The 132544-nt window shown below is 32.6% G+C and overlaps 5 protein-coding genes across 5 annotated transcripts in view; all 5 read left to right on the top strand.

Moving 5' to 3' along the window:
* Positions 1-7874, top strand: part of LOC143080965 (sodium-dependent neutral amino acid transporter B(0)AT3-like) — an 18609-nt gene extending 10735 nt beyond the window's left edge. The window contains exons 9-10 of the mRNA XM_076257165.1: positions 1581-1743; positions 7271-7874. Coding sequence (XP_076113280.1) covers positions 1581-1743; positions 7271-7513 — 406 coding nt within the window. The 3' untranslated portion in view covers positions 7514-7874. The remainder of the gene's footprint in view (positions 1-1580; positions 1744-7270) is intronic.
* Positions 7875-11358: 3484 nt separating this feature from the next.
* LOC143081099 (uncharacterized) lies at positions 11359-21404 on the top strand. Its single transcript, XM_076257335.1, has 10 exons — positions 11359-11646; positions 12595-12732; positions 13222-13372; positions 13873-13992; positions 14721-14834; positions 16586-16699; positions 18182-18295; positions 19026-19139; positions 19715-19848; positions 20684-21404. The coding sequence occupies exons 2-10, from the start codon at positions 12646-12648 to the stop codon at positions 21083-21085; spliced, it is 1350 nt and encodes a 449-aa protein (XP_076113450.1). The 5' UTR covers positions 11359-11646; positions 12595-12645; the 3' UTR covers positions 21086-21404.
* Positions 21405-30035: 8631 nt separating this feature from the next.
* LOC143081098 (sodium-dependent neutral amino acid transporter B(0)AT3-like) lies at positions 30036-39596 on the top strand. Its single transcript, XM_076257334.1, has 6 exons — positions 30036-30146; positions 32727-32928; positions 33648-33856; positions 34331-34532; positions 38238-38397; positions 39539-39596. Exons 2-6 carry the CDS (start codon positions 32829-32831, stop codon positions 39594-39596), a joined length of 729 nt encoding a protein of 242 aa, XP_076113449.1. The 5' UTR covers positions 30036-30146; positions 32727-32828.
* Positions 39597-45307: 5711 nt separating this feature from the next.
* On the top strand, positions 45308-56903 carry LOC143078467 (uncharacterized). The gene is made up of 11 exons (XM_076253327.1): positions 45308-45442; positions 46163-46456; positions 49429-49566; positions 50214-50364; positions 51414-51533; positions 52058-52171; positions 52755-52868; positions 53744-53857; positions 54077-54190; positions 54777-54910; positions 56469-56903. The coding sequence occupies exons 1-11, from the start codon at positions 45317-45319 to the stop codon at positions 56865-56867; spliced, it is 1818 nt and encodes a 605-aa protein (XP_076109442.1). The 5' UTR covers positions 45308-45316; the 3' UTR covers positions 56868-56903.
* A 32253-nt stretch (positions 56904-89156) lies between these two features.
* LOC143078465 (nephrin-like) lies at positions 89157-123638 on the top strand. Its single transcript, XM_076253325.1, has 13 exons — positions 89157-89511; positions 91023-91325; positions 95184-95468; positions 96880-97161; positions 104265-104549; positions 109423-109704; positions 111499-111810; positions 115213-115503; positions 116282-116407; positions 119596-119626; positions 121518-121594; positions 122697-122795; positions 123526-123638. The coding sequence occupies exons 1-13, from the start codon at positions 89253-89255 to the stop codon at positions 123576-123578; spliced, it is 2685 nt and encodes an 894-aa protein (XP_076109440.1). The 5' UTR covers positions 89157-89252; the 3' UTR covers positions 123579-123638.
* Positions 123639-132544: the final 8906 nt, after the last annotated feature.

Genomic DNA, 132544 nt, shown 5'->3' with positions numbered 1-132544 from the left:
GGTTAAAATTTGTGTAAATGTTTGGTTTCGGATGTTATCTTTTGAACCCTAATTTCGACTTTAGGTAGCAATACACAGTTAGAAGTTTAGTTTCGCATTATGGCCCCTGAGAATTTTTTAAATATGAAAGTTTTTGTACAATAAAATTGATTTTTAGATAATTGAAGAATAATATAGCCTTCTTAGTGGGTTTATATGAACATTAAGATTGTTTTTAACATGTTTTATAGGCCATTTATATGATTGACAGTCCGTATTTTCCTATCCGTACCGTTCATAGGTCCATACATTATTGTAGTGTTTATCAACAAAGAATTTGCGCTCGATCTTTTCAATTCAATTTTATGAAAAAACGAGCAGATAAGCATATGATTTTTTTGGGACCACTTGATAGATATAAACCTATGGATTCAGGAAAGGTATTACTGTAATTGATTGAAATTTTCCTTTAGACCAAATTTTGGAGACTTTTGTAACATGTTCACCCCCCTTTTTTGCTATATTTTGTATCTAAGAAATGCAGATTGTTGCCATGGTTACACCCAAGAGGGATTATATTTCACCCTTATGACCATTAAAAATCAAATCTATGGAAGATTCTCTTTCTATAAGAATATACATGCATAACACACATATAAAGCCTTCTTTGTTAAACAGGAGGGAAAAGAGGGTGTTTAAAAATTTTGAGTGTCAATTTTAAGTTTTTTTCCTAACTGTGTATTGCTACCTTAATCTAACAACGATGCCCCATTACGTGAGTTTAACGACGCCCCATTACGTGAGTTTAACGATGCCCCATTACGTGAGTTTAACGACGCCCCATTACGTGAGTTTAACGATGCCCCATTACGTGAGTTTAACGATGCCCCATTACGTCAGTTTAACGATGCCCAATTACGTGAGTTTAACGATGCCCCATTACGTCAGTTTAACGATGCCCAATTACGTGAGTTGAACGATGCCCCATTACGTGAGTTGAACGATGCCCCATTACGTCAGTTTAACGATGCCCCATTACGTCAGTTTAACGATGCCCCATTACGTCAGTTTAACGATGCCCCATTACGTCAGTTTAACGATGCCCTATTACGTCAGTTTAATGATGCCCCATTACGTCAGTTTAACGATGCCCCATTACGTCAGTTTAACGATGCCCCATTACGTCAGTTTAACGATGCCCCATTACGTCAGTTTTTGATTTTGGTGTCAACCTATCAAAAGTCAAGGTCACAGCAGTTATTTATAGACAGAAATTTTGTTAAAAAAATAAGCATTTATAGACTGAAATAAATACGAAATATTTGTGTGTTTGATAATATCTTTAAACTTGCCTTGGTAAAACTTCTTGAGATGGAGAATCATTAACTAGATCTTCACAGCTTCTTAATTTTTAAGCTTTATTATATTGCAAAGTCATATAATGATATAGGAAGAAAGAACGAAACACTGAAATGCAGACACTGATAATTTTGTTTACCTGGCAATCATACCACATCTTCTTTTTATAATGATTCTTCTTTTTGAATAAGATGAATCATGTATTCTTAATTCCTTCATAACTCTAACCGATTTCATTTTAGATTTGGAGATGATATATCTTTAATGATTGGATACAGACCAAATTATTACTGGTTGATTATGTGGAAATATGTATCACCTTTAGCAATCATCGTCATATTCTTAGCGAGTGTGATAAAAATGGCGGTTACCGGTACAACATACGATGCTTGGGATTCTACAACGGTAAGTGAATAAAGATTTAAATTACATTTGCTCACATTACCATTTTGGCCAAAGTATCTAAGTAGTCATCGACAAATTATCATTAGCCTAAAAACTGAGGTTGTTACTTTGAACCCCACTCGAGGTAGGTGCATTCATCTATCTTATCTATGACTGTTATTATACCCCCGCTTTAAAAAAGGGGGTATACTGTTTTACCTCTGTCTGTCCTTCCGTCAGTCCGTCCTTCCGTCCTTCCGTCAGTCCGTCAGTCAGTCCGTCCGTCCCATGAATATTTTTCGTCGCATTTTTCTCAGGAACTACAATACAAGGATTTCTGAAATTTGGTTTCAGTGTTTATCTAAGTCAGCTATACCGTGTGATGCGTTTTCAGATTGATCACTCGACAACTGCATGTTTACCGAACACTTGTATGATTTTACACATGATAGCCAAGTTGAAAATTTTCGTCACATTTTTCTCAGGAACTACAATACAAGGATGTCTGAAATTTGGTTTCATGATTTATATAAGTCAGCTATACCGTGTGATGCGTTTTCAGATTCATCACTCGACAACTTCCTGTTTACCGAACACTTGCATATTTTTACACTATTAATATTATTCACTTGCGGCGGGGGTATCATCAGTGAGCAGTAACTCGCAGTTTCACTTGTTTTTTCCTGCCAAAAGTCGGTTGAGGTTCTCTTTAAGGTAACACGATACCGAATGACGTTACGCCATGAGTTATCGTTCCTGACGTTATCAAATAACGTTCACACATGTATAAGCCAATGCAGCGGGTTTTGTGTAGCATTTTTAACGGTAACTTTCCCTAGATGCAGAGTGCCGAGAGTTTTGATGCAATACGTAGCGGTTATTTGACATAGATTGCTTTATCGTTTTCCGGTAATCATTCTGCTTATTGTTAATCTTTAAAAAGTATTACTTTACTTTTTAAATATTCTGTTTCTTTTGATATTTAAGCATCTGCACGTTTTATCTATATATGTTCTTATGCATAACAGGCACAGTTTTATCACTTTTTTTTTATTCTTGGTATAGATATAGGAAGATGTGGTGTGAGTGCCAATGAGACAACTCTCCATCCAAATAACAATTTTTAAAAGTAAACCTTGGGTTTTTTTTGCAATAAGTATTAATTCATGTTTCACGCCGTATCCCCATAAAATTTTGTTTTGAAATTAGAAATCTAATTCATAGAAGCTTAGGATGATGTGTGAAAAAACGGGGAATTTTACAACTATTAATTCGTTTTAAAATAATCATCAAAAACACCGCTCGGACAAAATTGAAATTTATTTGGATGAGAATACGGATATAATTAGGGGGAAAAGCACAATACAAGCAGACGTTGAAAATCATACAGAAAATAGTTTGTTTGTACTGAATGTAAAAAAGTGGTTATTTAGCCAAATAACTTTTCCTGTTTCTCATGTGTAAACAGTCTCTGAAATTCATTCGTCTGTACAGAGTAAATTCGATATAGTTTGGAAATATTTTAAAATACAGTGCCAGCTTTGTAATCGTATAAACCACGTCTACTCAGGACGGACAGCAATATCGGAATGAAGCATTAGAAAGTTAACGAGGGCTGAGAAATACATGGGCACTTGATTCGGCAGAAAAAAAATAACAAAATTCAGGTTCCGTTAAAGTCTGAATAAAGCCAGCCCCGAGTATCCACTTGCGTCTACAAACGCAAGTTGATAGTTGGGACTGGCTGTAGTCAGACCGGTTCCGTGTTCCATGATTCCGTTATAATTTTTTTCTCGAAATTTACATGCAAACGGCTGACTTTTTATTATTCAAACGGCAAGAGACTGTAAAAAAGCTAGATCTTGAAATCATTTAGATTTTATATTCGTGTTAATTTACGCTTGCATGGGTATTCGGTGTCTTTTTAGTTTTGAGTTGGAAATAATGTACATGTACAAGTTGGGAGACAAAACGATTGAAAGAAAATTAACAAAGTTACCTTTTAGGGCTCTGAGGGCCATATTGCTCGCATAATAGGCGTGGGAAAAGGCCCGGAAAGTTTCTTTCTTAAAAGTAGTTTTTAGAACAAGTATACAAGTATATATATACATGTATAGCGTCAGTTTAAATTTTCCCTTCCATCATCGTGGATGCCCTGCCTCTATTGCAAAACCTACCTATTGTATTTATTGTTAACTTGTTCTCGTCCTGAACATGCATGAACTATTTTCCACTGAACGTTAACCAACCAATAATCAAAGCTATCAATCCTACAATTTACCCCCGTCACTTGGAACTTTAGTTGTTAAAATTAAAAAAAATTCGACAAAGTTTAAACGCAGACCATGAGGAAGACCAAAATTGAACAGTTACGCAAAACTAAATAGCTACGTTACCGCTTGCTCATTTTGGAAATGGGTAACATGAGACTTTATCTGTAAAAGTACAAGTACAAATAAAAAAACATGTGTACATGTACATGTTATTTGTACAAAGGTTGGCTGATAGAATGATAAATAGAGATATGTGATATATGCAATTTATAAGATAGCAACAGCTGGGCATTAATTAGCTGACATCAACACCTTGAAGACATCAAGAAAATCGTGACTAATGCTAATTGGAATAGTATCTTTACACTTCTTATTTGTAGTTTTAGTAAACGTTGGAAAAGTTTGAGTATGTGTAGTATAATTGTCACAGTAACATTTCAGTCTCTTGGTAAATATTAGTTCAAGTCTTAAAACTTTTGCTCTTCTCTAGAAAATTCAAACCATTATGAAATATAAGGAGATGCGGTAAAATTTCCAATTAGTCAAGTTTCCACCAAAGACGAAATGACGGAAATGCTATCCTTCTTACATTGCTACTACATTTCAGATCTCCAAATTACCATTCCATTATATGAACTGGATATTCAAAAATATGCATTGTCACCAAATTACTTATGGAGCACGTATCATCATATTGTTTTACATTTGTCCGTTCGACCGTTAATCCCGCACATAGTATATATATAGAGTTAATTCGGCTAATTATTTAGAACTACAGTAGTTTTGCTTCAGCTTTAAAACTATGTACCTGGTGTTACTACTCATATTATAGGTGCGCATATCGTCTGGAGTTTCTTTTTTGTTTCATGACAGGCTGCTGGATTAGGCATTTTGATAAAAATACAAAGGCACACAGAGTACAGACTCCGGCTTACATCTGATACAGGTTGAATTTCAAGCTGGAACTTTTAAATTTCGCAGTTGTTTTACTTATGTAAAGAATGCATATATGATCTCAAGATTTGTTATGTAAATAATTTTTTCACAAATGACAGAATGTTGAAATTTGAATCAACCCGAATAATTCAGTCCCTCCCCGTAATCGATCTCTCCTACTTACTTAATGTAGTAAGCGGAATATAACGACTGAATTATTCGGTTTAACAGTTTGCAAGGTTTGTCCGACTTGCTGAGCAAACAAGTAACATATTTACACAACGCAGAGTACACTATACTACATGTATTGTATGTACCAAGTCAAGAATATGACAGCTGTTTATCATTCTTTTGATGTTTTTCAGCTTTTGATTTCGTCATTTGATAAGGGATTTTTTCGTTTTGATTTTTTCTTGGAGTTTTGTTATTTTATTTTTTGTGGAATGTGTATTTTATCATGATCATTATTTTTCCTCATAATCTTTTTTGACTGGTGCATCAAATGTGTCTTTTATAAACAACTGTTTTCAAAATTGTATTGTATCGTCCCGAACATGCATGAACTATTTGCCACTGAGCGTTAAACAACCATCAAACCGAGCAATTAAAAAACTGTTAATGCAGTGATGATACCACCATTGTCTAATCTGATGGAGTTAAAAATCAGTAATTCGGATGAATCTCACGTGAAATGTTTTATTTAATTTTCACGTAAACTTAACAAAAATCTGAAGGTATTTTTTATGGTTTTAATCAAATTTTAGAACAAAGATGTTATTTAAATAATTTTATTTCAAATATTTACGTGAATTTAACGTGTACAAAATTCCGGTGATTTATGCATGAACTATTATCATAAGATTCACATGGAACCTGTTCACGCAAGTTTCAAGTCATGATATGCTCGTTTGATGTGAAAATCGGACGATATTGATATTAATTCATATGAGTGAAATTCCATGTGCAGGACGAAATAAAATTATATCTGATTCAGTAGAATTTTATATTGCATTACTAGGAACTTTACGACAGTCGACAGGGGAAATGAAAATTAAAATATACTCATTCAGATCCCATCACATATTTTTTTCTCCATTTCTCTGAGAAGGAATAACGTTATATTCCGTACACCATAACGTCACACGTTTTTGGTCAAATTTTAGGCCTATCGATCAACTTTGAAGCCATTTATTTCAAAAACAAGGATGGTGACATATGAGTTTCTATACGTGTATGGATTCACTATGCAATCCTGGATATTATGTTAGTTTTTTGTTTTTCTCCGTATATAAGAATATAGCCATCCATTCGAAAATCTAAAAAGGTTAGCCGAAAAAAAGGCATTTCCCCTATATACCTAAGTAAATTTGTCGCCAAAATTGACGTTTTCCTATGAAAATTACAAAAAAACAAAAATGGTGACCCCCATTTTTTATTACATATTCCGATGTAACTCGATTCAAAGTACACGTATGCCAAAAATTTTGGAAATCGGGAGATATGCCATTCGGTATCGTGTTACCTTAAATACCACGGCTTTCTCAGCCAACAAATAAAGGCAACAGTAGTATGTCGCTGTTCGAATGTCGAAAATATATTAAAAGAAAACTAATCCGGGTTACAAACTGAAACCGAGAGAAACACATCAACTATAAGAGAAAAACAACGAATTAACAGAAACACTGAAATGTAACAAAAACAAACGACAATGCAACACACACAAAAACGAACTATAAGATAACAATTGGTATTTTCCTGATTTGGTACAGGACATTGTAAGAAAAAATGGTGGGTTGTACCTGGTTTTGCGGCTGGACAAAAAACTTATCTCCACGATATAACCAAGAGTACTGAAAGTGGAGTTTTACACCAAAAATCAACCAATCAATCAATCAATCAATCAATCAATCCAAGAACCAAGTACCAAGTAAATCTACAAGTAGAGGCAATCTTTTTGGGACAAATCAATTTAAGAATATACAATTATACATACATGTGAACCTCCCGATTGGCGTACAATAATTTCGTTTTCAGGTGTCTCAATATTTCATTGGCAGCATCAATATTGTTTAGCTTGTGATGAGGTTACGCACACGAGACATATCCACAGTTGTATCCTTTTTAAATGAATATTAACTCGGAAGTGGGCCAAGTGTTCAAATTAACAATATTTTAAAATAGTATTGATCTCACTTTGGGAGGGATTAATTCTTTTGCTTGGGGTACATGTTAATGACTTGAATAATATCAACAATTTAGCCAGAACACGAGACTATAATTGAAAATGTTAAATTACTTACATAATTTAAAAAGTGTTTGCTATCATCTTGTAATTCCAGGCAACAACGACAGCTTTATCATGGCCGGGAGGACATAAATTTGTTGCAGCATTTTTAATTCTTACTGCAGTTCTTTGGATACCAGGTGTAGCTTTAGTAAAGTATTTTCGGTTGATAAAATGGGAGCCTGAGACACCCGCTTATTTTCCTGAAGAAGAACTGAAAATAGAAAAGGAACTTAAAATATATGAGCCTTCAGATATGGAAAGAAAATTATTTTACTGGAGAGAGGTTTTGGATTGATGATAACTCCAAACGTAGTATCCTATTTAATTAAAAAATGTGATCTCATATTGCAGCATTTTAAAATTTTTAAGTATATATTCAGAATCTTCATATTAAAAGTAATGCAATCAGGATTTTATACGTAGATTTTTTTTATATGTGTGAATAAGTACAGTAATAGTGCTGATGAAAGATTTTATACATGGAGTTTTATATATGTCTGACCAAGTACAGTGATGAAAGATTGGATATTGTAAATAGAAGAAATAGACAATACATTTCATGTCAATCATGTAATCCGGGGCTTTTAGGATTCATGTAATTCATATTTTACTTGTAATATTCTGATTTTAGTGCAATAAAACTTATTTTTATTTTATACGATTATTTGTTGTGATAATAAGATAAAAAAATAAATCAATGGATTACATAAAACCAATAATATTAGACTATATATATAAAAAAAGATGTGGTATGATTGCCAATGAGACAGCTACCTTTATTATATAGCTGTAATTTTACCTCCATTGCGTAGGAATAATCTAAAAAAGTGTTGAAATACACTTAGGTTGTTCTAAAAAAATCATTAAAATTGAGAGGGAATCATTCGAATTTCACCATGCTTGTGACATCACTATATGTTTATAACTAAAGAGACAGTACACCTAATTACCACTGACGAATTGCATATACAAATAAAAAAGAAAGACCCGTTAGCTGCATAGGATAACAAGATTCAGGCTACACCGGCTGAAAAATTAATGTTTAAGTTAAGAACGTGGCAGGGAGTCTTTAGTAAACTTCAGTGCATCTTACTTGGATATCTTATCTTTGTAATAAGCAAACTGTTTCTTTTTGAAAACACTTACTTTTAAAACATTTTATATACAGTCTCCTTATAAAAAATAATCAAAAAATAACTTAAGCTGTCGTACTATAATTATTTAAGTGTGAACAATATTTTGTAAAATATATCCCATACACGTGTTTTACATTTACAAGACATTTTAAGAACACGTAACTTTTGAAATTTAGCCTCATCTAAAATGGAATAGCTTCTATAGAGACTGAAGGATTATACGTATGCAGAATAGAACAGAAAGAAAAATTAGTACTGAATTGACTTTCATACGTCAACATATCAATACCCTTTGGTCTATCACACTTCAGATGGACTGTCATTCACGACATCATAATGGGCAAAAACTCCTCCAATTGTTCATAAAATGTTTGATTTGAACCTAGCGATTTGTGTGTTTTATTTTATATAAATTTATTACGATTAACAAAATATGCCGTATGGTATCCCAAAGTAATAAATTTATAGCGAATGCTACCATTTGTATGTTGAAAAGCATTGTGTGTTATTTCTTTTTGACGATTTTTCAATTTTACATGAGGAATGTTAGTATACAGGATTGAAAAATATAAAAAAGGTTTGATAGAATTAATTTCAGAGAATGATAATTAAAAAAATGTCAAGTGGTTCTTTTCTACATTTTATTAATACCACTACGCTTGTTAACAGTTTCGCAGTATTTATGAAGACACTCTTTCACTGCGGACAGAACTTTAATTTTGTCAATGTTATGAATAATTCTTTGGTCGAAAATATAGATGAAGCGGTAATGTACCGTTGTTTGAAGTAGACCATTTTAACCAATTGTATTAATTTTTCAACTTTGTTTAGCTTTCTAACTACTTTGATCTGAGCGTCTGACGTAACAAATTATAAGACTGGTACCTTTTATATAAATCATTTCAAGTGTAATGCGGTATGGAAAAAACACGATTTAGTAAATCAAAATATGCAGTGTGGAAAACGTGTCAAAGATAAGTAGTAATTTCACCTTTTAAAATTTGATATATAATGAGGATGTAATCGACACCTTTAAAAATCAAAAGTAAATAAAGTTATGTTTATAAAAATAGGTTATCAGCTAACACCAAACAACGATAATTGATATGTTGGAGACTAATGCTAAAAAAAACGTATTTATACAGATCAACCTGTCACATTTGGCAAACTTGTATTACCAAAGTTTTAAGTTCTTCCGAATACGGAAAACACAAGTATAAAGTTTATAAATTCAGAAGAAATTCATCCATTGGTTGTATGCAGATTAAGTGAGACTCGAAACACAAATTTAACTGTTTTATTTATGCATACTAAAGACCAGGAAGGTACGTTACACTATTTCAAGGACCGTGATAATTATAAATGTCAGATATTTACCTCATATATATCGCGAATGGTTTTGCTAATTGGCAACAGTTGCATACATCCTCAATAAAAATGTATATAAAGATGCCTTTGTTCTGTCAAATGATATTCCTTACAAACCACAATGAACGTTTTAGCTTTTGTATCGGTGATTTTATTTGACTTTGCTATCGGTATTCCATTAAACATGTTTTATCCATATGGTCATTCCACTGGTGACTCTCGGCTACCTATAATGGACGATGGTAGTTCTAGTGAAATTTACATTAGTACAGCATTTCCTTACTTCGGTCATCATCACAGATCACTTTTCGTAAGTTATTATATAAGAGTGACCGACAACGTTTTGTACGTATCCTGCCAGGTTTATTTTCGTAATTTTCGGTTTAATGATTTTCATTTTTTTTTTATAGTTATCAAAGGTACCAGGATTATAATTTAGTACGCGTTTCGTTTACATAAGACTCATCAGTGACGCTCAGACGCTCATATCAAAATATTATAAAGCCAAACAAGTACAAAGTTCAAGAGCATTGAGGATAAAAAATTCCGAAAAGGTGTGCCAAATACGACTAAGGTTATAATTTTATGCCTAGGATAAGAAAATCATATTTGACGCTTTGACTGTTCTATCCCTAGGTATGGATCACACTTTCCGACTTATTGAAAACGTTTTGATTATAAATAAAGGCAACAGTAGTATACCGCTGTTCAAAACTCATAAATCCATGGACAAAAAAAAAAATCGGGGTAACAAACTAAAACCGAGGGAAACGCATTAAATATAAGAGGAGAACAACGATATAACACTAAAATGTAACACACACAGAAACGGACCGAGTATCAGACAAAATCCCACGAGAATATCAAATATAACATCAAAACCAAATACATAAATTTGGGATAGACAAGTAACGTGACACGTTTTATCGCAAAGTGAATTTACACTCAAAAATAAGAGAAAACAAACGACGCAACGTTAAAATGTAACACACACAGAAACAAACTATAATATAACAATGGCCATATTGCTGACTTGGTACAGGACATTTTTAAAGGAAAAAATGGTGGGTTGAACCTGGTTTTGGGGCATGCCAAACCTCGTACTTTTATGGCCATGTGAAATATAACATCAAAATGACAACACAACACCACAGGAATACAATATAAATAAATTGGAGAAAACAATTGACAAAGAACCATACGAACAACAGCCAACGAGAGGCAACAAGTTCAAAATTTTAATACGCCAGAAAAAGGATTATAAATGCATTTCAACTTATACACATTTTACTTAGCTTTATAAGCCCGGTGTCTTTGAGGAGTTTAAAGTGACCGATTATGCAACGGTAAGTCATATTTGACAGTAAACATTTAAAGTACAAACTTTGAATAGATATAAGGGCGTTTAAGATTAATGGCTGAGGTCACGTTTTAGACAACCAGAGATTAAGCACGATGCGTACGTTTTGAAAGCAGAATTACGGCCAATCAATAGACAATAGAAAAATATATGTATGACAGATAATACTAAAGGCTTTACGGATTAATTTATTGTGTATTTATATATCTAACATTATCATAAATATCCCCATTTCCTTGTATATTATTTATGAACTTTAAACAATTATAGGTGAACTCCAATGGCGATTTAACCTTTCTGTCAGCTTTAAGTACATATTCCCCAGCTGCATTTCCATATCAACAAAATACAAAAATCATAGCAGCGTACTGGGGCGATGTTGATACCCATAATGGCGGCGATATTTGGTACAGGGAAACCCACGATCCTGTTTTACTTCGTCGGGCATCAACAGAAATACAATCTGTTTTTCCTGAACAGTCACAGTTTAACGCCAACTGGATATTCATATCAACTTGGAGCAACGTTGCATTCTTTGGTGCAGACGAACGCGGAAAACACAAGGTACGATTGAAAAAATAATTTATCATGTTATTATTTTAGGTAAACAATTAATTTTACAATGGAGATGCAGAGTTATACAGATACTTTGAAATGTAGTATTTTCGCCTGATATTTATGAACAATTGTCTTCTTAAGTGAAGTGATAATTTTAATAGTAGAAGTGGAAATCTGGACAAGAGGTAAAACATTTAAATTTGTTAAAAAAGGTATTCCTGATACTTAAAGTTGCACTCGTTTTTACTTGAACTGTTTCGTTGATAAAATGCGTTTGCTTTTTTTGTCGGTTTATAGAGACTTCCACTTTTTGAATATGCCTTGGAGTTCGATTTCTTTTGTTAAATATTTTTAATTTCGTTTTATAATTTGTTGACAATAGAAATATATAATGGTATTAAAATGCTAAATAGACAAAGATAAATTTATATGCAATGTTCTTTGATTTGAAACGCAAAGGGAATCGAATAACAGTCAACCGACCCAAAAACCAAATAGATTAAGACAAATGACAATTGGATTATGCACTACAAAAATCTGATATTGAGTATGAACCAGAAGATTTGTTTTGTGTGGTGCTTCTGCTCATTTTCGCCATGTCATGAACTATGCAAACTTATCATTGAAAAAAATAATTTATAACATCCATAATTTTGCTATTCATAGAGCGTCACATCTTTTTCAAGACTCATGATATATGAATGTACCAAGTCAAAAATATTATAGTTGTTGTCCAATCGTTTGATTTGTTTTGTCATTTTATTTTGCCATTTGATTAGGGACTTTCCATTTGAATTTTCCTCTGAGTTCAGTATGTTGTGATTTTATTTTTTTATATAAGATCTTAGTTTCAAATTTACACATTTACGAAGAAATATATTGCTTTTGTACTACCTCATTTATACTGACTGTAACTGTCATTTGCTATCAAACAGTATATTATTATATTTTCAGCGATGTACATTCCAATGTGTTTTGGTGACTGATGGAATACATTCATTCGTTATGTTGAATTATTACAAGATGCAATGGACAACTGGTCGTTCAAATGGTGGAGACATTTCAACAGGACTAGGAGGGACACCTGCTCAGGTACAAAAAATGAAATAGAGCCGATCAAACAAAAACTGTTATTAAAGGCATTCTTTGAAATTTTGTACAATCTCAACTTAAAAAATGGAAATAAATACAAGGAGTATGAATAGAATATTTAACAAAAGTAGTAAATCCGAAAAATAATGTCTAATAGAATAATTTGTGTTTAGCTTCCTCTAAGACAACTAACCATCATGTTCAAAATGAGACTCATGTAAAGTCCCCTTCTGGTCTTTAACGATCAGCAATGCCCATACTGCATAGAAAGCCACAAAGACCAAAAATAAAAGCTAATGGGGAAATTTATGATAAAACAAAAAACATGACAAACAAATACCAACGACATCCACTGACATGTACTAAAACAGAAAGAAAGGAAATGATAGAATCAGTAATACCAGAATGAGATGATAGCTCTTATCATAATAAATCCTTTCACATATGAGTTAATTGAAAAGTACAAAATCATTTTTCATATTTTGATAGGTAGGTTTTGATGCTGGTGACGGCCAACATTATTATGCTGTACAAGGATCTAGAACATCTGATATTATAAATATTCCTCAGAAATCCAATATTGGAGTTGCAGGAAAGTTTATATTTCGTGTTGATTTGACTGCAGTAGAACAAGCTACAAGTAAGTTTGGAAAGATTTTAATTCAAAATTATTATCTATCTTCAATTGTATGACCATTCCTTCCCCTTATCTTTTAAATTTTTATTCTTTGTATCCGAAATCTATTTGATTCATTTATGATGTCTGTTGAGTTTCTTGTCTAGAAACAACCTCCAATTAAAATGAACTATAAATCAAAAAGTAAGTCATTGCTTACTATATAGTTTTTTTGTGTTGATTTTGTTTTATTGATATTGAGTATTCTTTTTGATAGCTTTTATATTTGATAGAGTGAAGTTGAATAGAGCATAACGTCCATTTTAGCTAAACAACCCAAAATGTTTTATGTAAATTTAGACCTATTTTCATAATTTCCACAATAAAGAGGAAAACAAAGAAAGATAAGACAGGGCGACTAAAATGATGACCCACCTAGATTTTATAAATAATCGAAAATATTTTGTCAGTATTTCACTCAGAGATCTTTTAAAGAATGTATTAATCCTATTTCATTTACAAAGTGATCAATGAATGTGATAACCAGATATGTCAGAATGATGGGACTTGTGAAGATTTAGATGGATTATCGAGATGGCGCTGTAACTGTCTGCCTGGGTTTACTGGTATACATTGTGAAACTGGTAAATATGAGAAACAAAAGATTGATCAACGCACCACATAATTTACAATATAAGCTTTGGATTTCAAATATTTTGGCCACGAGCATCACTGAAGAGACATGTATTGTCGAAATGCGCATCTGGTGCAAGAAAATTGGTACCGCTAATTTTATTACAAAATTGTTAGAAGAGTTACTTTTGGCAAATAAAGCTTAAAGGCTAAACTGACTGCAATAGATAACACAATAAATGCACCCAAAGCCTTAATATGCTATATTGTCATATATAGAAGTAGACCTTTTGTTCCAAACTGATTTTTCGATACTATACATTGTAATTTCCCCAAAAGCAGAACTAATTCACTCACTGCGAATAAGTCATCACTTGAGTAATATGACAATGATCTGTCATTTTTGAAATACAAATAATTTTAGCTTTGTTATTTAATTTGGTTAGAAGTACGTTGGGAGTCGAGGAAACATTATGATTTACAAAATATAGATGAAATCTGTAATAAATGATGGAATAAAATAAAAATGAGGAGACGATGTATAATTTACTATAAAGTTTTCTTGATTTCATAGATGTTTATTGCAGTATTTCTGAAACTCGATAATTGGATATTGAAATTTAAGTAAAATATCACGTATCAAGAAAAGTATATTCGGGTATATAAGCATATAAAGTATAATTTTCATTTATTCCTCTGAGACTACGAGACTCAATTTACGCTGCACTTTTTATTCCAGACATTAATGAATGTGCAATCACGCCTTGTCAACATCATGGAAAATGTTTGGATTTGTTGAATGCGTACAGATGTCATTGCAGAAAAGGATTTGCTGGAAACAGTTGTCAGATAGGTAAGTAAATGATGTGTTGAAAATGGTCTTGTTTGTGCATTCATACACATGGATTATTATATCTTTTTATCATTCAAGTCCAGCATGCATTCATCTGTTCATAAAGTATACTGCAGATAATTATGTATCTCATATACGTATCAAATGGACTTACTTAAAAAACAAGTGTTTTAGGCAGGTTATTCAAATTCGTTTGATGTGTTTCCTGCGTTTCAGCTTTTGATTTTGCCATTTGATTAGGGACGTTTTAAATTTCCACGGAGTTCAGTATTATTGTGATTTTACTTTTCGCATAGTTGATAGTTAGAAATGACACAAACATTGACAAACTTATTTTTTGTGTTTTATCTTTTTTATGAGAATTCATTTATAGAGGTTCATTTTGCTTCGATTACGTGATTAAAGTTTGATAGAAATGATGAAATATTTTTGATATCCTTAAAAAATCAACTTCAATTTCCCCCTTATTTCAAATTCCTGAATTCAACCATCGTTTTGATAAGATTCTCCACAAGAGTTTATTTGACTTCTCATTTGTTAGCATTCATTCTTAATACAAAATTTATAGACTCAAAATGTAAAGACAAAAAATACCATACTCTCTCTTATTAGGGAAAAATAGTTATAAAAAATACCAGGATTATAATTTATTACGCCAGACGCGCGTTTCGTCTACATAAGACTCATCGGTGACGCTCAAATCGAAATATTTATAAAGCCAAACAAGTGCAAAGTTGAAGAGCATTGAGGATAAAAAGTGCCAAAAAGTTGTGCCAAATACGGCTAAGGTAATCTTTGCCTGGAATAAGAAAATCCTTAGTTTTTCGAAAAAATTCAAAGTTTTGTAAACAGGAAATTTATAAAAATGACCACATGATTGATATTCATGTCAACACCGAAATGTTGACTACTGGGCTTGTGATACCCTCGGGGACGAAACGTCCACCAGCAGGGGCATCGACCCAGTGGTTTAAATAGTCATCAAAAGTACCAGGATTATAATTTATTACGCCAGACGCGCGTTTCGTCTACATAAGACTCATCGGTGACGCTCAAATCGAAATATTTATAAAGCCAAACAAGTGCAAAGTTGAAGAGCATTGAGGATAAAAAGTTCCAAAAAGTTGTGCCAAATACGGCTAAGGTAATCTTTGCCCGGAATAAGAAAATCCTTAGTTTTTTGAAAAAATTCAAAGTTTTGTAAACAGGAAATTTATAAAATTGACCACATGATTGATATTCATGTCAACACCGAAATGTTGACTACTGGGCTTGTGATACCCTCGGAGACGAAACGTCCACCAGCAGGGGCATCGACCCAGTGGTTTAAATAGTCATCAAAAGTACCAGGATTATAATTTATTACGCCAGACGCGCGTTTCGACTATATAAGACTCATCGGTGACGCTCAAATCGAAATATTTATAAAGCCAAACAAGTAGAAAATTTAGGAGCATTGAGGATAAAAAATTCCAAAAAGTTGTGCCAAATACGGCTAAGGTAATCTATGCCCGGAATAAGAAAATCCTTAGTTTTTCGAATAATTCAAAGTTTTGTAAACAGGTAATTTATAAAAATGACCACATGATTGATATTCATGTCAACACCGAAATGAAGACTACTGGGTTGGTGATACCCTCGGGGACGAAACGTAAATAATCGTTTTTGTATTCAATAAGTTAACATAAGAATCATGTTTTCTTCCTGAAATAATGCCCAAAACTATTTTGTTCTTTGTATTTTCATTGTAGACATAAATGAATGTGGAAGCAATCCATGTATGCATGGAGCAATATGTAGAGATATGGAGAATTCTTACGTGTGCGACTGTCAATCTGGATATGTAGGAAATAACTGTCAAATAGGTAAAAAGTAAAAAGTAAAAAGACAATATCAATCAAAACCAATGAGTAAACAGAGACTCACAAAACACAGGACAATTGAATCAACAGTTACAAAAAATAATTAAGAAACAACACGAACTTCACTTAAAACCGGGAGTGAAATCGGGTGCTCCGGAAGGGTAAGCATACAGCATTCCAAGGAAAATTAAAAATGAAAAGTCCCTTATCAAATGGCAAAATCAAATCAAAACGAATCGAGAACCACTGTCATTTTCCTGACTTGGTACAGACATTTCCTTATGTAAAAAATGGCGAATTAAACCCGGTTTTAAGTTAGTTAGCTAGTCTTGTGTACTATTATTTGTCTGTTTTTTTTCTTGTTTAGCCATGGCATTGTCAGTTGATTTTCGATCTATTTGTTCAACTGTCTTTATGGTATCTTTCGCCACTTTTTGTTTTTAAAAAGACCACCATGTATTATTTTGAAATTGATACGGATATTACTCAACAGTTCCGTGTTTTTTTGTGATTTAATATTTCAGAAAAATGACGAGACGTTTTTAATTTCTGGTCAGCATCTGCAAGCTCTTGAATACCAAATGAGTTCGGGTTATGCATATCCCGTATGCAGGTGTAGTTGATATATTGCTACCAAGGTGGGGGAAATTGATCATTAAAAAAATCGTCTCGTGAGTTAAAGATTTTGGCACTAAGATGACTGTTTATGTCAAATTCGAGATATAAGTCTAAAAATGTGGAAAAAGGCGTTTGATTCAATTTCTTGGAGTTTTATTGAAAGTGTATTAGACTTTTTAGTTTTGGACCTTCTATTAAACATCGGATCACTACTTTTTATACCAAAATTGCCATCTCTCAGATTTTTTGGAGATTCAGAGGCGAACAATGTCATCTTATATATTTTTACTATGTGCAGAAATACTTGGTATACTTATACGAAATCATGACAAAGTTAAAGGAATCATTATAGATGACTCAGAGTATCTCATCTCACAATATGTAGATGATACATTAGCAATATGTCTGAATGGGAAATTAATTGATGGATTTTCTTTAATTTTCTTATTGTTTACAAGTGTTTGGAAACTCAAATTCATATGAAAGTAAGAAGATGTTGGCAAGGAGAGTCGAACAGTCGTTCCAATAGGAGTCATCATTTATTTCACAAAGAAAATAATTGCAATCAGTCATGCGATTCCAGTTATTAAAATACGTTGCTTGATTGTATCTGACATAAGGAATCACTCACATATGGAATGGATATGTAGCTATTAACAAGACATTGTCAGGAAACTGTAGGCGATGTAAATTTTCTAACCTTAAGATCTGACCAAGTCTTGAGTGAAAAAGATTCAAGCTCTACCAGGAAAAAAAATAGACAAGACCAATACCGGTAAAAAAACCTGAGAAAAAACAACGAATTCATTTGATTTAGACCACTGCTGTAAAGACGAGTCTTAAAAACATCTTATTTTATGATTTCAGACATTGATGAATGTCAGAGTAATCCTTGTTACAACAATGCTTCGTGTATTGATAGAACACCTGGATGGAACTGTGCCTGTTTACCGGGATTTACTGGAAACAGGTGTCAGACAGGTTAGTACCCATTATGATAAGACAAAATAAATAGCCTAAAGTTTTTTTTCCTAGTAGCAAATAACCTTTTCTTAATAATCACTTATGCAAAACTGTTCTTCATGTATCAAACGATCAAAATAAATTCTTTTTCTAATTTTCAAATCTGATTTGTTTTGTATATACAATTTTCTTTGCTTTTAAAAAAAATTAATATTCTTATTTTGACCGGTTATTCCGTATGACTCAAAATTATTACAAAAGAGGGACGAAAGATACCAAAGGGACAGTCAAACTCATAAATCTAAAACAAACTGACAACGTTATGGCAAAAAATGATAAAGACAAAAAGTCAAACAATAGTACACATGACACAACATAGAAAACTAAAGAATCAACAACACGAACCCCACCAAAAACTAGGGGTGATCTCAGGTGCTCCGGAAGGGTAAGCAGATTCTGCTCTACATGTGACACCCGTCGTGTTGCTTATGTGATAACACATCCGGTAATTAGTCTAATTCGGTAGGTCACATTCATGAAAGGGAAGGGGATTGTAGTTACGACGTAAGGAACATATCCGATATCATTTGTGAAACGGTTATTCCATAACGGTCAACCAACTCATGATGGCGTCCGTAAAATTTACGAAGGGATGATTTCAACTTCACCATTTTGTGACTTATATATAGAGTATATCATTGGCACTCATTTCACATCTACATATATTTTTTACATAATGAATTTTCAGAGATAGACGAATGTCAAAGTAATCCATGTAGAAATAATGGGACATGTGTGGATCTTATCAATGGTTATGAATGTTTTTGTACAAATGAATCATTCGGACAGCACTGTGAAAAATGTAAGTTGATTGGTCATGTATTCATCCTGTCTTATTGATATATCATGTTAATGCGAGACTATATTGTCTCATTTAATAGTATTGATCGAAAAAAGGGTTCGACCCTAAATGAACTTTAAAAGAGGAAGTACTTTAGAAAAATGCGGGTTGTGGTACTTAAACACCCCCTAATAGTAATTGCAATATTCAGAAAAAGTCAGAATACAGAAAAGATTTAATCGTAAAATTGAAAAATATTTGTTTTGTTAATTTTTAATTATTTCCACATGTCTGATGGAAATATTGTTTTCGTCGGGGCGAAATAAAATTTTAAGTGCCCTCTAACGAACGGTAAATGAACATAATTATCTTACAGAAAACACGAATTTCAGTAGCGGCAATTAATTTCACCAATCGTAAAATAAAATTTAAATGGTTTGGCGTCACTCATTTCTGCAAAAAACGGGCGGGGTTTCCCATCATTTGTACGGGACAAAAATCTGTTGGGTAAACTTTAGAATTATGTTAAACAAAACGTGTACTTTTTTCATTTTATCAGTAAGCTTTGATTGGTTCCTTATTTTGTATATTGAAAGGGATTGATCATTGTTCATCTAGTCCTTGTCTGCATGATGGCATATGTACAAATCAATATGGAGGATTTACATGTGAATGTTTAGAATCTTGGTATGGTGAAAGATGTGAATTTAGAGAAATTAACAGAACTCAGGTAATTAAACGATAAATTAAAAGTATGTTGTTTAAGAAATATCAGTTACTAGCTATTAAAAAAAAATTGAAAGCACTTAACAATCTGTTTGTTCTACCCTGTAGGTTGAATGAATTTTCACTTAAATCCCATGAGATGTTTTTGGTGCGCAAAATAACCATTTCGGGAAGAAACGTTTTTAAATTGGTGGATGATATCAAGGGTTATCTTTCATAGAATGGTTCTTTATTGTCATCCTTGTATTGTTCGTTATAGTTATCCTGCCATCCCGAAGGAGAAGTTCATACAACTATTCAGTAAAATATAATTGCAACACGTCATACGTGTTTTAATGATACAGAAGCGTCTTGAGAAGTGCCTTTCTAGCACAAAATCATTTGGAAAATTAAAGTTTGAGGGTGGAAACAAAATGTATAACAAAAATAACGAACGAATATAGAAATAATTAAATTTAAAAACGCGAGGTCAATTTAAACTGAGAAAAAACTCAAACTTTATCAACCAAGACATCAAGTAGTAAACGACAGTTGCATTCCTGTCTTGGAATAGTGATTTTCCGAAGAAAATGATGGGTTCAACGTGATTTTATAAGTAGATAAACCTCCCAGTTGTACGTCAGTTATTGATAAATTTGTTAAATTCATCACAGTCATCCAACACAACACAACGGACTAAAATATAATCTTACAAAGACGCCAACCAAAACAATTTTAGTTATTATTTAGTTTTACAAAGACGCCTTATAGAATAACTTTTTATGGAATAATCTTTAGAAAAAGAAGTGGATGATATCAATTGACGACTAGTTATTATTTATTTATTTTATATTTCAAAGCTATGTACTGATCTCGAATATACCGAATGCTCCTGTTTTACTCATCAGCTGAAACCAAAACCAAAATCAAACAAAATATTAATTGGAAGTATAGGATTTTTAATAGGATTATTTATGACTCTTATTTTCTACACTTCATGGATGTTGTTAAATGGAACAAATAATCAAGGAAATAGGATTGACCCAGAGAAGCCAAAAATATTTCACGATAACCAGTCAACGAAGAATAAAAATACATCGGGGCTTCTTGATAAAAGTAAATCACCAGTAGGCAGTGACATCCGTCAAAAGAAACATCACAACTGTTTTATGGATCATAGTGGATTCGATTTTTCTAAACTATATTTAAACAAAGATGGAACCAAGAGAATAATAAAATGTAGACATCAAAGGGATTCATGACAATAAATAACTGAACTTTAACTTAGTTTGAATGTACATAACGCTGTAAGTTGTTACAAAAAAATCGTGTAAAATACATTTTAGCGTTTGACATTCCTAACGGAAAAATCAAATATAAAGGTGAAAACTAAAAAAAATTGTCAAATGGTTGATAATGCTTATTATTATACTTCACGTTAAAATGCCATATTTTGATTGGCTAATACGAGAGTTTTGATTTACTCTATCACATGGCTCAGAGGGTGACACTTTTTTTTTAATGTTACCCTCTCGTCATGACCAATCAAAAATCGACAATTTAAAGGAAAATGAATCGAATATACATCAAGTAATTAAATACAATGCTTAAGTTCTACGTTGTTTTGCTCAGAATTTATCATTTGACTGTCAAAATAAAAAAAACCAACATCTTGTTTAACGTTTGCTGTTTTTAGTAATACCCACAACGTTGCTATGTACGTGACGTCATATAAAATATTTTTTTATACAATTAATCTGTAATGATAGGACATTCAGTATAAAGAATTAAATAACACATAGCTGAGAGGGTGTTAGAGCAGATTGGTACCTCGCTAAGGTTGACTGTTTTTCTCGGATTAACAATCTGCTCTATCGCCCTCTCAGGTATGTGTTATTTATATACTGATACGCTAATTAGTTTGAAATGCTCTTCAGTCTATTAGTGACAGGAACTTTGGGATAATCCAGCTATGAACAACACGATAGGTCCTACGTGTGGAGTAGGATCTTCACACCTTTATGACTCAACTTTCCATTCTAAGATAAAGTTGTTATGAATCTTCATAGTGAAAGTAGCACAGTTTAAGACTCACAGGGAGCTCCTATGTGAAATTGTATTGTCACAGAAATGCCACCTACATCTACATCCATCTTATTTGGCCTTTTTATCTTTATTTTTGTTCCAGCTTCACTGATAAGTCTTTTTACACGAAACGCGTGTCTGGTGCATATTCAAAAATATGAGTTTATTCATATATCCTCTTTAAAAAAAAGTTGTTTTGAAAATATATTGCTTGCAACTGGATGATTAACTAGAGGTTGGATGAAATTGGCAAAGGTGTAAACTGAACACTGAAGTGAAATCTATGAATATTGTTTTTATCGGTATACATATTGATGTTTTTATCAATAAATTAAAACCAAACTAATTGGTATACGTAAGAAAACTCACGGCCTTACAATGTGTCGATACATTTATTTTGGCATTGCACACGTTTTTATGTGACTGTTAATGACGCATTCAATTGGAAGTTGGATGTGTTCTGGTTTAATTTCGATCCATAATTTATCTCATTAGTTGTTATTGGCTTTGAACTAGGTGTCCAAAACTTTGGGTTCTCTTAATGTTATACTTTGTGTCTTTTTTGTTTTTTTTTATGGATATATAAATACCCTACCACGTCTGGTCTTTGATAGAATTTTCTGCTTTGTTTGATGTACAAAGCACTTTTTCAACTGATTACATTTAGTTGTACTCATTTTGTCCTGGATGTTACACTTTTCCCAGGTAAGGGGAGAGGTGCCTTAAAACAAATTCTTCTATATTGGCCTGTCCAAAGTCAGGATATTGTAGTTGGTTCTCGTCTGTCATATTTGTTTTGTTATGAATAAGGCCGGTTGTGTTTTGACATTTTTCATTTCACAGCCTTATATAACCAGTCTATGGGTTTTTTCTCTCCTCATTGTTAGAGACCGTACGGTTGCAAATTATAGCTGACCTCCGGCGATAGATGAACTCAAAAGTGGTCTATTACATCGAATTGATAAATTTGAAAACGCTTTACATTTTTGCTTTAAATAATCTAGAATTTTCTAATTTTACATCTGAAATTATTTCAAATAAATTTCTAATGCACAGCAATCAATGCTTGTTCTTATTAGATTTTGAAATTTCAGTTTCACATGGGAAACTTTACTAAAAAATTGCTACACAAGTGAGTTTTCGTTCCCGATTAATCTTTTTCATTTTTACAGTGGTTATGGTCCTCTAGCACAATATTACAGTGGTTAAACATCCAAACTCGTTCGCTGTTTCTGTACGTAGTGATGTTTTGAATTCCAATTAACGTAACCTATGTGTTACTTATACACTTTTAAGTAAGGAATTCCTTTTATAACTAATTTTCAGAGATATAAAGATTTCTCTGTAAATGTCTCATTAAAACGGGATACCAAATCCTAACATTTATCGCGGAGATGTTTATAAAGCTCGTTAATTTAGACACGACCAATGTATTCCAATTGATCTCTTGAAACTTATTCCCAAAGGTTATCAATTTAACATAGTTGGAAACATTATTTTTGCCGGTAATAAAATTGACTTTGTTTTTGAAAAATTAAACATGACTAAATAGACGTATATCGGTATATATTTGCAGTAATGAGAATTAATTATGCTACATCCTGTCGATACTGTTTACTTAATTTTTGGCATTGTACGAGATCATGCATTTCTCCGACTGTTAAAACACCTCTATTCTAGGTTAAGGGGTTGAGCATTCAAAACATTTCAAACCCTACCAAATTGTCTATTACTGTACAGTCAATAAAAATATCCGACATGGAGAAAATAAATATATTTGGATTTCTACTGGGACAATGGCTTTGAAACTTTCAGACAGGTAAGACTATATATCAGAAAAGGTACATGTGAAAATGCAGGTAGCAAACATTGATATTCCGATGTTTATTTGACATTTTTGATCGCTGTTGTGTGACAATTTTGATTGTTTTACACGGAGCTCCACCATTCTAAGGAAAACGTTTGGATGCATATATCTTTCTTATTATTTTATTGGTTCATATTTACATAAAGAATGTTTTAGCTATCAAAACTTGAAACAGAAACGTTTTATATTAGCATACGAGTTCATCAAATTTTCCATCAAGCAACTTGGTATTTAGCAAATGTCGGAGCCCCGCTTGACAGTCTCCCGAATAACCAAATTATTAGAAAACCGTACAGTTCCGTTCCCACACTGTGAACTCACATAGATAAGAAATAAGGAAAGTTTACAATTTTGTGAACCAGCCACAAGTCATGATGCGTTTGGGTTTTTTCTAATCTAGCTAGATTTTCTTTACACAGAATTGTTATCAAAGGTACCAGGATTATAATTTAGCTCGCCAGACGCGCGTTTCGTCTACATAAGACTCATCAGTGACGCTCATATCAAAATATTTATCAAGCCAAACATGTACGAAGTTGAAAAGCATTGAGGATCCAAAATTCCAAAAAGGTGTGCCAAATACGGCTAAGGTAATCTCTTCCTGGGATAAGAAAATCCTTAGTTTTTCGAAAAAAAATAAAGTTTTGTAAACAGGAAATTTATAAAAATTACCAAATAATTGATATTCATGTCAACACCGAAGTGCTGACTACTCGGCTGGTGATACCCTCGGGGACGAAACGTCCACCAGCAGTGGCATCGACCCAGTGGTGTAAATTGTTATCAAAGGTACCAGGATTATAATTTAGTACGCCAGACGCGCGTTTCGTCGACTTCAGAAACACGACTTCAGTTAGTTGCGCCTTTTAATGTTTTCCTTAATTTAGGTGAAAATACCAGAAATTATAAAACCTGGGAAAAGAATCTAAGAGGGTCGATCTAATGATAGTAATTGTTCCTGATCAAAGAGGGCGAAAGATACCAGAGTCAAGCTCATAGATTGAAAATAAACTGACATCGCCATGGCTAAAAAACCCCAAAACAGGCAAATTATAGTACACAAGACTCAACATAGAAAACGGAGTATTCATTTGCATGAGAGAAAAATGAAAGCAAGTTTATCTTGCTTGCAAATAAACGATTGAAGATGATTATTATTTCTTCTCTATCAATATAAAAATAAGGAGATGTTGTACATGTTTGCCAATGAGAAAACAATCCACCAGAGTTCAAATAACATAGATGTAAGTAATTATATATGCATTAGTACGGCCTTCAACAATAAGAAAAACCCATACCGTATAGTCGACTATAAAAGGCTATGCATTTTGAGAGAAACCTTTTAATGTTTGTTAGGACAAATACGTATTACTAAATTACATCCAGTAATATCACGAAGGCATATGTTTACATTGTTGAGCCGTTGCTATGATATCAGTAATTTAAAAAAATCACTGTAAAGTATATAAATGAGCTCGTTTATCAAATTTATTTTTGAGTACTTGTATGTTGATATGTTGAACTACAGAACACGAGTACTTTTGTAGTATTTTTTTTTTATATAAATGTCACTGTTACTCCAAAGTCTCCCATATGATAATTTCAAGTTGCATGTGTGGATCCAGGATTTCTAAAAGTGTGGCGGAAAACAACGTTATGAATAGGGACTCTCAAAATTTACGCATCCTCCATATATGAAACTCCACAAAGGAAGGGGGCTCTTTTCCTCTTTAATACACCTCTAAAATTAATCGTTTATATCTAGAGCGATCGCAATTAAATGTAATTGTGATTGTGCAAACAAATGTTGTTAGTGTCTGTTGTTTTTAATGTGGATAGATAAAGTTTGCTTATGCATCACCAACTTGTGTAATTGTCCACACACATGTGTAATGAATCGGGTGGAATTAAGAAATTGTTAATATACTTTTTAACTATCAAAATAATTTTACCATAGTTGTGATATCATATTGATAAAAAAAAACGGAGATCCACTGAAAAAACTACTTAGCACAGAATAACAATTATATTTTTTCTTCAGTTGCAGAACCTCACCGGTATAAATAGAACTAAAACAAATCATAATCATGACCAAGAAAAAGAAACATAACAATGACCCAAGGAGAGGACAGGTAAACAAAGGAATGGACACGTCCAGTGTGTTCACGATCGAATCGAGTGCGTCCAATTGGCGCGAGTCAAGGAAAAAACTCACAACAGCAATGGAGAGTGGAAGTATATTTTCTGGAAGTATTAGTTCCGTGCCATCAAAGGCGGGTACAGCATTACCTACGGACGCATTGTTGAAGCAGAAAACAGAAGATATTGAGGGACAATCAACCGAACGTGAGTCCTGGCAGTCAGGATTCTACTTCGTCAAAATTATCTCCCCATTACGCCAGTTCATTTTCACAATCGTAGAAATGGAAACCATTGTAGTGATGACGTGCTACCAATTTTGCTCTTGGAAACCGATACATTTATCCACATTGCACCATTACGATCCTTATATGTCAGTTGTATTTTAAAAGACAAATGTATCAACTAGCTAATGAGCATCAGTTAATAATCTTGTCTGCATTGATTCAACTTAAAACTATTGTCTGATCGGTTGTCAGGTGGAATTTTCGAAAATTCATAAACATTAAAAAAAATTCTAATTAAATATTTCGTGGAAGGGCAGATTGAATTTTTTAGTGTATGAAGACTATAAACCCTAGTTACCACACACAAAAAATTAGAATTTTTCGAAGATATGCATTTTTATCATCCAACTTGAAAGACTGTCGTCAAGTACTTTCAGTAAAAAAATAGCTATTCGAACACACCTTCTCTGTTTTTGTGACTCATTAGATAGGTATGTCACTTGACCCATATATTTCATCTTTTAGTACTGTGACTTTTTTGTGTTATAAAGTCAACCTGCAGCTTTAATATATAAAAATGATAGAATCTGAAGCGAGACGATGTATGAAATATTCTTACTTTGTACGATATCAAGACAAAATACTCAACTCAAACACGCCCTTACATAAAAAGGTGCACTCGATTTTCTCTTTTCGGTACAATTGTTACCCATTTTTTGGAATTTTTTCTTCAGTCACATAATGGAAGGGCAGACACGAAAATTACTGAACTAATAGATTGATATGTTTCCCGTCCGTGGTAATTTTTTCAAAAAAATCGGAGGTTATGCATTTTCTTTATCCAACTTGAAAGATACCCATGTCGTCGACCTGATATCTAATTGTTCTGCTTAACTATGTACTAGATAAATTGAAAACCTATGCAAATGGTGTTTTTAAAATAAAACACCTCGTAATTGAGAAGAAAATTGCAATTTTGTTTGTTTCTATTAACTTTAAAAAATTTTGTCACGATAGTAAACAATACAGTAAACATTTATCGCCTTCTCTAACAAAGAGCTTCGATTCTTTTGTTCTATTTCAACCTGGTTTCCGACTGCTGGGATAATAAAGTACAATACCTCTTAGCGGTTGTCGGGTTCGCAGTTGGACTTGGGAATGTCTGGAGATTTCCTTACCTAGCTCAGAAAAACGGAGGAGGTAAGTCAGAGTTGTCTAATTTGCACCCATACCACATTTTCTTATTTATAAATAAACCAATTGTCTGTTAGAACAGTTAGAAAGGGATATCTCTATGTCAGTATGTGTGGTGTGATGGGATACATAGATTCCATATTCCATATTCCAATTGAAGAAATATTGATTTCCAATTTGACAACTCTTCACAAAAGACCAAAAGACATAAATTAACAACAATGAGCAAAACCAATATCACAAGACTTGAACCACAAACTTTGATAGTGATACTATCCCTTTTGGAGGTCATAATCTTTTAACATGATAGTCCTATGGCCTCGGGAGCAATATTTTCTCTTTCTTTTTAATTTCTTATATGTGTACCTTTTTCTGTTTTTAATTGACCCTCTTACACCAATGCTGCAGCAAATTAAAAGAAAATTAAACTTAGCATAAAACGTTTCAGAAAGTAATAAAATGCGAAGTCATATATTATATGACTAATTTGATGGGTGTGTCTAACCTGTAAAAAATGTAAAATATATGCTTGTAAAACTTATCTTCTGAGAAAAGCTACAAAGAAGGTTATATCACAAAAATGGTTTTTAATAACTTTACAATACTCAGCATCTGAAAGGAAAAGACATGACAAAACAAATGTTAGAGACCCCAAAAAGTATTATGAATCTTTTAAATAACACCCTCCAGGTGTTCAACAGAACGTTATCAGTATCAATTATATCTTATTTACAATCTGATTAAAATATTGATCTCTGATTATACTACATATTCATGTTCTGGTGAAGTCAATGTCATAGGACATAAGTATGAAATATATGCCACTGAACATTCAACAATTTTACAGTTTACCAGTTCTGTTTATTTTTAAGAAAGTATATAATTTTGAAAATTTGGAGTGATATTTATGCCTTCAACTGTCTTCTAAAAAAATTAAGTTAATTGCAAACTGTTACTTTTAATTACAGGTGCTTTTCTGATTCCATACGTCATAATGTTAGCAATCGAAGGCATTCCTTTGTTTTACCTTGAACTTGCAGTAGGTCAAAGGTTACGGAAAGGAGCCATAGGAGCATGGAATGAAGTTAGTCCCTTTTTAGGCGGGATTGGAATAGCCTGCCGTTTTGTCTCGTTTTGGGTAGCGTTATACTATAACACTATTATTGCCTGGTGTCTGTATTATTTAGTGCTGAGTTTTAGAGCTACTTTACCATGGGCAGCATGTCCAGATCCGGTACCAAAGGAGTGCAATGTAAGTATGCATTGGTACAGGTATACATTATTGTTAGGGGTCAGCTGAAGACCGCCTCCAGGTGCGGAATTGTCTCGCTACGTTTAAGACCCAATGATGGCTTTGAACTATTTTCGTCTCTTCTGTCGGGTTGTCGAATCAGAGTAGATATTAAGAAATTAAAATGATTTCGAAGGTGCATTTTTCTATTATACAGGTGTAGCTATTCATGGACATGTAAGTTTATAATCAAGAATTACTTGATCGAGTTTTGGAATCGTCTTCGCCCAGATTTTTTATGAACTTACATTTATTGTGTCAAGATTGATAAATATTTTGCGTTTCTTTTCTGATTTTTTTAAATGTGTTATTTCAAAAATCTTTTAAGAAAGGCATTGTTAACCGGAAGCTTATCCACAAAAACCTTTCTTTTCAAGTACGATTTTGCATTTACTCACGCATTGTTAAATAGCACAACAGAAATACAGAAAACAGCATTACACTATATCACTTCTTTTCATTACTAGACTAGTATATTGTATAAATATATTAGACACACTTGAAAAAAAACCTAAAAGAGAACTTTATTGCTGTTCTTCATCTCAAAGCTACAGTGGATCCTTTAACACGAGACGAACTTTCACTCCGGACTAAGTTTCAGACAACCTTTGAGCGAGTTGGGCGGAAGTGTAACTAGATGTATGAACGTTTCAGATTTCATTTTTTCTGTAGTTATTTGTTCGTCAGTTTTTGATGGAGACTTGAACGATATATCAATGCAATTTGACAAATTTAAGTTGACCCTGATCTCTGTTTTATAGATGAGCAGTCCGACAACTTATTTCTGGTACAGAAAGACTTTAGATATTTCGTAATCAGTAGAAGAAACAGGCAACCTGAACTGGTGGATCCTGGTTTCTCTATTTGTAGCCTGGCTCATTGTGTTCATGTGTATGATTAAAGGAATTGCATCTTCCGGTAAAGTAAGTTACTACTGAAAAGACAAGTTTAACCAAGACTGGAGGAAGATTTTAGTTAAATAAATACCATTTTTATTCTGTATTTTCCCTTTAAGTTTTTAAATTGTAAACCTTTCTAACATTTTGGTCTTTTTATTTCTTAATCCTTTTTAAGTCATCTTACATAGTAACTACCTTTGTTTCACTTTCAATGTTGACATGTTTTTCTTTTAATAGTCTAACACGCATCAATCATGCATAATAGATCTCTTTCTAAGGAAGTAAATTGAAGTTCACATGAAAACGGATTCAATTGGATCGAATTATTCACTTGCAAGTGAATAATTCATCATCGATGTTTCCTAGCTTATTTTGACAAAATTGAACCAAACTGGCTGCAATGCGCGAATTATAATTTCACTATGCCACTTTCATTAATGGTTGAAAAAGAAAACAAAATATATATCCCGTAGCTAGTGCCCCTTTAACATAGCTTTACTATTTTCTTAGGTTGTGTATGTCACTGCAACGTTTAAATATTTGGTTTTGATCATATTATTCTTCCGGGGAGTTACTTAAGAAGGATTTCAGCATGGACTAGAATATTTCTTAGTACCAGATGTAAATATTTACACAGATATTGCTGTAAAGACGAAAGCATTACTTTAATGAGGGGGAGTAGGAGGGGTCCTGATCCCGAAATCCCGAGCTTTAAAACATGAAACACCGAGGTCTCCAACAAATTGTCGGCATTCCTATGGGAACAAACTGTGCGCCTCTTCTTGCCGACCTCTTCTTATTTTCATATGAATCGGAGTTCCTCCAGACACGTGTAAAAAACAAGAGAATCAAAGAAGCCAGATTATTTAATTTCACTTTCAGATATATTGATGATGTTCTTTCCATAAACAATCCGAACTTTTCTGATTGGGTTCCATTGATATATCCCCCAGAACTAGAGATTAAAGAAACAACAGACACGGCTTCCTCCGCATCATTTTTAGACTTATATCTCGAATTTGACTTACACAGTCATCTCAGTACCAGAATCTATGACAAACGAGACGATTTTAATTTTGAAATTATAAATTTCCCCCACCTTAGTAGCAATATACCAACTTCACCTGCATATGGGATATATATTTCCCAACTTATTCGATATTCAAGAGCTTGCAGCTCCTACTCAGACTTTGTAAAACGTCATCAGTGTCTGAGTAGTAAGTTGATGAAACAGGGGTATGTCAAAGAACGTCTCGTTCTTTTTCTAAAAAAGTTCATCGGAAGGTACCAAGACCTTGTTGATAAATATTCCGTATCAACTTCTTAAATAATACACGATGGTCTTGATGTATAGATTCTGCGTACTGATGTTGTTTATCATCTTAACAACGTGTTTTATAGTTCTTTCATTTGTCTGTGTTCTATTATTAATATTACTTTTACTGTTGAATGGTTTCATGTGATATCCGTTTCACGTGGCTCGGTACTTATACATCTCGTCAATGTGTTTGTATTGGCTTTCATTTTTTTGTGGTTTGTTTTGTATTTGCGACTTTTTGTATTTCTTTTGTTCTTATAACGTGACTCTGTACTTTGAAAGATCCAGTCAGTATGATATTGTTCTATTATATGTCATTATGATATATTTCTATTATGAATTACTATATACGTTGAACCACAAACGTCAAAATCATTCAATCGCGTAGTGGAATTAACTATTTTTGGATTCTTATAAAATCTATATATAACTTTTGGACTAGTTTAAATCTCGGTCTATTTCTTAAATTTATTCTTGCATACTTTTGATTTTTTAACCCTGTATGCTAACATTCCCATGAAAATTTAAAAATTGTTTGTACGCACATTGAACGACAAATTTATGTGACGTATAAAATTTTCTGACGTCAGACACTCAAATCAATAAATGTGTTCGTAGATAGTAGATGTTTTTGTGTTCTGTTAAATTGTTCCTTTTAAAATTGTTAAACGATGATGACTGATGTACCCATATTTTGACTATTTTATTTATTGTGTCTGTTTATTTAACGCATCAATGTAAAAATATCGGAAATTGATGAGACTGTCATTAAAGTGAGAGGGTTAGCGCTATAGAACCAGGTTTAATCCACCATTTTCTACATTTGAAAATGCCTGTACCAAGTCAGGAATATGACAGTTCTTGTCCATTCGTTTTTTATGCGTTTTGTTTGATTTTGCCATGTGATTATGGACTTTCCCAATTGATCTTCCTCTAAGTTCAGTATTTTTGTGATTTTACTTTTTTCTCAAATTTAAAGAAATTTTAATCCCGACATCCCCAAATTCGAAAAAAGAATTCCCGGATCATGAAAGGATCAATCCCGAAATCACGAGCTTAAAAACACCCGATCCCGACGTCCCGAAAAAGATCCTGCCCCTCTTTTCAATTGTACTGGTTGTATTTTATTTTATATGCTGTCTTTACTATGTGTTTGTTGATGTTGTCAATAAAATGTAAAGGAAAACAAAAAAAGGGACGGCATTTTACATCCTATGTTCATACGTAATTAAATTTATGTTAATATTCTTTTTTCACCCGTCGAATAATGTTAATGTAAATAAAAAATTACTTCAAGCAAGATATTAAAAATACACTACATTTCTTATATTTATATGCAAAATTTATTTGTGTGAAATAAATCAAATGAAATCAAATATTTTATTGGATGAAGTACATATGCTACTTGTAATATTGTGTATTTCAAGTATACAACATTTACAACATGACAAGTACAGACGTTAAGTTTTTACATAAAACATGTTAACCTTGAAAAATCTAAAACTCTGTTCAGTATAATGTTGTACATTTATGTCTTTTGGTTGTTGTTTTTTTTGTTGCCATGGCGTTGTCAGTTTGAACTCTACTCTTTAGTTTGAATGTTCCTTTTGAAGGGTATATGTCGCCTCTCTTTATGATACTTTATACATTATGTACGAACTCCCCAAAAGTCTAAATACTTCAACTGCGCAACTATCATTCAATACGGCACTAAGTCCTTCAGTCGTCTATGGTTTCACTACTCAACCATAATTCCAATTGTTCGAAAATAGGCCAAGGAATAACATGTATTTATAAGCTTACGCTAAGTATCCGTTGAAGTGCTTGTGCATCATACGGTTTAAAAACAATTTTACATACATCGTTTTCCTCATTTATTGCAGTTTTCTAGATTAGGAGATCCACAAGTATGGTTAGAAGCAGCAACACAAATTTTCTTCTCATTAGGATTAGCCTTTGGTGGACTGATCGCTTTCTCCTCCTATATGCCAGTCAGAAACAACTGTTATGTTGACGCCATCTTGGTTTCTGTTATTAACTGCAGAACATCTGTTTTTGCTGGAATCGTCATATTTTCCATATTAGGTAGTTATAATCTGCATTGCATCTGTTTTTGCTGGAATGGTCATTTTTTTTTAATGTAATGTGGTTATTTACTTCAGAATATCTGTTTTCGTCATAGATTTTATATCAAGTAGTTTTAATAAACAACAGTCTGTGTGATTCGAAAAATATAGGTTATTAAAAAAATTGCTAGGAAGGACATTGATTATCAAAACCAAACTTTTGGAGGAAATTATTATGCTTCGTTTAGAAAGGAGTGGGGTTTACTAGTTTACCCTCGTCAGTCTTTCCACAGCATTCTGAAATTGGCTGTTTCTATGCAATGTCTGCATCATTTAAGAGAAAAAGAAAATAATGATTGACGGGAGTCAGAATTATGTGCCGAAGTAGGTTGGCATATCTTCATGCAGACTGTAACGTTGTAGGGATCATACTCATAATCAACTACGGTATTATGTTCTCGTTTTGAAAAAAACACCCCACATAACTTGCCACTGGACGTCTTACGACAACACTATATCATCATCAACTAGTTTATTTAAGTTAATGTGCACTTCGATGCAAAGTTTTACCAAAAAATAAAAAAAAAACCCCAAAAATACTGGATCTATATTTTTTAATATAGAATATGTTCCTCAATATCAAAAATTAAGTGGGATTTGACACTTTGAGATTTATAATCTGCTCATATAGCAGAAATTGGCCCTTCTCCTTTATCATCATATTCTTGTTTGCTATAGGTTTTAAGGCTAACAACTCCTTCAACGATTGCTTAGCAACAAAGAATATCCAACTGATAAGTCTGTTTAACACAACAGACCAGACAGTACCAAAAGCTGGAACACAAACAACATTAACCCAGTTAGAACCATCTATTCAACGATGGATACAAAGACAAGGGATAATGCCGGAACTTCCAGTCTGTGATTTGCAAGCAGAGCTTCAAAAGGTAAAATTTACTAATTTTTGTTTAGACGTCGGGTGAATACGGCCTTCGGCGGCGATATTTTGTCGCTGTGTTTAAGACCCATTGGTGGCCTATGCTGTTTTCTGCACTTTAGTTGGGTTGTTGTCTCTTTAACACATTCCCCATTTCCATTTTCAATTTTTTTGCTTCTCTTTTCTCTGTATGTAAATAGGCATTTGTCATAGTTTTGGTTAACAGTTATGCTTACAGCTATAACGGCTATATCTAACACACATGTTAATTCTTTTTTTCCTTATGAAAAACATAGAATAATGCATTTAATAATAGAAACAAATACAAGCGAGAGGACTTTCACTTTTAAGATGTTAGATGCTATGGCGTTTCAGGAATTTTGTATATATTTTACAGCATGGTATGAAATACAAAATGTATTTTGCTAAGTTGTCTTTAACATTCCCTCATATTTTTATAAACCTGTGTATACTATCTTTTCAGTCGGGTTCAGGAACAGGACTTGCCTTTATTGCATTTACAGAAGCCATAAACCAATTCCCAGCAGCACCGTTCTGGTCGATCTTGTTCTTTCTGATGTTACTGACACTTGGGTTAGACAGTATGTTCGGTACACTAGAGGGCGTGGTGACCTCTATAATGGACATGAACCTCATAACAAACTTGAGAAAAGATGTATTAGCAGGTAATTAGATTTGCCGTTTAAAATCACGACAAGTATTACTAGATCTCCATGTAATTTATTGTTAACTTACACCATTACCATTGGAGATGTTAAAACAAACAAGACTGAATATTAAACGTGTCATAATACTAATTGCACAAAATAATTTTATTGACAGGTTTCTAAAGCAATCAATACAATTCTGAATTTATTCGATTTATTCAACTCTTTAAAATTCGTATTTTGTTTGGCCTTCCAACAGTGCTGATTCGATTGAATACATTATATTTCAGATCTACTATGTGCTGTTTCCTTATACTTCAACTTATTTTTATGGATAAGAGACGAGGTGGACCTCTGTTAGCAAACTATTTACATTCTCAATTTAATATGGTGAATTAATAAATTATAAAACTATTTTTGCTGGCACTCTTGCATGGCAGAAAAAAAAATCAAAGATATGAAACTTTGAGAGAGCTAAAATAACTTAAGTCATATTTTACCAGAAGTTACGATGATCTGAATTGTAAATCGATAAATGTCGTCTACGGATTAGAGTGCAACCTTTGCGGATTGGTATACGTCGGTGAAACGAAAGGAAGGCTAAACAAACGTATGTGCGGTCATAGATCAGACATTAACCTCAATGCTAACGACATTCTATACCAGCATTTAAATCAGCCCGATCATTCCATCGTTTCTATGACAGTTCGCATTATCGAAAAGATATACCATAGCTCTAACAATCCTAATCTTTCAACGACTCTCCGTAGACAAAAAGAAGACTACTGGATTAGACAATTGGGAACTGCAACACCGTATGGCTGCAATGACAAAATTGATGGTATAGGTATTCTATCTAGCCCTTCGTGTAACTCGGTGAATGTGATGAATATTTTCAACTCGACTCCTCGACGTAGACGCAGTCATGGTCATCGTCATTATGCATCACCTTCTCTGCATGATGTCTCTATTAATGACTTGCTGTTATTCATACAAAAGCCGTTAGGTATTCATCACATTCGCACGAAACTTTATTCATTACCCCTTTCAAAACTTCATTCTCTGTTCAATTTATGTTTGGAATCCACTGTTACAAACCCTCATTCAAACCAATACAAACTTCAAGCTATAATTTCGGATATTGCAAGTCACAGACTTTTCAAGCCAGTTCGCATTGGAAAAGATGAAAAAGAGAAAAGATCTTTTCTAAATCTTTCCTTTGCCAACAAAGGTCTCGATGGCGTCAACCTAGGCAATATCATTCATCATAAATTAGTTCAATCGAAAATACCTCCTGATTTCAAAGACCAGTCTGTACCAATAATTCCTTATACCTATACCAAACCTATTGCAACTAAAATTTTCAATTACAAACGCGTTTTGCAGAATCTCGATATTGACGACTTCAAGTCTAAACCTCCTGATTGCACTTGTGCTAGTTCCCAATTCACATATAATCCTGCTGGACACGTTATTACCGGTGACCTTAACATTGCTAATAACACTTCTCTACGAAATGTGTTATCGAAAGGTCCGAAATATCGTGAGCCTAAATCCATCAATTGGAAATACAACTTTAAAATTTTGATGGACTCAGTCGAGGATTATGCCAGGCAATGGGCTAAACGTAAAAAGGAAGACGTAGACACTCTATCCGAATGGATTAAGGCAGTGAGGTCGTTAATACAAATCAGAATTAAGAAACTGAATGAGTCCATCAATGCCCATGCTACGTCAATCTTTAAAGACCCAAATGTTGCTAAACACTTATCTGACCTCCATGATAAATATGTTGTTGTCCCCGCAGACAAAGCCCCAAATAACATCGTTTTTGTCTGTAAAAGTCACTACATTAATTGCTTGATAAACGAATTAGGTATAGACAATTCACTTGGAAACTCAACATATACCCTCACGACACTTACCAAAGAGGAAATCCTGGATAATGATAGGTCTGTTATTTGTTCCTTTAGTATTTCAACCAAAGATGAAGAACTGGATCTTCCATCACTGTATTGGATACCTAAACTACATAAGTGTCCTTACAAACAACGGTATATTGCTGGGTCTTCCATGTGCTCCACGAAACCTCTTTCTAAATTATTAACATCTATTTTATCAGCAATCAAAGACGGGCTTCAAAGTTATTGTGAAACTGCCTATTCTAGAGGTGGCGTGAATCAGATGTGGATACTTAAAAATTCAAAAGATCTTTTAGAGTACATACAATCTAACTCTCTTTCATCTTGTAACAGTATTAAAACATTTGACTTTTCTACTCTTTACACAAGTATTCCACATTCCAAACTAAAAGACAAATTGAAAGAGTTGGTATTACTTTGCTTCATAAAAAAGAATGGCCAACGTAGATACAAGTATCTTGTCCTAGGGAGGGATAAATCATACTTTGTAAAGAATCACTCTGATTCAAACAAAAAATTCTCTGAAACCGATATTATCAAGATGCTTGATTTCTTGATTGACAACATATTTGTAACGTTCGGAGGACGTGTTTTTCAACAGACTGTCGGCATCCCAATGGGAACAAACTGTGCCCCTCTACTTGCCGACTTGTTTCTTTATTATTATGAGGCTGACTTCATGAAGGAACTTCTTAGGAAAAAAGATAAGAAGTTAGCAATATCCTTTAACTCTACTTTCCGCTATATAGATGACGTTCTTTCACTAAACAATTCAAAATTTGGTGACTATGTGAAACGCATCTATCCCATTAAATTGGAGATAAAGGATACTACAGATACAGTTAAGTCGGCTTCATATCTTGACTTACATCTAGAAATTGACAATGAGGGTCGGTTGAAAACAAAACTTTACGACAAAAGAGATGATTTCAGCTTTCCAATTGTGATCTTTCCATTTCTAAGTAGCAACATTCCAGCAGCACCTGCATACGGGGTATATATCTCGCAATTGATACGATATTCCTGTGCTTGCATTTCCTATCATGATTTTCTTGATAGAGGGTTACTGCTCACAAGGAAGCTATTAAACCAAGAGTTCCAAACGGTGAAGTTGAAATCATCCCTTCGTAAATTTTACGGACGCCATCACGAGTTGGTTGACCGTTATGGAATAACCGTTTCACAAATGATATCGGATATGTTCCTTACGTCGTAACTACATTCCCCTTCCCTTTCATGAATGTGACCTACCGAATTAGACTATTTACCGGATTTGTAATCACATAAGCAACACGACGGGTGCCACATGTGGAGCAGGATCTGCTTACCCTTCCGGAGCACCTGAGATCACCCCTAGTTTTTGGTTGGGTTCGCGTTGTTTATTCATTAGTTTTCTATGTTGTGTCATGTGTACTATTGTTTTTCTGTTTGTCTTTTTCATTTTTAGCCATGGCGTTGTCAGTTTGTTTTAGATTTATGAGTTTGACTGTCCCTTTGGTATCTTTCGTCCCTCTTTTTTAAATGATAACAATAACAATTGTTTTATGATGTGACATTTTATATGATATATATATTCTATGATATTATATTCTCTTCATGTGAATTGAAATTTTAATTTTATCTTCATTATATGTTTATATGTTTATGTGTTAAGAATCAGAATGTATTGTGTATTGTTGTCATTATGTCCCGTCAGGGGCCCTTATTTGGAAAATTTTGAACTTTGAACTTTGAACTTTATACTATTGTTATTTAGTGAACAACTATTTCGTGTGTTACTATTTCGTTTGTTATATTTCAGGTGTACTATGTGCTGTTTCCCTTCTGATGTCCTTTGGTTTTGCCACACAGAATGGACCGTACATTTTTGTTCTTTTTGATGAACTTAGTGGCAATATTCCATTATTAGTTATTGCATTTTTCGAAGTCATTGGAATAAGTTACTTTTATGGACTTAAACGGTATGGTATGATTTATTGCTTGAAGTGTTGAATCTGCATGTCAGACACGCAAATCAATGAATGTGTTTGTAGATGTTTTTGTGTTCTGTTAAATTGTTCCTTTTAAAATTGTTACACGATGATGACTGCTGTTCCCATAGTTTGACTACTAGTATTTTATTTATTGTGTCTGTTTAGTTAACGCATCATTGTAAATATAACGGAATTTGATTAGACTGTCATCAAAGTGAGAGGGTTAGCGCTATAGAACCAGGTTTAATCCACCATTTTTTCATTTGAAAATGCCTGTACCAAGTCAGGAATATGACAGTTCTTGTCCATTCGTTTTTGATGCGTTTTGTATTTTAATTTTGCCATGTCGTTATGGACTTGTCGAATTGATTTTCCTCTAAGTTCAGTATTTTTGTGATTTTACTTTTTAGATTGTTAAGGGTTGTCAATTATTAAATAGTAGAACTTGAAAGATACGACACCGGCTTATGATATGGCAAATGCCGTCGGAATTACAAGCATGCAGGTAATAATTTCGTGTTTCTGCACATTCTTTTGAAAAAGGAAATTTCACAAGTCTTCATTAAACTGTGCTTTGTTATACCCCATATAATGATTTAAGGGTCTGGAGGTCAAAATAAAGGTCAAAGCGGCCTTTGACAAACTAAAATTTGCGTAAATGTTTGGTTTCGGATGTTGTCTTTTGAACCATAATTTTGACTTTTTTCTAAAAAGATACAACGATGCCCCATTACGTCAGTTGTTGATTTTGGTGTCTCCCTATCAAAAGTCAAGGTCACAGCAGTTATTTATAGACAGAAATTTTGTTAAAGAAATAAGTATAATATTTGTGTGTTTGATAATATCTTTAAACCCTATGTCCAACTTTTACCAAACTTGCCTTGGTAAAACTTCATGAGATGGAGAATCATAAACTAGATCTTCACAGCTTCTTATTGTTTAAGCTATATTATATTGCAAAGTCATATAATGATATGGGAAGATAGAACGAAACACTGAAATGCAGACCCTGATAATTTTGTTTACCTGACAATCAAAACACATCTTCTTTTTATAATGATTCGTCTTTTTGAATAAGATGAATCATGTACTCTTAATTCCTTCGTAATTCTAACCGATTTCATTTTAGATTTGGAGATGACATATCTTTAATGATTGTTATTTTTTTCCTGCCTAAAGTCGGTTGAGGTTCTCTTTAAATACCACGGCTTTCTCAGCCAACAAATAGAGGCAACAGTAGTATGCCGCTGTTCGAAAGACGTAAATAGATTGTAAGAAAACCTATCCGGGTTACAAACTATAACCGAGGGAAACACATCAACTATAAGAGGAAAACAACGAATTAACAGAAAAACTGAAATGTAACAAAAACAAACGACAATGCAACACACACAAAAAAGAACTATAAGATAACAATTGCTATTTTCCTGACTTGGCACAGGACAGTGTAAGAAAAAATGGTGGGTTGTACCTGGTTTTGCGGCTAGCCAAAAAACTTATCTCCACGATATAACCAAAAGTACTGAAAGTTGCGTTTTACACCAAAAATCAATCAATCAATCAATCAATCAATCCAAGTACCAGAAATTCCAAGTAAATCTACAAGTGGAGGCAATCCTTTTGGGACAAATCAATTTAAGAATATAAAATTATACATACATGTGAACCTCCCGATTGGCGTACAATAATTCCGTTTTCAGGTGTCTCAATATTTCATTAGAAGCATCAATATTGTTAACTTGCGATGAGGTCACGCACACGAGACATATCCACAGTTTTATCCTTTAAAATGAATATTAACTCGGAAGTGGGCCAAGTGTTCAAATTAACAATATTTTGAATAGTATTGATCTGACTTTGGGAGTGATTAATTCTTTTGCTTGGGGTACATGTTAATGACTTGAATAATATCAACAATTTAACCAGAACACGAGAAAACAATTGAAAGTGTTAAATTACTTAACATAATTTGTCTTTTTCATTTTTAGCCATGGCGTTGTCAGTTTGTTTTAGATTTATGAGTTTGATTGTCCCTTTGGTATCTTTCGTCCCTCTTTTAAAAAGTGTTTGCTATCATATTGTAATTCCAGGCAACAACGACAGCTTTATCATGGCCGGGAGGACATACATTTGTTGCAGCATTTTTTAATTCTTACTGCTGTTCTTTGGATACCAGGTGTAGCTTTAGTAAAGTATTTTCGGTTGATAAAATGGGAACCTGAGACACCCGCTTATTTTCCGGAAGAAGAACTGAAAATAGAAAAGGAACTTAAAATATATGAGCCTTCAGATATGGAAAGAAAATTCGTCTACTGGAGAGAGGTTTTGGATTGATGATAACTCCAAACGTAGTATCCTATTTAATTAAAATATATGATCTCATATTGCAGCATTTTAACATTTTTAAGTATATATTCAGAATCTTCATATTAAAAGAGGACATTAATTTTAATGCATTAATGCAATCAGAATTTTATACGTAGATTTTTTTTATATGTGTGAATAAGTACAGTGATAGTGCTGATGAAAGATTTTATACATGAAGTTTTATATATGTCTGAACAAGTACAGTGATGAAAGATTATCTATTGTAAATAGAAGAAATAGATAATACATTTCATGTCAATCATGTAATTTGGTGCTTTTAGGATTCATGTAATTTATATTTTACTTTTAATATTCTAATTTAGTGCAATAAAACGTTTTTATATTTTTTACAACTATTTATTTCGATATTTAGATGATAAAATTAATGGATTATAATCTTAAAGTGTTAAAATATATTTATGTTGTTCTATAAAAAATCATAACAATTGACAATGATTGAGGTGGAATCATTCAAATGTCACCAAGTTTGTGACATCACTTCATATAAAGCTAAAGAAACAGAACACATAATGCCAATGCTTACTGATTACTCCCGAATTGCATATACGAGTAAAAAAATTGACTCAGCAGCTGCATAGGGTAATGAGATTCTGGCTACTGTCTTTGTCAAGACCGGCTGCAAAATTAGAGTATAAAATGAGAACGTGACAGGGAGTCATTAGTATACATCAGTGCATCTTACATGCATATGCTTATCTTTGCAAACTTTTCCCTATTGACAACACTTTAAACTTTTAAAACGTTTTATATACAGCCTCTTAATAAAGAATAATCAAAAGATAGCTTAAGGTGTCGTACTATAATTATTTCAGTGGGATCTGTAAAGTTTGTTAAAAATACAACATATTTATTTAGTTCAAAGTATCTCTCTCAGAAAATTCCATTATATTGACAACACTGTGTTAACAAAACAAAAAGACATAATGGGTAAAAATTTCAAAAATAGGGACACAGCAGGCAACATTGTGTTATATTCTTAATATCTATAAAAACAAATAAAAAAACAAAGTCATAGATAAAATCACAAAGCACAGTAGCATAAATAAAAAAATCAGAATACAGAAATGTACCATAGCAATGAAACAATAACGGTGTGTATTAGTTTAGAGCCTTGTCACAATAGACTAGACAACTAAAGTAATAATTACAAAGAAAAGTAAAAGAACAGTATAAGACGTAATTAAGATGATAAATAACCTCAGTACCTAGAATCTATACAAGACAATCGTGCTTTATTTGTGAAGTTGACTCGGAATATTTATCCACAAGGGGTTGGTGTGTGCCGATGAACATTTTAGATAAAAAAACGAGACGTTCATTAAAATAACCCTGGTTCATTAAATTTCTGTTCAAACACTGGTGACGTTTAACAAAGTCTTTAGTAGCAGCTGAAAGATCGTGAATACATAATGAGTTGGTGAAATATACACACACAGAAACAAACTATAAGATAACAATTGCCATTTCATGACTTGGTACAGGAAAGGAGTAGGTCCGGTAAGGGCCGATTTTGGCCCCAAATTTCAGTTTCATCTAACGAGATATTTAGGACACTTTTTCAACACTTAAGTGTCTATTTCAATTGATTCGATTAGTTTATGTAAAGGATTTTAACTGATTCAGTCATTAAAAACGCTCCGATTGAAGCTTAAATATGAAAAATCTATCAAATATGCCAAAAAACGTCAATTTGTAGATGGTTTTCGTCAAAAATGAAAGTGGCCGCATCCGTGTTCATCCTCAACCTTTATATATGTTATGTATTATCATCAATTACAACTTACATTTCAATATTATGAATGAACACGAATGCGGCCACTTTCATTTAAGACGGAAACTGTCTAAAATTTAACTAAAATGCTATAATTGTGAAGATTTCAGTAATTTAGCATGACTTTATGATGCTAGTACACGATATATGTGCAGTGTATTGTCAAAAACAGCACATATTTATGTAGCAGAAGCATTCTACTTTCCAAAAAATAGATAAAAGATTACATTTTCACAATTTTGCAAAACTGCTTAATTTTGGGGCCAAAAAGGGGTCTTACTGAACCTACTCCTTTGAAGAAAATGATGAGTTAAACCTGGTTCACTCGTGCTACTATTTTTCTTTAGTTGCTCTGTACGTGCACGTTTTTTTTGTGTGTTTTTTTAAATAACTACGCGGTATCAATTGTTACCGTTAGTTAAAACAGAATAAAGGAATGAAGAGATGAGGAACTTCGAGCATGAAAAACCACATTTGCTATATGTGTGTGGTTGGTGTTTTTTTTAGAGGGGGGGGGTCATTTAAATGTTCAATTTAGTTTTATTCTAAAGATATATAGGGCATACCCTAAATTTATTTCACTTACAGGGACAAAATCGAAAAGTTTTAAAACCTACCCAGAGGTGGATTTCTTTCTTTAAAGGGCGGGGGGGGGGGGGGATGTGTTGTCATCCATTTTGTTGAAACAATAAGGTTGATTGTTTATGAAATCACTGTTACGGAAGTCACAAGTACCCCATCCCCACTGCTACACCCCATGGAATTCGAAGTTTGTGTAAGGTATCTGTGATACTTAACTCGTATTAAAATATTTTTTGTCATATATTCTATTATATTCAGTTAGAGATATATTGCGGTTTCGAAAATATTGCTAAGTACATTGTACGCTAAAATGTTGAGAGTATAATTACTGTAATGATTTATTTTTGTAAAGATTGTAGGTCTTTTGAAAAATGTCCTAGTTTTGTATATATGGATTCCTGGGAAAAAAATTCTACCCTCCCCCTTTTTTGTTGTAAAAGGGAAGTGATAAAAATGTTAATTTCACATCAAAATAGATTTTTTAAACCATAAGCAAATGTAAGCAAAGGATCTGGGAAGGGAGATGGCAGCACATGATAAGATGAACGATTGGTAAATCTTTCATTGAAATAAGTGTTTTATAAAATTATTTGTTAGCACATGCTTACAATGTTACACTAAGTATTGTGCTACGCCAGTGAACACCTGATCATGTTTTGTTAGAGTTTAAAATATAATGTTGTCTCTAGAAAATAGAACCTCCATGAAAGATGATTAAAGATTACGTAAAAAAGAGTATTGGATTACCGAAGTATTTTTCTTCCAATGCTCATCCATCAAATAATCATCCATAAAAAGCGTCTTTTATGCGCCATTTTTTCATCATTATTCTATGTTAACAGTTACGTTCTATTGAATTGTTTTGTATACCAATATTAATTTAACCCAAGCTCTTTAAAATAAAAGCATGCATTGATCAATGAATGTAAATAATCATAATAAACTTATGTACACGGATGAGTACATGCGATGAACTAATATATATCATACGGTAACTAGAGAAAGCTTCCGATTTAAGTATTCCTTAGATAAGTGAAGACTTAAGTTATGATTATGCATACCATTTAAGAATTTGACTTAACTAAGGAAATTCTTAGTGAAATCTAAGTTTAAGGAATACTTAAGTTAAGATGTTTTATGCATACGGGCCCAGGATTGAAAAATAAAAAAAATTTTGACAATTAATTTTAGAGAATGATAATTTTTAAAATTATTCAGAAGCTTTTACTAGTTTCTTTTCAATTCATTTTGGATGATACCACTACGCTAGCAAACAGTTTCACAGTATTTGCGAAGACCCTCTTTCACTGGGGACAGAGTTTTTGTCAATCTTATGATCAATTCGTTTGTCGAACATATATGTAGACGAGCCAGCAATGTACCGTTATTTGCAGTAGACCAATATAACAAATTTAAAGCTTTTCTATATATATATAAAAAAAAAAGAATCATTTCAAGTTCGGATATATGAAGAAAACACGATGTAGTAAAGAAAATGCGTTGTGGTTGACAGAAAAAAAACCCCATAAGAAAACGTGTGAACGATAAGACGTAACTTCACCTTTTTAAATTGAAATGTGAGAATGAATTGAACAAAGCTTGATATATGTTTATTAATGAGGATCTAATCGACACCTTTTTAAATCAAAAGTAAATATTTCAACAAGTTATGTTTGTAAAAAATAGGTTATCAGCTAACACCAAACATAATTACAATATAATTGATTTATAGTTCAAGACCTATGCTCAAAACAAATGTTTATTCAAATCAATCTGTCACATTTGGCGAACGTGCAAACATTACCAAAGTTTTTAGTTCTTACGAATCAGGAAGGCACAAGTATAAAGTTTACAAATTGAGAAGTACTGCATCCATTGGTTTTAATGCAGATTAAGCAAAAGACTTAAAACTCCAGTAATACTGCTAATGCTGTCAAGTACTATGTATGTCTACCACAGACCAGGAAGATACGTATCTTGATAACAATCACCTTGGATATATCAGGAAGGGTTTTGCTTATTGGCAACAGTAACCTACATCCTCAATGAAAATGTATATAAAGATGCTCTTGTTCAATCGACTGTTATTCCTAACAAACGACAATGAAAGTTTTAGCTATTGTGTCCCTGATTGTATTTGACTTTGCAGTCGGTATTCCATTACACATGTTTTATCCATATGGTCCTGCAAATGGCGACTCTCGGCTACCTACAGTGGACGATGGAAGTTCTAGTGAGATTTATATCAGTACACCATTTAACTTCTTCGGCAATCGTCATAGATCGCTTTTCGTAAGTTTTAATGTATCCTCCTGCGTACATTTGTAGAATGAAGCTCTTTTGCGCATCAAACAAAATAATGTACTTCGTTCAACACTTTTATACCCTATTAAACTTCATAATAGAAGCATTCAATCCTTAAATTTACTTATCATAAATACCAAGATTGAAATTTTGTGTTTGCGCCAGACGCGCGTTTCGTGTACAATAGACTCATAAGTGACGCTCTAATAAATCAAAGTTTTAAAAGCAAAATAAAGTACCAAAAATTGCTTAAAGTTTTGCCTAATACAGCTGAGGTTATCTATTCCTCTGGTAGAACAGCCATAGTATTTTAAAAATGTAAAGTTTTGTGAACAGTTAATTTATAATTATGACAATACCAGTGACAATTTATGTCAACACAGAAGTGCTGACTACTAGGCTGGAGATATCCTCGGGAAATAAAAATTCTACCTGCAAATTAAATAGATGTAGTGGCATTGAGGACCATCGTCAAAGGTTACATTTCGGAAACAGAAATTGGAGAGCATAGCGCGTAGAAAAATAATGAATTGTATCCTAGCAATAGGCCGTAGAAGATCAAAGTAGCAAGTAGACTGATTCAGCTTCAGTAAAATTATAAAAACGACGAAATAAAATCCATTTATTGGATGTGTATTTATATATTTAATCTAATAGTAAATGTCGACATTTTCTCGTATATTCTTTATAAACTTTTAACAATTGTAGGTGAACACTAATGGTGATATAACTTTTCTGTCGCCTCTAATAACATATTCCCCTGAGGCATTTCCATATCAACAAAATACACAAATTATAGCTCCGTACTGGGGCGATGTTGATACCAGAAACGGAGGCGATATTTGGTTCAGGGAAACACACGACCTAGGTTTACTTCGACGGGCATCAACAGAAATACAAGCTGTATTTCCGGAACAATTGGAGTTTAACGCTACATGGATATTCATTGCAACTTGGAGCAATGTTGCTTTCTATGGTGCTGACCGACATGGAAGATACAGAGTAAGAATAAATAAAAATTAGTATATGCATTTCAAATGACCAATTTTTGGTACATGAAAGCTTTATTAAAAAGTAACATCTTTACATGAAATTCTCAAGAACAATCGATGCATGCTAGTAATTCAACAATGATTCGAATAAGTGACGTAGGAATATGAACTTAAGAATATACGATTTAATTTGCATAAATGAGTATTTTTAATTGGTATTATATTAGATTTTATTTTCTTTCCCATATATGGTCTAAATGGATAGACAAATATTTTTGGTCATATCTATTCGTGCACACGTTTAACTGGTAAAATCAACATTAAGTCAATTATCTGTACGACGTGTTGTCGTTATTTGTACTTTTTTTGGAAGGATTGTGTGTTTGAAGTTGATGTGAGTTATTTGTTGATGTACTAACTGTCCAATACCTTTGGTAATTCCAGATGCCTTTTCTAATGTAATATCAAGTTATAAAGATTAAACACAAAAGTATTTAATTGACAATATAATATTTCTATTATTTAAAAATTTCAAGAAGTCTCTAAATATACTGCTAGAATTTACAGAAAAAAACTTACTTTAAATAAATCATTTGAATTAATCCAACATTAAGAACAGTAACTGTCCCTCCTAGATTTATATATTTCAGTATTACAGCAGAAACACTACATAAAATTTACGACACAAGGGATGATTTAATTTTTCCCTATTGTTAATTTTTTGTGTGGATATTTTGACGGTAATATTTCTTTGGGACCGTCTTGCGGTGTTTATATGTATCCCAAGTCGTTTTCTGTGCTCTTGTCTGCAGTGACGTTTTGGATTTTAAATTAGCGTTATCTACATAAGTGTCATTACAACGGTTTATTCCTTGGTCTTTCAAGTGCTACACGAAACGTCTTTCTAAATTATCAAAATCAATTTTATCAGCAATCAAATCCAGGCTTCAAAGCTATTGTGAAACTTCCTATTCTAGAGGTGGCGTGAATCATATGTTGATACTAAAACATTCCAAAGATCTTTTAGAGTACATACAATCTAAGACTTTTTCATCTCGTAAAAGTATTCAAACATTTGACTTTTCTACACTTTACACAAGTATTCCCCATTCCTAACTAAAAGACAAATTGAAAGAGTTGGTATTGTTTTGCTTCATCAAAAAGAATGGCCAACGTAAATGCAAGTATGTTGTCGTAGGGAGGGATACATCCTACTTTGTAAAGGATCACTCTGATTCAAACAATTTTTTTTCTGAAACTGACATTATTAAGATGCTTGATTTCTTGATTGACAACATATTTGTTACGTTTGAGCACGTGGTTTTCAGCAGACTGTCGGCGTTCTAATTAGAACCAAGTGAGCCCCTCCTGTTTCAAACTTGTTTATTATTATGAGGCTGACTTCGTACAGGAACTTCATAGGAAGAAAGATAAGAAGTAAGCAATATCCTTTAACGTTACTTTCCGCTATATATATGATGTTCTCTCACTAAATAATTCAAAAATAAGCTGACTATGTTGAACGCTTCTATCCCATCGAACTAGAGATAAATGATACAAAAAAAAAGTAAAATCACAAAAATACTGAACTTAGAGGAAAATCAATTCGGAAAGTCCATAATCACATTGCAAAATCAAATAACAAAACGCATCAAAAATGAATGGACAAGAACTGTCATATTCCTGACTTGGTACAGGGATTTTCAAATGTAGAAATTGTTTGATTAAACCTGGTTTTATAGCGCTAACCCTCTCACTTTGATGACAGTCTCATCAAATTCCGTTATATTTACCTTGATGCGTTAACTAAACAGACACAATAAATAAAATAGTCAAAATATGGGTACATCAGCCATCATCGTATAACAATTTTAAAAGGAACAATTTAACAGAACACAAAAACATCTACTATCTACAAACACATTCATTGATTTGTGTGTCTGACGTCAGAACATTTTATACGTACATAGATTTGTCGTTTAATGTGCATACAAACAATTTTAAAATTTACATAGGCAATATTAGCATACACAGTTAAGTCGGCCTCATATCTTGACTTACATCTAGAAATTTACTTTAAGAAAGTCCGAGTCCGAATAGGTAACAAAAGAAATTAAACAAAATGACATTAATGCATAAATTAACAAAGGACTTCTAGCAGTTACAGACATGCCAGCTCCAGACCTCAACCAAACTGATTGAAAGATTATGTCTTCAGCATATGCATATCAAGCACTATCCCTCCTGTAAGGGGTTTAGTATTATATATACCATCATAAAATATATGAGAAGAATATAACACCGTGTCATACCAACAACTAGTTTAAGAATAAATGTGTAATAATACAATGTTGACTGCTGAACCCCTATTTTTGACATTTTTAGCTATTATGTCTGTTTGTTTTGTTCATACATCGTTGTTGTCAGTGTAATGGAATTTTATTCAACTGTCATACCAGTGAGATGTTTATTTAACTATAAAACAGATTTAATCCACCATATTCTCCATCAGAAAATGTGAGTACTAAGTAAAGAATATGACAGTTGTTATCCATTCGTTTGATGTGTTTGTGCTCTTGATTTTTCTATTTGATAAGGGATTGTCCGTTTTGAATTCAGTAATTTCGATATTTTCCTTTTAGCTGCGTTAGGATGAAAATTATAACATAAGATGGACATTCTTATTGAAAGTCCATTTGAAAATGCCTGTACCAAGTCAGGAATATGACAATTCTTGTCCATTCGTTTTTGTTGCGTTTTGTTATTTGATTTTGCCATGTGATTATGGACTTTCCTAATTGATTTTCCTCTAAGTTCAGTATTTTTGTGATTTTACTTTTTAGTTAATTTTGTGACAGTAATCAATTATGACTTATGTTTAAGGTTTATATATTTCCATGAATGAATTCAAAGTTTGTAATCCTATTGGTATATTGACTTTTACTGTCGATAACTGTGCAAGGAAACATTATTTTTTTTCAGCGATGTACATTCCAGTGTGTATTGGTGACTGATGGAATTCACTCATTCGTTATGTTTAATTATTACAAGATGCAGTGGACAACCGGAACTGCTACTAGTGGGGACAGCTCAACAGGGCTTGGAGGCATACCTGCGCAGGTAAACAACTGTAGCAGATATCAGTTAAAATCTGCTAAAAATTTATATGAGTCGACAGGTTTTCAGTTTCAAATCAAATTGAACGAAATAAATAAGTTGAAAAAATAATGGTATTAAATTAGAACAACTGTAAGGATGCCTGTACACACATGAATACAGATGTAATAGTATGTTATATGAATGTCAAAAAGACATTAATCGATGACACCACAAGACGTGTATAATGTTTCCCTCGTTTTTAGTTTGTAACCCGGATTTGTTTTTTCTCAATCGAGATATGGTTTTTGAACAGCGGTATTCTACTGTTGCCCTCAGGGACTTAACATCTTTTTTTTTTATTTGAAAAATAATTGCGAAAAGTGTCGGTCACGCGGCTTTTTTTCAAGCGTTGGCCGTTGGATCGTACAAAAGTTAGTATAGTTATACATTAAAAAGTCCGGTTGATTTAACTTATAGAACACAAAATGATAGAATTAAAAAAAAACAACATCAAATAAGATGATAGCTGTACGAATCAATGTATTTACCGAAAAATGTCACTATATATGTAAAATTAATATCCTTTAGGGGTCCTTTTTAATAGAAGAATAAAATATGAACCGGAGTAAAGTAAAATTTCATTTAAACTTTTTTGTTATGCTTTCTAGGTAGGGTTTGATGCTGGTGACGGCCAACATTATTATGCTGTACAGGGATCTAGAACATCTGATATCATAAATGTTCCATGGAAATCCAATATTGCAACTGCAGGAAAGTTTATATTTCGAGTTGATATGATTACAGTAGAACAGGCTACGTGTGAGTTTTGAAAACTATTGTGCATTTACTAGTTATTTAAAAAAAAATAATTTCAATATGTGTGTCTTTAACCGGACACATTGTTTTCATATAAACAACAACAACAACAGCAATCACAATACTTTATTTTAAGTGAGTTACACAGTTAGCTATATAACTAATATTCCCTTAGGCACTTATGTGATCAATTGAGTTTGTTGTCTAGAAATGTCGCATGAAAAAATAAAGAGTTATAACTGCTTCCATGTAAAGCTTTTTTTTCAATAAAGATTGAAAGTTCTTTGATATTGCCTAAAGTGCTCCTGTATAGCATACACGATTCTTCCGTTCTAAACAATTTGAATTTATAAACGTCTTACGATAGATTAAGAATCTAAAGTGACCACATTCATCGGTTCAGAAAAAAATGAGATGAATGAAAATAGTAACACTTAATAGTACAAATAAAAATGCGCTTTTCGCCAATAAATGTATCTTCTGAAATGATCGAGGACATAGCCAAAACGTATGAAAATTTAAACCGTGTAAAACAAACGTTGCAGATCTGATCAACCAAAAGTATATCCAATATCAAATAACAATGAATAAAGAGCTGTGGTATGATTGCCAATGAGACAACTGTCCACAATAGACCAAATAACGTATACCGCAGTATGCTTAACAGTGGGACATTCAATTATAAGTATAATCCATATTATATAGAAATTACAAAAATCGGACAGGGAATCAGACTTACACATGTACCAAAAGGACATTCACACTCAAAAGTTGCAAATAAACTGACACTGCCATGGCAAAAAAAGAACAATACCAACAGACAAACAAAAGTTCACAAAACACAGCAGAGAAAATTGAAGACTCAGCAAAACAAACCCCATTTAAAAATGGGGTTGATCTCAGGTGGTCCGGAAAAGATAGCCGATCTTGCACTACATGTCTTAAATAATTTCCATAAGACAGAAAACATGTCAGTTGATATAATGACAAATTTTATAGAGGATTCCAATATTTTTCAGTATCACACACATAAATCTATTTTTCTTTCAAAGTAATCAATGAATGTGATAACGAGATATGTCAAAATGAAGGGACTTGTGAAGATTTAGACGGGTTAAATAGGTGGCGCTGTAACTGTATTCCTGGATTTACTAGTAAACATTGTGAAACAGGTAAATATTGGAAATACAAAATATGTTAGCACCCATGCACCAAATATTTAACCATATACAAAAAATACTGAAACAACTGAACACAATAGAAAATAAGCAATAAAAAAAATATACCTAAAGTTTTACCATTATGCCGTTACAATTGACCAAAACTCATTATAGGTCGAGAACTCTCGATATAAAGAGACCATTAATATTTAAAAAAAATCTTTTCTATCGTCCACACAAAGGAAGATTTGTTTCATCTTTATTTACACTGTGACGTTTTAAACGTAAATGGGATATGAGGGTTTTGTAAGTGTTTGGTTAACTGTCTGCTGTTGTAGGCTGATATGCAAACATTAGCTTCTCAAGGAACACCAATAATTGCCAATTCTAAAGTTTTCGTGGCCTGTTAATTGCCCACTCGTACTTTTATTTGACCTTTGGTTTTTTAAAGTAGGGCACATGATATATATATATGTTTGATTTTCATTTATTCTGTAGACACTGTAATCTTAACTTCATCCTACTTTTATTTTCAGACATTAATGAATGTGCAAGCACACCTTGTCAACATAGTGGAAAATGTTTGGATTTGTTGAATGCGTATAGATGTCATTGCAGAGACGGATTTACTGGAAACAGTTGTCAGATAGGTTAGCAAATAATACATTGAACATATCCTTGGTTTTTTTTTATCATTTCATGCATTCAATGGTCCAGGGAGTGTCGAAAAGAAAACGTTCGCAATTCAATTGCGGAACTCATTAGTCCTTATTTCATAGTAGACATTAAGAATAAATGTATATCATAAATAAGCATCAAGTCGAACTGTGTTGCAAATTTTAAATTATCCAATCTTTTCAAATGATAAAATTATTTATCAAATGTATCCAGGTTACTCATGTTAACATATTTAATACTAAGATATTGTTTAATTGTCATTTTTTTAATAATTTTTTTATTTTATTCCATCAAGTTTCTTTTTCAGTCGATTTTTAAGATATCTTTTGAAATATAAATACTGATAAATGACCAGATCAACTAAAAGCAATACATTTACCAATTAACCATTTACATACTCTAAATTTTTAATGGACACAGACACTTTTGTATTACATACGTACAAATTAGCACCATATTTTCTTTGTTAAAAAATGCGAACAACTTTTTATTATAGTTCGTGTTATACGGACGATTTTAACAATTTAATATAAACTTTTCATATTTTCATTCTAGATATAAATGAGTGCGGGAGTAATCCATGTATGCATGGATCAACATGTAGAGATAAGGCTAATTATTATCTGTGCGATTGTCAGTCTGGGTACATAGGTGATATCTGTCAAATAGGTAAAATAGTAATGATGTCAAGGCAATACAAATATTACCTCTATAACACAAACAAAATTATCATTCCTGTGATATTCCAAAACACTCGAAGTAATATTGAATTATAAATAAGAATAGATGTGGTATGAGTGCCAATGAGACAACTCTCTTTCCAAGTCACAATGTATTGAAAGTTAACATTTATATGTCCGGCACACCAGAGTTAACTCAGAGTTTTTTGGAAGGTTCATGTTGTTCGATCGTTCTTTGTGGTGTCTTTGTAATTGCTTCTGTCTCTTTGTCGATTTATTAAGGAGTTTATAGATATAAGAAGATTAGTGCCAATGAGACACTCCAAAGAACTATTGAGCAACGTGAACCTTGCAAAACACTTTGAGTTAACTCTGGTGTGTAGGACTGGTAAGATGTTCCTCCCTTAGCAACGACATTCGTCATGTGACTTCTTATATCAAAATACCATGCTCAGTTGCATATGATGATAAGAAACCACCTAAATTGAATGGATATATGGTCTTATTTAACACCAAGACATTTCCAACACAATGAACCGTCAGTCCGATTAGTTGTCTTACTTGAAAATCTAACCGAATGTTAAAGTGTTGAGGGAAAATGTTTTTGAAATGAACAAAAAGAGACAAAATCACATGAAATAAATTATAAAATACGAAAAATGTAGAATAAAATTTCAAAAACTACCTCGACCAAAAACTTCAACCTGAAAACTTTATCCTGAAGCGGAACAGACTGACGAACGGACGAACGGACGGAAAAACTGATGGACGTACGCACAGAACAGAAAACATAATGCCCATAAATGGGGCATACAAATCTAAGGTAAAGACGAACATTAAACAAATCTTATATATTGATTTCAGACATTGATGAATGTCAGAGCAATCCATGCTACAACAATGCTACTTGTATTGATAAAATATCCGGATGGGACTGTGCCTGTTTACCAGGATATACCGGAAACAGATGTCAGACAGGTAAGTAACAATAAGAATAAGAAATCAATATATTTAACGTTTCCCACTCCTGAATGAAATGTTTAAGTATCTCAGGAGCAACAAATTGATTTGATCGCTCATACATCAAAAGTAAAGACATATATTCACTTTCAAAGTTTACGATCGTAATATTTGTGTTCAGGCAATTTTGTTGGCTTTGTTAATTATAAGTATTAAACTTGTTATATCAATTTTCAGATATAGACGAATGTCAAAGTAGTCCATGTGAAAATAATGGTACATGTGTGGATCTTGTTGATGGTTATGCATGTCTTTGTACAAATGAAACATCCGGACTGAACTGTGAAAAATGTATGTAGATTGGTCATTTATTATTCCTGACTATTTCTGATGTATTATGTATAATCTTAAATCTTATCTAATTGACAAATATATTGTTCAACTTTTGACAAATGTGACATTTTATTTATCATCAAACTGATCCTACACGATCTTATAGTTACCAACCTAAACATTAATTTGAAAGCAGCATACACAACATTAATAATTACAGAATGCTTTAGAGAATGCTTTGACATTGAAATATATAAAAAAAATTGTTATGAAAAACATCAAGGTTAATCATTTCAACTTCTTCAACTGTAGATTCTTTTCTCGGGGCAAATATGAAATTGACAACATTGCTCTCGGCTGAAATGACCAGAACGAAATTAATCAAACATGATTATATTAGCAGTCGAAATCTTCGGTATAGTTTTTTTTTTTTGTTACGACGGAAAGGCAATGACCTCACAAATTTTCTACAATTAGGGCAAAAGGAAAACATAGTGTTGAACAGACAAATATCTGTTTTCAAATTTGGATTATAAGTGTATCAAACGTATATATTTTATATATTTAAAACATATATTTGATTGGTTTTATATGTTTTTCTAAGGGATGGATCATTGTTCATCGAGTCCTTGTCTTCATGATGGTATGTGTACGAATGAGTATGGAGGATTTACATGTAAATGTTTAGAATCTTGGTATGGTGAAAGATGTGGATTTAGAGAAATTAACAGAACTCAGGTAATGAAACCATGAGTTATAATTAGAAGTCTTTTTGAGAAATATCAATTATTAAGCATTTTAAAAAAAATTCCTTAGTTCTATGCATTTTTAATCTACATGAATTTCGTGCTTATTTTTTAAGAAAGTATGGTTTGGTGAAACATCTGAAAACAGAAATACACTACATTTTACTTTTTACATTACATTACAACTGGCATTAACATTTTCTGTACCAGTCTAAATTAGTCTAATCAGAATTACATTATACATAGTTTTATGAACTGGAAATTCATAAACACTTTGTTCCCAATGACGAATAACTGACTACAGTGTAGTAACAACATTAATTGTACCAATTTTTCTGCACTAGATGCGCATTTCGACAATCAATGTCTCTTCAGTGAGACTCGAGGCCAAAATATTTGAAATACAAAGCTAGTTAATAGGAGGAAGAGCTATAAACCAAAAACGACAAAAAAAATATAGCCAAAGTCGGGGAAGGAATCAGATGATTGCAGGTGTTTGACCATCCCAGCGATCAATTTATAATGATAAATGTAGTTTTTATGGACAAGGATACAAAAATTCCCCAGGTACCAAATGAAACATATCTCAACAATCATTTGCCAACAACAACGAACAACACCCATAACGCATAACAAAATCTCCGCAAAGTTGTGTCATAAACCACTTAACCTAGCTATGCATCAAGAAGAACATCATGGTTTCGGTTAGAATAGTTTGATTTTATCGTTTCTATTCACTTTCATTGATACTCGCTTTCAACACTGTAGTCGGGTATCCATGCTGAGTTTATTTACAACCGCTTGGTCGATGCCACTGCTGGTGAAGATTTATTTCCACGAGGGTATCACAAGCCCAGTAGTCAGCACGGTTTGTGTTGACTTGAGTTATAATTGATATGTTTATAATAATAGATTGAATTTTTGAAATAATAAGGCTTTTCTACCTCAGGAATAGATTACCTTAGCTGTATTTGGCAAGCCTTTTAGGGATTTTTGGTCTTCAATGCTCATCAACTTCGTACTTTGTTTCGCCTTTTAAACATTTTTTAATTCGACAGTAACTGATAAGTCTTTTGTAGACGAAACGCGTGTCTGGCGTATATATAAAATTTTAATCCTGGTATCTATTATGAGTTTATTTACAACCAATGGGTCGATGTCACTGCTGGTGAAGATGTATTTCCACGAGGGTATCACAAGCCCAGTAGTCAGTACGTTTGTGTTGACTTGAGTTATCAATGATATGTTCATAATAATAAATTATCTGTTAACAAAATTTTGAATTTTTGAAATACTAAGGCTTTTCTACCTCAGGAATAGATTACTTTAGCTGTATTCAGCAAAAATTTTAGAAATTTTTGGTTTCCACGCTTTTCAACTTCGTACTTTATATGGCCTTTCAAACAGTTTTTAAATAGAGCGTCACAGATGAGTCTTTAGTGGATGAAACGCGCGTCAGGCGTATATATAAAATTTTAATCCCGGTATCTGTGATGAATTTATTCTTTACTAATAGGCACTTCATATTATTCGTTTATTATATTTCAAAGCTGTGTACTGATCTGGAATATACCGAATGCTCCTGCTTTATTCATCAGCTGAAACCAAAACCAAAATCAAACAAAGTATTAATTGGTAGTATAGGATCTTTAATAGGATTGTTTATGACTATTATTTTTTACACTACATGGATGTTATTAAATGGAACTAATCATCAAGAGAATAGGATTGACCCAGAGAAGACAAAAATATTTCCTGATAACCAATCGAAGAAGAAAGAAAATACATCGGGACTTTTTGATAAAAGTCAATTACCAGGCAGTGACATCCGGCAAAAGAAACATCACAACTGTTTTATGGACCATAGTGGGTTCGATTTTTCTAAAATTTATGTAAACAAAGATGGCAGCAAGAGAATCATTAAATGCAGACATCAAAGAGATTCATGACAATGATTGACCTTAAAGTATCTGGGAGGATGGTGTGTGTCTCAATTAAAATCCTTAGAGTTTTTTTTAATAATTTTCTAAATGTACATGTAGTATATATCATCCTTTTATAAAAAGATATAATAAAAATTATTGGTCATCAGGCTTTTTGCATGCTACAGGTTGTGCAAGATTGTCAGATTTTGTATAGATAATGAATGAAAACCCAATTTTGTGTCATAAACAAAACACTGCACCATAGAATTCTGAGATAAACTATGAGGAGATAGCTCTAATAATATGATTTTAGATTAGCGAAAGAAAAAATGGGGTCACCGACCTCAAATATCTTGCTATATAATAAAATTGAATAAATCCCAACACATTCTATTGTAAAAGTTAACTTATCTGAATTATCTCCCCTTACATTTGAGTTTACCCTGATGAGGCAAAGTTGGATAAAAATGAATCCAATTTTTTTTCTGTTTTTATTTCCATAACAAATAAGCTCATATCATTTCGTATACAAAATAACCCTCAGTAGATATTTAATGTTCAATCATAATCCAGATACATCAGACGTCAGTATAAAACATGATAATCCTTCAACTGAATCATCGAATTCTAGATATGATCCATATGGCCATGTTATTTTATGAGACTTAAAATGGTTATAAAACGGACATGAATTTTAATTTCCATCTCAAATAAATTGGAAACCGTGTCGACCGGTCATTAGAGACGCTCTGTCACATTTTTGTAAAATTGTGTATTGGTTACTTACACTTCAAATAAACAACAACACTTAAAATATCGTTCATCTCGGCCTTTTCACGTGTTCAATATTGCAGTGTAAATATTTTGTAGACACCAACTCTCTCCGTACCTGGGAAAGTGATGTTACAATACAACATAAGAATTTTTCAAGTTCAACGCGGAAATTATCTAAAGGAACTCATTTTATGTAAATCCCTTATACCCTGCAATAATTGTCCTCTCTAAATATGAATTTTTTTAGTTTCACACGAGAAACTCTTTACATAAATTTACTACAATAAAGACAACTTGTCGTTCCCAATAGTTAATTTTTCTTTATTGAACGTGTAAGTTCATTTGGCATCATTTTACGGTGTTTATGTATCACAACTCGTTTGCTATGTCCATGTGTACAGTGACATTTTGGATTTCAATTAACTGATAAATTATTAAGTTAGTGATTTCTTTTTTCATTATTTTTCATAGATACAAAAATTGCGCTTGGACGTTTCTCTGTACCTGTAGATATATAAACGTAAAATAACATCCTAATTGTTACGGCGAAGTTGTTTATAAAGTCAGTCAATTATCATATGATCAATTTAAACTAACTGATCCTTTGAATAAACTTATTCCTAAAGGTGATCAATTGAGCACAATTGAAAATTTTTCAAATATTGTTTTTGCTAGTATTAAAACATTACTAAATACATATCGTTATATATGTACAGCTAAGAGTACTATTGATTCTACATCCTGTCGATACAGTTTGCTAAATTTTGGCATTGTGCTACGTTTCTGAGACTGTTAATGACGTCTTTACACTAAATCCATTAGTTGTGTAATGGTGTTTATTTGCGTCTTGGAGAATATGAAGTGTTTTTATTAACTGTAATTGGCTTTGAACTAGCTTAGGTTATTTGGGAGTACTCTTATTTCAATGCTTAATGTAGTCTATAGTGTTTTTTAGTTTTTATAATGGATCTTACCGATCTTTCTAGTACTAAAAAAAATTGCAACTGATTTTTACAGCCTTTTGTAACACTTCTGTCTCAGGTTAAGGGGATGGTGTGAATCCCTAAAACATGTTATAAAACTCTACCACATTATTTTTGCGTCTGTCTCAAGTCAAAAGCATGTGGTTCAGCGATAGTCGTTGTTTCATTTCATTTATAGTTGTTTTGTAACAAATTAGTCCGTTGTTTTTTTAATTGAATTGAATAATAAACTCATCATAGATACCGGGACTAAATTTTGTATATACGCCAGACGCGCGTTTCGTCTACAAAAGACTCATCAGTGACGCTCGAATCCAAAAAAGTTAAAAAGGCCAAATAAAGTACGAAGTTGAAGAGCATTGAGGACCAAAATTACTAAAAGTTTTGCCAAATACATGATACATCATGTCGTTTTTGTTATGGTCTACTATACGGTATAGGTTTTTCATTGTTAAAAGCCGTAAGGCTGCCTATAATTACTTAACTCAACTTCATTTGAACTTTAGTGGATAGTTGTTTCATTGGCAATCATACCACATCACCTTGGTTTTAGATTGTAATCTACACATTGTTGCGGACTGTATGAATAAAGGAATCACAAAAACGTCTGTGAATGAATTATTGGAAAACTGCATATTCTAGTCAACGAAAAAGATGGACGTTTGAACTCGAACTCATCACAAAACAGGGGCGATAGATACCAAAGAGACATTCAAATTCATAAGTCGTCTGTTTTTGCCTCAGATCAATGTACAAAATTAGACAAATATGGCAATTAAAAGCGAGGGACCGTATTACTTCTTAATTTTATTTTCAATGGATTTTTTATTACCTTGTTATGTTTATTTTGTAGACTTAAATAAGATTAATAAAATTCATATAAGATTAAACAACACAAACTATACATGCTGTTCTAAATTCAATCATCATTCGAAACCAAGATGTAGAAATATTTACCGAAACAGGTGATATGATATCATTTATATAAGCGGCTATAAAACTTAAACTTACTGGTGAAATCATTACCATTATGGTAGACATGTTACAAAATTTGCTTTCAGTGTGAAATTATCTTAATTTTACAAAGGCCAGTTTTGTAGGCATACAAATGTTAGCTGTACACTAAACATCTAATTATGAAGATGTATATTGTCACAAGTCGTCAAGAACAATGCAGGTGAAATAACAAGAGAATTGAGAAAATAAAAATATACATTGAGGACTTTATGTGTATCAGCAGAAAGTTCTCAAAAACGAATACATGTTGCTGTAAACATATATGTCCTTGTCAAGAATTCAAAGTTAATTAATATAGACAGGAGGCCGTTTATCGTAAAACAGCATTATCCCTTTAAATGTTATAAAACTACTTTAGAAAAAGACAATGTCTTCTCAAATCCTAAATAATATAAATTTTGTGATGAAAGGTTATATTTAAAAACAAATGAATTTTAAACAATTGAAATATATAAGCTTTGATATTATTTGTAAGCTTTGCAGTTTTAATCATTATTATTTTGTTTACTTTAGTCTTCATGTTCTGTTAATCATTAAACCCTGTTATATATTAATAAAGAAGTGACTCTTATGTAACACATCTATTATGAAATTTTCCTAATTTCCCTATTAAAATACGTTTTTTTTCCTTCATGATGTTGACCGAAATGGGATTGCTGGATATTATTTTGTTAGTTTGGTATTGTTAACAGTTATATTTCTTTCACCGTTTTACTTAAAATTGCAGAAGAAATTTCAATATAAATTACAACAAATGGAAGTTTTTAACGACCTTGACTGTATAGCCAGTTAAGGTCGTTAAAAACTTCCATCTGTTGTAATTTATCAAACTTTCTTAATATCTATCGACAATCAATATTTCCTTCAGTGATTATTGATTAGACGCCAAATTCTTTCGAGTTTGTTGCCAAAGTCTACCGGATCATGGCATTGAAACACAATTAAAACAGAGCACGTGGAGCGCGTGGCAAATGATTGAATTGATAGATCCAGGATATGTGTTTTTTATATCTTCCATTCTTTTCTATTTGTTAAATAATTTTTTCTTGAACAGTTGTTAAATGATTGGTGATTCAAATGTGTTCTTTAAGAAACAGTAATTACTACTTTCCTTCAAGTGCACTTTTGTACATTTTTTCATCTCTGTTTTCTAACTGCGCTGTGCAGTGGCCGAATTTTAATGAGTCTCGTAGTAAAGGTCACTGCATTCGGGAAAATATCGGCGATTTAATATAAGCAAAGACACCATTTTGATAGCAGTTAATTAATTAAGATATTTCTTTTACAATACGTTCTCTTACACTTGCTGCATAGTAAAACTTTGACATTTATAAAACATATTCAACTTATTTTTGGAATTTGAAGTTTCATGTGACTTTAATAGCTTTTATTAAATGAATAAATACCAAATTTTAATCATACATATTTATAGTCATCAATAAGCCAGTATTTTAACAGGACATTTTGACAGCCTCTTTTTCATGTATATTTATTATATAGTCATTTTATAAAACTTACTGTTTGCAAAAGTATGAATTATTCTAAAAAAAAAGTATTTTTTTTTTATCCCAGACAGACAACCCTAGCCGTATTAGGCACAATTTTTGGAACTTTTGGTCCTCAGTGCTCTTCAACTTTGTACTTGTTTTGGTTTTCGATCGTTTTTCATCTGAGCGTCACTGGTTAGACTTGTGTGGACGAAACGCACGTCTGGCGTATTAAATTCTAAACCTGGTACCTTTTGTTAGCTATTATTCGTGTGTTTCTCTGTTCTATATGTTCTCGCATCTATTTGTATTATAGTCCTGTTATGTAATGTTGTGATTTTTGAAGTTATGTTATATTTAACATTGCCATAAAAGCGGGAGGTTTGGAATTCCACAAAACCAGGTTCAACCCACCATTCTTTTTCTTAAAATGTCCTATACCAAGTCAGGAAAATGGCCATTGATAGATGGTATGATAGCCAACGAGACAACTCTCCACAAGAGAACAAAATGACACAGAAATTAACAACTATAGGTCACCGTACGGCCTTCAACAATGAGCAAAACCCATACCGCATAGTCAGCCATAAAAGGCCCCGAAATGAGTATAGTTCGTTTATGTGTGTGTGTTACATTTACGTGTTGTGTCGTAGTTTTCCTCTTATATTTGATGTGTTTCCCTCAGTTTTAGTTTGTAACCCGGATTTGTATTTTTGTCAATCGATTTATGAATTTCGAACAGCGGTATACCATTGTTGCATTTATTTGTTACAATTATGTGATAATTACTATCTTTTTCGTTTGTTCTGTTCATAAAATTGTATAATGTGTTATTCTTAAAAAAAATCAAACATTAGTTTTGGAATTCATTTGTTTTGTTTATTATCAATGAACAGTTATCTCAAAACAACTTGCGAGTTTTTGACCTGTGACTGTCTGTCCTACATTTGTTAAACAATATACATGGTAGTGTATGATCTTAAAGTAGCGAAGAAAAAATTGAATAAAATGTTTTAGAATGTATCTAATGTTAACATTTGTCATGTTATTTGATGAATGTCTATAATACAGAAAAGAGATAACAGGAATTAAAAAAAAACTGGAAAAAAGTCTTTTTTCTTAATAGTTGACTTTATGTCATGGCATTTGGGTAACTTTCTTATAACCTTAACCATAAGCCATTTCATTTTGAATATATTATAAATTAATTTAATTCAAACAAAAATAATTTTGATCATTTTGATAACTAAACTATAAAGATAGTATTTTTGAAAATGTACAATTACTTAATATCTTACGGATTGATACAAAAGATTTCATTTCCTGTTTTGAATAAACTCTCTATTCCATTGATTACTTGTAAATCAAAGGATTGTATAATTCCAACGTCTATTTTGAGATGTATACATAATTTGCATCTTTCAATCAAAAATTTTCCGCTTATTTGGTTTGCAAGCTCTTAAACGATAATTTACGTATTTTGGTCATAATTATGATTTAGCTGTTTATAAATAAAAATAAGAAGATGTGGTATGAGTGACACTGAGACAACTCTTCATCCAAGTCACAATGTGTAAAAAGTAAACAATTAAGGGTCAAAGTACGGCCTTTAACACGAACATTGGCTCATACCGAACATCAAGCTATAAAGAGCCCCAAAATGACTTGTGTAAAACAATTCAAACAGGTAACCAAACGGTAAAAACTATATGAAAAACGAGACTCGAGAAACCACATCAACAAGCGACACCAACTGAACAACAGGTTCCAAATTTAGAACAGGTGCAAACAAATGCAGCGCATTTAAACGTTTCAACAGCCGCCAACCTTCAACCTTACCTGAAGTTGTTTGTTGAATTACAACACAGAAATATCAATTGAAATGGCTTAAGGTAGCACTACAGTCAAAATTTTCAGACTCCAATCAACAGTCTTTAAATATTAATTTCTACAAAACTACTCAATGGATTTTTAATATCTTCAACTCATTTTAAAGCTGAAATATAACTCTTTCTTAATCTATATATAAATTTATTTTTAATTTGATTAATTTCAAAATATAGCTCATTAAATGCCCAAAAAGTGGTCTTCCAACTTGGATGAAAATGGCACATTCATGTCAAATGGTAGTAAAAATTTGTTTTCATCCCTTTAATCAACCATATACAATCACCAAAACCGTGTCTTACTTATTTGATATATGCCTCCAGTAAGAAGATATATTGATTTAACTGCTGGGTTCCAAACCTCATTTAACCTTTCATCTTTGAAGACCTATAAATTCATTTAGAAACAAATTATCCAAAAACTTGGACACGGTATTGTAGAAAATACACCCTTTAATCATATATATCAAAGTCAGGCCAAAGGGGGTAATCATTAAGTTTCTATTTTCATTTTTTCCTTACAATTTTCATGAAAAATTGTTCTGAAAAATGACCTAAAAACTGAATTTCCCCCCTTAGAACCCCTATAAAGATAATATAAATACAAAAATTCCACTGGGAACACCCCAGGAGTGTTCTGATACCATTACTATATCAATAGAACCACACACTTTGTGTCTTTGATGCTCTAATGCTGTAAATTTTGCATTATATGTGAACTGTCCAACACTAACTTGGCATTTGGCGGGAGTTTGACGTCACAGATTTGACCAACATCTGTGATGTAGTAATTAAATATAGACAAAGCTCCGCCTCTTTCCAGACAGTCTAAGATAAGAGAATAACATGATTGACCAGCTGCATATAATCAATGTTTAACATCATTATTCTCTATATATAAAGAATAACTTTCATTTGAATTTAAAAAAAAAAAGAAATAAACTGTCTGAAATAAGCTAGAACATTAAAAGTGTACATCAAAAAACATGTTCATAAAAAGATCAAGAGTTAGACCACACTCTTCTTGAAAATCCACTTTCCCACATGTGTTTTACTTTACACATAAACTGAAAATTAGTTAAAATGCATAAAACTGTATTTAAATGAATAAGACCAAAGAGAAGACATTTATACAGACAGTCAGAGGCTTTCAAAAATACTTTCCCACTCTTTTCCATAGTATTATATTAATTTTATTTCATTTTTTGTAGAATTTTTCCTTTTAGATTTTTCTTTCTCTTTGTTCACTTCCATGTTATTTAAATTATTTTTGTTGCAAAACAATAAGATAAGACTACAATATTTATCTTGTGGTCAGGAATTAACAGCTGGACACTGGTATCAACAGATGATTGACATATTAGCCCCTCCCAAATGCCTATATATTTAGATTAATTACCATGTGCTTTTATTTACATAAGTTCATTATCAATTTACACCCTGTTGTGATATGATAATGACTTTGGGATTTTTACAAACTGTGCAGAATAATTCTTACTTCAAAATTATGTGATAAAAAAAATATCTTCAAAAAATCATCGTTAGACTGTAGTGCTACCTTAACTCAATCAAATAAAACCTACATTTTTTTCGAAAAGGATTTTGTACCCCAGGAAAAAATTACTGAGGCTTTATTTGGCAACACCTTTCGGAATTTTGGCCCTCAATGCTCTTCAACTTCGAACCTTATTTGGCTTTTTTTTATATTTTGGATTCGAGTTTCACTGATGAGTCTTGTATAGACTCTAGTGTCTCTGGCGTAAAACAATTTAATTCTAGTATGTATTATAAGTTTATTCTTGATATTTAATTAAATGATTTTGAAATTTCTTTGCAGAAAATTAAGAGAGATCAATATTCACATATTCATACCAAAGTACTGGATTCTGGGCTTGCGATATCCTAGGAGATTTACGACCATCCAATAGAGATATCAATTAATGAATAAGACACAGATATAAATCATGTTTGTATTTCATAAGTCGACCCACACCTTTTAGTTTTGAATTATATTCTATTTTATTACCTTAGAAATATCTTGAAATGACAAAATACATCTACTTCAAGCATTTCGCTGATTCCTTGCTCAGGTTTGTTTTTTTATTTTGAAAGTTTTTGGTTATATCAGCAGCTCTTAAATATTTGCGTTAGGTTTTGGATTTTGAAATATATTAGCGGGAAAATCATTGCAAAAAATTCATTGTTGAAATGCGCATCTGGTAAAAAAACTGTTTGTCATTGTAAAGGTCATTTTTGCTGTTTGATATTTTTGTTTGTTATTCGTTGTTTATTTGTCGATTAAGCTTCGGAAAGGTTTTGTCTCTGAGCGTGCTAAATATAGATTTCATCAGAATCAGGTTAAGTCAGTAGTTTTATATTAACGTCTATTCTTTTTAAATATTTTGTACTTTGCCATATAATAAAGACAATCCCTGTTTCGGATTCAGTGTATATCATTTTAATATTTAGATTACTAAGTTTGATAAGAATGGAAAGAGTAGGTAAATCAAACAAGAAATTGACCTGTTAGTAGTGATACTTTAAATCTCATAATTATATTTAAATATAAAAGTGCATGTATCTATGACACAGCTAGTTTATAGGTTTTGAACCTTTGTCCTCTGATGAGGAAGTTCATTTTACAAATAATGTCTACAGCAAAAGTGTGTCACTCTAGTCAATTTTTATTGGTACTTTTACAGTGCTACAGAAATGTATATACACTCAATATGAGAGCGGGTTTTACAGTTTTAATTTTCATGCAAGATGAACAGTTTATTCTTTTTGGCCTTATACGTGACTGTACTTATTAATGCAAACATCTGCATTCCATTAGGCATGTTTTATCCATATGGCGATTTTTATGGTGACGGTCAACTGCAGAAAAACGATGATGAAAGTTCTGCTGAAATACATATAAGTACGGCATTTCAGTTTTTCAATGAAAGCCACAGATCACTTTTTGTAAGTACTCAAACAGTTTATATTGAATTTAAATTTATTCCCATAAAATTCTAGCTGAAATCATTTCATATCTTAAAAGGAATATTTCAAAAAAACATTATAGAGCTGAAATCTATATATTTGTTTATTTATTGTAACCCTGTCGTATAATGTTGTCATTTTTTTTGTTATAATTAACACTGCCATTAAAGCGGGAGGTTTGGCATGCCACAAAACCAGGTTCAACCCACCTTTTTTTTTCATTAAATGCCCTCTACCAAGTCAGGAAAGTGGCCATTGTTACATTATAAAATTGAGAATGGAAATGGGGAATGTGTCAAAGAGACAACAACCCGACCAAATAAAAAAACATCTATCGTTCGTTTCTCTGTGTGTTACATTTCGGTGTTGTGTCTCTGTTGTGTAGTTTTCCTCTTATATTTGATACATTTCCCTCAGTTTTAGTTTGTATCCCGGTTTTGTTTTTTTTTCTATCGATTTATGAACTTTGATCAGCGGTAAACTACTGTTATTTGTAAGACATTCATTTGGCCTTTTGTTTTTTGTTTTAGATTCGAGCGTCACTGATGAGTCTTTTGTAGACAAAACGCGCGTCTAGCGTTAATATCAAATTTAATCCTGATATGATGAGTTTGAACTCAAGTCTCTTTTGTAATATTTGATACTGAATTCAGATAATGTTATTCATGTTCAGATAAATAATGTCTAGGATTTTTTGGCAATTCGAAATGATTAATTAAATTCCCCACCGAAATATTTGTAACATATAAATTAAGTATCTTTAAATACATCATATAAATATCATCCGTGTACTTTGGACACATTCTTGTTTATAATATATATTAATACATTTTCGAACCTCCCCTTTATGTTCAAATGATGCATTTGTATTAAAAAATACTAATAATAAGTTAATCAATACAAGGAAATGGTTTGGGCTTAGTGCTATTTAATTGAATAAAATAATAGATACTAGAATTTTAGCCGTGTCCGTTCACTTAATTAATCGTGTTCATGATGTCCCACCTTCCGAGATAAAATAAATATACCCTCTGATTCCAACCGACTTTGTAAGACTAGGACATAAACCTCGTTGTGTCAAATACTAGGAACTAAAGTCAGTCCAGTAAAAGAAATCCATTAACTCTATTCCCGTTTCATTCTCGGTCCAACCAGAGCAATGTCTTAAACACATTTTTCAATATCATTGACTAGTTTAAGACTTTAAATAAAACATGCGATAATACAAAATTCAGAGTAAGGCACGAATAAAGTTTGACGACCGTTACTCCAAAATGCCTTCGGATGAAGCATCTTTCTAGATATCACCAGCGAAATGGAACCCATCTCTTTATAAAAAATCCAAAATCATAAAATTAGCTAGTGTACAATTTTTTCTACAACTTACCAATACGAAAGTTTCCTCGAATCTAAAGAAATATTGTCCAGACGAGATTTATATATCCAAGTTTGTACATTGAGTCTCAAGCACGAAAAAAAAAACGATTCCCGAGAAAAGTGAACGGACAAACAAATTTTATATTATATATCTAAAAATAGAAAAAGGGGAATTTACGATGACCCATAAACGGGATGACCAATAAACGTTACAATATGCATGCATTGGTTCAATAATTTGATAACATCATAATTACAAGAAACTCGTTTCATGTTATGTTAAAAATAATTTGAGCGTTCCTGATGAAGGTAAATCCAGGTAAGCGCTTCGGACGAATGGAATTAACAACGGTTTTTAGCTCACCTGGCCCGAATGACCATGTGAGCTTTTCTCATCACTTTGCGTCCGTCGTCCGTCGTCGTCGTTAAATTTTACAAAAACCTTCTCCTCTGAAACGACTTGACCAAATTAAACCAAACTTGGCCACAATCATCATTTGGGTATTTAGTTTAAAAAATGTGTGGCGTGACCCGGCCAATCAACCAAGATGGCCGCCATGGCTAAAAATAGAACATAGGGGTAAAATGTAGATTTTGGCTTATAACTCTGGAACAAAAGCATTTAAAGCAAATCTGACATTGTCTATTAGGTCAAGATCTATCTGCCCTGAAATTTTCAGACAAATCAGACAACCTGTTGTTGGGTTGCTGCCATCAAATTAGTAATTTTAAGGAAAGTTTTGCAGCTTTTGGTTATTATCTTGAATATTATTATAGATAGAAATAGTCTGTAAACAGCAATAATGTTCAGCAAAGTCAGATTTACAAATAAGTCAATATGATCAAAATTGTCATTTGACCCCTTAAAGAGTTATTGCCCTTTATTGTCAATTTTTAACCATTTTCAAAATTTTTAGTATTCTTTTTAAAAAATCTTCTCCTCTTAAACTACTGAGCCAAATTTAACCAAACTTGGCCACAATCATCATTGGGGTATCTTGTTTAAAAAATGCGTGGCGTGACCCAGCCAACCAACGAAGATGGCCGCAATGTCTAAAAATAGATAATAAGCGTAAAATGTAGATTTTGGCTAATAACTCTGAAACCAAAGCGTTTAGAGCAAATCTTGCAGAAATGATATGAAATTGTTTATTAGGTCAAGATCTATCTGCTCTGAAATTTTCAGACAAATCAGACAACCTGTTGTTGGGTTGCTGCCACCAAATAAGTAATTTTAAGGAAAGTTTTGCAGTTTTTGGTTATTATCTTGAATATTATCATAGAAAAAGATAAACTGTAAACAGCAATAACGTTTAGCAAAAAAAGATCTACAAATACGTAAACATGACCAACATTTTCAGTTAACCTCTTAAGGAGTTATTGTCCTTTATAGTAAATTTTTAACCATTTTTCTAAAATTTTAGTATTCTTTTAAAAAATCTTCTCCTCTGAAACTACTGGGCTTAATTTAACCAAATTTGGCCACAACCATCATTGGGGTATCTAGTTCAAAAAATGTGTCCGATGACTCGGCCTACCAACCAAGATGGCCACCATGGCTAAAAATAGTACATAGGGGTGAAATGTTGAATTTGGCTTATATCTCTGAAACCAAAGCATTTAGAGCAAATCTGATGGAAATTACATTGTTTATTAGAACAAGATCTATATGCCCTGAAATTTTCAGACAAATCAAACAACCCCTTGTTGGGTTGCTGCCCCCTAATAAGTAATTTTAAATAAAATTTTGCAGTTTTTGGTTATTATCTTGAATATTATTATAGATAGAGACAAACTGTAAGCAGGCATAATGTTCAGCAAAATAAGATCTACAAGTAAGTCAACATGACCAAAATTGTCAATTGACCCCTTTAGGAGTTATTGCCTTTATAGTTAATTGTTAACAATTTTCATAAATTTTTGTGATATTTTCGACTGTAATGACTGGGCCAAGTTCATTATAGATAGAGATAATTGTAGCAACAAGAATGTTCAGTAAAGTAAGATCTACAAACACATCACCATCTTCAAAACTCAATTTTGTCATGAATTTATCTGTGTCCATTGTTTAATATACACAAAGACCAAGGTGAGCGACACAGGCTCTTGAGAGCCTCTAGTTTTCTTCATTTTTTGTGGCAAAATACAGGATTATTCGACAGGTAAATCATACTTGGTATGCCTATTAATATAAAATGAAATGGTTGACATGTTTAATATTATAAATACTAACCGATGTTCAGACCGTTGATGAATGAACAGGTTTAAAATATGTCAATCTAGGATTCTAATTGGACATAGTAAACATAATTGAACAACGGAGCAAAGGGAAGCCAAAAAAATTTCAATATTTGAAAAACAGGATGAAATATGTCTTGCTAAGTGCTTCCATATAAAATGAAGTTTTATTGAAACGTATACTATTTCAGAATATTATGTACTAATTCATCCAATATAAGGAAGTCTTTATAAAAGCATAATCATCTATATCTAATATAAAATAAACCTATGCAAACCAATCAATATAAATAATACTATACTACTATGTTTTTGTAGGTGAACACAAACGGAGATTTAACTTTTATTTCGGCACTACCCAGCTATACTCCGGAGTCGTTTCCATTTCAACAAAATGCTAGCATTATTGCGACGTACTGGGCCGATGTTGACACAAGGACAGTAGGCGATGTCTGGTACAGGGAAACAAATAACACAACATTACTTCTACGAGTATCCAGTGAAATACAATCTACCTTTCCACTGCAGTCAAAATTTAATGCGAGCTGGATTTTTATAACGACATGGGATAATGTTGGTTTTTATGGAGCCGATGAAGTTGGTCAAACAAAAGTATTATATTTGAATATTTGTGATTCTTGACTACTCAGCAAACTAATATTTTGAACATTTTATTTTGCCTATGATAAAGTACTTTCCGTTTAGTATTTCTGTTATATTACTTTTCCTACCTCGGCGATTGCTCCGTAGAAAATTTAAAAAGCACATCTGTGGAATGTGAAAGTGTTGAAGTATGGGGGAAAGATACCAGAGGGACAGTTAAACTCATAGATGTAAAATAAACAGACAACGCCATGCCTAAAAAATAAAAAAAGACAAATAGACAAATAACAGTACACAAGGCACAACATATAAATATAAAGACTAAGCAACACGAACCCCACCAAAAACTGTGGGTGACGTCAGGTGCTCCGGAAGGGTAAGCATAACCTTCTCCACATGTGGCACCCGTTGTGTAATATACAAGGTAATATATGTTTTATTATACTTTCTCCTTCCCTCTTTCTCTCTCTCTCTTTCCGTATCGATGTATCAAAGATACCAGGCTTGGATTGGAATTTGGTACGAAAGACGACCATTTCGTCTGCATAAAACTTATTATGCGGTTGTCATTTGTTTACGGTTTGTATGCAGATTTTATACATAAATTATATCTTCGCTCCTCTTTTTCTACCGTTTGGTTTTTTATGAATTTTTCACATTTTTTCATCCTGAGACCTTTTGAAGGTTACAACACGGTATTGGGTTTGTTTGTTATTGACGTATAATTGTTTATATGGACAGTTACCTCATCAGAAATCAGACAAAATCTCCTTGTTCTTATATATCAACGAATCTTAAAATGTTATTATATAAAATTTTCAAAATTGAATTTGCAGTGTTTTAATGATTTTCAGAGATGTTCGTTTCAATGCATCCTTGCAACAGATGGGAGATATTCATTTGTTGTTTTCAATTATAATCTGACGCAATGGACAACTGGAACAGCCAGTGGTGGGAACTCATCTAATGGTGTTGGAGGTACTCCTGCCCAGGTAACTATAATATTCAATGTTACGTCAAACATATTAAAAATAATAATATAGCCCTCGTATATGAGTCTTTTAAACAGAACTACTCTAGTAATATTCAATGGTTGAGCTGTTTGTAGACAGTAATGTAAAACATAATTATAAATATTGATACCTTAAACAATTTAGAAAAATAAAGGCTACAGTAGTATACCGCTGTTAAATAATCATAATCAAATTAAGCAAACACAAATCAGAGTAAATAACGAAAACCGAGGGAACCACATCAACTATAAGAGGAAAACAACGGAAACACTTAACTACAACAAAAGCAACCGCCAACAAAGAAACGGACTGTAGATAACAACTGCCATATTCCTGACTTCATACAGACATTTTACTTGTTTGGCTTTATAAATATTTTGATGAGTCTTATGTAGAACAAACGCGCGTCTGGCGTATTCAAATATAATCCTGGTACCTGTGATAGCTATTTGATAATAGATAATATCATCTTAGGTGTATATTCTGATAGAATTAGTGTGGTTCTTCACAAAATAAGAATTATCATAAAAGAAAACAAGAAATTTACATCTACGATAACCATTTTTATAGAAAAAGCTCCGTTTAAAGACAAAGTGAAGTAGATCATTCAATTGAACATGGGGAATAGTAGTGCAAGGCGTAGAAAAAAAATCTAAGGTCTAGATGTTGCCGGAAAATGGCTGAGATTGTGATCTACGATTAAGCAGTAGATCTTTAGAATGAATTTTTAAGAATCAATATCCGATTGACGTCAATGGTTGAATATATCTCATCCTAATATTTTTTGAAGGCCACCTTTTACTGTAGAAAGAATAATCGTCAGCACTTTAAAAAGTTGTTTAGTCGAACATCTTGATGATTCAGCTATTTATCGTTCTTTATAAGGATTTTTGAAAAGTTTTGGTATCCAGTATAATAACGGTAGATTTTCTTCGTCTTCTTTGATGTTAATATCGGACGAAAGAAGGACAGATTTGTGATTTTTTAAAATTTCATCCTTTGTAAATAATATTTTAATATGTAGGACCAGTTTTCCTGTTTATGTCTCACTCTGTTGTGAAACATTCCAAAAAATGGTTTTTACATATGGAGACAATATTATTGGAGGCCTTATCAGCTGGAACGACGACATATATGTCATGAAAAGTGGATGAAACATCTCGGTTCTTGAATTGGTTAGAAACTATTGTGCTCATAGTACATCATAGTTTCTGAAGTTGCTTCTGAATGCATGATCAAATAACTTTGATCCAAACAAAGCGTCCAGTTCTGGTTCATCTGGTTCATGTTTTTATCCATTTTCTTGTATAGTCCTTAACTGCATCCATCATTAACATGAAGTTCCCTTTTCCATTTGATGGGATGGGCAATTCTATAGTTACATCATTTGGCTAACAACTATCTTAATTGTTCATTGGCTACGATGCAAAGGTCGTCAGTAATAACATGACCAGCTGCATAATAATTGTATTTTGACGATGCAAAACATTTACGAAAGTAGTTGACACAAAAAAGCAAACGGTTTTGATGATTTAGGTTCCAGATTTCCCATAATCTCGTTTAATCACCCTTTTAAATGAGAGGTGTATCTCAATGTTGATCCATTTAAATGTATACTTCAAACGTCGTTATTTTACACCATTCCTTCACAGGCTATAAATAGCCCAAAATCATAGGACTTAAGGTACAAAAAACTCATCGAAGACACCAGGCTAATTATTGTCTGCACACGTGTTTTGTCTATCAAATACTCATCAGTGACGCTCGAATAAAAAGTATTCAATTTTGATTGTTATATTATAAACAATAACAAAGGCTGATAATTTCGAATTCGAAATTCCATAACTAATGGAATTAAAACATGCAAATACTAACAGTTGTTAACATTTCTAGAATAATCCGGGTTCCCTTTTCGTGTTAACTGTAGGTTATTGTAACAGATTAAGACTAATATATTAATTACCATTTTTTTTAAATTGGGTTTTCCTTTTTCGCATAAGATATTTTATCACAGAAAATTGTAGGTTGGGTTTGATGCTGGTGACGGAATACATTTTTATGCTGTACCAGGATCACAAACACCCAGTATTATCAATATAACACAGATGTCGAATGTTGGAATTCCAGGAAAGTTTATATTTCGTGTTGACCTAGCTACCATTGAACGAGCAACGTGTAAGTTCTTAAATGCATAATTCTCTTATTACTTATATAATAGGAATTATTCCCCTTCAATCATATTTACAAACCGTTTCGGGTCATATCTAGAAAACCGTATCAGTAAGACACAAACATACAATTCATGAACAAATATATATCAACACCTACATTTTGGTATGAAGGTTTAAATTAATAAGTTTCATGTGGTTAGGGTTCAGGTTAGAGTAAGGATAACTGAAAAACCGAAACAGGTATAAATAAGGCATCAGTTGTTAGACAAGGTTCTAGTATCACCAGTCGATTGATTAAGAAGAAACAAATCAACAACTATAAGAATCACAATTAAAGATTTAAAAACCTCGAAAACAAGTCGATGGTGAGTTGAGACATACATATCGTACGTAATGTCGATATCATTGTTCTTTCTTATTACTATTCAGGAGCAGATTTCGTATCGGTCCACCAGTGGTGAACGTCCATGTATATAGTGTCGTTTTTATTTGTTCTTTCTTATTACTCTGTAAGAGCAAATTTTGTTTAAAGAGCACACTCCTGTATAATGTGCACATGTACGAGCGGAAGAGAATAAATGAGATATGTTACATCATAGAGGGCATACTCAGCAGTGATATGAACTTGGAAAATTAAAATCATCACGTTTGTTATAGATTCTATAAAATTGAGAAAGGAAATGGTGAATATGTCAAAGCGACAACCACCCGACCATAGAGCAAACAACAGCCGAAGGCAACCAATGGGTCTTCAATGTAGCGAGAATTCTCGCACCCGTAGGTGTCCTTCAGCTGGCCCCTAAAATATGCATAATAGTACAGTGATAATGGACGTCATACTAAACTCCGAATTATACACAAGAAACTAAAAATTAAAATCATACAAGACTAACAAAGGCCAGAGGCTCCTGACTTGGGACAGGCGCAAAATTGCGGCGGGGTTAAACATGTTTATGAGATCTCAACCCTCCCCCTATACCTCTAGCCAATGTAGAAAAGTAAAAGAATAACAATACGCACATTAAAATTCAGTTCAAGAGAAGTCCGAGTCTGATGTCAAAAGATGTAACAAAAGAAAATAAATAAAATGACAATAATACATAAATAACAACAGACTACTAGCAGTTAACTGACATGCCAGCTCCAGACCTCAATTAAACTGATTGAAAGATTATGTCTTCATCATATGAATATCAGGTACAATCCCTCCCGTTAGGGGTTTAGTATCATACTATCATAAAATATATGAGAAGAACATAACCCGTGTCATGCCAACAACTGTTATTTTAGAAATAAATGTGTTTAGTTCCGATGCAAAGACCCTATCAGTGAATCAATGTTAAAGCCAAAATATGCAATCTTTAATGACCTGACAACAGTATCGTAACTATATCCCCTTTTAATAAGTCTATTTAAAGGTTTTGTTAGTTTCTGAGGAGAATACTGACATTTTTGTGCTTTATAAAGAATATTTCCATAAAATTTTGGATGTGAAATACCTGAACGTATAAGATGTCTGCATGTTGAGTTATATTTACGAATTATTTCCTTATACCGGTGATAAAATTTAGTAAATGTTTTGACCAGTTTGTGATATCGAAAACCCTGGTGTAATAATTTTTCAGTAATACATAAATTTCTCTCGCTAAAATCTAATACATTGTTACATACACGAGCGAATCGTACAAGTTGAAAGTTTGAAGTCGTCCCTATGCGTTAAAATGGAAGAAAATCATATAAAGCAGATATTCCAGTTTCATTGACTTATAAATATGATTTGCAGTAATTTACTCTTCGGAAAATGCGTGTACTAGACTTGAAGTCTTTTAATCACTTCGTTGATTGAGTAGATGCTATAGATAATTAAAGACCATTCTTAGTCTGCTTATTTTTTTACTGTTTCATATTGAATTAAAAAATAATGCAAAAATAATCATAAATAAATGAAAATATAAAACACGTTTTGGTCTTCATAGGAGAAAGGTCTGTAATAACATTAACGCTACTAATTTTCCTGCACCAGATGCGCATTTCGACAATACATGTCTCTTCAGTGATGCTCGTGGCCAAAATATTTGAAATCCAAAGCTTATATAAAAGATGAAGAGCTATAATCCAAAAGATCCAAAAAGTATAGCCAAATCCGTGAAAGGAATCAGAGTTTTGCATGAGGGAGATACATTCCTTATTTTATAATAATTTCTAACATTTTGTAACAGCAAAGTTTAATAAAAAAAAACAAAAACGTATTTTCATGCCAGTACCGAAGTACTGGCTACTGGGCTGTAATTTGATGTTTATTCAAATTATCAATGAGTACAAAAAACTATAAGCCTGGTATCTTTGGTGAGTTTTTACAATCATTTGGGTTGATGTCAGTGCTGCTGCACATTTCACTAACACAATAGTCAGCACTTTTATACTGACATGAGCTATTATTCAAATGTTATTTTGTTTGTAAATTAAAGGTTTATTTAACACTGAATTAATCGAACCAATGGAATGTCTAAGGTTTATTTTGCACCATTAAATGGGGTTTTCGGTTTTAAATCCACTACAACTTCGAATTTCATTTGGTCTTCGAAAAGAGAGGCGAAAGATACTAAAGAGATATTCAAGCTCATATATCGAACACAAACTGACAATGCCATGGCAAAAAAAACGAAAAACGACCAAAAGACAAACACCGAATTAAACACAACAAAAAAAACACCCCTAAATTACACACATCCACTTCCTTGAACTAAGGTAAATAGTTGTATAATTGTAATCATACCACATCTCCTTATTTTTATAAGAAAAAGTAAAATCACAAAAATACTGAACTTAGAGGAACATCAATTCGGAAAGTCCATAATCACATGGCAAAATCAAATAACAAAACGTATCAAGAACGAATGGACAAGAACTGTCATATTCCTGACTTGGTACAGGCATTTTCAAATGTAGAAAATGGTGGATTAAACCTGGTTCTATAGCGCTAATCCTCTCACTTTAATGACAGTCTCATCAAATTCCGTTATGTTTATATTGATGCGTTAAATAAACAGACACAATAAATAAAAGAGTCAAAATATGGGTACATCAGTCATCATCGTATAACAATTTTAAAAGGAACAACTTAACAGAACACATTCATTGATTTGAGTGTCTGACGTCAGAACATTTTATACGTCATATAAATTTGTCGTTCAATGTGCATAGAAACGATTTAAAAATTTTACATAGGCAATGTTAGCATAAAGGGTTAAAAAATCAAAAGTATGTAAGAATAAATTTCAGAAATAGACCGAGATTTAAACTAGTCCAAAAGTTATATATAGAATTTAAAAGAATCCGCAATAGTTAATTCCACTACGCGATTGAATGATTTTGACGTTTGTGGTTCAACGTACGTATATACTAATTTATAATAGAAATATATCATAATGACATATGAACGGGATCTTTTAAAGTATAGAGTATCGTTATAAGAACAAAAGAAATACAAAAAGTCGCATATACAAAACAAACCACAAAAAAACGAAAGCCAATACAAACACATTGACGAGATGTATAAGTACTGAGCCACATCAAACGAATATCACATAAAACCATTCAACAGTAAAAGTAATATTAATAATAGAACAAATACAAATGAAAGAACTATAAAACACGTTGTTAAGATGATAAACAACATCAGTACGCAGAATCTATACATCAAGACCATCGTGTATTATTTGAGAAGTTGATACGGGATATTTATCAACAAGGTCTTGGTACCTTCCGATGAACTTTTTTAGAAAAAGGACGAGACTGTCTTTGACATAACCCTGGTTCATCAACTTTCTACTCAGACACTAAGGATAGAGCAACACAAACCCCATTAAATTATTATTATTATTCTTTTCCGTTTCATTAGGAAAATAAAAATAATAATTGCCTCTACACAACTTTTATATAATAGCCAACACAGTCGTACTATCCCCTGCGACAACGTCAGCACAACAACAAACAGCTAGCACTACCGCACCAACCACTGCCACAACTTCAACACAAAAACAAACAGTCAAAGCAGCAGCAGTGTCAACAGTCAGAGGTAAATTATTTGTTTCTTGGTACACTTTTTGAAACATATTGCCGAGTACAGCGTATAAATTATATTGATATTTGTGTTTTTCATTCAATTTCACAAATATTCAAATTGAGCTTCCATATGACGTGTTAATGTTGGTACTGGCACTATTTACAATATGAGTATTCCTTGTAACAAAGTAAGCAAATATATCTAAGGAACTATAGTGTCACCTTCTCAAAAGTTGGCTTGGAGATAATGCTTTTCATATTCGGTCTCTTTTCATCATACAACTCTAAGCATTTCAGCGTTTTATGTAACCTTGCTTTCAATGTGTGTGTGTGTGTGTTTTTGGATGGGGGTGGGAAAGGGGGGGGGGGGTTTGATGAAGGTTATTCAGGAAATGCGCCTCGGAAGTTTGTTGGTATTTATGCAATGAAAACGTCTTTTTACAAATTAGTTGCGTTTTAAATGCTATTTTATTTACGGCTTTAAAATAAGTGTGAATTCAATATAATGGCAAATACTCACAAAACTTTTACTTTTCATTTGTACAATTTCAAAAATAACCACGAGTATCTTCCAAATCGATAAAAAAAATAATAATATATTAGTTACATTTAATTGACAGATTTAAAAACATTTACCGTCATTACCTTGCCGATATTTATTCAAACAGGTTAAGCGGAAATTTAACCAAAGGAACTTCATTGAAACGAATCAAATAAGTCATGAATCCTTGTCAAAATAGATTTTGATATTACAATTTACAATTTAATACACGATTTTTATTTTCCGGCTGTTAGTTTTTTCTTTTTCAGGACCATGATATTTTTTTCTTCTAACGGTGCTCATGTTACATAACTTGTTCGCTATGCCCGTATCTGTAATCGCGTTTTATACTTTACTAAACGTATTTTTTTGTGATCGACAACTTATTAGGTCGGGAGTTTAGTTCCCTTGCGTTAATTAAAATCGTTAATGAATTATGTCATAGATACAAAGATTTAAGTATAAGGTTTGTTATTCAGGGGCTTGAGATGAAACCTGCTTTGTAAAAAAAACCAACACAATATCAGTAATTTTATTGTGCTTACAGTATTAATCTTCTGCAACGGGATAGGCAAAAAATAAAGCCGATTGGTCCGAAGTTGGTCCTGAGTGGAGAAGCAGCTAATTGGCCGCTACAAATCAATCATAAATCTGTTATGATATCAGATAAATGAATGACTGGGTGTTGTGAGCAATACTAGTTACTAGTATATTTGATAAAATAAGTTGGATCCTACTTAGTGAATGAATTTTTATTAACGCACCACTTCAACACGCAGTATATAGACATATCTCGAAACAACATCGGTGAATCCAATTTGTTGAGCTTAAAATTCCGAAATAAGTATAATCTGTCTTTATGTAAAATTTCAATGAATTATTATTAGTAGACCAAGAATAAATAGTGTGATTTCCCTATACTTTCAGCCATCCAGTCTATGTTCTGATCCCATACTGCTGTCTGCTAATATAAGCGGATGATTAGCATATTTAAAATTAAAGTCTTTGGTTGAACCTGAACAGAAATGAAAACCCGATCTCTTAGATATGAGCCTAGCACGCTAACCACTACACCTCCACATCAAATAGCTAGTATAAACAACGTAAATAAAAAGACCATCGCACTTCATCGTACCCTCCATCGCACTTCAGCGTACCCACCAAGGCACTTCAGCGTTTCAAACAACAAGTTAGCGTCACAATGTCACCATCGCACTTCAGCGTAGACCATCGCACTTCAGCCGCGTGACCATTGCGGTTTGAAGAACCATCGCGGTCCCGAGTCCTACAGACATCATTCCACTTAACCCGTTAAATGTGTAATTTTTGTTTCTTAATTAGCTTTGAGCTAGCTTTCAGTAATTACGAGGTCTCTTATTTCTGTGCTTTGTGTTTTTATGTCTCGTTCCGATCTTTTTAGTTAAGCCAATAACAACTGATTTTAACAGTTAAATTTTATGTTGCACTGTAACACCGCTGTCTTACGTTTGGAAGGGTTGACAACAATCACAAATATGTGAAATTCCGCAAATCATGTATGTGGCTGTCCCTAGTCAGGAACATATTGTTCACTGGTTGTCGTTAATTCATGTCTGTAATATTTGTTGCTCGCAAATATTCGTTATAAATCAGGCCGATAGATTTATCAGTCGAATCGTTTCACACTTTTCAAAATCAATGTTGTAAGATTAAAAAACGGATTATTGTCATGAATACTACTCTTGTTTACCAGAAAGGGGCGAAAGATATCAAGTGGACATTCAAATTCATAAGTCGAAAGAAAAAATCTGACAACGCCATGCCTAAAAAGACAAACAGACCAACAAAAGCACACAACATACAACATAGAAAACTAAAGACCGAGCAACACAAAACCCGCCAAAAACTGGGGGTTGTATCCGTTGCTCCGGACGGGTAAGCAGATCCTGCTCACACGTGGCACCCGTTACAATGTTCATGAGTGTCTATTGTTAAAGATGCAAATAAACCCATTTGAGTGCCTCCAATTATGGTTATTTTACGAGTGTGTGTAAACTTGGTTAGGAGCGGGTGTGCTATGTTGTTACTTCTATTGTCAAATTTTTAAAGGCCCCATTAAGAAAAAAAAAATACTGCACGGATTAAAAAAATTATCCACATAAATGTATTATATTCAGGAGTAAGCAATACCGGCATGAGAATTGCATCAAGCTGTTTTGGTAACCCATGTCAGAATGGAACTTGTATTCCTTTTGGGAACCGGTTCGTTTGTTTGTGTGACCCTGGATATGAAGGAAGGTTTTGTCAAATATGTTTGTGGGTATTCATTTGTTAAAAAGAAAAGATATACATTATAAAGAGAAAAACAAATATTGACCAATTTCGTTAATGTCGAAGGTCACGGAGATTTATTAGTTACAGCTTATAACTATTACATTCTTATTATATCAATTTCAACTCAATCATCTCATCCAAAAAAAAGAATGGAAGAAATGTAATTATTTTAAACATAAACTTGCATGTATGGAATTAGAACATTAGTTTTATCTGGTGACCCGCTATTGCAAGTGATATTAACTTTTCTTTTAAGAAGCATTTCATTAGATTTATTTGTTATGTTCCCGTCTGATTTAGCAGCAAAATAACTCTTCACCTTCATTTTTGAAATATATAAACATGTATTCGAATAGCTTCTTTTCTTTTAACAGATACAAATGCTTGTGCAAAAGAACCATGTCAATATGGATATTGTGTGGACCAAGTCAATGACTTCGTTTGTAAATGTGGAACTTTCTTTCAAGGAAAACGATGCATGCATTGTAAGAATATTAAGACAATACACATGTTAACGCTATTCATGCTATCTTTCATGAAATGATAAATTACACTACATCTTCTTATTTTTAAAAGGAGCATTGATTAGTTTATTTACTACCAACACTAAAAGTTAAAAAAAAAAACAATGTTGAAAGGGTTATTTTGTTTTGTTTATTACATTTGAATATTTTGATTTTTAATTTTAAGAGGAGTCGTTGAAATTCACTCTTTATCATGAAAAATATTCAAATAATAAATAATTCGTTTATGTAATCAAAACACATCGATACGTATTTCTTAAGCATGTTTATCTTATTAATCGTTAAATAACTTCATTAATTTAATTGCAGTGAAGACCTTGGCAATTACGTCCATAATTGTAGCAATTGTCGTGCTATACCTAATGTCTTGCTATTTTTGCATTTTTACGTAAGTATATTTAGCATGCATATACCTATTCATATAATATATATTCCGACGTGATATTTATATTAACAAAATGAATCAAATACACCATACTGTTAAACAAACAGTAACAACCATCAACATCCGACTCTTAATAAAAGATCCCAAAATAAACAATCAAAAACAGCAAACAACGAAAAAGACATATTAGTTGTCCTTTGTTAATTTATGTAAAGCATTGTCATTTTGTTTAGATTCTTCCAATTCTGATATCGTACACATACATTTAAATGTTTTTGACTGTGCCTATTGCTGTGTTTTTTCATATCGGCTAGGAATAGAAAGGGGTTGAGATTTCAAAAACATATTTAACCCAACCTCATTTTTTCATCCTGTCCAAAGTCAGAAACTGATTAATGTGTGTTTTTGTTCAATTTCGGTTTATTTGTATATTTTGGAGTAAAGCGTTCCGTCCATTTAGCTGTAGGTAAAAAAAAACCAAAATACCGTACTCTGAGGCAAATTCAAAACGGAAAGTTCCTAATCAAATGGCAAAATCAAAAGCCCATAACATCAAACGAATGAATAGCAAATGTCATATTCTGTAAATGGTGGATTGAACCTGGTTTTATAGCTAGCTATTCCTCTTACTTGTATTGTTGACATGAATATCAATAATGTGGTCATGTTTATAAATTTCCTGTTTACAAAACTTTGAATTATTCGAAAACTAAGGATTTTTTTTATCCAAGGCATAGATTACCTTAGCCGTATTTGGCACAACTTTTTGGAATTTTGGCTAAACAATGCTCTTCAACTTTGTACTTGTTTGGCTTTATAAATATGTTTATATGAGCGTCACTGATGAGTCTTATGTAGACAAAACGCACGTCTGGCGTACTAAATTACAATCCTGGTACCTTTGATAACTATTGTATGACAGTCGCATAATATTCAATTTTATTGACATCAATGTGTGAATAAAATAAACAGACATAATAGGTAAAAATTTCAAAATAGGGTTACAATAGTCAACATAGTGTTATAATTGTGATCACTATGAAAACAAAGAAATATGTAAACAAAGAAAACCAAGAAAGCAAAAGGCCAAAGCAAAAACGAAAGGCAGGAATATAAAAATTAACCAAAGCACAATAAAACAATGAAGGGATGTATTAGAACCGAGCCACGTCAAATAGATATTACAACAAATATACTAAACAGGAAAGGAAATAGTTTACAAAGTCAAATATAACACGTTATTAAGTTGATAAACAACTTCAGTATAAAGAATCTTTACATCAAGACCATCGTGTATCATTTGCGAATTTGATACGGAATAGTTATCAAAAATGTCTTGGTATCACCCGATAAGCATTTCAAGAGAAAGGATTAGACGTTCTTTCATATAAACCTGATTCATCAACATTCTGCTAAGACACTCTTGACGTTTTACCAAGTTTCAATAGCAGCTACAAACTCTTGAATATCGAATGAGTTGGAAAATGTATATCCCGTATGCATTTGAAGTTGGTATATTGCTAATAAGGTGAAGGAAATTGATAATTTCAAATTAAAACCGTATTGTTTGTCAAAGATTTTGGTACTGAGATGACCGATTATGTCAAATTCGAGATATATGTCTAAAAATGAAGCAGGTAAGCCGTGGCAGTTGTATCTTTAATTTCTAGCTATGAGGATAAATTAATGGAACCGATTCAGAATAGTTTGGATTGTTAACTAGTATGTATTTTTGTTGAGGGGCAAAATGAAACCCGCCTTCCGATGTTTGATTTCCTTGCTTTATTGAAGATCCAGCCTTGGGCGGTTACAGCTCTATGTCCCATGTCCGTTTCCAATTTTAATATATGTAACTCGTAAAAATAATTCGTATTTATATAGTCCTGGATTTCAGATGTTTGAGTTTTAGCGTTGCTGATGAAAGCAAATCCAGAAAATGCTTCTGACGCAGTAAATTAATCATGTTATTTTCTTTCATTCACGTTGTATATAGTGTGTGATAAAAAGTGGTTAAACAAGCCAATCAAATTTTTAATTTAGGAGTAAACAAGTAATTACTTTTCGCACATTTTGTTAGTTTGTTAACTAGATAAGATACTAAGCAGAATGAGCAGATAAATGCACTTTACGGCTTTAAATAAAAACTAATTACAGAAATTCAATGAATCAAAAATTGAATAACAAAAACAAACACGAACTCTGCAGAAAATTCAGAACGGAAGGTCCTTAATCAAATGATAAAATCAAAAGCTGAAAACATCAAACGAATGGCTAACAACTGTCATATCAAGTAGGATTTGTCCGGAACACATCTTTTTGATATCGTATAATAAGGTTTTATATATATATTGTTTGCATTGTAGATCGATAATTAATCAAATGCCAATTATCATTCTAGATGTAAACAAAAACACAGAGATGACGCCAAAGTGAAATCAGCAGTAGGAGAACTACCACAAAAGCCAAAGCCATCTCAAGCAGGAAAACCCAATGCTTGGATGTTTGTATGACACGTTGGACTATCACATGATGGAGTTAGAAAGACGTATAGCGAATTTCAGATCTTATTTCCAAAGATTGCTGAATCATTGCTTAAATTTATAAGGCTTAAACGTATTCATATGAATGCGGTTTTGTAGTTTATTTATTGTTACCTCAAAATAAAATATTTTTTTAACCATGTGGAAAAATTATAAATATGCTTAATATCGCTGAAACTGTGAAGTCGATAATTAAAATACCCATTTTATATATTAATTCCAGAACAGGTCCCTACATTGCATTACCATTGTGGTTCCGTCTGTTTAAATATAAGAAAATGTGGTATGATTGCCAATGAGACAAATATTTACCAAAGTTCAAATAAAGTGGATGTAAGGAAATATAGCCAACCGTACGGTCTTTAACAATGAGCAAAAAACCATACCGTATATTTAGTTATAAAAGGCCCCTCAATGAAAAATATGAAACAATTCAATTGAGAAAACTAACGGCCTTATTTATCACAACACAATTTACGAAAAACAAATAGGGCCGACAAGAAGCAACGATAACCACGGAACTATAGGCTCCTGACTTTGGATTTGCACTTAGAGAGTGTGGCGGGGTTAAATATGTGAGCGCTCAATTCTCTCCTGACCTAGGACAGTAGTGTAATAGCACATCATAAGAACAAGTTAAAAGAAATAGGTTGCTAAAAGGCTTAACTCACCAGATCGATAAAAAAAAACCATCAAACCACAACAGAGACAAGACAGGGTATATTTACCTCCCTAATCCCTGACAGCAAAAGAGACACTCAGTACAGACCTGAGAGTACATACAATTACTAACAGCTTGTATAAAGTCAATGATAACTTATAAAGCAATCATGTATCTAAGACTACAATATCAAACAGTACACGTTTAAATCACTTTTTGTAATATTTACATCTAGTACAACTGAACAGAATTCCTTTATCTGTCATCACATGTCAATGTCAAAGTGTGGAATACAAAACGGATGACATCAGCCCCGCAAACATACATTCTACCAACAGTGGTGTATATCTAGAGCAAAGTAATGAAAGGACTTCAGTTAACGTATTTGTTCCATACAACGACTTTTAACGACGTCAATCATTAGGCACATATTGGTAGACATGTCTCGGTGAGCGTGCTTTAAAGAAATTATACAGCAACTCCGAAAGATTCGTTGAAGACCTGTATTAGGCAGAAACTTATCATCACCAAACCTTGTTTATCAGAAGCAATATGTCATTCTCTAATTTCATCGAGGTTTTAGGTTCAAGTATCTGATATACTGTCAACTTTACGACAAATGAGATAACATTCCAACAGAAACTGATTATTAAGTATTTATCTCCCAGTTGATAGATTAATCCAGGGCTTGCGTTTCCGATTATGATTTAAGGATTGTTGCTAGTAAGGAGGCTATTTAACCAAGAGTTCAAAGTCTTCAAGTTGCATGAATTTACACGGCCAAATTTGCACTTCATTTTTACAATTAATTTTCAATGGCCTGGTATCATGAATTAGTAAATTTTGTAACTTATGTTGGATCGAATAATATGTATGACACCAATATTTGTATCCTTACCCAAGCATATAAGAAAAAATCTCCAAAATCAACCAACTCTGGCCATATGTGTAACATTTTTATATATATATATATATTGCGCATATTAATCCAGTGTCATACATTTAGTAACTCAAAATATATTGTATTATAACAAATGACATCAATATTGGTATAAAGGTACGAAAAAGAAAGTCGGCTTTTAAAAAAAATGTCATTTGTTTTACTCAAAATACTTAACCTGCATTAAAAGTCAATGGTTTGCATCTGGGATTCACACAGTTGTTTAATATCTTGCGATGCTGAACTAAAAGATGTGGCGTTGTCTGACATCACAAACATGTGTAAGGATTTTATACAAGTAAATCTTCTGAATCCTAACAAATTATTCTTCTGTCATGTCGGTTACAATCTCTTAATGAACAGCTCTTGTCAATGCAAAGGTAAATAAATATATGTATGCTTTAATTAATGTTCCGTTCTTTTCCTTGATTTGAAGTGCCCCAGAAAATTCTACACCAGTAACGGTAAACGTTGGGGCTGCTTGCAGTCGTATTTTATGTAACGGAGGAGACTCTGGTGCCCTGTAGGGTTTACCTATAACTCTTCTACATATATGAAGTAATTTACGCGTAAATTGACCCAACGACAGAATCCAAAATGTTTGACGGACTTGTGTAACCGTGGCATTTACTCCCGAATGTTAAAATAGTTCGTGTGAGTTCAATACAAGTAGTTCCGATAACCTGTGTTTTAGTAGTAAAAAGTAAGGGTGTTTTGTTGTTTCAGGTATTGGCGCATTAGGAATTCTTCCATTGTATCTCATTAAATCGTTTTCATCTAAATATAACTGAAATTGTCGAAGGTAGTAAATATTACAACTTGTTGAATCTGAGCTTTTTTTTCGTATGTGTCTTGTTTTAGTATTCAGATAGAATTTATGTCTGTAGAATTTCATACTCAACGTCCTCATTCTTTGTTAAAATTTAGAATTTCTGCATCCAAGGCACAAATAATCTTCTGTTGGGAAAGTGTTTCTATCAATTCTCTACTTTCTTCTATCCCCAAACCCTGCTCTTTATCAGATTTTCATGATAGTCCTGATATGTCCTGATCCTACCGCTTTAAGTTTAATTTCCATGGCGTCACGGCACTAAAATGAATTGAAATAAACGAATAAATCTCTATACTTTGCGTTGTGTTACTTTTATGGTCAAAATCCATATATAAGGCGCCTATACAGAGGTACGAAGTAACTTATAAAAATAAGACGTAAATTATACGAAACATAACGTTAACTATTTGAACTATATTATCATCATGAAGATTGCGAGATAAGGATGATCTTACCAAGGCACTGTGTCCTTTCATCTGATGTTTTGACGATTTATTCATGAATGAAAATGACAATTTGATATGTGTATATACCGGCAGAGTATAATTTTATTTTGTACTGGAAAGTGACAATAAGGTTTTCGTTTATGTAATCAATTGTAATAAAAAATACTACACATGATCTGTCCAATGCATAGATATGATTTGATCTTGAGCATTCTTGTCCTCATGACACGGAGAAGCAGACCTGTCAACAGCTCTAGTTTGGAGACGAATGAGAATAGGAATTGACAAATAAAAAATGAGCATATAACAGGTAAGAACAATTGCCATATGAAAACGAAAATATTGTTGTAGTTAAACACTGCTTCTTTGTTAGTTTACTTTAGCACGAAATGGAAACAGCTTACATTTTGTTACCTGTGTATTTATAAAGGTACATTATTATATCTTTAAATTTAAAAACCATGGGTGTATACTTAGGTATAACTAGGAAGTTATTGATATAAATAACTTGCATACTTCCTGTTCAAAATGAAAAAGACGCACATATTATTTATCATATACGTCTGTTTTAAATGTGAGTATAGTTACATACCGGTTTTTCTCAAAGTACCATCTCGTGCATGTTTCGATTAATGCATGTAATATTTGCCTTTTTGATAAATACAAAACATCTTGACGACCTGCATGATGTGTTTCAACAAACATTATCAGATAATTTAGTTCAACGCCATAAATTGAACTGTAAGGATAGCAGCAGTTTAAGGTTTCAACTCCCTCAGGCAAAGTTGACTTTAGATAAATTTGGCTATTTATTTTAGGTATTTTTTGTCATATAGCTCTTCAACGGGTTCGGTACTTATACATCTTCGGATTTCAAAAGTTTAGCTTTAACCGTTCCTGATGAAGGTAAATCCAGAAAAGCGCTTCGGACGCATGAAATTATTAAACGTGCTGTTTCCCATTTTTTACAACACTGGGTCGATACCTCTGCTGGTGGACTATCAGTCCACGAGGGTATTTTCAGCTCAGTAGTCAGTACTTCGGTACTGACATGATTAAACAAACTTTTTCTGAAATTATCCGTTTATAAATTTTGAAATTATTAAGAAACTAAGGTTTCAAATCCCTCAGGCAAAGTTGACTTTAGATGAATTTGGCTATTTATGTTAGGTATGTTTTTCTTATAGCTCTTCAACGGGTTCGGTTCTTATACATCTTCGGATTTCAAATGTTTGGCTTTGAGCGGGCCTGATGAAGGCAAATCCAGAAAAGCGCTTCGGACGCATGAAATTATTAAACGTGTTGTTTTCCATTTTTTAATGAAAGAGGGACAAAAGATACCAGAGGGACAGTCAAACTCGCAAATCGAAAGCAAACTGACAACGCCATGGCTAAAAATAAAAAGGACAAACAGAAAAACAATAGTACACATGACACAACATAGAAAAACTAAAGAATAATGAATCATACAAAAATAAAAACAGGAAACAGTGTTCCAAAGATTATATAAACTGATCTCTAATATAAAAAATAAGAAAAGTATAATTGCCAATAAGACAACACTCCACAAAAGACCAAATGACTCCTGAATTAACAAATATAGGTAACAGTACGGCTTTCAACAATGAGGAAAAACCATACCGCATAGTCAGATATGAAAAAAAACATGAAATGACAAATGTTAATCAATTGCAAAAAGAAAACTAAATTATGCACAAGATAATGAACGAAAAAAATAATGATACATAACAACGAACTTGTATATGGGATCAAAAGTTAAACTGAATTTGAGTTAATCAAATTTTATCATTGTAAATCTAATATGATATATCGATATTATTCAAGTGTCTTTGAATCACCAATAAACTAACATTTGTTGACAAATTGCTCAACTAAACCATTACACATGATAGTAACACTCGACACTATATGTTCACAAAAGGGGGGTTATTACCCAAGATTACCCAAGACGAAGAAGAAGAGTGTGTTATTGTTAATCACTCAAACACCTTATCCAAGGGCAATATTGTTTTTATTCATTGTACTGAATGCCTTATGAGTTAAGAGAGCACAATATTATTAAAAGGACAATTCATTAAAAAAAATGTCATAAATTAAGATCAATTCTAATAACAACATCAAAACGACGGAAATAATGTAAAAATAAGAATTGGTAAACCTCGGCAGTAGCGGGTTCCAAATCGGCACACTTCAGGCTCAGGCGGGTTTTAAGGCATTAACACCCGTTGCTTATACTATCACATATTTCTATTAGGAAAGGGGGGTGTGTGGCTTATGAAAAAAAAAATGTGAAAATTAACAAACCATGTGTCCAATGGAATGAATTGATAATTTAAGTAATTCGGATAAAGCATTATATCATCTCAAACGAATTTAGAGCCTTACAGAACTTGATACGAAATTTTAAACCAAACTTCTATTTTTCTTGCTTTATTATTGATGATTTTTACACTAAAAACAAACACAATAGAAATTTTCCTTCTTTTAGGTGTTGCGTTGAATACACCAAAAGTGACAATTATACCCCAATCAACAGCTAAGATACAAGAAAATACAGTATACCAGTTTACGTGTTCTATAACAGTTCAGACTAATTGGAGAAGTGTTATGTTTTTCGACAGTACTATAGGTAGTTCTACTGTTGCATTATTCTTTAACCAAAATGGATGTTTATTTGTTCCATTGTCGTCGGGTTTTCAGGATGTGTATGGAATCACTTGTGGAGCAACACTTGGAACGTTTCTTTTTACAATTAAAAAAGTGACAGAAAAACACAATAATCAAACAGTGACATGCCAAGCTCAGTACGGAACTGGAAACGACTTAGACATCTTTGTTTCTGATTCAGTAGTTATTATGGTTATCAGTAAGTATTTGACTTCATTCAACTTTGACTAATAAACAATTTACAATAATATAGATGATTCGTTGATATCAAAGGACATTGAAAAATACAACAAATAACAATATAGCCGAACGCGATAACGTACTAAAAACTTGTTCGCAAAACATTTTTCATAGCTTTCAAAACTAACATCATAAAAAACCGATGCAATTGTATCTTTTTGAAAAGAGAAGGTTTGTTTTCTTCACAAGTGTAGAATCGTGTATTTAGTACATATTCAATGAAATGTTAATTTTTACTACACTTCCATGAATTATTTTTGAGTTTTCAATAGTAATAATTTGTTTGTTGTTTGTTGTTTCATTATTCCTGGTTTATTTATATCTGTTTCAGTTGCAAACATTTCCCTTTTATTTAAAAAAACATACAAACAAAAACGTAGTCGGCACTCCGAAACGACATGATTTATAACAAACATTTATAAGATTATATATTTATAATTTATGAAATTAGAAAAAAAGGTTTCTACTCACTCAGGCATAGTAGACCTCACTGGATTTAGCTATTTTCTACGTCCTTTTTGGTTATATAGTTTATTGTCTTATTGTTTGTCATGGCATGAAATTCCTTACGTTTGATAAACATTATTCTAGAAATCTTTGGAAATTTCATAATGCCAAGTACTTTGACATTACTTTTCAGTTAAAATGCAAATAAAATAAAATAAAATTGATGGCAGCTTGTCATCTCTGGAACTGACGACACTATCCTGTGATAAACAAATATTAAATGTGTCTTACCGTAAACAGGAATAGAAAGATGTGTAACTAATCTACAAACAACTGATAATCATATATAGGTTTAACGAAAAAATATTTCACCAACACCATCCCATTCGATCATAGTGATAAAAAAGATACCAAGATTCAAAACGGTAGGTAAGTTTTCAAAAGGCAAATCAAAAAGCTCAAATATATCCAAATAAAAAGAAACCAACATGTTTTATTGGGAGTTAAACCTCTCACTTCTTTGACATCGAATAAAATTTCACTATATTGGCAACAATGTGTGAACAAAACATACAGGTAAAAATATAAGATATTGGGATACATCAGTCAACATTGTGCTATTATTTTGATCTCTATAAAACAATTCTAAATACGTTTTAATGACATTTGGACTAAGTACAAATGTACATAGGCAAAAATAAAAAAAACACGAATTTAAAAAATGATCATGGAACAGGAACACAATGGCGGAATGTTTCAGTAAAGAGCCACGCCACAAGATATTAACAAAATGGACGAAACAGAAAGTAGATGTTCAAAATATGAAAAGACAAATGAAAGAACACTATAACACGTCATTAAGATAATACACAACGTCAGTACCGAGAATCTTTACTACAAGACAACAATGCAATATTTATCAATATGGTCTTGGAAAAAGGACGAGACGTTTTTTCCCATAACCCCGTTTGATCTCCTTTAAAAGTAGTTGATACAAAATATAATATTGTATTTTTAATGCAGTTCCATTGACAAGTATAAGCATTTCCCCTGATACAACGTTGAGAAATGTCAAAAGAGATTCACCAGGGCCATTCCGGTGTATCGCAACTAGCAGGCCTTTATCTGTTATATTATGGAGGAAAGCAAGAAACGGACAAAATATCGAAGATCTGGCGTCACATGAAGAGCAAATAAATGAAACAATAGTAGATAGCTATCTAAATTATACAGGAAACGAAGCTGATGAAGGAGTCGACATCTACTGTATAGGACAATATAATGGAACACATATAGAGTCAAAAAGAGTACGACTTCGAATAATATGTAAGTAATCAATTGATGTATATAAATACAAAGAATCAGAGTATTCATGCTTACTTTCGTAAATATAAAAAAAGATGGATAGATCAGTTTAGCTTAAAAGAAAAAGTTATGTATCATTTCTGTATTAAATGCTTCGGTATTGAAATGATTCAAAACATACCTTTTGTAGATTGGCCGTTTATCAATCATTAAAATAATAAAATTCAAAAGTCCCTCAAAAGCTTACCTCAGATGGATTTGACTATTCGATTAGTTGCCCTTTAGTTATATCGGCCATCATATTGTTTGGTACCTAAACATCCTCGGCTTTCAGACGTTTAGTTTTGGGCGTTTCTGAAGAGGATAAAATCAGAAAATTACTTCGGTCTTTAGAAAAATATACAGTGTTAATCCATTATTGGTTTAATCACTGAAATGAAATTTGTTCTTTTTTGCATTATCGGAGTTAATGATTGTTATGTTTTTCATTTTCGAAAATCGGAGGTGATACTTTATAATTAATAAAGTAAGTTAAACTAATAATTGTTCCTGCTATTTTATATTAATTGATGCTTATTATCGCGAAGTCAATTTTTGGTGTTTATCTCTATGATTTGTTTTCTCTTTGATAAATGACGTTTCTAATCATCTCTTTTTCTATTGTAAAGTTAACAATTGAACTGTTTCCTTTTGTTGAAGAGGTGTTTATCTATTTAAAAGCGGACAAGTTCCTATACTATTATATATCATAATTACATAAAGTTGAGAAAAGAACAAGAACATTAGAATAATACAGAAATGATAAAAATAAGAATGTGTCAAAGAGACAAAAACCCGACCAAAGAACAAACAACAGCAGAAGACCATCAATGGGTATCAAACGGAGAAAATACCACAGCTGGAGGAGGTCATTAGCTGACTTCTACATATAATTGTGCACTAGTTCAGTAAAAATGGACGTCACTAAACCGAATCATCCATGAATGAACTAAAATTAAAACAACATAAGACTTACGAATCCTTGAGGCACCTGACTTGGGACAGGCGCAAAAATGCGGCGGGATTAAATTTTTTTTCGAGATCTCAACCATGCCCTATACCTCTAGCCAATGTAGAATAGAGAAAAACATAGTAATACACACAGCAAGCTGAGCTTTAACAAGTCCGAGTCTGATGTCAGAATGGGTAACAAAAGAAACTTAACAAAATGACAATGATACATAAACGAACAAAGGACTACTAGCAAGTACTGACATGTCAGCCCCATACTCCAATTTAACAGATTGATAGATTATGTCTCCACCATAAATAAATCAAGTACATTCCGTCTCGTTAGGCTGTTTATTATCATTCCATCATAAAATATACGAGAAAAACATACCATGTATCATGCCAACAACTGTATTTAGAATAAATGTGTTTATTTCCGATGCAAATCTAGTGAATCAATATAATTAATAAAATATGCAATCCTTAATGACCTGTCGACAGTATCGTAACTATATCACTTCCGAATTAGTGTGTTTAAAGGTTTGTTAAGCTTTTGAAGTTAATACTAACATTTTTTGTGCTTTGTAAAGAATATCAAAAAAAAAAAATTTTGGATGTGAAATACTTGAACGTTTAAGATATCTGAATTGAATATACGAATGTTGTCCTGTAATTGTTTTGACTAGTTTTTGCTATCGAAAACCCTGATGTAACAATTTTACAGTAATACTGATATAATACATATACTAGTAAGATTTTATTTGAAAGACAATTATTATGCATTACCGGACTTCTTGGTTTTGGGCCATCTTTATTCATATGTAATTTGGTAAAATGCTCGAGTATCGAAAATAAAAAATCAATTGCAATATGGTATTCTTAGTTATAAAACCATTATATACCGAAGACCACACGTCGAGGATGTTAACACAGGGTCATCTTACTTACTTTAGCAATACATGTAAGCAAATCCAATAACACATAGTTGAAGAGCAATGACACTGCTGGATGAAGGTTTCCCCAGACGATTTCACGGTCTAAGTAGGCAACACTTTGGAGTCCGTGTTGAACATGGTTAACATCAGAAAAACAAAATGAAAGAAAGAAAGTCATGTACAAGGGCTATTCGCGAAGAATAAGATTTTGACAGTTAAAGAAATTAGTAAAACAAAAGCAACAGTTCAAAACTTCTATTAAAAAGTCATAAATCGAGTAAGCGAAAAAAAAAATCTGGGTTACAAACTAACATCGAAAGAAACTAATCAACTATAAGAGGAAAACAACCGAACAACAAAATGATATGATAACGCATAGAATATAAACATTGGTAATTATCTATGGCTTTTATTCTTCAACGTAAAGGTCATTCTCCGTAAACATGACCACGATTTGACACAACAGCTAGGTAGGTTGTGATTAGAGCCTATGAGGGTCACTTGATGCTTCATTTTTGGTCTAGATGTGTTTATTACAAAAATTATTACAAAATATGGGGCGATGCTACAGCAGGTGACCCCCTCCGAGGGTGTCACCAAGTTCTCTTCAAGTCTTGGTTGACATGAATTATCATTGTTATGGTCATGAATATAAATAAATTAGTGTTATCAACGGTTTACAGTTGTGTTAATCGGTTAACCATCGGAAGGACCGAATATCAGATACATTAAACGTTAACCGGTTAACCGGACTATTTTCGATCTTAATATGTTTGATGACAATGTGAATTGAATTCATTAAATACTTTTGGTCTAAAAATGATTGTCGTAATAATTAATCTAACAAATCTATTGTCCAGGTTATTGATTGTTATTGTTAATACTAAAATATTAAATTAATAGAACTTAGACAACTTGTCTATCATCTCGAGGCAAGATCTTAAAAGAGGGGAGATAGACACCAGAGGGACAGTCAAACTCATAAATCGAAAATAAACTGACAACGCCATGGCTAAAAACGATAAAGACAGACAGACAAACAGTAGAACACATGTCACAACATATAAAACTAGAGAATACGTAACACGAACCCCTTCAAAAACTGGGGGTAATCTCAGATGCTCCGGAAGGGTAAGCATGTCCTGCTCCACACGTGGTACCCGTCGTGTTGCTCATGTTATAACAAATCCGGTAAATTGTCGGATTCGGTAGGTCACATTCATTAAATAGACATAATTAGTATACATATTTCTTTTAAAAACTTTAAATCAGTAATCTGATTAAATTTTACGATTTCCGATTTACTTCATGTGACATTTCATTTTTTATCTCATATTGCGTAGACCTTCTTCTGAAAGTGCCGCCTTCATAGTGCAAGAATTGTGAATTTAAAATCAACGTGAACGTATCAAATGTACACTTGATGGTACGAGTATCAGTCGCAATCATTTAAAATTGAAACAATCCACATCATTTTCTTAGACATAAGAGGAAATGAAAGAATCAGACATTTTCAATTCGACGACATCAAAAAGGTTTTTTATTTTTCATAGTAGATACGGTGTATTGGATTATTTAAATCAAGATTTTATCAGGAATTCTCACAGACAAGCATGATAATTCCAAAGTACAAACACTAATTCATCGTATAATATAACGTACATTTGTAGGGTACTTTACTATAGAAAAGGCCTTCTAACATGAACTTAAACTACCGGTTAACCGGTTAATCGGTCGAACGATTATCCGAGTAACCGGTTAGTAATAATTGTACAATTTGACAACACTAAAAAAAACCCAATATTTTCCAAAATTTGTATTTTTCAAAATGCTTATGAACGCCAAATGAAAAGTCGCCAAATGAACATCAATATTGGACACCAATAGCATATTCAAGGTAAGCTTATAGGTAATACAAATTTTGCCTTTGAAAAATATATTGTATCTTATTTAGATGCGCCTGATACAGGACCAAGTATACAACAGATACCTGCTGGAAATATAATCACTGGTGATAATTTGATGTTAACATGTACAGTATCAGGAGGAAATCCATTACCAATTCTGTCTTGGAACTGTACTGGTATAAAGACTAACAAAACAAAAGGAAGCGAATCATCATACAGTGTTGCGTTTACGGTAAATAAAGCTAACAGCAACATGATATGTACCTGTTCTGTTTTCTATCATCCTGTTTTATCATACAGACCATCTGTACACCATTTGTTGGTTGTGTTCTGTAAGTATATTTACATCAATTTGTTTAAGACAATTTAAGTTACTTGCTGGTTCATGTAAGTTAACTGAGAAATTCGGAAACCATCGTTCATATAGAACTTATAATCCTAAAATAACACAATGAAAAGTTTTGAAAGTGAACAAGGTTCTTCAAGAAGATTGATATACAAGAGTATTTCTGGTAGAGGCAACACACAGATATTGAAAAATTATAAAACACAAAAACCTGCTCTGAAAACTAAACCAAGAGCAACACGAATCCCCTTTTCAACAAAATGTTGGGGGATCTCAGTTGCTCCTGAAAGGTAAACAGATTCTGCTCTATATGTAGCATCTTTCATGTTGCTAATGTAAGTACAAATAAGTGACAGTTCTAGTTGGTTAATTGTTCATACGAGAAAAAGAGCCTGGGATTCTGCTTCAGGCAGTCAAATCATATTCATTTTTTCCTGTGAGAGTGATTTTCATAACGGTTGACCAACTCGTGATAGTGATCTTTAAAAATTAGATGGCATTTCACAATTCATATGAAGCAGTTTTATTTTGAAAACTGATAATTTGATTTTTTTTAAGGTTTGGACACAAGTGTTTGTGAAGCACTTATTACTATAGAACCAGGTTTAAACCACCATTTTCTACATTTGAAAATGCCTGTACCAAGTCAGGAATTTCAAGTTGTTGTTTAAATTTCATTTTTATTAAAAAAAAATATCCTAAATTGATAAAATTCAGTTAATAGATACAAAGAATAGGTCTAGTTTGGTTAAGACTTGGTCGAGTATAGTTCAGACTAGGTCGAGTATGGTTGAGACTAGGTCGAGTACGGTTCAAACTTGGCCGAGTACAGTTCAGACTCGTATAAAACGGTTAAGTACTGGTCAAGTACACATTCATACTGTTAAGTATGGTTCAGACTACAGTCGAGTATTATCAAGTAAATCACAGACGAATTCAGACTGGTCGAGTACAGATATAGGCCATTTCAGACTTTTAATGGTTTGTAGTGTAAATAAAGGCAACAGTAGTATACCGCTATTCGAAATACATAAATCAATAGAGAAAAAAACGAATCCGGGTTAAAAACTAAAACTGAGGGAAACGTATCAAATATAAGAGTCATTGTTAACAAATTCATAAGTGTTTTACATTTAAAGGACCACATTGGAAACATATCAAATTATTTTCCTTGATTTATCTTCACCCGAAACGCTCAAACCCAAACATTTCAAACTACTAAAACCTCTAAATAATTTTGAGGCCTCAAGTCCTTATACCGGTATGTATTTACTTATATCGCATAAAACAACCTTTTCAAATACAAAACAAAAAAGGACACAAAATCAAACAAGTAGCATAGAAATTAGTTTTTGATCATATTAATCAGAAATATGTTTCCAATGTTTTCATTCCAGATGTTCCTGAAAAGGTCCCGATTATACAACAGATGCCTACCGGCGGTATTATTTCTGGAAATAAAGTGCAACTAGCATGTTCAACATATGGCGGTAATCCTCTACCCATATTGTCCTGGAACTGTATTGGAACCCTAAAAAACCTTACAACAGGAATCATGGCATCCTATAGTGTCGAATTTATTGTGGACAAAAGTGACAACAACAAAGTGTGCTCTTGTATAGCCACACACATTATTTCACTATACAATCCAATTATTCAGCATACTTTGATTGTTCACTGTAAGTTAAACTAATATTACGTTTGTGAAATTTTGTGTGTGGAGGCTCTCTTTTGTATTCTGTTTTTTTTCTCTTGAAAAACATAGATATCGAAGAAAATTTCTAAGCTGTGTATATTGACAGTGTCATATGTCAGTTTTGTTAACACGTAATAACTTTGAAGGTCAAAAGATCCCTACTTTGTTTTGTAAGATACGCATAGAATTTAAAAATTGGTGACTCACATGATTGTCTGTGGCTTTTATTCTTCAACGTAAAGGTCATCCTCCAAAAACATGTTTAACCCCGCCGCATTTTGCGCATGTCCCAAGTTAGGAGCCTCTTGCCTTTGTTAGTCTTGTATGATTTTTAATTTTAGTGTCTTGTGTATAATTCGGAGTTTAGTATGACGTCCATTATCACTGAACTAGTATACATATTTTAAGGGGCCAGCTGAAGGACGCCTCCTGGTGCTGGAGTTTCTCGCTACATTTAAGACCCATTGGTGGCCTTTGGCTGTTGACTGCTCTAGGGTTGTTTTTTTTTTCGCTTTGACACATTCCCCATTTCCTTTCTCAATTTTATTTTTACAGAGTTTGTCTTTAATGCCGTGTGGAGACAGTAAAGTGCTTCCCCGTGCTTAAGGTTTATGCTCTTATGTTATACTAGATTTTGGAGTGTGTGTCCGAGCTAGAACCTCTCTGTGTTTATTACTTTAGGAATATTTATCAAAAAGTGGTATTTTAATATTCAGCCCCATACATCTATTTATTTAGACGTTAGTCAGAACATTGATATACCCTATCGATTGTTAAATTTGTCGGGTAATTTATGACAAAAAGCCTTTGACGTCTTTAACCGAACAGTTTTCTCATTTTCACATTATTCAATTTACTGTGTGTTGGTTCATATTCTGGGCGCCAGTCGTTGCTCCTTTCTGATAAATCCACGTCCCCCAAACAGATATGAGGCTTAGAAATGGAAAAATATTAAATACTAAACTCGTTCAAAGGGTATCACGTCTCAATCTTTAAAATCGCTTATCCAAAAATCCTACCATCGCTAACATTTTTAACAATACAAATCGTGGTTACTATTGATAAGTGTCATGCCAAAAACTGACTTACATATCCACGTCTTTCCACCAACAATACGGTAAGGTCCATGTTTAATGGTCGCACATTTTCTTTAAATTTTAAAACTGATATAACTAGAAAAACAAAGAGTATTATTTATTTACTCATATGAAACAAACCGGGATGCGGTATTTAGTACGTAGGTGAAACTGGACGATATTTATCTAAACGCACGCAAGAACACCTATATCGTTTTAAAAGACCAAATAAATTCAAAAGTATCATTAGAACCTTAGCTGTATTTGGCAAAACGTTTAGGAATTTTGATCCTTAATGCTCTTCAACTTCGTACTGTATTTGAACTTTTTGGATTCTAGCGTCACTGATGAGTCTTTTGTAGACGAAACGCGCGTTGACATATATATATATACAAATTTAGTCCTGGTATCTATGATGAGTTTATTCACAACCACTGGGTCGATGCCACTGCTGTCGGAGATTTATTCCCCCGAGGGTATCACCACCCCAGTAGTCAGCACTTTTTTGTGCTGACATGAATTATCATTGATATGGTCATATTTATAAATTAATTGCTTACAAAATTTTGAATTTTTGAAAAACTAAGACTTTTTGTACCTCAGGCATAGATTACCTTAGCTGTATTTGGCAAAATGTTTAGGAATTTTGGTCCTTGATGCTCTTCAACATTGTACTGTATTTTGCCTTTTTAACTTTTTTGGATTCGAGCGTCACTGATGAGTCTTTTGTAGACAAAATGCGCGTCTGGCGTATACTTACAAAATTTAGTCCTGGTATCTATGATGAGTTGATAATTATCAACATCTTAAGAAGCACAGTCATCCTATTAAATGTTTAACAGTTCAACCTTTATAAGTAGTAAATACACAGCCTGGTAAATATCAATCAAAGTTTGTACGATCACGGAAAATATTTGAAATAAATTGGATTAAAAAATCACAGACAGTCTACCCTCTCGGTCTTAATAATGAGATTGTAACAAACCTAGGGTTGATATAAACTGTATAACCATCATTCGGGAGGAGTGGAATCAACGGCAGTGTAAAGAAACAGATTTGTAATAAACATTACACATGTTACAATGATATTTATTTCAACAGTATTTTCATTTCTTCTTTCAATATAATACACAACAAATACACATTAATCATTCAACAGTCAAAACATTGCATTGGGTGGTCAATATAATGTAGTTAACAGTTCAAAAGCTGAATTCAGAATGCCAGGTTTATCTTCAAGATCCTATTTATGTCTTTTTGGGACAAACGATGACGTAAGAGTAAACATCAAATCATCCAATCAAAAGCAAGGTTGCTTATGTCTTTTGGCTAGAAACGTTTATAAAGACAAACAGAATTCGTTTTTCTTAAATAAGGAAACACTATTAAGGTGGTACCTAACACTTTCACTAAAATTAATTTGGCTCGTTTAATTTTCATAAAATTTTGTTTAAGTATTTACTTTGACCCTTTAACAAAAATATAAAAATTTCAAAAATTTTGAATCAACCGTTTTGTCAAAATTTACACTGGTTATATAGCAGTTTGACAAACACCAATTTTGATCATTGAGAAGCTTAATATTCCTTTTACAACACAACGTAATTAAAACGTTTAGCTGACTTTACAGAGTTATCTCCCTGTAGTGTTAGTTTCCACCTTAAGTTGTCCTAACTTTGTCCTTCTTGCCCGAATTATGTTTAAAAGCGTATAAAACTAAAAGAATATTTCTATATAATGCTGTTTTTATACGGACAGTAAATTCCTTTCTCAATACGGCGTATGAACTTATGTGAAATTAACACAACTTTACGCATTAGATATAATGCTTAAACGAGATCAATGAAAACCCTGTTCTATCATAAATTTAGACAATGTTAATGAAAAGGGAAGCACAAACATAATAAATACGTAATTAATCTGCATTGATAAAGTGTTTACTTAAACAAATAATAATATGAGATCGCAAAGTGAAAGTACAGAATGGTGTCATGACAGGTGTAAACAAGTTGAATCTACCGACAAGATTTGTTAAAATAAATCACTATATGACGGGATAATCAAAGTATTTCATAGGTAAACATTACCAAGATAAAAATATAAAACTGGCCCTTATCGCTTACAAAGTATAAATGGTTAAAATCATGAGTATGAAAGTAAATGCATTTATCAGTGTTTGTGCACTCCAGAGAAGTTGAGCACCCGCAATATTTAAATAAATATATGTTTAAATACAATTAATAACACATTGAATAATAACAATCAACAGTCCAGATTTGTCACAATATCATGAGAATCGGTACTATATCTTGAACCGATTCTGTTTATAAATTTTGGATATAGTTTCACGCCTAGTTTTTGGTGGGGTTCGTGTTGGTTATTCTTTAGTTTTCTATATTGTGTCATGTGTACTATTGTCTGTTTGTCTTTTTCATTTTTAGCCATGGCGTTGTCAGTTTATTTTCGATTTATGAGTTTGACTGTCCTTTGGTATCGTTCGTCCCTCTTCTAAAACCGTTCTCATGGACATAGAAAAATTGCAATAAAAAAAAAAAAAAAAAAATTCGGACCAACCATACAAATATTTCGGACCTTATTTCTATTTCAAAAAAACAACGGCAGACATTATCTGTTAACCAAGCTCTGTTCGTTGCCTATAAATAATTAAAATAAAATTTAAGAGGATTGCAACACTATTTCATATTGCAGTCCTAAGTGTGAAATTGTTCAAATTATAATGGCATACTGTCATTCTAAACTGTTTCCCCTGAAGATCATGAAAAGCATTTTATAAAAATAAAGTATGTCAATAAAGGTTTTGATTTTGTAAATATTGCCGGTATTTTTAACGACCATTCTGTTAAAGACCAAATTCCTGGATATTTTGATAATACTGAACTCCCTCTTATTTGTTTTATTTACAAGAAATCTTCCCGGAAATATTTGTTTAACTAAAGCCAATTTTGTAAAGATGTAAATATCAATGAAAATACACCTGTGTCCTGTAATTGCACGAATTCTGAAAACACGTATGGCCCGGTTTCCCATGTCATAACAGACCTTAACATCGTTTGCAACAAAGAGTTAAAATCAGTCCTCAGTAAAGGACCTAAATATCGTCCCCCGTCAATTATTAATTGGAATGAGTGTCGTAATATCACCCACGACTCACTCCGTACTTACTGTTTGAAATGGGTAAAACGGGAAAAAGCTGACAAAAAATCTTTGGACTCTTTTTTTCATTCAGTTATGAAGATAGTTGATATTCGTATATAACATTTTAAAGAAATTTTACTATTAACAACAACCATAAAACCCCTATTTTGCGTATCAAACATAAACTAAAAGAACTAGTCAAGGAATTTGTTTTTGGCCCGGCTGATAAGGCTGCTAATAATATCATTATTGTTTGACGTAAGTTTTATATTGAGGTTCTGCAAAAGGACATCACGAATTCACCAACATTCAAACTGACTTCATTTTCAGAAAAAAAACACATCTGTAACAAACACAAACTTTAAGCTACTTCTTTACAAGCAGAACCAAATATAATGAAAGTCTCAACTATGTACTAGCTTCCGAAGCTACACAAACAACCTTACAAATATAGATTTATTTCATCTTCAAGCCACTGTTCCACTACTAAATTGTCTGTTCTACTTACTAGTACAGTGGGTACAATACAAAATTTGATAATAAATTGTTCAAATAGGCCTTTGAAAATAGTGGAATTAATTATTTTTGGAGTGTCAAAAACTCGTTGGAAGTACTTGATAAATTGCATGCTAATATTGGTGATTCTGAATCTGTTCAAAGTTTTTTCTACCCTATATACCACTTTGCCTCATATTCTTATTAAGAAAAAAATCAGATCCCTAATAAGCTGGGCATTTACAAAGTCAGAATGCGAGTACATACGTTCAAAATCTTTTAGGTCAGTTTTTAGTAGCAATAAACAAAAGAACTATGTTAATTGGACATACTTTGATACTATATTTGTGCTTGAATTTTTACTTGATAACATTTTTGTTCGCTTTGAGGATTCCGTATATCGTCAAGATATTTGAATTCCAAAGGAGACTAACTGTGCACCACTTATTGCGAACCTGTTTTTGTATTGTTATGAGTTACAATTTATGACTAAAATTAGCAAAAACCCATCAAAACAACATTTGATGCAAAAATTTAACAATACTTTTAGATATTAGGATAATATGTTGGCTCACAGTAATGGCGACTTCAGTATGTATATTAAGGAAATTTATCCTGTTTTACTTTAAATGAAGCTTATACTAATAATGACCACTGCCCTTTCCTCGATCTTGATATCTATATCATTAACATGATTAACGGGAAGCTTAATACAAAAAGTTATGATAAAAGAGATGATTTTTCATTTCCTATCGTTAAATATCCAATTTTAAATTGTGACGTTCCCTTGTCACTATCTTATGGTGTTTATATATCTCAACTTGAACGCTTCGCTCGTGTATGTAACAACGTATTAGATTTTAGAGTGAGAAATTTATGTATTACCGAAAAAAATATTACACCAAGGTTTTTGATATCACAAACTAATCAAAATATTTACTCAATTTTATCATCGGTATAAGAAAATAATTCGTATATATAACTCAACATGCAGACATCTTATACGTTCAGGTATTTCACATCCAATCTTTTATGGTAATATTCTTTACATAGTACAAAACTGTCAGTTCAGTTTTCACCTCAAAAGCTTACAATACCTTTAAACAGACTTATTAAGAAGGGATATAGTTACGATACTGTTGTCAGGTCATTAAAGATTGCATATTTTGGCTTTAATATTGATTCACTTATAGGGTCTTTGCAACGGAACTAAACACATTTATTAAAAAAACAGTTGTTGGCATGACACGGGTTATGTTATTCTCATATATTTTATGATAGTATGAAACTAAACCTCTAATGGGAGGGATTGTGCCTGATATTCATATGATGAAGACATAATCTTTGAATTAGTTTAATTAAGGTCTGGAGCTGGCATGTCAGTTAACTGCTAGACGTCTGTTGTTATTTATGTATTATTGTCATTTTGTTTATTTTTTTTTGTTACATCTTCTGACATCGGACTCGGACTTCTCTTGAACTGAAGTTTAATGTTCATATTGTTATGCGTTTACTTTTCTACATTGGCTAGAGGTATAAGGGACGGGTTGAGATCTCACAAACATGTTTAACCCCGACGCAATTTTGCGCCTGTCCAAAGTCAGGCGCCTCTGGCCTTTGTTAGTCTTATATGATTTATAATTTTAGTTTCTTGTGTATGATTCGGGGTTTAATATGACGTCCATTTTCACTGTACTAGTATACATATTTTAAGGGGCCAGCTGAAGGACGCCTCTGGGTGCTGGGGATTTTCGCTACATTGAAGACCTGCTGGTGTCCTTCAGCTGTTGGCTGCTCTATGGTCGGGTTTTTGTCGCTTTAACACATTCCCCATTTCCATTCTCAATTTTATGACTACGATTTGACACACCAGGTAGGTTTCGATTCGAGCGTCACTGATGGGTCATTTGAAGTCTTAAACACGCGTCTGGTTTACAATTTTTACTCTATACTGTGCTTATTTACAAAATCTGCAGCCCCCATCCTCCCCGAGAGTTTAACTTAGTTCTCAGCACTTTATGGGTTGACATGCAATATCATTAATATGGTTATACATTTCATAAGCTGCATTTGATAAAACCATTATGACTGTTTTGTCCTGGTCTTTTAAATGTCGTACTTCATTTCCCTTTAGTATGTTTTTTATTCGGACGTCACTGGTGATTCTTTTAAAGCAGGCGTCTACCGTACAAAATCCTAGTATATATGATGAATGTATTTTTTGGGTATTAAATCAAACCGCTTTGCTACATCAAAAGTAGCCAAATGAACACCAATTTCGCACATCCACAGCTTATTCACAGTAAGCCTATAGTTTTTACAAATTTTGCCGTAGAAAAATATATTGTATCTTTTTCAGATGCCCCTGATACAGGACCAAGTATACAACAGATACCTGCTGGGAATATAATCACTGGTGATAATTTGATGTTAACATGTACAGTATCAGGAGGAAATCCATTACCAATTCTGTCTTGGAACTGTACTGGTATAAAGACTATCAAAACAAAAGGAAGCGAAGCGTCATACAGTGTTGCGTTTTCGGTAAATAAAGCTAACAACAACATGATATGTACCTGTTCTGTTTTCTATCATCCTGTTTTATCTTACAGACCATCTGTACACCATTTGTTGGTTGTTTTCTGTAAGTATTTATACATCAAGTTAAAATCAGGGTTTTAGTTAAATTAGATGCTGTTTTTTTCACTTTGACATAGAACGAACAGTTTTTGAATGATTGAATACAAAATTCAAAACAATGATTGTATGAAAAAGTGGTTTTATTCATTTAAGTAATTTTGTGATTTATTAAACTTTGAATAAATCGTAAATTTGAAGAAAAGAAAAAAAGAACCACGAAAAAGTTAAAAGATCATCAATTATTACATGTAAAACGGTTATCGAGGGTATCACCAGCCCAGTAGTCAACACTTGGGTGTTTACATGAATATCATTCATATGGTCATTTTTAAAATTTCCTATTACAAAACTTTGAATTGTTCGAAAAACTAAGGATTTTCTCATCCAAGGAATAGATTACCTTAACCGTATTTTGCACATTTGTTTTTAGAATTTTAGGTCCTCAATGCTCTTTAACTTTGAACTTGTTTGGCTTTATGACTATTTGGTTCTGAGAGCGTCACTGATTAGTTTTTTGTAGACGAAACGCGCCTCTGGCGTATTAAATAAATTATAATCCTGACACCTTTGATAACTATTTACACCACTAGGCCTATACCACTGCTGGTGGACGTTTCATCACTGAGAGTATCACCAAGCCAGTAGTCAGCTCTTCGGTGTTGGCATGCATATCAATTATATGGTAATTTTTATAAATTTTCTGTTACATAACTTTGAATTTTTCGAAAAACAAAGGATTTTCTTATCCCAGAAATAGATTACCTTAGCCGTATCTGGCACAACTTTTTTGGAATTTTGGGTCCTCAATGCTCTTTAATTTTGATCGTTGAAAGAAAATAAATGTAATTCTCGTTGATTTTTTTTTGTCTTCTGTTGCAATTATCTATATCTTCGATTTATATATTTCTTTAACACTTTGCATTGAGACCTACCAAACAATAGACAACCGCTGTGTAACTCCTTTAAACTATGTTTATAAGTTTGTATTGGTAAATAGTTATCAAAGGCACCAGGATTATAATTTAGTACGCCAGACGCGCGTTTCGTCTTCATAAGACTTATCAGTGACGCTCATATCAAAATATCTATAAAGCTAAACAAGTACAAAGTTGAAGTGCATTGAGGATCCAAAATTCTAAAAAAGTTGTGCCAAATACGGCTAAGGTAATCTATGCCTGGGATAGGAAAATCCTTAGTTATTCGAAAAATTCAAAGTTTTGTTAACAGGAAATTTATAAAAAAAAGACCGATTTATTGATATTCATGTCAACACCGAAGTGTTGACCACTGGACTGGTGATACACTCGAGGACGAAACGCCCACCAGCAGTGGCATCGACCCAGTGGTGTACATAGTTATCAAAGGTACCAGGATTATAATTTATTACACCAGACGCGTGTTTCGTCTTCATAAGACTCATCAGTGACGCTTGTATCAAAATATTTATAAAGCCAAAAAAGTACAAAGTTGAAGAGCATTGAGGTAATCCATGCTTGGGATAAGAAAATCCTTAGTTTTTCGAAAAATTCAAAGTTTTGTTAACAGAAAATTTATATAAAAAGACACTCAAATGATATTCATGTCTACACCGAAGTGGACTGGACTAGGGATACCCTTGGGGACGACACGTCCACCAGCAGTGGCATCGACACAGTGGTGTAAAAAGTTATCAAAGGTACCAGGATTATAATGTAGTACGCCAGACGCGCGTTTCGTCTTCATAAGACTCATCAGTGACGCTCATATCATAATGGACTCTTATTAGATCCTAAAAAAATATCAAATTTCGGAAACTATCGATCATATAGGACTTATAACCCTAAAACTTGACCGAATGAGAGATTTTGAAAGTAAATAAATTTATTTCATGACAAATGATATACAAGATGTTTTTTTGGTAGAAGCAACGCAAATGTGAAAAAAAAAATACACAGCACAAAGTACAGCTCTGAAAACCGAACCAAGAACAACACGAATCTTCATTTCAAACATATGGGAAATTTAAGGTGCCCCAGAAAAGTGAACAGATCATTCTCGACAAGTTGCATCCGTCGTGTATCTCATTTAGGTAGGATGAGGTGATAAATTTCGTTCCCTGATGTTTCATTTGAGTAAAAGGTAAAATCACAAAGATACTATATTTCAAACTCCTTAATTAAGTTGCAAAATCAAAAGCTCAAACTCATCAAAAGAATTGATAACAACTGTCATATTCCTGACTTGGCACAGCCATTTTCTTTTGTAGAAAATGGTGGATTAAACCTGGTTTTATAACAATCTAAAACTCTCACGGGTATGACTGTCATATAATATTCCAGCATATTGACAACATTGTGTGAATAAAACAAACAGACAAAATTGGTAAAACGAGATAAAAGTGGGTCATAGTTGTAGTTACTTTTCGAAGGGATACCACATATAACAATGAAACCCGGTTTTGTTTGCAGATACGTTAACAGTGATTTTCATTGTTCTGACAAAAAGTTTTTGTGGAGCTCTAATTAGACCCAGTCATATAAGATCGTATGTTAGGTGACATATGTAATTGAGGTATTCAATACAGCGAAGGAAAATCAACTTTTTCATTATTGGTTGAAATTCCAACGGATACTTAAACAAACCGATAACTGTTTTACATGTCTACATGAATACGATGTTGCTTGGGGCTTTCTTTCTTGACACAACAACATATACATGTCATTCTTAAAGAATTCAAAATTGTTAAACATTTACAGGACCACATTAGAAATATACGAAACACTTGTATGGATTATTGGAAAGATGTCAATTTAAAAGTAGCATGATTTTTCCCTATAATTTTATAGTTAATATAAATGTATTTCAGTTGTTTCCTGTAATTAGTTAATACTTCAGTTTTATCATGTACATCTTTTGAATATTCATTTTATAAAATTTACTGTTTGCAAAAGTATAAATTATTCTAAATTATAGGGATTTTCTGGTAACTAACAGAAAACCCTTGCTGTTTTTGGCACAACCTTTTTGATCTGTTGGTCCTCGATGCTGTTCAACTTTGTACTCGTTTCGGCTTTCAAACTTTTGTATCTGGGCGTCACACGTAGGTCTTGTGTGGACAAAATACACTTCTGGCGTATTAAAATTTTGAACTTGTTGCCTTTTGTTGGCTGTTGTTCGTGTGATTCTTTGTCAATTGTGTTCTCCATTTTATTTATATTGTAGTCCTGTGTTGTCATTTTGATGTTATATTTCACATGGCCATAAAAGTGCGAGGTTTGGCATGCCACAAAACCAGCTTCATCCCACCATTTTTTCCTTTAAAAATGCCCTGTACCAAGTCAGGAATATGGCCATTGTTATAATATAGTTCGTTTCTGTGTGTATTACATCATAACGTTGTGTCGTTTGTTTTCTCTTATTTTTGAGTGTAAATTCACATTGCGATAAGACGTGTCACGGTACTTGTCTATCCCAAATTCATGTATTTGGTTTTGATGTTATATATATATATGTTATATTTGTTATTCTCGTGGGATTTTGTCTATGTGTGTTACATTTTAGTGTTATGTCGTTGTTCTCCTCTTATATTTAATGCGTTTCCCTCGGTTTTAGTTTTTTGTTAACCCGATTTTGTTTTTTGTCCATGGTTTTATGAGTTTTGAACAGAGGTATACTACTGTTGCCTTTATTTAAAGATTATACCACACTTGCAAATATTTGATATCATTCCTCAACAAATTTGACCTTTTACCAGGGTAGGACTACCAGGAGCTGACACCAAAAACACATGGAATCCTCAATTTTTAAATATTTTGACCTCGGGCATTTTTGAACAGACATTTATTGTCAAAATGCGCATCTGATTCAGATATATTGGTACTATAAATTTCATTAATTCCATTCGGTCGATGCTTCTGTTAGTCTCTAAGGGTATCGCTATCCCTGTAGCCAGCACCTAGGAACTGGCATGAAAAGACTGATTGTTTTTACATTAAATTTTACAGTAACAAAATGTAAAAAAAATTAAAAAAAAGGAATGTATCTCCCTTATGCAAAATTCCAATTCCTTGCATGACTTTGACTATACTTGTTGTAGCTTTGGGATAATAGCTCTTCATCATTTTAAGAAACTTTTGATTTTCAAATATGTCGGCCTCGAGCATTGTCGAAATGCATATCTGGCGAATCAAAATTGGTACCGTTTATGTTATTACTACCACTGAGCCAATGACTCTGCCGCTGTACTGATAGTTAGTCCCTGAGGATATGACTGACCCAGTAGCATGTAGTTCGGTAATACCACGCGTACGAACACATTTTTTTTTAAATTAAGTTTTGCTGTTACAAAATGTTAGAAATAATTTTAAATTAAGGAATGTATCTCTTTCATGCAAAGTTCTGATCCCTTGCCCAGCTTTGGCTATAATTATACTTTTTGTACCTTTATGGATGATAGAACCATCTTTTGATAAGCTTTTGATAATCAAATATTTTGGCCTCGATAATCACTAAAGAGGCATTTATTGTTAAAAGGCGCATCTGGTGCAGAAAATTGGCAATGTTAACGTTGTTACTCAGCCTCATCCATATACAAGGGATATGGAAAAGTGAAAACTGAAAACATATGTGAATGAAAATTACTTTTGATAAATTTGGTACTTTCGTCAAAATTTTTCGGATTTTATCTTCTTCAGAAATAAACCAAACCAAACATTACAAACTACGAATACCTCTTAATTATTTTGAGGCGTTTAACACCTATGCCGGTCAGTTTTATTCTTAAATCTCAAAAAACAATTTTTCGAAAAAAAAGCAAGGACACAAAATCAAACTAGAAGCTTAGAAATTAGTTTTTGATCATCCTAATTAGAAATATGTTTCTAATGTTTTCATTCCAGATGTTCCTGACAATATCCCGATTATACAACAGATGCCTACTGGCGGTATTATTTCTGGAAATACAATGCAACTAGTATGTTCGATATATGGCGGTAATCCTCTACCCGTATTGTCCTGGAACTGTACTGGAACCCTAAAAAACCTTACAACAGGAAACACGGCATCCTATAGTGTCGAATTTTTTGTGGACAAAAGTGACAACAACAAAGTATGCTCGTGTATAGCAACACACATTATTTCATCATACAATCCAACTATACAGCATACTTTAGTTGTCTACTGTAAGTTTAACCTATATTATTTTTGTGAATTTTGTGTGTGGGACCTCTGATATTCTGCTTTTTTTTCTTTAAAAAGAAGGTAAAATGGTCTTTACTAATATTTGTAAGTCTATATCCAACAAATTACAGAACATTTCTAATACAAACCGATCCTTATATTACAAAACGCCTGATCCAATTCAGAAATATGACAGTATCATTTTTTCTGTTGGTCTTAAAAGTAGAACGTTTGATTTTGTAAGATTTTGACCTATCCCTTTACAATTTTTCATCCGAATTTATCATATTTATTACTTCATTTTTATAGCATTCATTGACCTGCATTTTAACTAGCAATGTTAGGTTATACTTTGCTAATCTGACATGATTACGATAATGTTCATTTAAATGTACAAATTTGTTAATGAATAACCTTTTATATTATAAAATGTGCTTTGTTATTAAATGCAATATCAGTATTTAGTTCAAATATATAATCTTAAATCAATCCTAATTCTATCTTATTCATTCTTATGTGACGTCATTTTTCATTTTTTGATGATCTGTTTTACAATTCAAATGATGTTATTTTTTCGTCATTTTTCAGTTTCAAATAGGACGTCACTTGGCGTAGAGGTTTAAACTTATTCGGATGTGTCTACTTTTGTGTTTCAAATGTATTTCAGTTGTTTCCTGTAATTAGTTAATACTTCAGTTTTATCATGTACATCTTTTGAATATTCATTTTATAAAATTTACTGTTTGCAAAAGTATAAATAATTCTTAATTATAGGAATTTTCTGGTAACTAACAGAAAACCCTTGCCGTTTTTGACACAACCTTTTTGATCTTTTGGTCCTCGATGCTGTTCAACTTTGTACTCGTTTCGGCTTTCAAACTTTTGTATCTGGGCGTCACACGTAGGTCTTGTGTGGACAAAATACACTTCTGGCGTATTAAAATTTTGAACTTGTTGCCTTTTGTTGGCTGTTGTTCGTGTGATTCTTTGTCAATTGCGTTCTCCAATTTATTTATATTGTAGTCCTGTGTTGTCATTTTGATGTTATATTTCACATGGCCATAAAAGTGCGAGGTTTGGCATGCCACAAAACCAGGTTCAACCCACCATTTTTTCCTTTAAAAATGCCCTGTACCAAGTCAGGAATATGGCCATTGTTATATTATAGTTCGTTTCTGTGTGTATTACATTATTAACTTCGTGTCGTTTGTTTTCTCTTATTTTTGAGTGTAAATTCACATTGCGATAAGACGTGTCACGGTACTTGTCTATCCCAAATTCATGTATTTGGTTTTGATGTTATATATATATATATGTTATATTTGTTATTCTCGTGGGATTTTGTCTATGTGTGTTACATTTTAGTGTTATGTCGTTGTTCTCCTCTTATATTTAATGCTTTTCCCTCGGTTTTAGTTTGTTACCCCGATTTTGTTTTTTGTCCATGGATTTATGAGTTTTGAACAGCGGTATACTACTGTTGCCTTTATATATCCCTATTGAGCCTCTTGGTTTGTACCACAAGATCTCCAATCAAAATAACGTCACTAGTTTATCCTTTTATGAACGATTGAGACTGATGCTTTAAGTAAAGAAAAATTAAATCAATGGGGCATGGGTATACTACGGAATAAGTTTTAACACCTTAATCTATTTGTTATCTACCTCTGCATATACATACATCGTCCTTCGTCCGCTGCTTGATACATTCAAGTACAAAATAGTGAATCAAGCTCAAATATAGATTTTGAAATAAAAATGAAACATAGTTGTATATTTTTATATTTTGTTTTTAGATAAACCTTTCCTAGACACTGCAAGATACATCTCACCGTCGTACATAACAATATTAGAAAATTATCATCTGTTCATAACAATTTCAGTGAAGAGCAATCCATATCCAATGATAAAATGGACATTTGTAGCACAGGAGAACATCGACGTTTGCAACAATAGTGCCATTAATTCTACAAGTACCACTGATGGATTATCTAGTTCATCTAATATATCAATAGAACATTTGAAAAGGCACATGTTCGGTGAATATACATTTACAGCTTCAAACGTAGTTGGTATTTTTCGTCGCAAATTTAGTGTTGTAGAAAAAGGTATGTAAATGCATTGACTGCATGTTTTGTAACAAGTTATAGCTTTTCAAAGAAGCTAGTCGTCTCTTAGGTGATGAAAAAGGAAAGTGTTCTCGCTTTGTAGATTAAGTCATTCAGTATAGCCTTGCATATCAAGCAACAAATTTTACCACACACGTTACGAAGCAGTATATCGTTTAAAGTTGTGTGTCAAATAAGGTCCTTATCGTTCTAATCCTTCAAATCATGGTTGTAAATGCTTTACTTATTTGTCAAACGATTTATTCTCTCATCATGAAACATCATAACCACGATTGTTCTGCAAGTTTTGTTATGTTTTTCGTGTATAGAATGTATAAACAGTAAGCGACTGTGTTGCATGTGAAACATCCATGTATGAGTTTACAAAACTTCAGAGGTTTATAGATAAAAGTAACATGTGTAACAATATGCATGATTCGTGACCAGGCAAAATCTAATTGATAAAATAGAAAGTAAAGATCCGATACTCTACGGGATTGAAAGGCATTTACTAGGTTTGGATTGTCCAAACCAATCAACGGACTTTAATTATTCACGTCTTAGAAATATCTTCCACAAGGAAGCTATTAAACCAAGAGTTCCAAATGGTGAAGTTGAAATCATCCCTTCGTAAATTTTACGGACGCCATCACGAGTTGGTTGACCGTTATGGAATAACCGTTTCACAAATGATATCGGATATGTTCTTTACGTCGTAACTACAATCCCCTTCCCTTTCATGAATGTGACCTACCGAATTAGACTATTTACCGGATTTGTAATCACATAAGCAACACGACGGGTGCCACATGTGGAGCAGGATCTGCTTACCCTTTCGGAGCACCTGAGATCACCCCTAGTTTTTGGTGGGGTTCGTGTTGTTCATTCTTTAGTTTTCTATGTTGTGTCATGTGTACTATTGTTTTCTGTTTGTCTTTTTCATTTTTAGCCATGGCGTTGTCAGTTTGTTTTAGATTTATGAGTTTGACTGTCCCTTTGGTATCTTTCGTCCCTCTTTTCCAATCAGGTAGTAAGAAGCATTCAGTCCGCAGACTGTCCATCGTTCAATTCTTAATAACGTCTTCGAGGAGACGTTAATTATATCGTGTAAAAGATTCTTATATATATATGCAGCAAACAATTTGCTAGTCACCTCACAAATGTAAAACTATTTAAACAAGAACAAGTCCTAATTTATGTCTGTACACCAAATTGTAAATATCACACAGTTAAATTCCATTAAAGTTTCAAGGTACATTTGTTTTTCTCTCTCGCAAGTTGAAAGTCTAATAATGTTTTACTAATTTTATTTAGAAAAGGTGCTATGAACGCATAAACTGTTTAAAGCCTTTTTTTATATCTCTGTGTCCTTGTATTTAAAGAAAGAGGGACAAAAGATACCAAAGGGACAGTCAAACTCATAGATCGAATAAACGGACAACGCCATGACTTGTATTAAAGCTTTACTTATTTGAACATTATCGAGAGAGTGTATATATCGTTATAATGTACAATAATGTTCGAGACTATCTTCACTATCAATACCTCATCTTTTTATGTAACCGTCTTTGTTAGATTTTATTGTGTGTTTGTCTGGATCATTACATTTAGTGATATTGCATATTATTGACGAATTGTTCAATCATTGCTGCATTGACCAATTATACTTGTTTGTGTTGTTTCCGTAATTTTGATTTTTAGACACATTATCATGTATATAAAACTGTCGTTCATCTACTTTTAAATACAGTTTTAACCCGACACAGTTGCTTCCCAGTGGATCTATAGGTTGATTAAGTTGAGCGTTTTGTCAGTATGATTGGCTTTCCCGTTTGCATTAATTTCGGAACTCGATATTTGTATTATTCAATATTACCTAGTATGACAGTAATAAAAGTTTCAAGGAGCTATGTGTCATCATGTGTAGTTGCGTACACATATACATACATTGGTTGACTGTGTGTTTTGTATATGCGACACTATGTGTTTCTTTGGTTCTTATAACGTGACTCTGTACTTTAAAAGATCCCATCAGTATGATATTGTTCTATTATATGTCATTATGATATATTTATATTATGAATTAGAAAATACGTTGAACCACAAACGTCAAAATTATTCAATCGCATAGTGAAATGAACTATTTGTGGATTCTTATAAATTCTATATAACTTTTGGACTATTTTAAATCGCGGTCTATTTCTGAAATATATTCTTACATACTTTTGATTTTTTAACCCTGTATGCTAACATTGTCCATGTGAAATTTTAAAATTGCTTGTATATACATTGAACGACAAATATAAGTGACGTGTAAAATTGGCTGACGTCAGACACGCGAATCAATGAATGTGTTTGTAGATAGATGTTTTTGTGTTCTGTTAAATTGTTCCTTTTAAAATTGTTACACGATGATGACTGCTGTACCCATATTTTGACTATTTTATTTATTATGTCTGTTAAGTTCACGCATAATTGTAAATATAACGAAATTCTATGAGACTGTCATCAAAGTGAGAGGTTTAGCGCTTTAAAACCAGGTTTAATCCATCATTTTCTACATTTGAAAATGTCTGTACCAAGTTAGGAATATGACAGTTCTTGTCGATTCGTTTTTTATATGTTTTGTCATTTGATTTTGCCATGTGATTATGGAGTTTCCGAATAGATTTCCTCTGAGGTCAGTATTTTTTGTTTTTTTTTCCATTTTATGAATCAATCCATCTGAAGATAAGCAACCAAGTGTGTTGTTTATATGGATCTTAAAATCAGTATTCATGTTTAGGCAAAACGACGTCATATAATCGGCAGTATATCGGCCGACTGATGCAGAAGATGAAGTCTTTTTTTATTCAATACCTTATTATCAAAAATTCCTTTTTCTAACTTTTGATTGTGAAAATTTCAAGAGGTAAACCTGAAACCAATTATATATATATCTATATACAATATATATATACAACTCGTCTAAACATCAACCCAACAATGTTAGATCTGTAAATTTGCTTTCGCAAATTTTTGGTTCTTCCCTCGCCGGGATTCGAACCCATGCTACTGAGATATCGTGACACCAAATCGCCTGTACTCTAGACGTCCCGCTAGACCACACGACCACCTGGGCTTCATAAAAAATGAAGCTTTCGGTGGCCGGGTGTTACCTTTCCACGTCAGTTTTAATCTAGCGTCATACTACAGTACATATATATATATATATGTATCAACTATTCAATAATACTTTAAACGTATGTTTCTAATCCGTCGTGTAAAGTAAAAAACTAACTCGTCAATTTGTAAAAAAAAAACATAATGAAGACTGGGTCAATCATATTTATTCACATTTTAACATTGTAAATGGTATTGTACCGTTTTAAGATATTTAATAGATATAATTATATTTCAAAGGGCAATCCATATTTCAATCATTTGTCTTCGTTGTATGCAAAAGTACGACGGCAGTTGTTGTCTGGAAACCCAACTTGAACGAGGGCTATCCCGAGGAATTTTATGTGCAATATACATATAAAGGGAAAAACAATATGTCAACAAATAGAATTCCTCGCAATGAAACACGACACCATATGGTATATACAGTAAATGGTTTACATCCTGATAGAAAATATTACTTCACTGTCCTATCTGTTAGTCTGCTTGGAGAGTTCTCATATGAGACCGTGGAATGCTTTACGGATACTGGTAAGCTATATTATTGCCCATATATACATAAGGTTAAAATGAATTGCTTAACAAATTTTTTTAACACACTATTTAGAATGTTAATATCCGAATGTTTAAATTATTTACAATGCGATAAAAAATAAACGAAATATTTCGTTAGACCAGCTTGATCATGAGTGCATCTATCCAGTTAAATTGGATGTAGATAAATAACTTTTGCAGCTAATTGTGAAAGATTAATTACAAAATTGGTGGTAGAAGTTTGCTACGGTTCATTGGCCAATATCAAAGGATAAACCGGATGATGCCGTCTACTCAATTACTCTTTGTCTTTCCTTCATCTTTTTCGTCTTTTACATTAAGACTATCAGTGTGGAGCCGATGGATTAAAAAGTTTTCTCTTCTCCTTCTCACCGTGGCGTAACACTCTGTGTTGACTTCAATGATAGAGAAAGTGACATTATCAACATAATGTTTCTTTGAGCAAGACACTTGTGAAAGTACAATTTTGTTAGTTTTGTACTATGAACGATGGTAATTAAGCCAAATATTAAATGTATCTATTGTTTATCCCACGTAATAAAAGTCACAAGTGTTACAAGTTAATACATACATTGAGTTCTATGTACTAATATATGGAGAATGACTTAAAATTAACAAAAAACCCAGGATTAAATGAACCTGTAGGTACTATCTTACTGATATATTTATTTACAGATGAGATATCTGTAATGAACAAGATCATTGCATGCTTTTTATTAAAATGTCATCAGTTTCATCTTATTCTCTTACGTAGACTGTAAAAATCACGATTTTGAAGAAGTAACAATTACAAATTCCGGCATGTTTGGCGCAGGAATAGCAACTTTATTTGTTGGTTTGGTAGTCCTTATCCCAGCAACTGGAATCATCATTCGCAATTGTAAGTTATATAATATTATCACGTAAGACACATAAAATTGAGAATGAAAATGGGGAATGTGTCAAAGAGACAACAACCCGACCAATTAAAAAACAACAACAGCACAGGGTCACCAACAGGTCTTCAATGTAGCGAGAAATTTCCGCACCCGGAGGCGTCCTTCAGCTGGCCCCTAAACAAATATATACTAGTCCAGTAATAATGAACGCCATACTAATTTCCAAATTGTACACAAGAAACTAAAATTAAAATAATACAAGACTAACAAAGGCCAGAGGCTACTGACTTGGGACAGGCACAAAAATGCGGCGGAGTTAAACATGTTTGTGAGATCTCAACCCTCCACCTATACCTCTAACCAATGTAGAAAAGTAAACGCATAACAATACGCACATTAAAATTCAGTTCAAAAGAAGTCCGAGTCTGATGTCAGAAGATGTAACCAGAGAAAATAAACAAAATGACAATAATACATAAATAACAACAGACTACTAGCAGTTAACTGACATGCCAGCTCCAGACTTCAATTAAACTGACTGAAAGATGATGATTTCATCATATGAACATCAGGCACAATCCTTCCCGTTAGGGGTTTAGTATCATACCATCATAACATATATGAGAAGAACATAACCCGTGTCATGCCAACAACTGTTTTTAGAATACATGTGTTTAGTTCCGATGCAAATAAAATTGAGAATGGAAATGGGGAATGTGTCAAAGATACAACAACGTTAACCCGACCAAATAAAAAACAACAGCAGAGGGTCACCAACAGGTCTTCAATGTAGCGAGAAACTCCCGCACCCGGAGGCGTCCCTCAGCTGGCCCCCAAACAAATATATACTAGTCCAGTGATAATGAAAGACCTTATCAGTGACTCAATATTAACGCCAAAATATGCAATCTTTAATGACTTGACAACAGTATCGTAATTATATTCCTTCTTAATAAGTCTATTCAAAGGTTTTGTAAGTTTCTGAGGTGAATACTGACATCTTTGTGCTTTATAAAGAATATTTCCATAAAAAATTGGATGTGAAATACCTGAACGTATTAGAAGTCTGCATGTTGAGCTATATTTACGAATGATGTCTTTATACCGATGATAAAATTTAGTAAATGTTTTGACTAGTTTGTGATATCGAAAACCCTGGTGTAATAATTTTTCAGTAATACATAAATTTCTCTCGTTAAAATCTAAAACATTGTTACATACACGAGCGAATCGTACAAGTTGAGATATATAAACACCGTAAGATGGTGACAAGGGAACGTCACCATCTAAAAACGGATAATTAACGATAGGAAATGAAAAATCATCCCTTTTATCATAAATTTTAGTATTCAGCTTTCCATTAGTGATAAAGATATCAAGATCGAGAAAAGGGCAGTGGTCATTGTTAGTATTAGCTTTATTTAAAGTAAGTTCAACAGGATAAATTTCATTAATATACATACCGAAGTCGTCATTATTGAGAGCCAAAATATCATCCAAATATCTAAAAGTATTATTAAATTTGTTTATCAGATGTTGTTTCGATGGGTCTTTGCTTATTTTTGTCATAAATTGTAACTCATAACAATACAAAAAAGGTCCACAATTAGTGGTGCACAGTTAGTCCCCATTGGAATTCCGATAATCTGACGATATACGGAATCCCCAAAGCGAACAAAAATGTTATCTAGTAAAAATTCAAGGGCATATATAGTATCAAAGCATGTCCAATTAACATAGTTTTTTTGTTTATTGCTACTAAAAAATGACCTAAAAGAGTTTGAACATATATATTCACATTCTGATTTTTTGAATGCCCATTTAATTAGGTGTGTGAATTTTTTCTTAATGAGAATGTGAGGCAATGTGGTATACAGTGTAGAAAAATCAAAACTTTGAACAGATTCAAAATCACCAATATAAGCATGCAATTTATCAAGTACTTCCAACGTATATATTTAACATTAGGTTCTGTATTATCCAGCTATTCAGTTTTGATTATAAATTTCACCAGAAGTTGAACTGGTTTTGAGTACTTTGTGATAAGGTTATTGGAAACCGTTGGAAATTGATTCACTATTTTTTATATTGGAAAATTATTTATTAATCTTAAAAATCATATTCCAGAATTAAACAAATTATTTATGTGAATTGACAGCACCATGCCCGGTGATGAGAGGACACCTGCCGTATTTTACGACACCTTGTCCAAGATGAGGTCTGTGTCTAACCTTTTAATACTGATCGAGTTCCGATCCAGTATTCTGTTTCATATTATTATAGTCATGCATATAATGCTACTGGGCGGAGGATGACATCGGGCACAAAATGTACACCAGCACACACATCGACCCAGCGGTAGTAAAAGAGGGAGAAGATACCTGTGGCATCCTTCGTGTTGCTCATGCTATTTCAAACTGGTAATAAGTCTAATTCGGTATATCTCATTCTGGCAAAAAGGGTACTGAAATGGTGTTACAACATAGGAACACATCCGTTATTATCTGTGAAACGGATATTCCATAAGGCTCAAACAACTCGTGATGGCCACTTGTAACTCTCGTTTTAATAGATTCCTACTATGTAGCATTCCTCTATCAAGGAAATCATGATATGAAATACAAACCCTAAAATATATCGTATCAACTGGGATAAAACAAAACTTCGGCTTCAGACGCTGCTGAAAGATGTTGCTTCATGGAAATGAAAGGTTTACAATTGGGAAGCTTGAATTATCTCTTTTGTCGTAAAGTTTTGTTTTCAACTTACCCTCATTGTCAATGTCTAGATGGAAGTCAAGATATGAGGCAGATTAAACTGTATCTGTTGTATTCTTTATCTCAAATTCGATGGAAAAGTTTCGTTCAACATAGATATGGGGCGGTAGTTTACTGTTTGACTTCTTTCCCCTTTTTCGTAAATGGCTGTATAACATACAGTAAAACATACATTTGAAACCTTGGACGGCCTCCCACACAGATAATATTTACCTTTTCCATTATAGAAGAACATTTTATATTAGTTGCAGTAAATAACTTTGCATAGAGTTTTTTTAAAAGACCATTTGGTAAGATAAAAGTACTTTGTTTTATGAAAATTTCATGACGCGTAGGTTAGAGAGTCAAAATCGTGTAGACTTTTATCAAACAGAAGGTTCAGCGCAATTATTAATATTTCTTATTTCTTTCAGGTTTGAAAACGAAGAATGTACGATCCTCCAAGTAAGTTTTTTTTTATGATCTTGACTATAGATAAAACCGAATATTTATTTTTTTGTTGCAGTTTTAAAAAGAAGGACAAATTTCCATATGGGATGAAAAAGATGACAACCTATATATTTAGATAGCACGTTAACATTTAAAAATTAAGTTGCCATCATACTTTTGTTTGTTTAACTGAACTGTGTGCATCGCTATGTAAACTCAATTTGCGACAGTAAAATCTACGTTTGACGAAGGCTAAGCTTAAAATACAATACAGTTATCCCATAAATTAACCATTTTTAAACTGCGTGAAACCAGTTTGAATATACAATCAAATAGGTTCTCAGACTACCGTTTAATGTTTAATGTTATATTTGTAATTCTCATCGGATTTTGTCAAATGTGTTGACGTCTTTTCTATTATATTTATGTGTTATGGTAAAGAAAATTAATCACCGCTTTCATTTATCAGATTTGATTTCGTTCAAAGTAATCAGTACGATATTTTACGTTTGAAGTTAGATTCATAACAAACCTGACATAGTTTTATAATATAGTTAATTGCTACCTCAGTTTTATATTAATAAGAATTAAAATGTGCTTTGTTATTAAATGCAATATCAGTATTTAGTTCAAATATATAATCTTAAATTAATCCTAATTCTATCTTATTCATTCTTATGTGACGTCATTTTTCATTTTTTGATGCTCTGTTTTACTAATTCAAATGACGTCATTTTTTCGTCATTTTTCAGTTTCAAATAGGACGTCACTTGGCGTAGAGGTTTAAACGTTTTCGGATGTGTCTACTTTTGTGTTTCAAATGTCTGGTTATGTAAATGTATTTCAGTTGTTTCCTGTAATTAGTTAATACTTCAGCTTTATCATGTACATCTTTTGAATATTCATTTTATTAAATTTACTGTTTGCAAAAGTATAAATTACTCTACATTATAGGGATTTTCTGGTAACTTAACAGAAAACCCTTGCCGTTTTTGGCACAACCTTTTTGATCTTTTGGTCCTCGATGCTGTTCAACTTTGTACTCGTTTCGGCTTTCAAACTTTTGTATCTGTGCGTCACACATAGGTCTTGTGTGGACAAAATACACTTCTGGCGTATTAAAATTTTGAACTTGTTGCCTTTTGTTGGCTGTTGTTCGTGTGATTCTTTGTCAATTGTGTTCTCCAATTTATTTATATTGTAGTCCTGTGTTGTCATTTTGATGTTATATTTCACATGGCCATAAAAGTGCGAGGTTTGGCATGCCACAAAACCAGGTTCAACCCACCATTTTTTCCTTTAAAAATGCCCTGTACCAAGTCAGGAATATGGTCATTGTTATATTATAGTTCGTTTCTGTGTGTATTACATTATAACGTTGTGTCGTTTGTTTTCTCTTATTTTTGAGTGTAAATTCACATTGCGATAAGACGTGTCACGGTACTTGTCTATCCCAAATTCATGTATTTGGTTTTGATGTTATATATATATGTTATATTTGTTATTCTCGTGGGATTTTGTCTATATGTGTTACATTTTAGTGTTATGTCGTTGTTCTCCTCTTATATTTAATGCGTTTCCCTCGGTTTTAGTTTGTTATCCCGATTTTGTTTTTTGTCCATGGATTTATGAGTTTTGAACAGCGGTATACTACTGCTTCCTTTATTTATAACTAACAACTGTATATGCACGTACATTCTGTTTTGAGGCAAATGTTAGATTTACGAATTTCGATTCGTATAAAGAAATTATTTTGTGATACGTCAACGGTAATTCATTTTGTAAAAACAGTTTTGAAAGGGATCGAACTCTTTTTATCTGTTCTTGTATTTCAAAAAGTAACAAATATGGATAATACGAAACTATACCATAGAATACTAATAATAAAAGTATATCTGGTAACTAGATCTGATGAATATACAAATATACAGAGAACCAATCCGGCGTTTACAGATGAATATTCTACATTGCCATCTAATACTGGTATGTGGTTTTCTTAATATCTTATTATATAGTTTTACTTTGTTCGTGACGATTCAGATTAAAAGATAAGTTCAAATGTGTATTTCAGTAAAAATGGCGTTGGTATCAAACATGGTTGTAATTGATACTTGAAGTGTTATGAATTATTTCACATTTATGTCAGGGCATAGCTGGAATATTTCCGTCAGCATCTTTAATACAAAAAGCACTGCACTTCTATTCTCATATACTAGAATTTTTACCACGCAATATTTGAATTTGAATGATAGTATTTGGCAACGTATTTTTGAATCGCGACGACCGTGATGGCATTACAATGTAGTTTTGCCACATAGGTTTCTACTTACGTAACGTTCGTTAATGACTGCTAACCGATCTATGAATACGCGGACAGTATCGAGTGCAAAATAACATTTCTTGTCGCTTGTTATAAATTCATTTCTTCAATGAATACTCATAAATATAAATTTTAGAAAATAAAGTAATGATATGAAAATGTTTTGTAGTTAGAAATATATATATAAGTAAAAAAAAAGATCATTTAATAACTATGCACACGTTTGAAAAATGAAAAATTGTGTTAACGCATCAAAAAGAATGTCGCAAGCACGTAATTAGAAAAATCGAATTATTACAGAAATGTGTCAACCATGCACATGCACTGCACTATTATTAGAATAGTAGAATAGAAAGATATACAAATGGATGAGAATAGAATGATGTATACATGTAATTGGTATATACTAATATTAATATAATATATAACAACAAACCAGAGTATACTGATTTGTATCACTACAATATAATAGTCATTACGGTGAGGTTGTCATTTATTCATCATCCACGCACGAACTTATCACCGAGAAAAATATATCTCTGTACATTTCCCTCGCTTTCGGGTATAGAGATGTGATTTCTTTTCAAAGACAAGTGATTGTGACCATCCGATGTTCAGTACTTTAGTATTTTGACTATATGTGTCAACTGCATGTAAATAAAATCTATATCTATAATCGTTGATGTATTGTTAAAAGAAAATTTACAGCTATACACCATATAGTAAAATGTTTGTTCCTTAAAACACATTCATTTCAATTTGCAGATTCAAGACCTCTTCAAGAGAACACCACTAAGGATTATGAAGAATGTGCAATTACACCTGATGTGACGGTGTACCACAATATTGACAACATGAAAAGTGGTGAGCAATAACGTGTATTAAAATCAGTACTATATATACTATACATATTAATATCAATTTCTTTGAAAGAATAAAACAGGAGAAACACATTAGTTTGGTGTGTCTGAGCTTTTGATTTTTTCGTTTGATAAGAGAGTTTCCGTATAGAATCTTCCTCGGAGTTCTTTTTTGTTTTGTTATTTAACTTTTTCTTTGTGTAAATTAATACTGTCAAAGCGCGCCAAAGACTCGTCCATTATACGTTCGTTCATTATAGTTTTCCTATAAGGCTGAATAAAAACAAACCATCCAAGTAGTGAGGACTTGGGTTAAAACACAGCCCGGTCAAACCAATGCAAATACTTCAAAATTGGTATTTTCTGTTTCTACGCTTATCACGTTAATTACAGAGTGAGAGCATAGAGTGGTACTGTCGGAGTCAAACTAATGTGCCCGTGTAGCCAAATATAGTTTCCAGCGGACTGTTACCTTGTACACTAGCACCTTACATATTCACAAACCGTGTCGGTCTATTACAAAACAGGATTTATATTTATTTTCATATCGCATTATCGTGTTCTCGTCCTGAATATATATTTGAATATGCCCCTGGACGTTTAACATCTCTCCATCCATCCTTCCATCTTTGAACTGATTCTTTTCTTTCACATACTTATAAAAAAATGTAATGTGAAGAAAGAATAAACAGAATAGACTATAAATGCTACATTGAATTCAAATATATTTTCAGATAATGACAAGACACATACGAACCAGGGAATGTATGCTAATATAAAGGCTTGAATGTTTTCAAGAACTGATTTCGAAGTATATTGAAATATGACGCTCATATGATGATTAGACTATATATCACTTTGTAAAATAAATAAAAAAATAAAATCATGCTGTTTCGCAACTACATTATCAAGGATTAATATGTACGATTTGATTCTTCTTTACAAATTAAATAGTTTGCCACGAAGTGATGAACAAAATAAACAGATACACAATAACACAAATGCACGCTTAATAGATGAGAAATAAACAACATATACAGGAACAACTCTTTTCTCTCGCGTGATGTGTCCGGCTGCAGTGACGGCGCATCGGCGTTTACAATTGCTTGAGCTTAAGTTTGAAAATAAAAGATGCGGTATGATTGTCAATAATATAAAAGTTCAGATAAAGTGGATGTAAGCAATAATTGGCAACCGTACGGTCTTCAATAATAAGAAACACACATGTATAGTCGGCTATAAAAGTCCCGACATGAAAGATATGAAACAATTCAATTGAGAAAACTAACGGCTTATTTATAACACAGAATATTTTACGAACCAAAATTTTGACAGACACGAACCAAAGACAACCACTGAACTACAGGTTCATGACTTGGGACAGGCACATGAGGAATGTGGCGGGGTTAAGCATATTTATGAGTGCACACTCCGCCCCTTACCAGGGACAGTAGTGTAGAAGTACAACAAAATAACAAACTACATTAATCAGTTGAAAAAGGCTTAACATATCAGATCAAACAAACAAAGAAAAACATGAAACTAAAACACAGACATGACGTGGTCATTGTTAAGTGATCTTTGGTGTGTAGTTGTACTAGTATTAACACTGCATTTTCATGGAGATTATATAGCCTTTTCCCTAATCATGGTCTATTGAGTTTAAGGCAAAGTATGTGTACGTAACTCGGAATTTCCTGCGTCGTTAGTTACGCGAGTTTCTCTCTCACTTCAATACAAAAAACATGGACGAACTTATAAGTACAGTCACTTGTTTTTTATCAAAGAAAAGTCGACTATCTATTGCTCATAGCAAGAACTGACTTCTAATTAAACAATATACACATGTTTGTACTGTATGAAAGATTGAATATAGATTCTTTTGATCCATTCAATATTGATATTATTCACCTTAGAATAAGTAGTGTTACTATCAACCTTATCTTAAGGAACGACACATTAATTGTGGAACAAATAAACTGGTCCTTTTTTTCGTCTGCATTGTTTTAGGGAAGTAACATCTAAATTAAGAATCAACGCTACAAAAAGACACAATACGCATAAAGGTGAAAAACATCCCCCTTTCTGCGGATGATGGGCAAATACACCGAGCCCTAACCCTTCAAGGCTGTGAAATACAAGGTTTATTTCGAGAGTATATAAGAATAGATGGTAAGATGACAGCTTGTGAAACAGGAGATAGGCTTGTTATCAGCAAGACTCTAGACAAACCAATCCCAAGAAATCTGCCTATTGGAAGTATTTTGGGAGAATTTTCCATGCTGTTCAACCAGAATTCCAAAATAACAACACTGGTGAAAGAGAAGAGAGAACATGTCACAAATGCCTTAAACCTGGCCATATGTTATTCCAATGTCCCAATGACTGGGTGTGCAAAATATGTAAGGAAAGCGGTCACAAAATGTTAGACTGCCCAAAACATTTTCAGACTGTTGATGAACATGATCATGATGAAGCTAAACAGCAACCTGAGAATGACAATATTGCATCTGTTGACAACACAGATCAGGACGAAAATGAAGATCACACTGAATTAGAAGTTCCAACAATACCACCTGCCAAAAAAACATTTTGAAAAAAAGAGCAATAACAGCAAAACATCTACTAGCAAGACAGTAGCACCAAAAAGAAATAAAGATGGAAATAGTGACAATGTAGACAAAGCACAACCCCCAATAGATAGATTTGTTAGAACACCACATAGGAGAACAGTAAATGCAAGTGACAGATCACCTCCAACACCTACAGAAGCTTTACATGACAAAACAAGTGGAAATATTGGAACTAAAAAATGTAAAGGATAATTCAAATGTATAGAAATCACAAAACAATGACAATGATTGTACAATAGTTTTATCATACAAATTTACTAAAAAAAAATGACAAAAATGACAAATAAATTACAGCTCATTTCAAGAGTTTACCAATCAAATAGACAAAACATAAATTGTAACTTTTGCTTAATCTGTTTCAGTATTGTTTTTGTCTTGCTGACATTTTATCTTAATTTGATATCATTTAAAAAAATAATAAAAATATGTAAAAGTTAAAATCTCTTTAAAAGAGTTAAAAGTTGCTATGAAGAAGTATTTTTCAAATGTGAAGTTGTACTAAAATGTGAAATATGTAACCAAACTGTGAAAATGTCAAATGTAGTGTGTAGATGTTGTTTAACTATCATGATACATGTAATTATACATCAGCTGTTCAATGTTTACATTATAAACTTAGGAATTAGGTGTTTACCTATGCTATATATAGCAACACGATTCACACTATCAGTTACTGTTCTTTCTGAACCTTACATCACTGTTGAGATATTACCTACAAATCAATAAAACATATACAAGTAATATGATAGAAAAAATTAACTACTTACCTGTAGAATACGTATATAGTCCGGCAGTATGCACATATATTTGTCCACAACCATTTACTTTTCAATCAGAAAAAAAATGCACAAAGTATATATCAAGTGCACATGTATACAATAAAGCACCGCACTATATTCATTGTATTGAATATGTACATGTTATATGCTGTGTTTCTGGTTCTAAACTTAACCGTAAAAACATGAACGGCATTAAATTGTCCACCTTTCAATCGTGTCGAGTTCATGCTGTCAATTTAATATATAATATTTACATGATAGTATTCTCCTTTCAAACACGGACATCAAATTCTAAATTATTCAATTACCATGCGTTAATTCCTACGCTATCAAACTATCCAAATTTATTTACAATACGTTTTAAAATACACATTATTTTCACGAGGTTTAATAGCGGAACAATAAGTTTAAGGTCACACCAGGTAAAAGGTAATTATTATGTAGGTTGTATAGATTTGTGTAACAACTACATGTATGCATTAACTAAAATAATGAATATGTATTTTAATTGTGTATTAATTGATGTAACTGTATTACATATCTCTGAGTGTTATAAAATTGTAACTGTGTGCAGTGTGTTGAAACTTTTAGTATAATCATAATTTATATATTATTAACTATGACATTTACAAATACAGTTAATCTATGTAGTCTCAACGTAAACGGAATTAATTCAAGAGAAAAAAGAAATAGAGTTATAGAATGGGTTACCGCTCAAAAAAGTGTCATAAGTTTTTTGCAAGAAACACATTTTGATGAAATTATCGAAAGGGATAAAAATAGTAAAACAGAATATGATGCGTTTTGTAGTCATGGTACTACGGCTAGTAGGGGTGTAGCTATCTTAATTAAAAAATCATTAAGCTACGAACTAATTAATAAATTTATTGATAGGGACGGAAGATTAGTGCTTATCAATGTGCAGATGAATAATTCAATTTTTACATTTATTAATGTATATGCACCTAACTGTAAAACATCTAGAAATTCTTTCTTTAAAAAAGTCAGCGATAATTTAAAGGAACACGGTCTAGGAATAGCAATACTTGGGGGCGATTTTAACGAGACAATAAAACCAATTCATAGAAAATCTATACGTCCAAGTAAATTTACTCAACCTGTACATGGTTTAAAAAAAATCTAACAAACTAACAGATATATGGAGAAACTTAAATGAAAATAAACAGCAATTCACATGGAGAAGAAGAGATAAGTCACAAGCTAGTAGGATTGACATGATTTTTATTGGGTCAGATTTTTTACCTCTGGTAGAATTTTGTAAAATCAAACCAGCTGTTATTCGGTCTACTGACCACCAAAGCGTATTTCTAAAATTTAAGCCAGGGGTATCAGAAAGAGGCAATGGGTTTTGGAAAATTAACAATTCAGTATTGCAAGATAAAGCTTACCAAGAACTGATTTATACTTTGATAGATAAATATAATTTCGAAAAGGAAACATTAGATTGTAGATTATTGTGGGATGGGTTTAAAATCGCGGTAAGGGAAGTAACCACAAATTATTGTAAAAATAAAGCAAAGTTAACAAAGGGACGAAGATATACTCTGGAAAAGGAAATATAAGAAAAAATAAAATTAAGAGACGAGACAAATATAGATTTTTTGGAATAAACTTAAATCACTACTAGTAAATGTCTTAAATACAGGATACGATAGAAACAGTCTTTCATATTCACAACGTACTAGTATATTAACTTTGATATTTAAAAAGGGGGATCCATTACTTTTAGAAAACTATCGTCCAATATCACTTCTTAATATTGATTTTAAAATTTTGTCATACGTTCTTGCGCAACGTTTAAAAAAGGTACTTCCAAAAATTATAAATGAGGACCAAACCGGTTATGCTAAAAATAGATTTATTGGGTTTAATCTGAGACAAATCCAAGATGTTATAGACTACTCAGAAACATACAAAATAGAGGGAGCAATTGTTTTTGTGGATTTCACAAAAGCATTTGATTCTTTAGAATGGGATTTTATGCTTGGAACTTTGAAACATTTTGGGTTTAATGAATCATTCATTAAGTGGGTTAAAACTATGTATACAGATGTTCAAACATGTGTTATTATCAATGGGTGGGTGTCAAAAAATTTCAAAAATTCACGGGGAATCCGACAAGGCTGTCCTTTATCAGCGTTATTGTTTGTTTTCGCTGTTGAAATTATGGCTCTTAAGTTGAGGAACAGCAACGAAGTAAAAGGAATCACTATTAAGTTAGATGGGAAAAGTCACAGCATTAAAATTTCACAACTAGCAGATGACACAACATTATTTTGTAAAGATAAAAACGATGTAATATCTGCAATGAATATTATCGAAATTTTTGGCTCATTTTCAGGACTTTTGGTAAATAGAAATAAAACAGAAGGATTATGGATCGGGAAATTAAAATCATTTAAAGATAAAATTGCGGGAATTCATTGGGGAGATAAACCCATTAAAGCATTAGGGGTGTTTTTTGGACATGATAAAGATGAATGGAAAATATTAAATTGGAATTGTAAAATAGAGAAAATGATGAAATTGTTCAAGACATGGGAAAAAAGGAATCTGTCAATTTTAGGGAAAATACTAATTATTAAGGCAGTACAAATGTAATTTTGCCGTTATTTACGTTTTTGGGAAGTGTCTGCTTAACTCCTGAAAATTATATTAAAGAAATAGAATAAGAAGCTTTAAATATATTTGGGATGGGAAACCAGACAAAGTAAAACGAAACCTGATAACACTTCCTTATGAAAAAGGAGGCCTACAAATGGTCGATTTTAAAAGTTATTTTAAATCGCTTAAAGCATCATGGGTATATAGACTAGTTAATGGTAAATTTGCCAACTGGAAGCTTATACCTTTTAAATATTTAAAAGTGTCTAATAATATTTTAGTTATATTTAATATGAATTTAAATGATATAAAACATTTAGAATATTTTAAATATGTTCCAGAATTTTATAGAGAAGTAATAAAGTCCTGGATTTTGACTGGGGGTGGGCAAACAAATCAAGCTGTGACATATGCTGATATAAGAAAACAAACAATTTGGGGGAATAAATTTATTGCATTTCATAAGAAACCAATTATCTTTGAAAACTGGATTAAAAGTGAAATAATATACTTGAATGACATTCTAGATGACACTATGTCACTATCAGAAAATTATATTTTGAACAAATTAAAGTGTAAAGTAAACTGGATTGCTGAATTTCATAAAATGAAACAATCCATTCCACAAAATTGGATTGATATAGTTAAACAAGAAAATTCTGTCCAAAGTAAAGTAAATATCCAGAGAAATAAGATCACATGGAAAGATCGTTATTTTGAGACTACATTTTTTTCAAATAAAATGTTATATGACTCTCTAGTGAATAGTAAAAAAGAAACGTCAGTAGGGATAAACAGGTGGCTCAAAATTTTATCATTGCAAGAAGCTTCAAATATGAATTCATTATATAACTTTATTTTCAAATACTTAACTGAAAATAAATTAAAAATATACAGATGGAAACTACTACAGTTTATTGTACCAACCAAAAAGCATTTATTACAATGGAAAATAACTAATAACAGTTTGTGTAATTTTTGTAACATAGAAGAAGACTATGCTCATTATTTTTTCAATTGCTCTTATTTAACAAGATTTTGACAACAAATAAACGATCTCTTAAAAAAGAATAATATAGATTTTTCAATAAAATTACAACACATGATATTTGGATACAAAATTACAGACAGCAAGTATTACCCAATAAATTTTTTGGTTACAATTATTAGTTTTTCAATATATAAGTCGTACTATGTATCTCAGCAGAAAACAAAAAACATAGATGTATTCAGAACTAATGAATACACCAAGAGAGTAGATACCAATATTAATGGACATAAGACAATAAGTCCAATGTTGCTTTCAATTAAAAGAAACATAATCAAAGAATATTTTTTTATATTGTTAATATAGAGTTTTGTAAACAAAATGTATGTCAACTAATTTAATCAGCTGATTATTCCCTGGGTAGTCACTGGATTGTAACAGGGTACGCCAAGAGAAGCTTGGAATCTTGATGGTTTTTGTAACAAGCAATATTTGATGAATAAAATTATTATGTAGTTAAAAAAAGAAAAAAGAATCATGGTTGTGACTGAAACTACACTTATTTGATAAAAATAGAACGTAACAACATGTTCTGCAAATTTCTTATATCCCCATATATAATGATCTTGGCCCAGTATTTCAGGGAAAAAGATTCTTGTCAAAATGTATGAACAATTGTGAAATATTGACCTTTGGGTCATGTGAGCTAGAAAGGAGTATGACCACCAAAGATTACTATCATTTAAAGACCAAAGTATCGGCACTGCATACTAAAATTGGTAACACAGATCAATATCTAATGTACATGGTATTGTAACGTGTAACGGGCGATCATTGAATCCGTATCTGAATAAATCAGGATTTCAAGTGTTCAACTCAAATTTGCTCTTTGACTATTTAAAACAATTAACACAGCCTTAAATGAATTTACAATGTCAAATATATACGCCATTAAATGCATATGAATTAAATTACAAGGTGATCTATCAATAAAGTTTGAGTACTGCAGACGTCTTTTTGTCACAGCCAAGCTTTTGTTGATATCTGCTATTTGTGGTGCCAAATAGGACCCACGTTGCTGAAAAAGTGCTTTAGGCATCACACTGGTGTCAGAAGTGTTGACTATTGTAAATTTATTCGACTGAGAAGTTTGGAAATTCATTGGAAAGTTGCCAGTTTGGAAAACCACGTGAGTAGATGATTGGGCAATCCGGAAGCGGATCCCCGTTAATCACAATCCAACCATAATTATTCCGGTGAGATCGTATGATTTTTATACTTTAAATACCGAAAATTGTTTAAATTTTACAAAAAATTAGCTGACGAAAATTTGCATTTGAAAAAAAATAATTCCGGTGGCTCCGACCTCGTCACCAAATTACCGGACATACAAATATTTTTAATAATTTTTTTTTTTATATTTTTTTTAGTCAAAATTTGCATTTTGTATCATACTAATTTGCATATCGTTGGACTGTTTCATGTAATACGTGTTTTTTAAGTATTTCAGATCGAATTTAGAAAAAAGGACTTATGAGTGAAACTGGTCAACACAACTATCTCAGGGCTAATCCACTCGTCATCTCACAGCGTGAGAGTGACCGGTTTGCTGTACTACTTGTGACATTACAGAAAGAATTTCACAGTCCAAAGGTTACATTTCCAGGAGGTACAAAAAATTAGGGGAAGCTACTTACAAAATATTAGTCCAGTTCAATAGGATTAAAGACTTTGTTTTTCAAAAACAAGGAACTATGAAATTTATTCGCATTCCCCCATATTCTGCGTCAATCTATAATCAAGAGAGAGGACCTTAAAAAACCAGAAACTTTTTTGGAAACAGACGAGTTCATCAAACAGGAATACACTAAAATTTCAGACAGATATTGTTAAAACAAGATCACGCAACAGACAATATATTAATTTTTACCTGCTTAGAGACGGGCTACATCCTAAAAGAATATTGGCACAAAAGTGGTGGAGAAGGTTACAACTTGACATATGCCAAGGGTGTTGGTTAGATAGGACAGGAATTACAATCTTTATAAATTGCAATTAAATAACAAACATGAATGACGATACAGTAGTGGAGACAGGTTCTGATAGAAGAGTCAGCGAAGATTCCCAGCCCAATGGTGATCAGTTAGGCATAAAAATGCTTAACGTGTTAGAAAGAATGGATAACGACATGGGAACCTTGGCTGACACCATGACTAATACGTTTTGAAAACAGGATGAGTTTTCTGCCAATACAATGCAGCTTCTCTACGAACAAAGTAGAAGTTTAGAAGAATGATTTTTCTGGATCTTCTATTTGTCAAAAGTATGGATTATATGATGCTAATAAGGAACACCTAGACTCTAAGTTATGTGAAAACAAACCAGTTGACAGTCGCCAGATTGGCCAAGGGAACAGTCACAGGCAATCTCCGTTCGATCAAGATAGCAAGCCGACATCAGATTTACAGTTTGGTCGTGGGAACAGTCCCAGACCACCTTCATTTAGTTTAAATGATCAACCAACAGGATATTCGCAGTTTGGTCGCGGGAACAATCCCAGGCCAAATGCGAATTCACACACACCATTGTCATCAACAACAAGGGATACAACAACACAGAATTTAGATGATGACAGACAGACCGGGAGTTTGCATTTTGGTCGCGGGAACAGTCCCAGGCCAAATGCGAATTCACACACACCATTGTAATCAACACCAAGGGATACAAC

The sequence above is a fragment of the Mytilus galloprovincialis genome, chromosome 6 (genome assembly GCF_965363235.1).
Source record: "Mytilus galloprovincialis chromosome 6, xbMytGall1.hap1.1, whole genome shotgun sequence".
NCBI lineage: Eukaryota > Metazoa > Mollusca > Bivalvia > Mytilida > Mytilidae > Mytilus > Mytilus galloprovincialis.
The sequence above is the reverse complement of the archived record's forward strand: the minus strand, read 5'-3'. Positions and strand labels throughout refer to the sequence as shown.

What these genes read in the sequence shown, in the direction of transcription:
- LOC143081099 (XM_076257335.1), top strand. Translation starts at nt 12,646, where the DNA reads ATGTTGAATTATTACAAGATGCAATGGACAACTGGTCGTTCAAATGGT. An exon ending in TGGTATACATTGTGAAACTG is followed by an intron (nt 13,993 to 14,720) that starts GTAAATATGAGA and finishes TTTTTATTCCAG; the next exon opens with ACATTAATGAATGTGCAATC. An exon ending in AGGAAATAACTGTCAAATAG is followed by an intron (nt 16,700 to 18,181) that starts GTAAAAAGTAAA and finishes TTATGATTTCAG; the next exon opens with ACATTGATGAATGTCAGAGT.
- LOC143081098 (XM_076257334.1), top strand. Translation starts at nt 32,829, where the DNA reads ATGCCAGTCAGAAACAACTGTTATGTTGACGCCATCTTGGTTTCTGTT. An exon ending in CGTCATATTTTCCATATTAG is followed by an intron (nt 32,929 to 33,647) that starts GTAGTTATAATC and finishes TGTTTGCTATAG; the next exon opens with GTTTTAAGGCTAACAACTCC. An exon ending in GAGAAAAGATGTATTAGCAG is followed by an intron (nt 34,533 to 38,237) that starts GTAATTAGATTT and finishes GTTATATTTCAG; the next exon opens with GTGTACTATGTGCTGTTTCC.
- LOC143078467 (XM_076253327.1), top strand. Translation starts at nt 45,317, where the DNA reads ATGTTTTATCCATATGGTCCTGCAAATGGCGACTCTCGGCTACCTACA. An exon ending in ATCGTCATAGATCGCTTTTC is followed by an intron (nt 45,443 to 46,162) that starts GTAAGTTTTAAT and finishes TAACAATTGTAG; the next exon opens with GTGAACACTAATGGTGATAT. An exon ending in TACAGTAGAACAGGCTACGT is followed by an intron (nt 50,365 to 51,413) that starts GTGAGTTTTGAA and finishes TTTCTTTCAAAG; the next exon opens with TAATCAATGAATGTGATAAC.
- LOC143078465 (XM_076253325.1), top strand. Translation starts at nt 89,253, where the DNA reads ATGTTTTTCGACAGTACTATAGGTAGTTCTACTGTTGCATTATTCTTT. An exon ending in ATTTAGTGTTGTAGAAAAAG is followed by an intron (nt 111,811 to 115,212) that starts GTATGTAAATGC and finishes TATATTTCAAAG; the next exon opens with GGCAATCCATATTTCAATCA. An exon ending in AAGAATGTACGATCCTCCAA is followed by an intron (nt 119,627 to 121,517) that starts GTAAGTTTTTTT and finishes TCTGGTAACTAG; the next exon opens with ATCTGATGAATATACAAATA.